This window comes from Eretmochelys imbricata, chromosome 2 (genome assembly GCF_965152235.1).
Source record: "Eretmochelys imbricata isolate rEreImb1 chromosome 2, rEreImb1.hap1, whole genome shotgun sequence".
Taxonomy (NCBI): domain Eukaryota; kingdom Metazoa; phylum Chordata; order Testudines; family Cheloniidae; genus Eretmochelys; species Eretmochelys imbricata.
The window spans coordinates 118,362,123-118,506,301 of record NC_135573.1 but is presented as its reverse complement, the minus strand read 5'-3'; the positions used below and the strand labels follow the sequence as shown (position 1 = coordinate 118,506,301).

At 40.8% G+C, this 144,179-nt stretch overlaps 2 protein-coding genes and 1 pseudogene across 10 annotated transcripts in view; 1 reads left to right on the top strand and 2 right to left on the bottom strand.

Annotated features, from left to right (window-relative positions):
* Window positions 1-45,217: 45,217 nt before the first annotated feature.
* LOC144261295 (zinc finger protein 711-like) lies at window positions 45,218-70,446 on the bottom strand (annotated as a pseudogene). The gene is made up of 7 exons (XR_013345217.1): window positions 70,148-70,446; window positions 67,958-69,141; window positions 66,864-66,960; window positions 60,826-61,072; window positions 54,980-55,082; window positions 49,749-49,872; window positions 45,218-46,005 (listed from the first exon to the last, which is right to left on the bottom strand). The product of XR_013345217.1 is annotated as a zinc finger protein 711-like (transcript).
* Window positions 70,447-72,345: 1,899 nt separating this feature from the next.
* On the top strand, window positions 72,346-121,655 carry PRP4K (pre-mRNA processing factor kinase PRP4K). Of its 8 annotated transcripts, XR_013345214.1 has the most exons (19): window positions 72,346-72,492; window positions 86,869-88,065; window positions 91,118-91,288; window positions 91,611-91,766; window positions 95,314-95,395; window positions 97,010-97,220; window positions 101,547-101,620; window positions 104,115-104,205; window positions 104,971-105,118; window positions 106,101-106,238; window positions 108,670-108,823; window positions 114,839-114,953; window positions 115,526-115,677; window positions 116,293-116,379; window positions 117,594-118,344; window positions 118,855-118,900; window positions 119,425-119,510; window positions 119,777-119,883; window positions 120,320-121,655. XR_013345214.1 is itself a non-coding variant. In XM_077810696.1 (15 exons), exons 1-15 carry the CDS (start codon window positions 72,455-72,457, stop codon window positions 117,795-117,797), a joined length of 3,018 nt encoding a protein of 1,005 aa, XP_077666822.1. In that variant the 5' UTR covers window positions 72,346-72,454; the 3' UTR covers window positions 117,798-121,655. The 8 variants fall into 8 exon arrangements, 1 of the variants encoding a protein (XP_077666822.1); XR_013345215.1 differs by lacking the exon at window positions 119,777-119,883; XR_013345211.1 differs by having other exon boundaries at window positions 119,777-121,655.
* Window positions 121,656-138,133: 16,478 nt separating this feature from the next.
* Window positions 138,134-144,179, bottom strand: part of FAM217A (family with sequence similarity 217 member A) — a 22,525-nt gene continuing 16,479 nt past the window's right edge. The window contains exon 7 of the mRNA XM_077809133.1: window positions 138,134-139,352. Within this exon, the coding sequence (XP_077665259.1) occupies window positions 138,134-139,352 (1,219 nt within the window). The remainder of the gene's footprint in view (window positions 139,353-144,179) is intronic.

Genomic DNA, 144,179 nt, shown 5'->3' with positions numbered 1-144,179 from the left:
AGAAAAAAAATAAGAAAAAAAGTTTCAACAACAACATATATGACCTTCTCACACATCGAGCATTCTTTGGGCTAAATCCAGCACTCCGTCATGCCCCAGAATTTGTGGAAACTTTAGAAGTGGAGGTGAAACATTAGTTATTTTCCCAAGATCAAAACTGAGATCCAAGGGCCCCTATTCTCAGTCCTCCAACACAGTGCTTTCAGCAGAAGCATAGCTGGGGGTGGAAAGATAGCTTTAAATCACATTTGTGTTTCCCAGATTTTGGGATAGCCAAGGCCCTGCTCAGCCTCCATGTAAGTTACAGCAGCCTCATGGCATTTAGGGTTCATGTAAGGCCTTCCTCATCACAGTGGTGTTCTTCACACTGAAGCAAGGAGAGCTCCTATAACACTATTCAATTATTTTTATTCCATAATTGATTAGATGCAACACTGCAGCAAACAGAGGCCATTGTTAGCTACCGCTGCCTATTCGACCCTGCAGTCCAGAAACTTCACACCCACCACCACCTTCCAGTACAGAAGGTGACCTTTTTGACCTGTACAGCCACAACTGCTCTACACAACCACTTATGCCTTGCAGTAGTGTTGCATTTTTAACAGGGGGCAGGCAGGGACAGACAAACCTCCCACTGAAGCATCTGCAATTGCTGTGTATGGCACTTCACATTCATCCTGGCTCACAAGTAAGCTTTGGTCATTGGCTAGAAAGAAGCCATGACAGCTGTGCCAATGCAGATCCGGGCAGGGTGTGGTGGGGTTCAAGCCAGGCACCACTTCCTCATCACCACCAGGGACCTTGTCAGGGATGTTACCAAGAGGAACTATGTGGCTAAGCCCTATAGCAGTGGTTCCCAAACTTTAACCGCCTCTGAACTCCTTTCACTAAAATGTCAAGTCTCGCGAACCCACTCCTAAAAATGAATATTTCCAGGGATTTTTTCCTTTACCTGAGTATAAATTATAAAAGCAGTGATATCGTAAATATAAAATTTGTTTTTATGACATGATTACACACTATTTATTATTTATCATTACAGTATTTATTGCATTATGAAAACGGCAACACTCTTCCAAGATCTCACTTTCGTAGCTTGTATCACTTTGAATAAGCCTGTTATAAGACAAGGCTCCTATGTTTCATCGAGGAGTATCAGATGGGAAACAGCATGAAGGTATTTAAGAAGCAAATTCAAAGTATCCCTCCTACACAAGTGTTCAGGTCTTGAGCAGTCCAGGCAAACAACGCACGTTACAACAAAGCTTAAACTTGTTCTTCATAATATTTTAAAACAATACTAGCTGCCTGTTTAATTTTAAAAACAGCAACAAATATCCACCTCCCTTTCCATTTCTCATAAGGTGTCTTGAAGTTTAAATCTCCTCAGTTTGATAGATATGCTTGCTTGGATCTGCTTAGCTCTTGAAAGTTCGGGGGCTCTGGGCTGCTGGCCCTGTGCTGCCCAGACCCCCTAGGGACAGTTCTGTCCACCATTAGGCACTCCCCATATAAACCAGAAAGCCATTTCTAGGAGTTGTCTGAGCAACACAGATCTCTGATGTGCTTCTGCCTTAGACACTGCTGGCTGCAACTTGCTTTGAACCCAGACTCCTGGCTCTTGACCCAGGCTCAGCTCCTGACCCTGATCCTGATATACTGTCTCCAGCTTAAGACCATTGCTGACCCAGTGAAAGACCATAGCCTGGCCCTGCCCTGATTCTTGCTTCATGCTTTCAGTGTTGTAATGGACTCTGACTTTCGGTTTTGACCTGCCCTAGCCCTGAACTGATCCCTGGCTTTCAGCCCCGACATGGAGCTGCTCGCTCCGTGCCCACAGGCTGCCCATGAGCCAGCCTTGATGCTACCACCCTAGCAGATGAGGAGGGGTACCAGCTGTTGATTAGGACACACAAGTGAATGGGGACAGAAAGATGGATTTAAGCAGCAGGCTGCAATATTATTAATTTAACACATGGGAGGAGTCCCACCTGCCCCATGTCCCACATACTAGGTATACAAATGGGTCCCATGCAGGTGTTAAAGGCTCCCACCATGTAAACCATAAGTCCTCAGGCTATCCCTGGGATTCGGCTCACTCTTCTGAATCCTCTCACCCTCCCACTGCAAAGGAGACAGAAGGTACCAAAGAGGGACCTCTGTGAAAACTTCAGGTTTCTTTCTTTCCATAGGCATGAGGTCCACCAGCAAAATCCTAGGTCTCTTCTGGGCACTGGCCCTTTTGGCTTTTTATCTGCATTGGTCACAGGCCACAAGTTGCAATGAACTAAACGTTCTTACACATTAACATTAGCAATTTCTTAACCCTATTCCTACTTAGCCTGCATGATGCATGATGAGGAAGGTGAAAAAATACCACCAGGTTTCAGCCAATGTGGCCCCAATGGAAAAAATTCCTTCCTGACCCCCAAAACAAAAGATGCAGGCAAGGATTTAAATTAATGAAGGGCTGGGGGGAGAGGAGAAGCCAATCAGCTCCTATCTCCCTCTGGCTGGCCAGTAGGAGAGCTCCTGGAGAAAGAGGGGCCCACCCTTGCATTCAGTGTGTGCTTCCTCCACCCCTTCCTTCCTTCTGCAGTTGCCCACCACTCTGCGGGTCCTACCATTGGTTGCGTCAGGTAGGTGCCATTATTTTATTCTACAGCAGCAGCCATTTTGCCTTTGCCCCCACAATTCCTGGACAGAGCTCCACACAAAGCCTGATTATCTGAGCTTTGTGCTGGAAAGGAGAATTTCACCCCAAAGAGAGAGAGTCCATTGTTTATAGGATTTAGTATGCTTAGGAAAATAAAGTTATAACTAATCCTTTTCCAAAGAGGAGGTTGCAACCTAAGAAAGTTTAAATAAAAAGTTAACAGTTTTACACAAGGCTAATAAGCCCCTAAATGAGGATTTTTGGAGGGAAGGGAACACACTCTCAGGAGTCCACATGCATAGAGTAGGGATAGGAACAACGCAAATGTAAGCGGTTCCTGCTCATACCAGTAGACTGACTTAAATTCAACTTTATGACAAAGTCTGTCCTGCTAAAGTATCATTTGCTGCTATGGAGCCAAGTTCTGATCTATTTACAAAAGCGTGAGGGCCTTATTCTCCACGATACTGAGTGCCTTCAATGCCCAATGAGTTGAGGGCAGGCAGCACAGCTCAAGGAGTGCTCAGCATCACAACAGATCCAGCCTTGTATCTGGAGCCGCTCCACTGATTTCACTAGCATTAATCTGGTTTTACAACAGGATAAATGAGTTCAGAGCTTGGTTTTTTGCACGCTAATATATTGAAAGCCCTGGGTTTCTATTATAGATTTCAAAGGTTTATATACCATTGGAGGCTGGTATATAATCAAAAATGGATTGGTTAAACACACACAAAGGTGTGTTCAAACCCTTTTCACAGCAATGAGTAAAGATCATGCTTGATCTGACAAAGTAGGCCAGGCTAGACCCCCAGGAGCCTCCATTGGGATATATACTGCATGCGATGAGCAGAGAATTCTATTAGAAGAGAACAGATTTGTGTTATGAAAGGCTGAGCGAGCTCTGATTTCACTGCTAAGCTGTTAATTGCACATTCACTCTCACATCATGAAAAATCTCATTTGCAGTGAAGGGAAGAGAACTTCAGTATTTGCACAGAATGAAAGCAACAAAGATATGTGTCAGCAATAATGTATTATTCAGAGCATCAACATACCAAATACAGAACTGTGAAATAAAAGCAGAGATGTAATCAAAAGCACAAATCCTGGTGATTTTTTAAGATTGATGATAAAATCTAAAACTTGTTAGATCTCTGACCTAAGACTTATCTATTTATATTTTTGAGTCTGGGGGTAGGGAATTGATAATGGGATATGGATGCTTTCACTTTTAGGTCATCAGTTCAAATCTTTCCCAGGCTGGTAGTTGACCATTATCTGATGGACTATGTATCCACAACTGGCACTGCTCGGAACTCAAGTCGGCAGTCTGTAGAGAAGACCAGGATTCAGCTGGCCTGGAGTCTGAACTACGCTCTTCCCTCTAGAAGTGCTTCCTCCAGAAGAAGGTCAACACGAATTGGGGAAAGCTAGTACAGTTGCCTCTCCTTGGTGTACTGAAGACGTCAGCCTCTAGAGCTCCCCATCCGGCGCCTGTCATGAGAACAAGCAATTTTTAAAGGAAGTTTCCAAAGCAATAGATGGAAAAAGCTGGACAAGTTTCCAAGCAATCTAAAATCTTCCAAGAATGATTGTTATGCATTGCAACTGAGCAAGCATATGCAAACCCAAACATCCTGATATCAAAGAGACTTCACCTCCTCCACCCCCATGCTAGCAGCTCAGTGAGTACGTAGTACTTGGCGACAGGCTGGGTGTATAGACACTGCCCAGAAATTGTCAAAGTCAGGAGTTAACTCTTTCCTTTTGGCTAAAGGAAGAACTGCAGTTGGCTGCACAGAAGTCCTGATCCGGTAACTATTTAATTCATTAGACAGACTCCCATTTAGTTCAATAGGCATTGGATCAGGATCTGAAGGTGCCTTGGGCAGGTCATAGACAGCCAGACCTCAGGGTCAGAGCCAGTGTCCACAGTCTCTTGACTCCAGCCCTGTGTTGGCTGGGTCAGGATACCAGGAGATCAGAAGCAGGAGACAAACCGGAAATCAGAACCACAAGTCGGATGCCAGGAGTCAAGCTGCAGGAACAAGGTGGATTCTTAGGAGCAAGGAAGCTCCCTCCTGCCACCCAGTGACCAGCTGACAGTTGCTAGGGCAGAAGCTGAACCTTGACAGAGGACTCCAGTCCTGCTGTAGCCTGATTGATCCACAGCTTTTATATAAACCCAGCACAGGAACAGGAAACTGTCTGTGCAACTGGGATCCACCTTGTTAAACCAGCACAACTGGTTTAAAAAAAAGGGACATGTGAAATGCGTCCATTCGGTTTGCTAAGCAGAAGCAGAATGGTCTCTTCTGCACCACATATGCTCACAATAAAACAAGGTCTCCTTCAAGATGAGCCAGGGTTTTCTGAAAGCCCTACCTTCTTCCACACACATTCTCAAAGACTATATCACAAGGGTGTTGACATATTAAAACTCAACATTCTTATGCATGCCTGTGCAAACACAATGGAATAATGAGATTGTCTATTCAAAGAAAATTGCCAGTCCATTTATATATGCATGCATGAGCAGTACTAATGAAACACAGAGAGAACTTTTTTTTATTAGACAATAAAAGTGAGTATATACATATGAAATGTGCTTTTTAAACCCCCAGCCCAAATCAGAACCTATTTTCATCTTATCACCAAAAGGTTTATCTGTGATCTTAGGACTATGGCCCTGATTCAAGAAAACATTTAAGGTATATCTATACTGGAGCTTGAGGTGTAATTTCCAGCTTGGGTAGACATATCTGTGCTAAGCAACCTGTGGAACTTATTGCCTGGGGATGCTGTGAAGGCCAAAAGTATAACAGGGTTCAAAAATGAACTAGATAAGTTCACAGAGGATAAGTCCAGCAATGACTACTAGCCAAGACGGTCAGGTAGGCACAACCCCATGCTCTAGGTCTCCCAGCTTCTGCCTGTCAGAAATTTAGGGACTGTATGACAGTCTGTAATTGCCCTGTTCTGTTCATTCCCTCTGAAGTATCAGGCACTGGCTACTGCTGGAGGACAGGATACTGAGATAGATGGATCCTTGGTCTGACCCAGTATGGCCATTCCTATGTTCTAGTTTTGATTAAAGCTAACATGATAAAAATAGCAGTGTAGCCATGGTTGCACTGGCACTGGGATGGACTAGCCACCCTGAGCACAAGCTCGTCTCAAAGCCTAGGTAACCTATTCAGGGTAGCTAGCCCATCCCATTGTGCTTGCAGTCATGGCTACCCTGCTATTTTTAGCACACTAGCTTGATCAGAGCAAGCACAGGTTTGTCAGTCCAAGCTGGAAATTACACCTCCAGCACCACTGTAGACATATCCTCAAGCACATGCTGTTCAGTAAAGCACTGAAGCCCCATTAAAGTCATGTGTTTAAGTGCTTTCCTGAATTGGGGCCTTGTCCAATATCTCGTTTCCATCCCCTCTTGCTCAGGGTCTGTACCTGTTCAATGAAATGTTGCAAAGATTTTTTTGCAGCAGAAAGATAAACATTTTTTCATTCATGCTTGAAAATGGCTGCTCTGAATCACTCTCACACTGAGAACAAGCGTGACAAACAACAGCCGAAGGAGGACAGGTTTAATACAATTCTAAGACACCAAAGCGGACCCTTTCAAATAAAAACGTTTGAATAACTTTACGTATGGATGTTACTCCACCTATGATGGGAAAATATGGAGAACATTGCTTAGCAACCATCTGAGGACTTGCATGCTCACAGCTGCCAAAACAAACTGACACAGAAAAGAACAGCCATTTCCCATATTTTCTTCAAAGGCCACTATCGCTGTCACCATTTCTCTTCTTTCCAAAATGTAACCTTGCATTTTTTCACCTTCCTGCTATAGATGTATATATGTGTGCGTGTGCATATTTTTCTTCATTTCCTGCTAAGCTCAAACAAAAAAAAAAAAACCAAAAACATATATTGAAAAAGTCTGCATTAAAAATGGGGGGATGGGACTATATTTTAAAATAGGTCTTCAGTATGAGATATTTAAAATATTAGGAAAACCCCAGCTGGGAAACATGCCTGGACAAGGAACATAGGAAGCAGGAGACTTCGGTTTTTTCCCCCAGTCTGACACGGACTTACTGTATGGCCTTAAACAAATCACTTAAGGTATGTCTGCACTGCAGCTGATAGGGTGCTTCTCAGTGCAGGGAGGTGGACACATGCTAGCTCTGCTTGATCTAGCGCACTAAAAACAACCGTGCAGGTGCTGGGGCTTGGGCAGGCACATGGGCCCGTCACCCAAGTACAAGCCTGCTCAATCCCCTGGGTCCGTAGTTGCGTGGGTAGCCCAAGCCATCACCCATGCCACAATGTCCACACTCCTATTTTTACTGCGCTCGCTCAAGCAGAGCAAGCCGCACGTCTGTCTACCCAGGCAGGGACGCATGCTCCCAGCTGCAGTATAGACCTACTTTTAGGGCCCAGCCCTGCAAGACACTGAGCATCTTTTAAGAAGGACTGAGCGCCCTCATTTTCCTCACAGGATGAGTATTTTACTCTGTCTGTCTCATTTTCCCCAGCTGTAAAATGGAAATAACTGAATATTCCTGCTAGCAGACTCAGTCACTAGAATATTAATGGAAAAAACAAACACAAGGGGGATTGATCAGAATCAATATGAATATGTTTAAGACTCTGAACAGATACTCATGGGAAATGTTTTGCTAGTTTGCCCCATCATTTGGTAGCACCTAACTATTTATTTGTTTTGGAATTCCTGCTTTTCCAGACGACATGTTGATAAGCATTTATCACAAATAATCTAAGTAAGGACTGACCAGTAATGATCACATTTCAAGTGCTCTAGGTATCTATGTTTTCTATTCTCTTGATACAGAAACATGGATTCAGTTTACACATTCGACAAAAGAGCATTTCCAAATAACTGGAAGTATAAGGGGGGAGCTGACCAAAGAAAAAGGATGTTGTGTGTTTTACGAGGTAATCTTTGAGATTTGTGTTTTCCCCTGCAGCAGAGCTGGGCCAAACAGATTCAAGTAAACAGGACTACACTGGGGAAGGAAAGTATTTGGGTTAAATCTTTTGCTGCATGTCAGGGGGCAAGTACACCCCATCACCCTGGGGGTGGGGAGAGGGCGTGGTAGCCCCACAGTTAAGTCAGTATGGCTGCCCTGAGCCTCAGGGCTGTGTGGCCCAATGGCCGGATCGATAGGACTCCCCTTGGCTGCAGGGGAGCGTGGCCTAATGGTTGGTGTCAATAGGACTCCCCTTGGCTACAGGGGAGCAAGGTCTAATGTCCAGAGTCAATAGGAAGGGGTTTGGTGGGCCGCCCCCCAAGCGGGGACCCAGGCCCTCCCTGCTCCACCAGATCCCAGCCCAGGTAGTGGCAAATGGGTTCACCACCAAGTCAGCAGGAAATTGGCCCACAACTGCTGCAGGGACACTGGCTAGCCCACCCTGGGCTACTTCCTACCATGAATCCTGCAGTTGAAGTTGGGGTGTCTTTGGACTCTCTGGGCTCCTTGGGTGGTGGCTGCAATCTCTCTGGGTCATCCGCAGGTACCTGGCACCTACCTAGGCCTCGGTATCTCCTGCTCCCATGGTCCAGGATCCTGGCTGCTCTTCAGCAGTGAGCCAGTGAGGTGCATCCTTCCTCCTCAGCAATCCACCCAGACTGAGCTAGGCTGTTCCCTTTTATACTGCAGCAGCAGTTGGCGCATGCCCAACAGGGTCAAGGGGGCATGGCTTCTGGGGCTAAGAGTGCTTCCTTAACTCCTTCCGCTCCAGTGTGGGGCAAGTACACCCTATCAAACTGCACCAGAGAAGTAATCAGTGCAACTGTGAGGCACAAAGGTGGTCTTACATCCCACTTCCCCATTCCCAAAGCTAACTGGGAGCTAGTTTAGCTGTAACTTCTCCAAAGGCCCTCTGGCCATCCCCCTTACCCCAACACACACACACACCCTTACCCAGGGGCTAGGAGGTGGCATAGTGTAGAGCCAGTGTAGCTAGCTCTAGGAAAATCTCCAGTTGACCTACTCTGGGAAAATCCTTGTGTAGCCGTTAAGCCAGGAATAAAGCTACTTTGCACCACTGGCGTAGCACAAAGCTGCTTTAACAGGGGCCAGAATCTCACTCTCTGTCTAGAAAATAAAAGTTTTCCCATTTGTCTATTAAAAAGCCCATTTGGAACAAAAATTCTCATGCAGGGGAACAACAGAATTTTGGAAGAGAATGATGCTAAACTTTCCAGGGACATTCCAAGTAGCTGAGAGGTCCAGGCTCACCCAGGCTTTACAGTCTGTGCAGATGATTAGCTGTCTGCTCCCAAAAACTTTGAATGTGAGCACTGCTGTTCACAGCGGAAGCACTTTTATACATTATAAATACACTTTTAAATATACACAGAGAGAGAGAGAGAGAGAGAGAGAATGAATCAGATGGCAATTCAGACTGGGAAGCAACCAAATCTAGTTACCACTACTGATGACAACACTGCGAGGGTTAGCATCAGAGTGAGCTGCACCAGTGCACTACATCTGCACGAGGGGTTTGCACTTGTGCAACTACCTTGGTGTAACTACACCAGTGGCTAAAAACCCCAAAGTAGATAAGCCCTAAGTCACCATAGTCCTGCACCTTGTTTAGTCCTCATTGATATAATTGAAAAGATATTCTGCTTTGGTAGAACTTTACATCAAGTTTGCATTGACGTAAAGGACTACACAGGGCGCAGGACAACGGTGAGCCAGGCTTGTCTACACTGGCATTTTTAGCCACTGATGTAGCTCTACCAATCCATCTACTGAAGTGCAAACCCCAAGTGTAGATGTGGTACACTTGCACTAGTACAGATCATTCTGCGACTACAAACACCCAGTGTAGACAAGGCCTCAGACCCTAGTCCACCAGTTTTGGGGGCGGTGGTTTAGAGTGCTTTCAACTTTTGGAAACCTGGGTTCACACATAAACGTAGGTCAAATGTTAGCTGGAATTTCATCCTAGATTTTCTTGAAATCAATGACAAAACTCCTGATGACTTCAGTGGGGCCTTAATCTCCACTGGATATTAGCCACATTGGATACTCTCCTGTACCACAACAGAGTTTGTTACATAATGAAGCAGATAGAAAGGTCTTCTGAAGAGAGGATCCAGTAGAGGAATATAACAAAGCTAATGCAGATCAAGACTGAGCAATCAGCTGGGCGATTCATAGCACTTGCTACCTCATGCTTGCCTCTAACTTGTGCTATTTGTCCCTCAGATTAATCAGCACTACAAAGTACCTAAATTCCACCCAAATAAAACAATTATGGGTTAGACAGTGACTCAAAGAAAACATGCCCTTCCAAATGCTGCAGAAGTGATTTTTTATTTCTAGCTGGACCTCCTCCTTGAAAAGCACAAACCCTTGGAAATTATAAGAAAACGTTTCTGCTTCATCATAGACTAAGGATGTCATGTGGATATCTTTCTTTTCTCTCTTGTGTTCCTGCTTTCAATTTCCAGTTGGGTGGGCTGGGTTATTTCGACTGAAGGTTTCCCCCTAACCGCCCCCCAAAAAACCCCCACACAGTTCAGGCTGTAACAGTTACTGTTTTAAAAATCTTTCACCCCCTATTTCACTTGATTCCCTGCCCTTTTCTTTACTTAACCAAGTAAGAAATTTCTCCTCCACTTTCCTACCCATACCCCCCACACCACATCCCCTTTTTTGTGCCAAAGAGTTAGGTCACTTGTGTGCTTGCATTGCATTTTCTAAGCATTTCTAAGTGCCCTTGTAACTAGTGGAGGGCGAGGGATGAGGTGGATGACCCTTCCAACCTGTCTTCTGGAAATCAGATGTCAGAGATTTCTACTTTAAACTGAGAGACCTTAATTGAAATACTGAACACCTTCCAGAAAACCCATTTGGAAATCTAAAAATCCCTCTTTGGAGATTTATGGACCCAGTCCTGCTCATAAGAACATTAGAATGGCCATATTGGGTCAGACCAAAGGCCCATCTAGCCCAGTATCCTGTCTTCCGACCGTGGCCAATGCCAGATGCCCCAGGGGGAATGAACAGAACAGGTAATCATCAAGTTATCCGTTCCTTGTCTCCCATTCCCAGCTTCCGGCAAACAGAGGCTAGGGACATCATCCCTCTCCATCCTGGCTAATAGACATTGATGGATGTATCTTCCATGAACTTATCTAGTTATTTTTTGAACCCTTTTATAGTCTTAGCCTTTATAACATTATCTGGCAAGGAGTTCCACAGTTTGGCTGTATGAAGAAATACTTGCTTTTGTTTGTTTGTTTTTGCCACTGGACTCAATGACAAAACTCTCATTGACCTCCATGAGAGCAAAACAAGCCCCATATGTGTAGACATTATTTTTCGCCATTTGTAGAGACTTCAACCAGGAACACATTGGGAGTTAAGATTTCAGATGTACAATCCCAGTCCAGGTAAGACAATGGAAACCAAAACTAAATTCTTCTCTTTCAGTGCCAAAAAAAGCCTTCAACACTCCACACCACATATACTGATATTTTACTGGCATTCTAGATAAAAGTCTGGAGACTCCAGACAATCACCTCCTTCCCACAGAAAAAACAGTGCAGCTGTGAAACGTTCCACCGAAATAGCCACCCACGATCAGAATCCATAATAGTAAAACACAAGGAGCTTCTTTACCAATCAGAAGCTTATATGCTTGGCTCATGTGACAAGCCTGCAAAAATATGTCAGAAGTATTAATCTGGTCAACAATACAAAGGAAACCAAATTGTAACTGATCCCCTTAATTGGGATAATTTGAATATTGGCATATTATGGAAAGATATACGGCTCCAGTCAACATGTGTGCTGTATCTGGCAGATCTAAGAGAAACAAAATGAATTTAACTCTTGTCAAACCCTCTACTGTACTTTGGTTGCTAGCCTGTGTTGAACCCAATGGCACCATGTCAACATTACTATTATTATCCTGCTGGCTAGATTAAAACTAATGTATGCCTGCCCATGCTACAATCACACAGACACCTAGATGTACCCCTAGCGTATGTCTACACTGCCAGCTGAAGATGTAAATTCCATCTTGAGGAGACATACCTGCACTAGCTCTGATCAAACTAGCATGCTAAAAACAGTAGCAGCAGAGGACAGCCACCCCACGAACATACCTATTGAAGATGCTAGGCACATACTCAGGCAGCTAGCCCTTCCCACTGCTCGTGCCACTGCAACTACGCTGTTTTCAGCAGGCTAGCTCAACCAATTGCTAGCACAGGTCTGCCTCCTTTACACTTCAACTGGAAGGTGTAAGTTGTAGCTAGATATACCTTAAAAGGCACGCAGTGGCAGAGATGAAATACTGGATAAGGGGCTTTTAAGCCCAACACTGGCGATAGTTTGATTCAGTGAGAAGTGTGGTTTCTTGTTTCACTAATCTGACTGCTGAATGTCTTCCAGCACAGATAGGTTTTCCATTAGATCGTACTTGAGGATCAGTTCCTATGAAGTGTTTGGACAGTTAGGGACTGAATTGTGAAAGCCCTTCCAACAACAGTTCAATTAACTTGCCTCCATCTAGTCGATGGGAGTTGAGGGTGCTTACCAGCTTGCAGGATCAGGCCCTATGATTATTTACTTTTCATAATGTACCTGTAAATAATTAGGCAGATTTGCAATTGTTCTGTCCCTTGTGGTGTCATTTACACCATTGCAAAGGGGGTGTAAATGCCCTATACATGGTGCAGGGTGATGGAGAATCAGGCCCCCTGCATTCATCTAGTGCCACTCCTTTCTGGCCAGTCACACAATCTTGCTACTACCAGTGCAAGCACATTCTCCTCTGCAGCTCTTGTCAACTGTATTGGCTACAGCAATTCACAGACAGCTGCAGCGGCACAGGAGCTAGCAAACAGAGCTGTAAACAGGGGAGTTTGAGTGGGAGTTCTGTTGGAGGAGAAGGTATTTGTGTGTGCTTGGTTTTGTATTGGTAGTATTTGTATGTGTAGAGGTTTGTAGGGGCTTTGTGCTGGGAGAGAAGCTGAGCCCTGATTAGGGGGCGGGGCTTCACTGACTAGGGGTCCTATAAAGGTAGCAGCCAGTCAGGCAGCGGCACAGACAGCTGCAGCGGCACAGGAGCTAGCAAACAGAGCTGTAAACAGGGGAGTTTGAGTGGGAGTTCTGTTGGAGGAGAAGGTATTTGTGTGTGCTTGGTTTTGTATTGGTAGTATTTGTATGTGTAGAGGTTTGTAGGGGCTTTGTGCTGGGAGAGAAGCTGAGCCCTGATTAGGGGGCGGGGCTTCACTGACTAGGGGTCCTATAAAGGTAGCAGCCAGTCAGGCAGCGGCACAGACAGCTGCAGCGGCACAGGAGCTAGCAAACAGAGCTGTAAACAGGGGAGTTTGAGTGGGAGTTCTGTTGGAGGAGAAGGTATTTGTGTGTGCTTGGTTTTGTATTGGTAGTATTTGTATGTGTAGAGGTTTGTAGGGGCTTTGTGCTGGGAGAGAAGCTGAGCCCTGATTAGGGGGCGGGGCTTCACTGACTAGGGGTCCTATAAAGGTAGCAGCCAGTCAGGCAGCGGCACAGACAGCTGCAGCGGCACAGGAGCTAGCAAACAGAGCTGTAAACAGGGGAGTTTGAGTGGGAGTTCTGTTGGAGGAGAAGGTATTTGTGTGTGCTTGGTTTTGTATTGGTAGTATTTGTATGTGTAGAGGTTTGTAGGGGCTTTGTGCTGGGAGAGAAGCTGAGCCCTGATTAGGGGGCGGGGCTTCACTGACTAGGGGTCCTATAAAGGTAGCAGCCAGTCAGGCAGCGGCACAGACAACTGCAGCGGCACAGGAGCTAGCAAACAGAGCTGTAAACAGGGGAGTTTGAGTGGGAGTTTGAAAGGGGAGTTTGTCTTGCGGTGCTTGTGTTGGGTTTGGTTTTGCTGTGGGTGGTGGTGTTTTGGTGTGGTTTGTGTTTCCCAGAGTAACAGGATTTAGGTGGGAAGGATATGACAGATACAGAGGTGGCAGTGGGAGTGACCCATGTAGCAGAAGACACAATGAAGATGACTGGATGTGGAAGCTGTGGTATGTACATGATCCTGGAGGGGGCACCTGGTAAGAGTTTTGTCTGCATGAAGTGCCGTCTGATAGAGCTGATGGAGGAAAAGATCCGAGGTTTGGAGATGCAGGTGGAAAGTCTGGTAGAGTTTAGGAAGGGGTTTGAGCAGATTATGGAGCAAAGACATGAGGTATCTGAAGGGAAAAGCTCAGACTTGCAGATGGAAGCAGGACTAGGGAATTCTGAGGGGAGACTGGGTGAGGAAAGTGGTCAGTGGAAGCATGTGACTAAAAGAACTAGGCAGAGGAAAAGACGGGCTAGTGAAGGAGAAATAGAGCTTAAGAATAGGTTTGCAGAGTTGGAAAATGAGGAAGGGGCTCAGCAGGTAGTCACTGAAGGTGACAGGGCAAGGAAGAAGAGAAGAGAGGTTAGTCCTATAGGAAAAGGGGAAGAGTTAATGGAGATTACACCAAATATGAGCCCCAGGAGGATACAGGATGGGTTAAAAAGGATTACAAGGGAGAATGGGAATGGAAAGAACTTGCAGCCAGAGGGAACAGGGGATAGACTGGAGAATAGTACAGTCACTAAGAAAAGGCAGGTCTATGTGATTGGGGACTCTTTACTGAGAAGAATAGATAGGCCTGTAACCAGAGCTGATCCAGAAAATAGGAGGGTGTGCTGTCTTCCGGGTGCTAAGATACGGGATGTAGACCTGAGGTTGAAAAGGATTCTAAAGGGAGCGGGAAAGAATCCCCTAATTATCCTTCATGTGGGAACAAATGATACGGCTAGATTCTCGCTGGATAGTATTAAGGGAGACTATGCTAGGCTGGGGAGGACGCTTAAGGAAATCGAGGCTCAGGTGATCTTTAGTGGGATTCTGCCTGTTCCTAGAGAAGGGCAACAAAGGTGTGACAAGATTATGACTATCAATAGATGGCTTAGGCAGTGGTGCTATAAGGAGGGCTTTGGGATGTATGGCCATTGGGAGGCATTCATGGATAGAGGACAGTTCTCTCGGGATGGACTTCATCTGAGTAGGGAAGGAAATAGACTTCTAGGATGGAGGCTGGCACAACTGATTAAGAGAGCTTTAAACTAGGAATTTGGGGGAGATGGTCGGGAGATGTCCAGGTAATCTCCACGCCAGAATTAAGCATAGAGTGGAAAGAAAATGAAGTAAGAGTGGATACAGCTGTAGGTAGGAGGAAGGGCAGTGTAGATACAAGTCTAATAACCGTGCCTAATAGGGTACAGAATGTGAGTGAGGCTAAACAGCAAAAATTAAGATGTTTGTACACTAATGCAAGGAGCCTAGGTAACAAAATGGAGGAACTAGAGTTACTGGTGCAGGAAGTGAAACCAGATATTATAGGTATAACAGAGACCTGGTGGAATAGTAGTCATGACTGGGCTACAGGTATTGAAGGGTATGTGCTGTTTAGGAAAGACCGAAATAAAGGTAAAGGTGGTGGAGTAGCACTGTATATCAATGATGAGATAGAATGTAAAGAAATAAGAAGCGATGAAATGGATATGACTGAGTCTGTCTGGGCAAAAATTAAATTGGGGAAGAAAACTATTAGAGCCTCCCCTGAGATAGTGCTTGGGGTGTGCTATAGACCGCCGGGATCTAATTTGGATATGGATAGAGCCCTTTTTAATGTTTTTAATAAAGTAAATACTAATGGAAACTGTGTGATCATGGGAGACTTTAACTTCCCAGATATAGACTGGAGGACGAGTGCTAGTAATAATAATAGGGCTCAGATTTTCCTAGATGCGATAGCTGATGGATTCCTTCAGCAAGTAGTTGCCGAACCGACTAGAGGGGATGCTATTTTAGATTTGGTCTTGGTGAGTAATGAGGACCTCATAGAGGAAATGGTTGTAGGGGATAATCTTGGCTCAAGTGATCATGAGCTAATTCAGTTCAAACTGAATGGAAGGATTAACAAAAATAAATCTGCAACTAAGGTTTTTGATTTCAAAAGGGCTGACTTTCAAAAATTAAGGAAATTAGTTAGGGAAGTGGATTGGACTGAAGAATTTATGGGTTTAAAGGTAGAGGAGGCCTGGGATTATTTTAAATTAAAGCTGCAGAAGCTATCGGAAGCCTGCATCCCAAGAAAGGGGAAAAAATTCATAGGCAGGAGTTGTAGACCAAGCTGGATGAGCAAGCATCTTAGAGAGGTAATTAAGAAAAAGCAGAAAGCATATAGGGAGTGGAAGAAGGGAGGGATCAGTAAGGCAAGCTACCTTATTGAGGTCAGAATATGTAGGGATAAAGTGAGACAGGCTAAAAGTCAAGTAGAGTTGGACCTTGCAAAGGGAATTAAAACCAATAGTAAAAGGTTCTATAGTCATATAAATAGGAAGAAAACAAAGAAAGAAGAAGTGGGACCGCTAAAAACTGAGGATGGAGTGGAGGTCAAGGATAATCTAGGCATGGCCCAATATCTAAACAAATACTTTGCCTCAGTCTTTAATAAGACTAAAGAGGATCTTAGGGATAATGGTAGCATGATAAATGGGAATGAGGATATGGAGGTAGACATCACCATATCTGAGGTAGAAGCGAAACTCAAACAGCTTAATGGGACTAAATCGGGGGGCCCAGATAATCTTCATCCAAGAATATTAAAAGAATTGGCACAAGAAATTGCAAGCCCATTAGCAAGAATTTTTAATGAATCTGTAAACTCAGGGGTTGTACCGTATGATTGGAGGATTGCTAACATAGTTCCTATTTTTAAGAAAGGGAAAAAAAGTGATCCAAGTAATTATAGGCCTGTTAGTTTGACATCTGTAGTATGCAAGGTCTTGGAAAAAATTTTGAAGGAGAAGGTAGTTAAGGACATTGAAGTCAATGGTAAATGGGACAAAATACAACATGGTTTTACAAAAGGTAGATCGTGCCAAACCAACCTGATCTCCTTCTTTGAGAAAGTAACAGATTTTTTAGATAAAGGAAACGCAGTGGATCTAATTTACTTAGATTTTAGTAAGGCGTTTGATACGGTGCCACATGGGGAATTATTAGTTAAATTGGATAAGATGGGCATCAATAGGAATATTGAAAGGTGGATAGGGAATTGGTTAAAGGGGAGACTACAACGGGTCCTACTGAAAGGTGAACTGTCAAGTTGGAGGGAGGTTACCAGTGGAGTTCCTCAGGGATCGGTTTTGGGACCAATCTTATTTAATCTTTTTATTACTGACCTGGGCACAAAAAGTGGGAGTGTGCTACTAAAGTTTGCAGATGATACAAAGCTGGGAGGTATTGCTAATTTAGAGAAGGACAGGGATACCCTACAGGAGGATCTGGATGACCTTGTAAACTGGAGTAATAGGAATAGGATGAAATTTAATAGTGAGAAGTGTAAGGTCATGCATTTAGGGATTAATAACAAGAATTTTAGTTATAAGCTAGGGACGCATCAACTAGAAGTAACAGAGGAGGAAAAGGACCTTGGAGTATTGGTTGATCATAGGATGACTATGAGCTGCCAATGTGATATGGCTGTGAAAAAAGCTAATGTCGTCTTGGGATGCATCAGGAGAGGTATTTCCAGTAGGGATAAGGAGGTTTTAGTACCGTTATATAAGGCACTGGTGAGACCTCACCTGGAGTACTGTGTGCAGTTCTGGTCTCCCATGTTTAAGAAGGATGAATTCAAACTGGAACAGGTACAGAGAAGGGCTACTAGGATGATCCGAGGAATGGAAAACTTGTCTTATGAAAGGAGACTCAGGGAGCTTGGCTTGTTTAGCCTAACTAAAAGAAGGCTGAGGGGAGATATGATTGCTCTCTATAAATATATCAGAGGGATAAATACCAGAGAGGGAGAGGAATTATTTAAACTCAGTACCAATGTGGACACAAGAACAAATGGATATAAACTGGCCACTAGGAAATTTAGATTAGAAATTAGACGAAGGTTTCTAACCATCAGAGGAGTGAAGTTTTGGAATAGCCTTCCGAGGGAAGTAGTGGGGGCAAAAGATCTATCTTGCTTTAAGATTAAACTCGATAAGTTTATGGAGGAGATGGTATGATGGGATAACATGGTTTTGGTAATTAAATATTCATGGTAAATAGGCCCAATGGCCTGTGATGGGTTTTAGATGGGGTAAGATCCAAGTTACCTGGGAAAGAATTTTCTGTAGTATCTTGCTGATGAATCTTGCCCATATGCTCAGGGTTTAGCTGATCGCCATATTTGGGGTCGGGAAGGAATTTTCCTCCAGGGCAGATTGGAAGAGGCCCTGGAGGTTTTTCGCCTTCCTCTGTAGCATGGGGCACGGGTCACTTGCTGGAGGATTCTCTGCTCCTTGAGGTCTTTAAACTACAATTTGAGGACTTCAATAGCACAGATATAGGTGTGAGGTTTTTTTTGTAGGAGTGGTGGGTGAAATTCTGTGGCCTGCGTTGTGCAGGAGGTCAGACTAGATGATCATAATGGTCCCTTCTGACCTAAATATCTATGAATCTATGAATCTATGAAAAATTCTTCCTGTATCTCTCAGTGTCAACAGTTCTCTGTCCCATTCCAAGTCACACCTGAAAACATTTCCTTTCTCCCTCACTTGTTGGCTCTTAAGCTCTCTCCTTCTGCTGTTGTTTATTATTTACCTGTGCAACTGTTTTATTAAATTCTGCAACATATTTGGGGAAATAATTTGTGTCAAAGACCCTAAAAAGTTATATTGTTTTAAAAGTTAGTGACAGAGTTAACGAAACTGGATATAGTGTAGAATTAGGATTTTTAAAAGTTCATAAATCACTTTATTAAACATATGTGTCAGTAAAGGCCTGTGTTTCAAATCTTGCTAGTGAAGGGAAATAGTCAATAAATGCCCTTGTTGAATAAGGAAATCTGTACTGCTCTGAAGGTAATGTAATCCCAGACATAAGCAAATCAGTTTGTGGGATTGAATCCTTCTAAGTGTGTACATATTGGAGATTATTGCGAGTGCTAATTCAAACATTAGGATAAACTTGGACCAGCTTTCCCATTCTGCGTTTGATCACTGCACTGATGCCTGTAATGACACTGGTTTACAGAGTAGGAGATTTATAGCCATTATAAGCATCTGCATATTGGAATCTGACAAAGAAAAACATTAACGTCTGAATATTTTGCTTAAATAATGCAAGGTCTCATGACATCTTTCACTCCCCCTTTCAGCTGCCTCCCTAAATTACTGGTTGTGTGTTTTTGTTTCTTTGTTGTTTGCTTGCTTCCTTACTTTCCCTGAGAAGGAAGCCCTTCTTAAATTGAAATTGAAAAAATACAACAGATTGAGACTGTAACCACCAGAGCTGGGAACTGAACTCTGGTTTTTGGATTTGATGTTTATGTCTTACTAGACAAAATTCATGAGAACTTCTCCTGTGTCTTAGGGAATGGACCCATAAATAAAGGGGGAGGGAGGAAACTGGGCCTGACTCTGGGAAATGCTGAGCACTTGCAACGCCTCTTGAGATCAGCACATGTGAACATCAGGCTCACTGACTGAATCTAAAGAAGTGGGGAACTGCATTGCAGGATGCAGGCTTTGGCTGTGTCCAGACACAATACAGAACTCCTTTCCCTTTGGTTTTAAAAAACATTGTTCAAACAATTCTCACACCAAACCACCACATGAAGTGTCCTTTTAAATCTCTACTACAAAACATTTCCACTTGCCCCCTGCTATTATACGGCATGTGTTTTGGTAACTCTTGACAACTGGGCCATGAATTTCCAAATGGAACTATTCGCTTCTGAAGAAAAACAAAAATCTATTTTTTTGTCCATGTTGAGTGTCCAGGAACAGATTGTATTGCTGCTTCACAAGTGCCACGCAGCACAGACTGTGTTTTGGCAGCCTTGACCTGTCTCCCACTGTTTACTGTGAGTCTCAGAGACTCTCTTTGCCTGAAGCCAGCTAATTATTAACTGCTGGGGCAGAGAAGGCAAAGCTTAAAGCCACACACTTCCCTGCTGTACAGCGCTGCAAGTTCACCAAGGAGACAGTTTGCGTAATGCGGTATAGCGGAACTTACATGCTGTAAAAGAAGCACCATACACACAAAACCTTCTTTTATAAGAAAAATTATACTGGATTTAAAAGCAAAAGCCCAAGCACTACAGCACCATTAAGGAAAGGCCTGATGCACCTCACACACATCCCCAATGTAAAATCAGCATAACTTCACTGAAGTTGATCCAGATGTACAATGGTGTAAGTGAGAGTATAATAAAACCCCATTTCTTACTTTAATGGTGTCACCATGTTTGGGGCTTGTCACCATGGAGGAGCTTATTCAGGGCAAACTGCAAGGAATAGAACAGACAATCCTCAAAACTAGTGGTTTATTCTATAATTAGATTTCACCAAGCCAGTAACCAAACAGCTTCTGTAATATCTTACTGGTGACCAAGAAGCCAAAATATAGTCCCCTTTAAGCAATCCAGCCTTTGGCTCCCACCCAGACACCCAAGTGTAATATAGTGAGGGTTACTAAAAAACATTCTTCAGGAAATATAAAGTTCTACCAATCCAAGGAGACTGGACACATTACCCACCAGGTCAATGAATATTTCAGATCTCACTGAAATACATGCTTAGAGCCAATTCTTATTAACTAAATCTAGGATTTATTAATAAAAAGAGAGAGAGATGCTATGGTTTAAAGGTCAATATACATACAGATATGAATACAGTTCTTAGGTCAGTTTCATAACAGAGATGGTGAGGCTGCTGATCTGCAAAAGTCCTTCTACAATCAGTTCAATAGGTTATAGTCCAATAGACAGTCCATCTGCAGAGCTTGTTCAAATTCTTCCATGAAAATTCCAGGGCTAATCCAGAGTAGACCTGGAGACCTCAGTCTTGTGGGCTTAGACTTTCCTGGTCAAAGTTTGAGCAGCTCCGAGATAAAAAAGGATCAGGCCCAAATCTTTCTTTATGGCGGAAGCAAGTCATGGTCGCAGCAGGGCCTTTCTTGGATGAAGAATAGGTAATGTATATTGTTGCTTTGAAGCTAATCTCTGTTTCCTAGGCATAGACCAGTAACTAGTTGTATTCATTAGCATAAGCCAATTAACCATCAAACAGTTCACAGGTAGTTCACTACATAGGGTTGCAAATTTCAAAGAGAAATGAGGCCAATAACTTTATTATACCACAAGTCCCATCTAAATGAGAATATCCCCTTTTGATCTCTGAATCAATAGAATACAGTAATGAATCATAGACAGGAACAGAAGTTTAGCATCTACAAGGTAATTAGATCACATTGTTAAACTTCTAAACAAGATACAGGTAAACACAGACAAATACAATTAGTATCTACTTGTGATTCTCTAACAATACAGGCCTACATATCAAGGATTCTAGTCTACTTAACATGGGTTTGCTCACTATCTACAAGTAATGGCCCTATTTACCATTTCAATACTCTTCTAATATGACTGTAAGGGTTCCTTCCAGGTCACGCAGCCTGCTGGTTGCTTAACCCTCGCTGGCTCTGTGTCACGGGGCTATTGATGTTGAAAATGGTGGTATTTTATTTATTGTTTTTTAAAAATTGACCATAGGCTGTATCTTCACTAGGACATGAGGTGTGTTCTTAACTCAAGTTAGCTAACGTGGTAACTAACATGAGGTAAAATGCTACTGAAGAGAAGGCAGTTTGTAGCTTTCACAGGAGTTAGCAAATTGAGATAAAGACTATGGGAGAGCCTAGGGTTTATCTTCAATGCTAATTTACATGGCCAAAGAATCTGACCTCAAGGCCTCTGTTAATTGTGGTATATAGCGTTCACTCTGCCTAATGTGGACTTTTCCTGGAATGAATATTGGTGATTTTAATAATTAGTGTTCTGTTTCTAGGATTCCTAAAGATGTAATGGGCCTGATTCTCCTCTCACCCTACTTTTACACCAATCTAACCCTCATTTATTTCAATGGAATTACTCTTGCCTTTGCCCATATTTTCTGTTTAAAGCTATGCTGTATGTGGAAGGCCTATTAGGTTTTTATCCTCGGTGCCTTTGTCACTGAGATCTTCCTTGCAAAACAGCTCTGCTTCTCCTTCCTGATAAAGTCCTTCTCCTACAACCTTTGCTGTCTCTTCTCCACCCTTATCTTTCTCCTTAATCCTCTCCTCAGCCTCTACCTTTCTCCCTCACTGCTGAGAAGCTTCTTCAAAGAGAAGACTGAAATAATTTAGCATGCGCTTCCAATTCACCACCACGCATACATACACACAGCCTGGATTTTCTCCTCCTTCACTCTGGACTACAATTCAGACATGTCTCTCCCACTTTCAACCACTGACCTTCAGACCAATTTCTTTAGCCAACCTTCTTCCAGTTTGGGACCTCTCTTCCTCCCCTCATTCCTTTCCCTCACCTTCAACATCTCTCTCTCTCTTTCTCTCTCTCTCTCTGTGTCACTTGGCTTATTTTCCTCAGCTTTCAAATGCGCTATTGTCTCCACAGTCCCCCAGACCCTTGCTTAATAGTAGCTGCCTCTCTATCTACAAGGGTCACTGAGAAAGTGTCTAGCCTGACCTATTTAATGATATTCTAGAGCCCAACAGATTTTACAGATCAAAGTACTGGTATTTTGATGTATTTCTTTGTTAGTAGCCATTTTTTCCATCTGTGCAGAACTTGTGCAAGGACCTTTTGAAGTGAGTCAGTCATCAAAGATTGGAAAAATAGAGAAGAATGAAATCAGAGCGGTGTTCAAGTACCTCCATAAAAAGGCTTGACATCAAAAGAAATCCATGAGGACATGGGAGCAACCTTTGGGGATGATGCCTCTTCATACACACAGTAAAGAAAAACCTGGCCTACTGAATTCAAGCAAAGGAGAATCAGCATGGAAAATGAGCCAAGAGCAGGGGACACCCCAGAGAGTCCACTGCAAGATGGTGATGAATGAAGAAGAGCTCTGTGTGGCTCAAAGGCTTAACTCTCTCACGGAAAGAAGGTCCAATAAAAAAAAATCACCTCACCTAGAAGATCAACAGTCAGACACATAGCTGAGACAGTGGGCATCAGCACTGGGTCAGTGCAAGCCATCCTCAATAAAGACCTGGGCATAAGAAAGGTGTCAGCAAGATGGGTGCCCAGAATGATGAGAGCTGACCAGAAAAGAGTGCAACTTGACATTTTCAGTGAACTTTTTGCTTCTCCATGGCCAGGGCCATCCTTACCCATACACAAAGTACTCAGCTTCATAGGGCACCAGGAAATTTGAGGCACCACATTTTCTGGTGCCCTGCGCAACTGCATGCTGCTCCAGCCCCTGCCCCACCTCTTTCCCCCCCGCTCCACCTCTTCCCCAAAGGCCCCACCCTGCTCCGCCCCTGCCCCACCTTTTCCCACCCCTGAGGACTGTAGCAAGGCCAGGCCTGTACTCACCTGTGGTGGGAAGTGCAGCAACCTGGCCCCAGCCGTGCTGCCAGTGAGTGCTGGGGGGCAGTTTCCCCCCTGCCCCCCAAGCCAGCCCCACTCCACCACGGAGGCCTGGGGCCCCCCCATAACCTCCCTCCCATGGGGGGGGTGGCTGTGTAGGGCCCCAGAATAGCTAGGGACAGCCCTGTCCATGGCAACGCATCACCCCACACATCCCAGGTTGCAGTGACCACAGCGACCAAATGTGGCTTTTGGTTGCTTTCCCAGACAGCCTGCAAACCAGATTTGGCTCCCTCAGACTTCTACCTGTTCCCCAAATTGAAGGAAGACTTTTGTGGAAAGAGCTTCAATGAGGTGATCATAGCACTCAAGTTGTTTCTGGACATGCAGGACAAGGACTTCTACAAGAGGGGCACAGCCAAACTGCGGCTGCACTGGATGAAGTGCATTAATGTCAAGGGGGATTATACTGATAAATAAACAAACAGCTGAACACAAATTATGTTTTTTTCTTTATCAGGCTAGAAATTTTCTAAACTTCCCTTGTACCTGCCCAGTCTCACTCCTTTCCCTGCCTCTATATTTCTTGAACATGCTGTCTATTCCCATTTCATCAATTCCTTCTCCACTAACTCTCCCCTTAGGGTATGTCTACACTACAAAATTAGGTCGAATTTATAGAAGTCGATTTTTTAGAAAGCGATTTTATACAGTTGATTGTGTGTGTCCCCACACTAATGCACTAAGTGCATTAAGTTGGCGGAGTGCGTCGACAGTACCGAGACTAGTGTCAACTTTTGGAGTGTTGCATTGTGGGTAGCTATCCCACAGTTCCTGCAGTCTCTGCCGCCCATTGAAATTCTGGGTTAAGCTCCCAATGCCCAATGGGGCAAAAAACACTGCCGCGGGTGGTTTTGGGTACGTGTCGTCAGTTGCCCCTCCCTCCATGAAAGCAATGTCAGACAATCATTTCACGCCTTTTTTCCATGTGGGCGCCATACTGCTTTCAGCACATGGTGCAGTAGGACTGCTAACCGTCGTCGTCATCCACCGCTTCTGCTGCCACTCTGTGATCCTGCTCTCCTGATGCTATGAATCCACCTCTCAGGTCCTCTACATGACCTTTGTCATCCACTGCTTCCGCTGGCACTCTGCTCTCCCGGTGGTCTCGCAGGGCTGCTTCCGCTGCAGTTCTGCTCGGCTGCTCTTGTCTCGCCATACCATGGCAAGTGTGCAGCCCGCTCAGCTGTTGTGTCCTGGCAGCAGACAGTGCAGTAGGTCTGCAAAACTGGTCATCCAACCACCGCTTCCCCTGCAACTCTGCAGATGCCATACCATGGCAAGCATGGAGCCCGCTCAGATCACCGCAGCAGTTATGAGCATTGTAAACACCTCACGTATTATCATGCAGTACAGGCGAGTCTCATCTTACACGCATTTAACATGCGTGAATTCAGCTTTGCGCGGTCGGCAAAAACAACAACAAAAGAAGAGAAAAACAATTATTTAAATACTGTACCTGTAGTGTGGGCAATTCCGCCCACCATTATACTCAATGTAATTTTGACTATACGTGATTTTTGCTTTATGCGTTGACTGCGGAACGTAACCCCAGCATAAGAGGAGACTCTCTTGTATATGCAGAACCTTGTAAACTGGAGTATTAGTAATAGGATGAAATTTAATAGTGAGAAGTGTAAGGTCATGCATTTAGGAATTAATAACAAGAATTTTAGTTATAAGCTGGGGACGCATCAATTAGAAGTAATGGAGGAGGAGAAGGACCTTGGAGTATTGGTTGATCATAGGATGACTATGAGCCACCAATGTGATATGGCCGTGAAAAAAAGCTAATGTGGTCTTGGGATGCATCAGGAGAGGTATTTCCAGTAGGGATAAGGAGGTTTTAGTACCGTTATACAAGGCACTGGTGAGACCTCACCTGGAATACTGTGTGCAGTTCTGGTCTCCCATGTTTAAGAAGGATGAATTCAAACTGGAACAGGTACAGAGAAGGGCTACTAGGATGATCCGAGGAATGGAAAACTTGTCTTATGAAAAGAGACTCAAGGAGCTTGGTTTGTTTAGCCTAACTAAAAGAAGGTTGGGGGGAGATATGATTGCTCTTTATAAATATATCAGAGGGATAAATACCGGAGAGGGAGAGGAATTAATTAAGCTCAGTACCGATGTGGACACAAGAACAAATGGTTATGGCCACCAGGAAATTTAGACTAGAAATTAGACGAAGGTTTCTCACCATCAGAGGAGTGAAGTTTTGGAACAGCCTTCCAAGGGAAGCAGTGGGGGCAAAAGATCTATCTGGCTTTAAGATTAAACTTGATAAGTTTATGGAGGAGATGGTATGATGGGATAACATGGTTTTGGTAATTAAATATTCATGGTAAATAGGCCCAATGGCCTGTGATAGGATATTAGATGGGGTGGGATCTGAGTTACCCAGGAAAGAATTTTCTGTAGTATCTGGCTGATGAATCTTGCCCATATGCTCAGGGTTTAGCTGATCGCCATATTTGCAGTTGGGAAGGAATTTTTCTCCAGGGCAGATTGGAAGAGGCCCTGGAGGTTTTTTGCCTTCCTCTGTAGCATGGGGCACGAGTCACTTGCTGGAGGATTCTCTGCTCCTTGAAGTCTTTAAACCATGATTTGAGGACTTCAATAGCACAGACATACGTGAGAGGTTTTTTGCAGGAGTGGTGGGCGAAATTCTGTGGCCTGCGTTGTGCAGGAGGTCAGACTAGATGATCATAATGGTCCCTTCTGACCTAAATGTCTATGAATCTATGAAACCAGAACCTGCAAAAGCAGGCGAGGAGGCGATGGCAGTGTGGTGACAAGTGATAAGGACATGGACACAGACTTCTCTCAAAGCACAGCAAATTCCCCGGCAATTTGGCCATCCTGGTGGCAATGGGGCAGGCTCATGGCGTGGAACGCCGATTCTGGGCCCGTGAAACAAGCACAGACTGGTGGGACCGCATAGTGTTGCGGGTCTGGGATGATTCCCAGTGGTGGCAAAACTTTTGCATGTGTAACGGCATTTTCATGGAACTTTGTGACTTGCTCTCCCCTGCCCTAAAGGGCAAGAATACCAAGATGAGAACAGCCCTCATAGTTCACAAGTGAGTGCCGATAGCCCTCTGGAAACTTGCAACGCCAGACAGCTAACGGTCAGTCGGGATTCAATTTGGAGTGGGCAAATCTACTGTGGGGGCTGCTGTGATCCAAGTAGCCAGCGTAATCACTGAGCTGCTGCTACCAAGGGTAGTGACTCTGGGAAATGTGCAGATCATACTGGATGGTTTTGCTGCAATGGGATTCCCTAACTGTGGTGGGGAGATAGATGGAACGCATATCCCTATCTTGGGACTGGACCACCAAGGCAGCCAGTACATAAACCGCAAGGGGTACTTTTCAATAGTGCTGCAAGCACTGGTGGATCACAAGGGACGTTTCACCAACATCAATGTGGGATGGCCAGAAAAGGTACATGACACTTGCATCTTCAGGAACTCAGGTCTGTATGGACAGCTGCAGGAAGGGACTTTATTCCCAGACCAGAAAATAACTGTTGGGGCTGTTGAAATGCCTATAGTTATCCTTGGGGACCCAGCCTACTCCTTAATGCCATGGCTCATGAAGCCATACACAGGCAGCCTGGACAGTAGTCAGGAGCTGTTCATCTATAGGCTGAGCAAGTGCAGAATGGTGGTAGAATGTGCATTTGGATGTTTAGAAGTGTGCTGGCGCAGTTTACCAACTTGGTTAGACCTCAGCTAAACCAATATTCCTACTGTTATTACTGCTTGCTGTGTGCGCTACAATATCTGTCAGAGTCAGGGGGAGATATTTATGGCGGGGTGGGAAGTTGAGGCAAATCCCCTGGCCACTGTTTACGTGCAGCCAGACACCAGGGGGTTAGAAGAGCACAGGAGGGCCCGGTGCACATCAGAGAAGCTTTGAAAACCAGTTTCATGGCTGACCAGGCTACAGTGTGACAGTTCTGTTTGTTTCTCCTTGATGAAAACCCGCCCCCTTGGTTCACTCTACCTCCCTGTAAACCCTCCCCTGTCCCCTTTGATCACTGCTTGCAGAGGCAATAAAGTCATTATTGTTTCAAATTCATGCTTTCTTTAATTCATCACACAAATAGGGGCATAACTGCCAAGGTAGCCTGGGAGGGGTGGGGGTGGAGGGAAGGACAAGGCCACACTGCACTTCAAAACTTATTAAATGCCAGCCTTCTGTTGCTTGGGCAGTCCTCTGGGGTGGAGTGGTTGGGTGCCCAGAGGGCCCCCTCCCCATGTTCTTGGGCATCTGGGTGAGGAGGGCAGTTGGTTACACAGGGGCTGCAGTGGCGGTCCGTTCCTTTCCTTCACCTCAACCATACGTCGGAGCATATCAGTTTGATCCTCCAGTAGCCTCAGCATTGCATCCTGCCTCCTCTCATCATGCTGCCTCCACCTTTCCTCTTGATCCCGTCACCTCTCCTGTTGCTCCTGCCACCTGTCATCGCGTTCATTTTGTGCTTTCCTGGACTCTGACATTGTCTGCCTCCACGCATTCTGCTGGGCTCTTTCAGTTTGGGAGGACTGCATGAGCTCAGAGAACATTTCATCATGAGTGCATTTTTTCGCCTTCTTATCTACACTAGCCTCTGGGACAGAGATGCTAGTGGCAGCATTGAAACATTTGCAGCTGTGGGAGGAAAAAAAAAAGAAATTAAAACTGAAAAAGACACATTGGCCATTTAAAAGGAGGGGCCGATGTTTTCGGGTTAACGTGCAGCACAAACCCAACTAAACCCCCTCACACACCCAATTCTCTGGGATGATCGCTTCACCCCTCCCCCCACCATGTGGCTAACAGTGGGGATAATTTCTTTTCAGCCACAGGCAAACAGCCCAGCAGGAATGGCCACCTCTGAATGTCCTCTTGATAAAATTCCCCTATTTCAACCAGGTGACCATGAATGATATCACTCTCCTGAGGATAAACACAGAGAACAGATGTTGCTTGAATGCCAGCAAACACCAGGACCACACGCTGCCATGCTTTCTTATGCAATGATTCCAGACTACGTGTTACTGGCCTGCCGTGGTAAAGTGTCGTACCATGGAGGACGCAATAAGGCTGCCCTCCCCAGAAACCTTTTGCAAGGGCTTTGAGAGTACCTCCAGGACAGCTTCATCGAGATGTCCTTGGAGGATTTCCGCTCCATCCCCAGACACGTTAACAGACTTTTCCAGTAGCTGTACTGGCCACGAATGCATCCCAAGTCTTCAGGGCAAATCAATCATTAAACACGCTTGCTTTTAAACCATGAATTTTATTTACAAAGGTTCACTCACCAGAGGTCCCTTCTCCCCTTCAAGGTTCGGGAGCACAGGTTGGGAGGGTAGTGTCTTCAGGGTGATAAACAGTTCTTGGCTGTCGGGGAGAACAGTTTCTCCACTTGCCTGGTGTGCGCTATCATCTTCCTTGTCCCCAAAATCCTCATCCCTGTTGTGTGAGACTTCCTTGCAGGAGTCCACGTACAGGTGTGGGGTAGTTGTAGGGGCACCCCCTAGAATTGCATGCAGCTCATCATAGAAGCGGCATGTCTGTGGCTCTGACCCAGAGCAGGCATTTGCCTCTTGGGTTTTTTGGTAGGCTTGCCTGAGCTCCTTAAGTTTCACATGGCACTGCTGCGGGTCCTTGTGATAGCCTCGGTCCTTCATGCTCTTGGAGATTTTTTCAAATATTTTGGCATTTCGTCTTTTGGAACTGAGTTCTGATAGCACGGATTCATCTCCCCAAACAGCAATCAGATCCAGTATCTCCTGTTCGGTCCATGCTGGAGCTCTTGTGCTATTCTGGGATTCCATGGTCACCTCTGATGATGAGATCTGCACGGTCACCAGTGCTGAATCAGCTTGCCACGCTGGCTGAACAGGAAATGAAATTCAAAAGTTCGCGGGGCTTTTCCTGTCTACCTGGCCAGTGCATCCAAGTTGAGAGTGCTGACCAGAGCGGTCACAACTGAGCACTGTGGGATAGATCCCGGAGGCCAATACCGTTGAATTACATCCACACTAACCTACATTCGACCCAGCGATGTCGATTTCAGCACTAATCCCCTCATCAGGAAGGAGTACAGAAATCAATTTTAAGAGCCCATTAAGTTGACAAAAATGGCTTCGTTGTGTGGACGGGTGCAGGGTTAAAAATTGATCGAATGCTGCTAAATTCGACCTAAACTTGTAGTGTAGACCAGGGTTTAGTCTCCTATAATCTGGTGCCTGCCAGCTCCACTCTGTTGAAATGTTTCTTACGAAGGTCAAAGACCTCTTCCTGTTTAAATTGCTACTCCTCTTTTCCAGTCTACTTAGCCATCACTTTCTATACAGTTAATGATTCTTTCTTCCTGGATTTTCTCCTCCCTAGAACTCTGTGACCCTGTGCTTTCCTGGTTCTCACAGTAGCACTCTCATTGTTCCTTCAGTGTCTTCTTAGTGACTCTGACTCCTTCGCTCTCCCACTCTGCTTCGAAAAGGTAAAGTACAGTATATAGAATCTGGGGTCTTCATCAAAGGCTGTTAATATCTGAGCTAAGGAAGTTTCTTGATTAATGGTAGCAGCAGTAGATCTTATCTTCTCTGCAGACCTACACTGAGTAGGGGTCCTGAATAAATATGCTGGAGATTTTTGTATGAAGATTTGGGGGGAAATTATGAAAAACAAAATTTGTAAATATCATTGCCCTTTTTTATCTAAGTGGTTGGCCAGTATCTGGGGTCTTGGGGGTTGTTTCTGTCAGGAGGGGATATGGATGATAAGAGTCAAGTATTTCTTTAATGCATTACTGTTTATTTACACAGCATGTACACAAAATCCTATTTCCCTGAACACAGTATGACTCAAACAGGAGTTTCTTTGCTCGCAGTCCCAACTTCTTTCCAGTCAGCACCCAAAAGCTGTCTCGATCATCTTTTCTTGGGGTTATACTACAAATACATCTCTAGCTGTGCCTTCTCTCTCTGCTTCTGTCATTGTCTCTGCTGCTTCTCCCCCACACACAGACACATAGCTGCAATCAAACCAATCCTCACCCCTGCATTTGTTAGCAGATCCTGCCACAGATGTCCTATGTGACCTTGGCCAAGTTACTAAGAACCTAGTTTTCAAAAAGGAAGGTACCAAGGGCCAGGATCAGTTGCAAGCTAGGTTCCCTGTAAGCTGCATAGCCTTCTGCATGGCCGTGTGGCTATCAAGGGCCATGCAGGTGGGGAGAGGAGGCCCTCCACAGCCTGGCCCAGCCCAGCCGGAGCTGCTGCGGCTGGGGAGACGCACCTCTCACCCAGCCCTGACATGCTAAGTGAGAGAGGGATGGGGGGAGTCCTCTCTCCCACCTCAGCCTGCACCCAAACCCCTCATCCCCAGCTCCACCCCAACCCTCTGCTCCAGCCCTGAGCCCCACCCGCATTCCTCATCCCAAGCCTCACCCCAGAGCCTTCACTCCTAGCTGGAGCTCTCACTCCCCTGCACTGCAACCCTTTGCCCAAGCCCTGAGCCCCTTTCCACACTCCAAACCCGTCGGCCCCATCCCCACCACACATTACCTCCAAATTGGTGCACATAACAAAATTCATTCTGCACATGAAGGTAAAAAATTAGAGGGAACATTGGTTGCAAGCCTAATTTTTTTTTTTCACATGACCAAGAATGACAGAGGTATTTTGCATACACAAATAGCCAGCAAGATGGTGTACTGGCCATTTGCAAACCTCTAATTTTTGTGTGTAATTGCATGCACAGTTTTCACACATGGCCATAGACACCTAGCCTTTTATTTTCTAGTTAAATATTTCTAGAACCCAGAGGCCCTGATCAAGATTCAGGGATCCATTGTGCTAAAAGCAGGCATAGTCCCTGCCCCAAGGAATTTGCAGACCCATAACATCTCTGTAGAAGTTTTCCTATCAATAAAATGGGGCTTAAAATACTTATACATACATAAAAAGAAAAGGAGTACTTGTGGCACCTTAGAGACTAACCAATTTATTTGAGCATGAGCTTTCGTGAGCTACAGCTCACTTCATCAGATGTATACCGTGGAAACTGCAGCAGACTTTATATATACACAGAGAATATGAAACAATACCTCCTCCCACCCCACTGTCCTGCTGGTAATAGCTTATCTAAAGTAATCGTCAGGTTAGGCCATTTCCAGCACAAATCCAGGTTTTCTCACCCTCCACCCCCCCACACAAATTCACTCTCCTGCTGGTGATAGCCCATCCAAAGTGACAACTCTTTACACAATGTATGTGTGTATGGGGGTGGTTTTTGGAGGGGGGTGAGGGAGTGAGAGAACCTGGATTTGTGCAGGAAATGGCCTAACTTCATTATCATGCACATTGTGTAAAGAGTTGTCACTTTGGATGGGCTATCACCAGCAGGAGAGTGAATTTGTGTGGGGGGGTGGAGGGTGAGAAAACCTGGATTTGTGCTGGAAATGGCCTAACCTGACGATTACTTTAGATAAGCTATTACCAGCAGGACAGTGGGGTGGGAGGAGGTATTGTTTCATATTCTCTGTGTATATATAAAGTCTGCTGCAGTTTCCACGGTATACATCTGATGAAGTGAGCTGTAGCTCACGAAAGCTCATGCTCAAATAAATTGGTTAGTCTCTAAGGTGCCACAAGGACTCCTTTTCTTTTTGCGAATACAGACTAACACGGCTGTTACTCTGAAACTTATACATACATACATACACACACACACAAGGTAAGTACTGACTATTTATTTTTTGTAAAGTGCTTTGAGAATCCCACATAGAAGTCACAGCATGGTCCCAATCCAGCAAATCACTTTAACCATGTGACTAAACTACTCATGTGACAGGTTCCCCCCTGGGGTGCCACCTGGAAATGGGGTTCCACTGAGCCCTCTGAAACACTAGCCTGGGCTCCCTCTCAGCACTGTAATGCTGTGACAAGCTGCAGACTGCTCCCAGTCCTACACTTTCACCAGTATTTGCATTTGCAGGGACACACCCAGCTGCAGCCGCATGCAGACTGTGGCCAGCCATTGCATGAACCAACAATAGAGAGGCTACAGTCAAAATAATCCCCAACTCCCCAAGACCCCAGAGCTGTACTGTCCTGCCCTGATCAAAACCCCAACCTATATGAATATATTACTCAGTTCACCTTTCCCTCAATGTGGAGAGGAATATGCAACAAACTTGTGTTAACCAAGCTGAGATTTTTCCCAGACATTTCATTAAGAGGCACACTGGTTTAGATAAAGCAAAAACCAAGTTTATTAACTACAAAAGATAGATTTTAAGTGATTATAAGTAATAGCAAACAGATCAAAGCAGATTACCCAGTAAATAAACAAAACCACAAACTAAGCCTAAAATACTACATAGATTAGATATGAATTAGCAATTTCTCACCCTGGCTGATGATACAAGCAGTCCACCAGGTTTCCATAGCCTAGAAATCCCTTTAGCCTGGGACCAGCACTTCCTCCAGTTCAGTCTTTGTTTCCTCAGGAGTGTCCTTGTGTGAGGAGTGAGGCCCCTAGATGATATCACACCCCACCTTATATAGCTTTACTTTATGGCAGGAATCCTTTATTCCAAAAACAGTTCCTAGCTCAGTTTATGGAACAATGCCGATACCTAAAATGGAGATCAGCATCATGTGGCCTGGTCACATGCCCTGCTGAGGCATAGCAGCCTTTATTCATAGGCTCTCTGGAACATTCTCAGGAAGGCTCACCAGGTGGGGGATAAGTTTCTCCAAAAGCCTATCGTTTCTCCTTATGCCCATTACCTTGAATAGATCCTTCACAACCAGCTGTCTAGACTGGAAGCATTTTGCCTAGTGGGTGCCACCCAGGTGTAACCACATTTGAAATACAGATACGTAGTTAATATTCATAACTACAGATCCAAATAGGATACATGCACAGAAATAGGATAATCAGCAAATCATAACTTTTCCAGTGTCACCTTACATGACCCATCTTGTACAAAAAGCAAAATAATTATGCCATAATCATATCATAATAATATCACTACGATGAATATGGGGTGCAGTGTCACAATTTACATGCTTAAAGTTAATCTGGGACTAATCATGCGCTTAAAATTAAGCACACACTTAAGTGATTTGCTGGGTTAGTGCCTCCTATATGTGAAGTATTGTTCATAAGGGAAAGTCTGGGATGATGCATAAAATGCTGCTTTCTTGGGCATACAATGGGGTTCTTATTACTTGCTGTTTGTTACAAGTTCTGCAGGAAATGTGCTCTCATTGAACCACAAGTCAGTTCCTTTGTTTTCTGTGGTTTTAAATGAGACTGAGTAGTTGGAGCACTTCAAGTTTAGATAGAGCACTTCAAGTTTAGCTGCATATACTTTTTAAATTTATTAGTGATGTGTACTCCTTTATATTGGAAGTATTTTCCTAGCTTATGATGCCATCTTGGGGGACATCAGCTTCTCTCCTAAGTGGTTAAAAAAAAAAGACAGAGAAAAAGCATACATCTGCTATGAAGCTCTCCTGCCAGGAGTGCTGGAAACCTGAACTGTAGTAATTCCACTTAGTGAGACAGATGTGCAATACTCTATTGTTTCATTGTAAGGAGCATATGGTTCTTTCAGTCTTGCTGTTTTGTAAGCCACAACAGAATCTGATTTTTCCACCCATGCATTTTGCCGGGGTGTGTTTTGTTTTGTTTTTTAAACCCACACAACTTGTCATCCAGCTACAGGAACAGCTGCAGCTGTTTTAAGACGGTACTTATAACCCTTCTCTTCTTTGGCTGGATGACAGTTTAATTCTTCTCTTTAGCAAACTATCAAATGTAGTAAAAAATTAATGCAACCTGCTGGCATTTAAATCACCTCAAGCATAAGGTTAAAGTGTTTCTACAAAGGGAAAAGAGCATTAGTACTCCTTGCATAATTAATGATTAGACATAAAAATAAATGGTTAACTTCAATTTATCGATCATCTTCACAGAGACAGGGATAAGCAGACTTTTGTACTTGTTCTGAAGAGCCAGTGGTGAATGTGCACATGGGTTCAAAAGTGAACAGTAAAATGCTTTCACAAACCAGATAGGAACATGTAAACAAAACAGCAGTGCAATTATTTACCCAACAAAATAGAACAGGATGTGTCATCTGGATAACATAGGCACGATCTGTAACCGGTACCAGATTTGTCATTGTTGCAGACAAAATCCTCCCCACTTTCCAGGGCATTGTTTAAAGGGGAAAACTGGTCAGAGATATGCGAGGCTCATGTGTGTTAGTCCCTTGAGACCCAGTAAGCCAGGGTAATTAACATAAATGAGCTCTCCTATGCTTTCACTGTGCAGGACAATGAGTCAAATCAATCAGTACTGTCAAGAATATGAGAAGTTACGCTGCATAAAGAAGCAGCTGACGGCAACAAATTTCAATGGATTTTTATAAAGATAGAAATAAAAATGTGTTGTGATAGGCTGTCATCCTAATGACTGCATAGTTCGCTTGGATAAAGGTTGAGTATTTGAAGATCTCTGAATGAAATGATACGATTTGACAAATGCTGGCTAATGAATGTAAGAGCTGTAAAAGAAGCAGTAGAGAAAACCACAAAAGCACAACCTTAGAAATCAGCCCTTGTTCAGCTGGAACTGTGCTAGCATTTCAGTTGTGTTCAAAAGCAGTTAATGCTGCCACTATTGTACCACAGTCCATTTTCATTGGGCAAATAATAATAATACAGGGGTAACACTTACATGGCACTTTTCATCAGTCGATCTCAAAGTACTTTACCTCATTATCATTAGCCCCATTTTACATATGAGGAAACTGAGCCACAGAGAGCTGAAGTGACTTGCCCAAGGTAACTCAACTGGCCAGTGGCGGAGCCAGGCATAGGACCCAGGTTTCTTGAGTCCCAGTCCAGTGCTATTGGCACAGGGAGCAGGATTTCTCTCTCTCTCTTTAAATGACAACCATTCAAGCCAAAACTGCGCTCTAGACCAGTAGTTCCCAAACTTTAACCACCTGTGAACCCCTTTCACTAAAATGTCAAGTCTCGCGAACCCCCTCTTAAAAATGAGTATTTCCAAGGATTTTCTCCTTTACCTGAGTATAAATTATAAAAGCAGTGATCTTGGATATATGGTTTTTCAGGCATGCTTGTTACACACTATTTATTATTAATTACTTGTAATTACAGTATTTTTATTATGAAAATGGCAACACTCTTCCAAGATCTCACTTTCGTAGCTTGTATCACTTTGAATAAGCCTGTTAGAAGACAAGGCTCCTATGTTTCATCAAGGAGTATCAAATGGGAAACAGCATGAAGGGATTTAAGCAGCCAGCTCAAAGAGTTCCTCCTACACAGGCATTCAGGTCTTGAGCAGTCCAGGCAAACACTGCATGTTACAACAAACCTTAAACTTGTTCTTCATCATAATTTTAAAAACAATACTAGCTGCCTATTTAATTTTAAAAACAACAAAAAAATATCCACCTCCCTCTCCATTTCTTATAAGGAGTTTTGAAGTTTAAATCTCCTCAGTGGGATAGATACGCTTGGCTTTGATCTGGTTAGCTCTTGGAAGTCCAGGGGCTTCGGGCTGCTGGTCCTGTGCTGCCTGGAGTCCCTAGGGACAGCTCTGTCTGCCATTAGGGATTTTTTTCTGACAACCCCCGTAACATTTTGCAAACCCCTAGGGGTTCACAAACCCCAGTTTGGGAACCACTGCTCTAGACTGACCCTTAAGGTAATTTATAAATTGGTTTCTGCAGCCGATGAAGTGAGCTGTAGCTCACAAAAGCTTATGCTCAAATAAATGGGTTAGTCTCTAAGGTGCCACAAGTACTCCTTTTCTTTTTGCGGATACAGACTAACACGGCTGCTACTCTGAAACCTTTCTGAACACAGTTATTGTACTTCAAGAGAATGCAGAGAAGAGCCATCTGACTGCTGGAGAAGATCCCTTACAATGAAAGGAGACTTAAAAAAGATTTATCAAACAAAAAAAAAGTCAAGAGATGACTGGATTATGGTATATAGTGTATTTCATGGGGAGAAGATACTAAGTACTAGAAGGCTCTCTAAGCTCGGAGAGAAAGGCATAAAAAGAACAAATGTTTGTTTGGAAGTTAGAACTGGACAAATTAGAATTAGAGATACACAAATTGTTAACAGTGAGGTGCTAACCATCAGAACAAGCTACCAAGGGAAGTGCTAGGGCTAGTCTACACTGGTAACGCTGAAGTGTTGCCAGGGCAGCACTTTAACGTGGCTTGTGTGGTCGCGGCAGAGTGCTGGGAGAGAGCTCTCCCAGTGCTCTAAAAAACCCACCTCCACAAGGGGTGTAGCTCTCAGAACTGATGCATTGTCTACACTGGCTCTTTACAGCGCTGAAAATTGCTGTACTCAGGGGGGTGTTTTTTCACACCCCTGAGTGAGAAAGTTGCAGCGCTGTAAATTGCCAGTGTAGCCAAGCCCTTAGATCAGGGGTTGGCAACCTGCGGCACGCGTGGCTGATTTTTAGTGGCACTCTGCTGCCAGGGTCCCGGCCGCCAGCCCCGCTCAGCCCGCTGCCGGCCTGGTGTTCTGTCCATCCAAGCTGGCAGCGGGCTGAGCGGGGCTGGCGGCTGGGACCCCAGACCGGCAGCGGGCTGAGTGGCTCAGTACACTGCCAGTCTGGGGTTCCATCTGCTGGCCCCTGCCAGCCGGGGTTCCGGCCACCAGTCCCGCTCAGCCCGCTGCCGGTCCAGGGTTCTGTCCATCCAGCCCGGCAGCGGGCTGAGCGGGGCCGGCGGCTGGGACCCCAGACCGGCAGCATAGGCGGCAGATGGAACCACTGGCCCCACCCAGCCCACTGCCAATCTGGGGTTCCGTCGGGGCCCCTGTAAATGTAAAATTTATTACTGGCACGCAAAACCTTAAATTAATGAAGACTTGGCAGACCACTTCTCAAAGTTTGCCAACCCCTGCCTTAGAGACTCCTTTTTTTGATCACTTCAGACCAAGACAAAATACATTTCTGGAAGATACCGTTTACTCAGACACAAGTTATTGGGCTCTATAGAGGGGTAAACTGAATGAAATACTATGGCTTGCCTTATACAGGAGGTCAGACTAGATGATCTAATGATCCCTTTGGCGTTAAAGTCTATGAAAGGATATATTTACTGTTTCTTTAAATCTGTAGCAGGTGGTCAGGCAGCAAGGTTATAGGATAAGGTTGGAAGGTTGTAGGATAAGCTCTACGGTGCTCTACGTAAAATGTGGTCAGGAACCATGTCACTGCAATGTCAGGCTGTAGGCATGTTGAAAAATAGTTTCAATCCTAGTTACAAGCCCTAGTGTAGTCAGGGCTTGGGAAAGAACAAGCGATCATTCTGGTAAGACTCAGCATCAGCCAATTTGTCCCCTTCTAGCATGAATGCAGAGTGGAATCGGTGTCCTAATACAGACCTCATAGGTGAAATCCTGGCCTCATTGAAGTTAGTGGCAAAATTCCCAGTGACGTCAGTGAGGCCAGGATTTCACTTCACCTATCAACAGAAAGAAAAAAAGCATGATACAGTGAAGGCTTGTACAGAGTCCACCCTTAATAGGCAAATTACTACCTTAAGAGACTGCCCATGTACAATGGGATCCTGGTCCATGAATGGGGCTCCTAAGTGTTACAGTAATACAAATAATAAATATAATAACTATACTGCTCCCCACAACTATACTGCTCCACCTTTATTAGATTAATTAAGCAAGCTATTTTTTCCATCCCTTGAGTGGTGATTAAGAAAGGTTTAATTGTATGTTAAAGGGTGCATTGCACGTCTTGTTTTCAGTTAAGGAAAGCAGAAATTAAACCTGCTATATTACAGCAGAACTACTGCACCTTTACTTAGTGGTTGGCATATGAAAAAAAGACATTCCAGTCATCCTTTCATCTTCTCCAGAATTCAGACAACAATTAAACCTCATGAAACATTACACCAGTTAGTGCTGAGAAGCGTGTTTTCTTTGTATGTAAAAATGCACATATTAGGGTGTAGTTTTCTTTCTGTTCTCTGCTTGTTTATAAAAATAGAGATAACGTAAGTTATTATGCGGAGACCCAAACATTACATAGTATTTTTCTAACCCCAATCCTTTAGTATGCAAAACACTAACAACTAGCATTCCCACTCCTTAAACTAGAAGACAGCAGGAGATGCTACCTCATAGTAGCAAAAGTCTGAGAACAAACCACTGAGCAATTCCACTGAGGGCAACAGTGCCTGGTACATAGAACCATAACAGAGGGTAGGGAGCCTGCGCCAGCAGCCACAGTCTCATGCCAATCCATACTGGCAAGAAGTAGCAAGATTCTGGCCAAACCCTTCATTACGACAGAGGGAAGCTATGCTGAAGAAGTAATGCAGAGGGCTAGGAATAATTTATAATGAGGGAGACTCATCTGCTATCCACCAGGGCTTAATTCAGCAAGGTGCTGAGCGCCGCCTGTGAAGAGCAGAACTCCTTCATCTCACACTGACGTCATTGGAGTGGTACCTGTGTAACTGAGAGCAGAATAAGTTCCAATCTAAAAATTCAGTGCCAGATTGTGTCCCCCCCTTGGGTGTGCATAGCTGGGAAAGTGCATAAAACGCCTCCTTCTCCCTTTGCGGCAATGACTTGTCACAGTTGGTGCTCCCTCCACCATCCCCAAAGATGTCTAGAAAGACAAGGCCACAGCTTTGTCCTCCTCCTCCGCTGGCCTGCAGAGCAGGCTGGGCGCACCATAGAGTGCGTGCTGCACTGTCTCAAAGGGTGGGGTGAGTTTTGCCTGAACCAGGCATGTAGGTACCTCCCCATGTGTAATCTCTCAGCAGCCGCTTTTCTCCACTGGAAAGCTCTGCAGGCATCTAGTTGCTATGAATAAACACAGGGCCGGCTCTAGGCACCAGCAAACCAAGCACATGCTTGGGGCCGCACTTTGCAAGGGGCAGCATTCCGCCCCCGCCCCCCTTTTTTTTCTTTTCTTCGGCGGCACTCCACTTGGGGCGGCAAAAAACCTAGAGCCGGCCCTGAATGAATAATACATTACGAATGGAGGGGAAAAAAACAACCATGACTATGTTTTTGATATTTTTTTCTGGGTTTGATTGGTGGATTTGTTGCCAAATTATTTTTGCTGGTGTTTTAAATTTCCTGTTATGTGTACAGAAGGAGTTTCTAAATGAAGGATGACAAGTTAAAAATGTGCAATTTATATTTCAAATAAATTGACTTTAAAATTTTTTTTTTAAAGGGGCAGCAATTTTAAATTGTACTGCACATTTCACAAAAGATTGCCTGGTTACAAACAAGAAAGAAATGCATGCTTAAAAAAAGAAGTGCTCAGCTGTGCTTGCAGAATTCAGAGATTTTATTTTTTAACCCCGGCCGTTTAGGTGAAACTCTGATTTGTGCCATTCCATCAGAGGCAGGTTTCACCTCTCTACCTACCCTTCTGATTGTATTTGTCATCTGGAATTTCAGTGCTTTTATAAAAAGAAAAGGAGTACTTGTGGCACCTCAAACAAATTGGTTAGTCTCTAAGGTGCCACGAGTCCTCCTTTTCTTTTTGCGAATACAGACTAACACGGCTGCTACTCTGAAACCAGTGCTTCTATAAGTGCTGATCCAGATCTTTGGGAGTTTTTGACTCTTTAAAAAACTACTCGCAAGTGCCCAGAGGATGAGTCCTGCACGGAGGCCAAAAGGAAGAGCTGCATAAATGTAAACTCTTTATATGATCTGTTATTTTGTATTGGGAGAGGACAAGGTCTAATTGAAAGGAATGTTGTCAAGTTGTTGGAGGATGAGTCTAGGAGCCAGGAGTTTTGGGTTCTACTCCTAGATTCTACCACTATCTCACTTTATAGTCTTGAATAAGTCATTTAAGGTAAAATTTTAAAAACTGCCTAAGTCCAAATTTAAGTGACAGGCATTTAGAGGCCTAATTCTTAATGATTTAAATGAACCTTGAATTACTCTTACATGCCTCTTACATTTTCTTTTGAAAATTGAACTTTGGCTCTCAAGTCAGTTAGGAACTTTTAAATATTTTACCGTTAAGTCCAAATTTTCAAACTGTTGTTTGTCTGCACAGAGACATACAAGTCCCCTGCTGTTTGTGTGCAACCCTGACCTATGTATCAAGTATATCAGAAGATTTTGTGCTTGAGTCAGACAGCAATAAAAGTGCACTGGCATCGGTTTGATAAGGACCATAATCATCTGATTCCCAAATTTTTCTTAGCTACATGTGGAGATAAAGGCTTGTCTACATGTGAAAGTTGCACTAATTTAACTTAAATTGGTTTGAAAACCAATTTAGTTTAACTGATGCAAATTCCTGTGTGGGCACTCTGATAGTAGCTTCAAACTGGTTATTATGCTGATAAACTGGAGAAGGCTCAGAGCAGAGCCACAAAAATGATTAGAGGATTAGAAAATATGGCTGATAGTGATAGAGTCAAGGTACTTCATCTAGTTTAACAAAGAAAAGATTAAGGGGTGACTTGATCCCAGCTTGTTGCATTGGCAACAACAAAATTGATAATGGGCCCTTCAGTCTAGCAGACAAAGTTGTAACAAGATCCAGCTGGAAATTGAAGCTAGATAAATTCCAACTGGAAACAAGGTGCAAATGTTTAACAGTGAGGGTAATTAACCATTAAACAATTTACCAGGGGTTGTGGTGGATCCTCCATCACTGGCAATTTTTAAAATCAAGATGGGATGTTTTTCCCCATCATGCTCTAGTTCAGACAGGAATTAATTCAGAGAAATTCTACGTCCTGTGTTATACAGGAGATCAGAGTGGATTATCATAATGGTCCCTTCTGGCTTTACAATCTATGTATCATCAGTTTAGTTTACATCTGTAAATTTATTGACACAAGCTAAAGCAATGTCAACCAGGTTTAAACCAAAATCAGAGTATTCATGCAGGGGGTTGCACCAGTTTAAAATCAAACTTTGAATTAAACTGGTGCTATTTTGCATGTAGCTAAATCGTAAGAGTGGGGTTTAAAACCAATTTACACCGCATTAGATCACAAGAGGACCACACAGGGAGGTAAATTAGTGCTTAATCTGGTATTGCAGTACACAGTCCCCATTTAAAAACTTTGTTTTTTATAGCTCAGACCTACACAGAAATGTAGGAAGACAAAGTCCTTGCATAGAAGAACTTACAATTCACTCACTGTTACAGTCACTAGCCTCTTCTGAGGTTGTGCTTTGTTGAACTGGTCCTTTATAAATGGTCTTTCCTGACAGCGGAGGGAAGGAGAGGGAATATGAGTACAAAAGAGGGCTTGTGTGTATAACTTAGTTTTGCTTGCGCTTAAACTGCTTAATGACATTCACACAGTGAAACTATTTTCCCTATTTTTATTGCTGGTAGGTTTAGCTACCTGAATAGTATAAGTTACCCATACAAGAGTTATATATACAACTTGTGCATGTATATATGTCAATTAGATACTACATTCCAGGCATTCTTCCAGATTTCCTAGGAATTTGAGCTTGAAGCAATTGTAGGAGAGTTAAGAAAGAGCTTCTCATTCACCCTAGCCGCTCATTCATCTAATTGTCTTTTTAAATTAGCAAATGGTAGGAGAGCTCTGTGTACCAGAAGTTGGTCCAATAAGGGATATTACCTCACCCACCTTTTCTGTCAAATATCCTAGGATCAACATAGCTACAACAACACTGCAAAGGCCATTACAGTCAATATCTAGATCTATCCTAATTCCTTTTTGGGACCAGTGAAGAGGAGAAAAACTAGAGGAAGAGAATGAGAAGCAATTTCCATTACATTGTGCCATATTATTATAGACATAGCACTTAAAAAGATACAAATAAGCACTCACTTCATTGAACAACATCTGTTCTACCTAAGGCTGGTAAACAGAAGAGATTAGAATCTGGCTTCTTAAAGTACCTTTTATCCTCAAGACAATTCATATACTGGTCCTTTTTAATTAACTAATGATGAATAGTTCTGCCCAGCTATAATCAGAATGAAATAAAAAATCAATGAAAACTTAAAACTTTTTAAAAAAGACTATTTTTTCTACTCAGAACCCAATTCCTAAACTTCCATCAAACTTGATAAACAGTCTGTGCAGGCAACAATGAGAAATCAGTGTATTAAAACTGTCTAGCCATGCTTTGCCAGCATCCCTAATGCTTCAGGCTGTTCTCTTGTCTGCTTTCATAAGCTACATGTGGTTGGGCCTAGTTAGTACTTGCACAGGAAATTTCCAAGAGCCAGGATGCTGCAAAAAGTGGTGGCTGGTAACTGAGTCCTAAGGTAGTATGCCTCTCCCTTTGAGTCATTAGTGAATCAATACCACAAGAAGGTGCTAAGGGGCATTAGATAGCTTAAAGGTGAAATCATAAAAGTATCATGCAAAAATAAAATCATGTCCATTTATGGTTATTAAAAGTCCCCTTGCACTTTTTGCAAGAATCGGGCTGTTAATCTATGTTCTGACCTAATTCCAATTTGTTTAATTACATCCTGCCTACTTAAACTCCCTCTGAAGTTTCCCTCAGATATGGTACTGTTCTTCAGTTCACATTTTAAACTGTTTAATGTTGCCTAATTCTCTCAAATAGCTACCATGTCCCACCCCAGAGATGGCTGGCTTAGTGTCAATGATGGGTGAAATGATTCCTATATAAATAACTTGTAAAGTGCTTTTGGAATCCTTTGGGAAGAAAGGCATTATTAAATGTAAGCTACTATTACTGTGACAGCTGGAAATTTACCATTTGGGAAGATTCCAGTATAAAAAGACACCCAAAAGAATACTGTACTAATTATTTGGTAGTTTACTTGCTAATATTGTAAGGAAATGAAATATTTTTTCCGTTAGTAGTTAGTGGTGGTCACCAAGGGACTTATGCATTGCAATGCTGAGCATCACAGCTCCTAATTTTTGGATACCTAGGAAATCATATGAATAACACTGATCCACAAAGCTAAGTTAGGCACCAGGCTCCCTATACAATGAATGGGGAGAAATAGGTACCTAAGAATGCAATCCATGAAAGCCAGCATGCTCAGCAGCTTCCTGCTTAAACTAGCCAATGGGAGATGTCAATGCACTGAGCACCGCCCCTTTCTCAGAGATAGGCACCTAGCTCTGCTAGCAATCCATGAAGGAGAACTCCTCTCCTGGCTCAGGTGCCTACATTGTTTTAATGAGCTAAGTGCCTGTTGAGAGGGCAGCCATGTAACTTTCAGCTCTGTGGTTAGAACACTCACCTGGGATGTATGAGACCCAAGTTCAATTCCCTCCTCTTGGCAGAGGGGGAGAAAGGATTTGAACAAGGGTCTCCCACCTCTCAGGGGAGTGCTCTAACCAGTGGGTTATGGGATATTCTGAGGTGGGGCACCCTAACCACTGCACTAAAGTTATAAGATGGGCAACAGCACCTCCACCTCCAGCAGGCTTCTGAATGGGGCCCAATCCCGTGGGGGTGCTCAGAAGGTGCCTGCCAGAATGGGCCTTTTGGGCAACTGAACACCTATCTTCACCTAATTCATGAATTGCTTTGGGGCGTAGGCAGGAGATAGAGGTCTGAGTGCCTAGTGAGGTGGCAGCAGGTCCAGAGTCAGAACCATCAGCACCTAGGGATCTTTTACTTTGAAAAATTGAGGAGTTGAGTGAGTTTACGCACCTCCAGGGGTCAGTGGGAGTTTTGTGGGTCATAGTGAGGATCCCTAAGTCCCCCACGCCATAAAAAAGGGAACTTAGGCACCTAAGTAGCTTTGTGAATACCACCCTAAAATCTCAAGCACAGGTGAAGAACTACTTTGGCTACCCTTCATATAGAAGTGTATCTTCCCTCAGAAAGACAGTGCTAGACTCAAAGGATGAACTAGTCAGTGTTCAAGAGTTTCCTTAACCTGTTCACTGTGAGCCACTAACCTTTCTGGAACTGATGAGGCTATTGCTAGGAGATTAGTACTAAAGTGGACAGCCATCTCCTCCTTCTGAACAAAAATATTCAGGAAAATGTCATTACTTCAACTAGATCACCTTACTATATAGATACAAGAGAAAGAGAAGGAAAACCAGAGATTGATATCAGTATGGGAGCAGAGCTAAAGCTGTTTATTATACATAGGTTCTTAGTGTAATAGCCGAGCACCTTCACTAATGAATTAGGCAATGTGACTAACATCTGTAACATATGGTTTGTTCTCTCTCTAACCCTTTTCTCAGAGGAGGAATTGTGTGTGTAGGGTAGGTTTTTTGTTTAGTTTTTTAAAAAACACTGCTATATTTGTGTTAGAAAGGGCAAAGTGCACCTTGCATTTGGAAAAGAAGGTGGCAAGGTTTGTTTGAGTGACCTTATCTGTGCATTTCTGTATTTTCAAATGGTGCTCTGCTGTGGTTTAACCTTACCTTCCAATTTTCTGGATTGTTTTTCTGATAATCTTAAAGGAAATTTCTAGTTATTTGTCCCATGAATTACCAATATGTTCTCTAAACCTTAACTTCATTTTACCATTTTTGTCAGAATTTAGATCCTAAACCCTTTCTGCCTGAAAAGGATGGGAGTCTCTACATTGCTCATGTTAGTAGATTTTGCAGAGAATAAAATTCTTCATTCAAGCTGCTATATAAACACTTCACAAATGGAACAGCATTTAGCAACTCCTCCCTATTCTTTACTATTGTATTTGTTAAGGAGAAAATAATGTGTGCACACTTGTGTTATAATTTACTTGTTGGTCCAATAGAAAGTTACCACATTAAGTGTCTGTATGAATCTTTATGTAGCTGGAGTTATATTTCTGGTGTAACATTTATTACTACTTACAGATGCTACAAAATCATTACTGGCAAAGAAATAGGGAGTAACAGGAGCAAAACAGTTTCTGTTCATGGGCTATTAAAGGTCTGATTTTCATTCTCTCCAAAAAACTTAGTAATTTTTTGTTGCCACTCCAAAGTAAGTACAGACAATATAAAACCACTGAGTTTTTAAAATCAAGTTTATTGGATATGTTGTCTATATTTTTATTTTACCATTGATTAGCTTTTTATGAGACACACTTTTCATATAATAATTATACAGTAGCCAGGGAGCAGGGATATGTTTTCTAATATAACTAATTCTGAGAGCCAGTGCGCCAACAGATTTCACTTTCATTTACTTATTTAAAAATATGTACCTATATTTAAAATGAGCAAGATGACATCCAAGAACCGATCTTGCAGAATTCAATGCACCTAAACTGGCATTTCAATAAATTCCCCCTTTAACTGTCAAACTCACTAACTTCGAATGAAGGACAAGTCAGCATGAGGTAGTCAGAAAACAGGATCGAAATACTCAGTCTTCACATAAAACAGAACTCTTTACTCATAGCATGCCATGCTCCTCTCAGGAAAACCAGAGTTATAGCATATACTACAGTGTATATAAAGCCTCCTGCAAGGACCACTCTTTGAGCCTTGGGTTGAGTCACATTTGCCAGTCCTTTTAATGTCCTCATTGGATCAATTTCTCCTTCTCTTCTGGCTGACCTACTGCTTGATTAGCTGCTCTGGTACACATTTAAGCATGAAGAACCTAATGCTCCATTGGAAATGGTTTGAGGCTAGGGATGGGCTGGGCTGGGCTGGGTGCTGATTAATGAGATTTCTGAACTGAGATGGTATTTCTTTACGTGCTTCCGGAGGAGTTGCTTGTCAGGGGAAGAATAGCAGCAAAAACTACAGCCAAATGCCTCACCAGTGTGATGTTGTCACACATGGAGGTCCAGGCTCTTCTTCTGGATTCTGTAATGTAATGGAAACTTATTAGAGCTTACTGGGAAAAAATTGTAACTACTACTAGTAGAAACAGTATTACAGTAGTGGCTAGAGGTCCCAACTAAGATTAGGGCCCCCTTGTGCTAGGCACTGTACAAACACACAACAAGAATCAGTTTCTGCCTGGAGAGTTTATATTCTAAGAGAGGCAAGACAGAGGTAAGAGGCTGAAGACCAGAGTATGAATTTATTGAAAAACATCTGTGTTTTGACTTTGTACTTTTAATCACATTCTCATCATTTATGGATTGACAAAAGAGCAGGCCTCCAAAATAAGAATTTAAGCCATGAGCCAAATACTATCAGTATTCTACACTAAAAGGTGAGCTCTGTTGCATATTTGTGTATACACAAATTCATACAAATTATTAAAAAAAATATTTAAAGAAAATCTTTAATGCTCCAATATGTTTTACTGTAGAATACAACCCCCACTACTTTAACTTATAACATCTTATACTGTCCTGTTAGGTACTTTTTTTTCTGATATATAAATTGCACCAGCATAGAATCCATTAGGCTGTTGATCTGAGGGGGCCATACTCTTCAGATTACATAAAACAGTCCAGTTCAGAAACATTTCAGGTCTTGAATTTCCAAATATAGAAGTTGGAGAAACAAACATTTGTGATGGTAGAGAAAGAAGTGTGAGAGACACATTTTAAAATTCACTACTTAGTGGACTCTTCCTATTAGATGGACAGATGTCATTGCAGATTTCATCCCATCATTTCCTATTAACTTGACTAAGGTGATGCTCGGGTCTCTGCTGAATCCAAGGCACATAAACAGTCTTCACATGTGGCAGCTCAAATCATGAAACTTTCTCGTGACTAGCTACAGGTAATCCAACCCAAAACTTTATTTTAGTCTCAAATTAAAATTAGAGTATTGGGTAGAACTCTGAGGTGTAGCTAAATTGGTGTAATTTGCACATTCTTCTCGCTCCTTTGTTATTTCAATTATACCATCTGAGGGTATACGTCTACACTGCAGCTGTGATTTGAAGCTTGTGTAGATGTAATTGCATTAGCTTTAATTTAGCAACCTCGCAAAAAACTGCAGCGATGGCACAGCAGCACAGGGATCACCGCAGATTGTACAAGCACAGCTGATCCCCTGGGTACGTACTTGCACACGCTGAAGCCTGCACTGCTGTGCCCTCGTTGATATTTTCAGGGTGCTAGCTCGATTAAAGCTAGCCCGGGCGTATTTACACAAACTGTACATTGCACCCCAAGTGTCAACATAGCCTTAGACTTGCTTACACATGTTTACTTATGGGTACCTTACATCACTTTACCCTTCCTCTTTGAATATGGCCCACTGAGATCAACAGCCTAATGAATTCTATATTGAAGCAATTTACACAGCAGGATAAAAAAAAGCAACAGGACAGTATAAGATGGTATAAGTTAAAGTAGCGGAGGTTGTAGTCTAAAGTAAAACATAGTGGAGCATTAAAAAATTAAGAAAATATTGCAACAGTTTGTATGAATTTGTATATTCACAAATTCATACATGCAGCTATTTGGAGTATATATACTATATAGAACATTATTCAGCTCTTATGCTGATGATAAGCAAGTAATTGGTATAATGAAGTTGTATAATAAATACACCTGTGAAACGTTCTTTAAGTAAATAGCACTTTCAGAGCATGATACAGCACACTTGCTGAATTTAGTTACTCATGCATAAGGCCCAACTTGATTCACAATACTGTGGAAATTGTGGATCCTGCAATATTAGGCTTCCATCACAGTTTTGACAGCAGGATCCCCTGTTGGCAGCCCTGGGCTGCCAACAGCAGAAATCATGGAAAAATAATAATAGACCTTATTAGCACAAATAATAAATCCATATTTTCTTTTACGTGATTTTTTCCATGGCTTGTGTGCAACTCAGCCACAATTTTGAACTATCATCCTTATTCGTGCATTATATTTAAGCTCTGATCCTGCACACATGTACATGCATGCTCAACTTTGAAGATATGACCGTTCCATTGACTTCAGTGGAAGTACTCCCATGCCTAAAGTTAAGGATGTACGTAAGGCCAGGATTAGGGCCTTATAACAAACCAGCCAACCAACCTTGCAATTTGTACTAGTGCAGGGAACTAGTGAATTCTGTAAATTAGTAAATCTGATTAGAATCAAGGCCAACATGGCACAAAGCTGTACCTATTTTGTCAATGATTTAAAATAAAGCACAATATACTCTAGAAAAATACTGCAGCATGTTTTGTAAAAAGATTTTCATAATATGAGAATTCACTACAGTGCCCTACTGTTAAATCTTACTTGACAGGAGGAGAATCTGACAATTTTTTGTGCAAATTATTGAGTGTGTAGTTTAGTGAACTGCAGATTAGCAGCGTTCTGCTCTGCAGTTCTGTGGTGTCTGTTATGTAAAAGGAATATTTATTTGCTGACTCCTTCCTGCTCTCTAACTTATACAGTAGAACAAACATCATTCTTACAACTTCCAAGAAGGCAGTCATCTGCTAATGAACGTGTCCTGTTTTTGTCCAAATTTGGTAGTGAATTATCTGCTCCAATTCTTGAATTTAATTCATTTTTTGTCACCGAAGCTGGACAATGTTTAGAGTTCTTAATTTCAGTGCAGCTGTCATGAAGAGTAGGAAGAGACTTTGTTGTTGTTATTCCTGTGTTCAGTTACTGCAAGGCTCATAATGTAGGTCAGGGAGTTGGGAGTTTACTCTAAACTCGGTATTTTTGTTATTTTACCTCTTATTTGATGGATGTGTTTCCATGTTTGAACTTTGACACTGAAGGAAACTTGGAAGTAACACTTCAATTTTGCAAGCATAATCGCATCCAGTGCTAAATTATTTACTATTGACGGTTATATAATAGTCCTTCCAACCAAACCAACCAACAAATGGGTTCGGCAGACAAAACTTATCTCAGCTATCTCAGTTTAAACCTTTGCAGTTAAATACCATTTCCCTCTGGATGTTTGCACTTAACATACAGTACAATGTTCAAAGACATAAGAATGTAAAATATTTAAGTTATGCTTTTGCAACCTTACACATTACTAAATGCTCCGTAACATACTTCAAAATATATTTGAGCTTTACCAAAGTTACCTATTGCTTCTATTCTTGATACAATGTACAGTACTGTGCCAGTGCTGTCAAACGAACAAAAGACAGGTGTATGACCTCACAATGGGAAATGCCTTAAGTAACGTGACAGTTTTCCAAGTTGTGGGGGATGGGCACTACAAGCAAACTGGCAGAAGAAATCAATATGAGGAAAAGACCTAGTGAAGCTCATGTAACAGTGGGAAGAGACCCCCATTCATTGAATGAACGTATAGAAACGTGTTCTTCTGTCATAATCCCAGTGCCCCAGGCATGACACAGATATCTCAATTTCCCCTCAGATATTTTTAGATTCATCATTTTCCAATTCCATATATCCTCTCTCGTAGCCTGTACAATATCAATGGAAATTAAGTGGAAGCAGAGATAAAGGAGTTAGAAACATCCACTTAGAAAAACTAAACTATTCATTAGCTCTTTGCATCAAATGACTCTGTCTATAGGAGTGAATTTAAATATCTGGCTTCTTTTGTTGATGGATGGAAGTATGTAGGAAACAATCTCTTATTTAAAAAAGAACGCATAGTTATACTGTGAAAAATCTGCCCAAGCAAGGGGGACTATTTACACTTACCAACTGTACGAGCACATTTCGCATTTGTAGGGTCTCTCACTTGCGTGAGTCCTGAAATGTCTGCGCAGGGAGCTTGCATCAATTGAGGCATAAGAGCAGATTTCACATTTGAAAGGCTTCTCACCTATCAAAATATGGAAAGCAGCAGACATGTTCACATAAATGAGGAATGGGGACTGAGGGGAGGGAGAATTCAAAGGAAATCACCAGAACATTAAAAAAAAATATCCTCAGACCCATTGGCTTGTCTTTTACATATTCCCATCTGAAATAAGATCACTTGAGAGTCTATGCTAGCCAGGACGTGGAAGGTTTGGCCTGCTAGTAGCAGCTTAGGTTTCCACTGCCGAAGCAGGTTACTTATGGGATATGTGACGGTAATGTAGCTGCATCAGCAAGAACAAGCTTCAAACGTAGCCAGTGCCTATGTTGTGACAAATCTAATAATTCAGCCCCCTGGTTTGAACTCAATCGCTAAAACTCAATCACTTCAGTTGTAGAGTTATGAGATGTACTGCAAAAGACTTAAAGTGGGCCCTTCGTGACTCTCCTCTTTGCCCATGTGGCCAATTACAAAATGGTCATATACTTGCACGCTGCATCCATGGCGAGAAATGCCTTAGTTACCACGTGGACTTGCACAAAGCCCTTCCTTCAGGTATTGAATGGTTACAACTTTTAATCTAACACACTTGACTTGAACATCTATAAGAAAGCTGTTGCACTAAATAAAATCTGAAATAAAAAGTATGTTCTTGCACAAAAGGACAATTCTAATTCTAGATAGATCACTTATTGGTAAGACACCTTTAACCTTAAATCATCACAGCTGAACGTGGTTTCAGGTAAATTGACTAACTCCATTTCCAAATTGAAGATCAGTTTACTTTTCTCCTAAAAAGACTTATCTTTGCCCCTTTTCCTGCATCAGCCCCATGAATACAGAACACTAACTCTCAGCCTGCTTTAAGTCACTAGGTTAACACTAGTTAAAAACACAGTTTCTTGCAAATTGAAGAGGAGGTAGAACGGAAGTTCTCAAAAAGCAACAGGAAACAGTATTAGCAGTGAAGCCAGGGTATTAATTATTTTTTTTGTAAAAGCATGGACACCTTTTAGCAAGAGCACAAAAAAATAATGCTTAAAAAGCAGAGGACATTAAGGGCTTCCGCCTTTTGGTGCGCATGGAAATTGTGCATGCACGCCCATCTGCACACATGCTTTGAGCTGAACGTTTACCTGCATATTTTACAACATCTATCTAATAGAGGAGAACGTGAAAGTGAAATACATGATACAGAAAAACTAAACCGATAAGTCTATTTTCATGGGTTCAAACCCAAATGCAAAAAAACCCAGACAATTCAAGTTAATGGTGAAAACTTAAAAAAATCTATTAGCTTGTTAAAAATGAAATAAGTTAACTTATTAACAACATCAACACAGGTAAGGTAGTATTTCCCCTCAAATATATGATTTTTAACCAGTGTCTCTCCGATTTTCTACTGGAACCATTACAAATGCAAACATGCAGGACGCTTCCATCTCCAGTGCTTTACATGTACTTTTGGTAACGGTTCATTATAAAGTAGATTTTGTTCTGTATTGTCTTTTAACAATAATTTTAAAAAATGAACATCATTTTGGACTCAGTATATAGAATCTTTAATCCCCAGGGGAAAACTGAATCTCAGAGAGGTTAAGGCCAAAATTTTCAAAATCATACTCAGGCTTCGTCTACACTTGAAATGCTACAGCACTTCAACATAGACACTACCTATGCTGACGGGAAGGGTTCCCGCATCGGCATAAGTAATCACCTCCACAAAAGGCGGTAACTAAGTTGATGGAAGACTACACCTGTTGACTTACCCGCTGTCTACTCAGGGGGTCACGTCAGTTTAATTGCTGTCGCTTGGGGTGTGGACTTTTCACATCCCTGAGCGACATAGTTAAGCCAACTTAATTTTCTAGTGTAGGCCAGGCCTTACAGTTAGACACCTAATACTCGGAGGGGCGGGGGGAATTCTACACCACTGCACAAGTACAGAATTAATGTCTGCTGCAGATTCCCCCCTCCCCAGAATAATTGATGTTCACAGGGAGGCGAAGAGAACCTGCAAGAGGGATCATGCTGCAATTATACCTTACACCAGAGGTGGGCAAACTACAGCCCATGGGCCACATCCGGCCCGAAGGACAGTCCTGCCTGGCCCCTCTCCTTGCCCGGGAGGCTAGCACCCAGCCCCTCCCCCGCAGCCTCAGCTCACTGCGCCGCCGGCACAATGCGCTGGGTGGCAGGGCTGTGAGCTCTAGCCGGGCAGCGCAGCTGCAGAACCTGGCCTGACCCGGTGCTTTGTGTGGCGCGGTGGTGTGGCTGGCTCCAGCTGGGTGGCGCAGCTGCCTCTCCTGGTGCTCTGGCTGGCACAGCTGTAGCGCCGTCAGCCATCGGTGCTCCAGGGAGCATGGTAAGGGGGACTGGATAGAGGGCAGGGGAGTTTGGGGTAGGGGTGTGGATAGGTTGGGGCGGTCAGAGGGTGGGGCAGTCAGGGGGGGAGGGGTTATTTAGAATGTTTTAAAGTGATGTGACTACTTGTGTATCTGGCATATCAGAGATCTATCTACTCCAAGTACCCACATGTATGCCAGGGATCCGCCACCATAGAATATGGAGCCCCAAAACTGCATTAAAAAAAAAACTCATGTCAGTCAAGTGTCAGAGTGTTGTATTCCTGACAAACCACTGAAAGCACATTTTTGTTTTTAAAAATCCCCTGAAATTTTACTTATTGCACAAGGTGGAGAGAAGTGGATATTACTTCTCCGCTACATTGCCAGGTCTGACACAAAAATTTTCCATGCACTGACTTTTGTAAATATTGTCACAAGCTGCTAATTAGCTCTCCCACTCTGCCTGCCTGTCACCCACCCACCATACATATAATGTAGCAGACTTAGGAATGCCATTCCTTTAACACAGCACATGTTTTATTCTACTTGTACAATTCAAATCTCTATTTCCTAACCTCTTAACATGCTCAGTTTAAAAAAAAAAAAAAATCACATTCACAGAGTTAAATGCCTAGCATATGGAAAATATCCAAGAGTCCCAAACTCAGGATTTCTAATACAGTGTCTTTTGTCAGGATTAGGAACTTAATATAACCATGACAATGTAAATTCCATGTACCTAAATTTCTTAAAACAAAGTGAAAAGAACCCAAGAGTATCTGTGAAAAAGGGATACTGAGCCTTCCAGTGAAGACATTAACATACCACAAAACTGAAGAAAAGAAACTGACTCAAAACATTACTCACTCAGCATACTCACCAGCAACCACACATCACACAACAAAAACACTAACCCAAGAACCTATCCTTGCAACAAAGTCTGTTGCCAACTCTGTCCACATATCTATTCAAGGGACACCATCATAGGACGGAATCACATCAGCCACACCATCAGAGGCTCGTTCACTGCACATCTATCAATGTGATATATGCCATCATGTGCCAGCAATGCCCCTCTGCCACGTACATTGGCCAAACCGGACAGTCTCTATGCAAAAGAATAAATGGACACAAATCAGACATAAAGAATTATAACATTAATAAACCAGTCGGAGAACACTTCAACCTCCCTAGTCATTCAATTACAGACCTAAAAGTCGCAATTCTTCAATAAAAAAACCTTCAAAAACGGACTCCAACGAGAAACTGCAGAACTGGAATTAATTTGCAAACTGGATACCATTAAATTAGGCTTGAATAAAGACTGGGAGTGGATGGGTCATTACACAAAGTAAAAACTATTTGCCCTGCTAATTTTTCCCCTACTGTTACTCATACCTTCTTGTCAACTGTTTGAAATGGGCCATCCTGATTATCACTACAGAAGTTTTTTTTCCTCCTGCTGATAACAGCCCACCTTAACTGATTAATCTCGTTAGAGTTGGTAAGGCAACACCCATTTTTTCATGTTCTCTGTGTGTATATATCTTCCTACTGTATTTTCCACTGCATCCATCTGATGAAGTGGGCCTTAGCCCATGAAAGCTTATGCCCAAATAAATTTGTTAATCTCTAAGGTGCCACAAGTACTCCTCATTCTTTTAGTCAGAACATCACTACTTTTATCTCAGGCAAATTCAGTTTACTTTCTGTGTGGTTTAAAAAAACAAAACAAAAAACAAAACTTAAAAAAGGTCCTCTAAGTACACAAGTACAAGTACAAAAATTAAATAGCAGAGATATTTCAGTACCTTTTTGGAAATGGCACCTTAGCTGCATCTGCTCTTGGCATTAGGTTGATATAGCTACAGCGCTAGGGAGTGTGAATTTTTCACACCCCCGAGTGGCATAGCTATGTCAACCTAACGTTTAAGTTTACACCAGGCCTAAGTCTCTAGAGGTGAGGGAAAGGAGCCAAAAGTACCTCCAGGAACTATTAAGTCTAAAACATGGCTGTGAACAGGAATATAGATCTCAATCAGAAATGCATGGAAGAACTTTCATAAGGACATCCCTATGCAGGAAAGCAGTCACCCACATCCAAACTTTAAAGATATGCTTAAGTCCCATAGAAGATAAACATATGCTTAAAGTCAACACACTTGGATACTTAGATATTTGGTTACCATTTATTCAGTACTCAGACAAAAGTACAGTCACCCACCCACCCCAAAATAATTTAAAAAAAACCCTCAGCTTGTCCAATTTTTTTGAATATTAACATGTTATAGACATGCCTGGTCTGTTAAATATATGTAATCAGAAATTTCACTCAACAAAAATCACTAAACATGACATGTCATAAGCATAATGATGCACTCTCTGTAATATAGTAACACCCTGTTAAATAGACAGATCTGATAACTATATTTTTGTAGAATGTCTCTAAACAGAATTCACTGTTGTAATGATTATTGCATTGTATTTAATATTTACATGGCAAGGATTTGTAAATGTATAACACTTTATCTATTTACTTATTTATTTAGAAAGTCTAAATACTTGAGTAACTGGGATGCTTTCCTGAATCAGGGACATAAACTCACTATCATAGCCAGAGTAACTAGTGGGTAAAAACCTTCTTTCATTAGAACCACTGTAAATATTTGCTAAGGAACAAAGAGAGAGATCCAAATTCTCCTACTACAAAGCAATCACCACTTCAACAAAAAAATTACAGTTTATTGTAAGTGAGAACATAATGCACACACAGAGTTTACCAGTATGGATGCGCATATGCTGTATCAATGAGGCCTTTAGCTTAGTTTTGTACTCACATGTATTCCCATGTGTCTCTGTAGAGCCAGTTTTGAAGAACACTTCCTGCCAGAGAGGAAACAAGCCTTGTCACAGCTGAAAATCATCTTCTCTTTTTCCTGGATAAACATTCCAGAAGGATGACATTTCTCAGTTATAGCAACCAATTGTGTCATTGTAGCCCTTTAATGACTTTTATGGCTGATATTTATAGCTGTTAGTTTAATGGGTATAGATTAATATAATCGGGGAGGGAGAATGAAAGAACAGAGATTTATTTCAGTACTCACAGTAGTTAAATATATTTAATATTGTATTAACTTTAAAATATTAATGCACAGAATGGACCAAATATGCATAATCTAGGCACAGGTAATTTACTGGCATCAATTGACAGTGTAGGGCAGCAAAGTGTAGAGATCCAATCTGATCTTCTAAAAACCATTGGTGTGAGTATCAAAGGTAGATTCTACCTTCCCAGCTACCTGACCCACTTTTTCACTCTTGTACATTGCAATTATTTACATTGAAAAGTACACCTCTGAATGATATATGGGTTTATACCTCTTAGAAAGAAAAGACAGTTTTTTACTATTAAACATAGATGTAAACGTTTGAACAATAATATAGATCTCATAAGTTCTATTGCTGTTCATGTGAATTCAGGGTCTGGCACTTCTTCTAGAGCCATCTTCATGCCCACAAACTGCCTATCTATATGTTTTCAGCACCTAAAACTCCCCAACTCCCAGCAACATTAGTGAGAACTGTGGGTAAACAAGAAGTGCAGGATCAAGGCTATAATGCAGTCAGCTTATTTTTAATTAGTAATATATATCTCCATTATAGTTGTATTAGAAAAAATATAAGCAAAAAAAGATTTGGGTTAAATCCTGGTCCCATAGAAGTCAATGGCAGTCTTCCCAATTGATTTCAGAGAGTTCAAAATTTGGCCCTCCACATTTTCCAGCTTCTTGATCAACACTATTATAGAAAAAAACATTTTCATTCTGATACATTCCTGTACGTTAACTGTTAAGGTAAATGCTAACCCCAGAATACATGCACTAAAGTCACACATTACTAGTACCCATTGAGTATTTTGCTTACACCCAATATATTGAAAATAAAGCTATAACAAATATATTTCCTATTACATTTTAAAAGTTTGATATTGTAGTACTTTCACTCTTTCACTGATTTCTGAAATTTACTACATACAGCAGCAAAGAGTCCTGTGGCACCTTATAGACTAACAGACATATTGGAGCATAAGCTTCTGTGGGTCAATACCCACTTTGTCGGATGAAGTGGGTATTCACCCACGAAAGCTTAAGATCCAATATGTCTGTTAGTCTGGATCTGTAAAAGCGGCAAAGAATCCTGTGGCACCTTATAGACTAACAGACATATTGGAGCATAAGCTTCCGTGGTGAATACCCACTTTGTCGGATGAAGTGGGTATTCACCCACGAAAGCTTAAGCTCCAATATGTCTGTTAGTCTATAAGGTGCCACAGGATTCTTTGCCGCTTTTACAGATCCAGACTAACACGGCTACCCCTCTGATACATACAGAAGTTTACCTTATCTCTGAGATGCCAACCATGCAAAAAAACCAAAAAGAAGATTAATAAAAATATTCCAGTTTAGTTAACTCTTTATTTATAAAAAGAAAAGGAGTACTTGTGGCACCTTAGAGACTAACCAATTTATTTGAGCATAAGCTTTCGTGAGCTACAGCTCACTTCATCAGATGTATTATGCAAGGCACTGCATTTCGCCGTATGGAGTGGAAATCCATCAACTGCATAACCTCTTAATTTATAATTAACTTTACAAAGGATGTTTGGCTGTATCAAAGTTCAAAATAAAAAGATGGAAAAAATGGACTGAACTTTCAGACGTGTATAATTTAACACTTCCTTGCACTGAAGAAATAAAGCTTGCATCATTTAGAGGATATAAGCCCATCATTTCCATAAGGGAAGTGAAAGCGGTTAAAAAAGCAAATTGTTAAAAACCTTGCTGTTCACAGAAGATATGCAATCTTGAATAAAAGAATGATTTCAGTAAACTCAAAAGCTTGAGAAGAAATAATTGGATTTAAACAGTAGTTTTCAACATGTCAGCCATCTACAAAAGGCAAGCTGTACCATTCTAAATAATATTCGTTACATCAATTTTTTTCCTTCCCCTAAATATTTATAACCTTTCAACTGTAAAGCCTCACTGCAAATAGTAGATTTTCACAGATCTAGAATTCGATTTTTTTTTTTTTTTAAGAGCTACAAAATAAATACACAGCTCAAAAACACAGATGCTGTCTAATTTCCATAATGTCTTTTGGAATCCAATAGCCATGCACATACTGTAATTCAAAGTTATAAGTACTCTCATTCACTGATTAGGAAAAAATTCTTTGTCACTGCTTCTGCTCACTGCAATCACAATCAAAGCATTATCTTTATGTATTTAAGAGATCCCTATTTCACAATGATTTAGTGGAGCAACCCAGTTCCATCACTCAATCGACTTGAAGAGAAGTAAAACTATCAGCCATGCAGATTCTTTTGGTTTGAACTGTAGTTAAAAACAAATAGTTTGTATGCATGGTTCTAACAGTTGTAAATGGTTTAAGGGGACACATGAAGACTCCAATAACCTTGTGGTCTCATCTTAGTGTTTGTGGCGTAGAGTGACCAAAAGATCCATAGATATTGATCTCTGGATTTTTTTTAAATATAATGCTAGGAGGAGATGATTTATGACTATAAGTATAAGGAGAGAAAAATACTGAGATTACATGTAATTACAGCTGGGACAACTCATTTTCACCCTTAAGAGGAAAATAAACAGTACACCATAGGGATATTTCAGACACCTTTAAAAAAAAAAAAAAAGAGTCCTGTGCATTTAATATAAGATTCCCATGTTTCTTTTCATAACAACATGGGTTGCCTTGCTCAAAAAAATCTCAGGATCCATAACATTTCTGCATGATCACCGTAAGAGACACGTTTTTAAAGGGTCAGCGTAAGATGAAACATAATACACGTCATACCTAACAAGAACATTCCACCCTAGAGAGCTGGTGCCCCCATTCAATACCCTGTTGGCAGGTAACCCTGCCGCCCTCTTCTTTACATAAGAGCTAGCCGTTAAAGCTCAGCATGGGGAATTAAGTTATAGCACCTCTCTCAGCTCTGCAATGGCTACCTGCTAAGTGACCTCAGCTGCAACTTAAAGACTGCCACCTCCCAGCTGATCTCCAACCAACCAGCTCCTGAGGGCTCACTGGGGAGTCTAGGATCACAGAGAAAAATAAGCAGGCAACATGGAGGAAGGGAGATCATACTTGTTCATACTTGGAGGAAGTAACTTTTTTTTTTTTTTTTTTTTTTTTTTTTAAGACCACGTTTTCCAAATAAGCAAGGATTGCATTCTAGTGAATTAAGTTATTTTCTTCTGCTTTTTCACTCTTAGCCCTCTAAGCACAAAACAGCTTAAAATTCACCAGACTGTCATGGATTGTGTGTACAATAATTACATAAGTTCACAAGTAGGAAAGGTCCTTATTTATGCTAAAAACAAACACTTGTTCAGTTTTAATAATCAAAGCAATTTAAAGTCTAATTTACTTTTTATTATTTGTGATGTTTACTTGTTGAATTTCTCTCAGATTGATCAATGGAATGGACTAGACAGATTAATTTGTGTTGCTGGTTAGTTTCTCATCAGGTTCACTTTTATGAAATATATTTGCATGATACAGCAATAACTGGGTGGCTAACATTATATTAGTTTAAAATATTAATTTTATATTAAATTATTAGTTTAAATAAAAGAATATTAGTTTAAAAAATGTTTCCACTAGAATTAAAAAAAAATAATAAGAACCATTTCATTTAATCTTAGGCTTTATGAAGACTTTTTTGGTGTAAAAAAAAAAAAAAAAAGCTATTATATTTTGGTCAAAGTTGACTTGACATTTGGCCTGATCTTGTTCCCATTAGTTTCAACAAGAGCAGGATTGGTTCCAGGTACCTTTAAATGCAATCCTGTGACTTTAAATCCAGCTTCTCTACCATATGGGTTGCAGAAGTTCCAAGTATGAATATTTCTCCTTAAAAAGAACTTTTTAAAAATAAAAATATACATTAATATCAAAATCACTGGTTGTGATGTGGTAAAAATTCACAGGCTGTTCTGAAAAAGTAGGTTTCTTGAGTAAAATATAAATATGCTCCTTTTAGCAGAATCAGATCACGTCTCTTCTTTTAACATAATCAGGAAAAAACAATTTAAAACAAAACCAATGAAATATTTAAATTCAACTAACATTATTTCAAGTCACAGAAAAAGAAATTATCTGTTAGTACTCAGTTAATGCCAGATGTTTCACTGAAATCTAGCACCTGGCTTTTTTTCAAATTCTACATGACATGCATAGGAAAGTAAGCTCTCTAGGGCACTTAAGAAACTTATCATATTAGATATCAATTAGCAACTGCCAATGTGATCACTGAACAATATTTATACTCCAAATTAATGATTTGGTAAATTTCCATAAGCTGTTTAAGGATTTGTCCGCATGGAGACTTACTGCATGGCAAGCCAGGGTTTGAATGAACACCACACTAGCAGATCGCACACTAAGTCGCCCTGGTTTTGTATCAGACATACTGTACTGGGGGGTGGGGGGGAAATCACTGTTACAAGCGCACTGAAATACAAAGGCATAAATGAAAAAAAAGCACAGAGGTACATCCTTAACTCTGAATTTCCATATCTGTAAACTGGAGCTTTGTGATTGTTATGTGTTTTCTGTATTTAAATTTACATAATGAGTAAAGCATTAAATAAAAACAGTATTTGTAAGGAAGAACAAAACAATACTAACCCTTTGCTGCCCCCTTCTGGAATATACAAAGGTTCTCACAGAAAACAGTATTCAGGAATTCAGTAACCAAAAAATCGTTTCTTAGTTTACAGCCCCAAGCCTCTTTAGCCAACACCAGACCGCAAAAACTCTCTAGCTTTTTCCAGGGTCATATCTCATACTCGCAGACAGTTGCTTGGCTGGCTTGCCTGCCTTTTGCCTCTCAGTTTCTATTCTCCTTTCTCACTCTCCCCACCCAAAAAAATAGTCAGCAAAAGCCCCTCTGCCCACCCAGTCTAAAACCCATGGGCAGGTTCACAAAACCCTTTTGTTTTAGGTTGGGGGGGGGAAGGGTGGGAGTATTTATGTTATGCTAATTGAAGGGTGCGTTCATATTCATCGACCTCATGGAGTTGTTTTTTTTTAAACTCAGTTCTTAACAAGGTTTCACCCAGCATGTAACATTTAATCTAACATTATTAGATTATTGTAACACATGTAACCATACATTTTTGCAGACATCAGGTCTCTTTCTGAAAATGAGGTCCATAATGATAGACACACAAACACAGTAAGTCTCACCCACATTCAGTTAATATTTTTAAAAGGTCTCAACTATAAAATCTACAGTACATAACAAAGTATTGATAAAATGTAAAAGAAAAACTCCATAAGAAAATCATGCATGCGTGGTAACAGTCCCTGCCAACCCCGCAGCTTGTTCATGTGAGTAGCCCAACTACAGACCTATTTGTATGCAAAGCCATGCCAAGAGAGTGCCTGTTTTAGATTAACTGTGGGCCCCTCTCTCTGAAAATATTGCCCATGGCGAATAACAGTACTTGAATAATAGTCCTAAAATGGAAGTCTATAGGACTACTTGCAAGCATAAAACAGAGTTTGAACCTAATCGCAGCATAGGCCTTACCTGTTGCAGATGCTGCACACAAATTCATTTGAGTTCTTTTTTATTCTAGTTTGTTCTTTTTGTATCGGAGCGCACAAGACTATTCTCAGTTCTCTTTCTTTTCTTCATCTCTTTCACTTTCTGTCTTTGATGGACATGTTTCCGATGCCTGCTCATTTGATGTGTGTATTTAAATGCTTGGCCACATAATGAACATAGGAAGGGTTTGGGAGTTTTGTGTTTTGCCATATGCTCTTTCAGCTCAGCTCTGGGTGGACAGTAAAGAAATACAAATAAGCAAATTAGCAAACCCAAGCCAGAATTAGACTTAAGAATTCCCTCCGCCTACCAAAAAAAGTGCAAGTCAATCAAAATAAACTTTATTATCTTCAGTGGCAGAAAACATATTATTAGTTTGGGATAAAACATTCTCAAAAAGGTCGGTGAAGATGTAATTGTATTTTAGAAATAGTTTCATGGGTGAGCAAGTGATTTGTTAACATATCACAATTCCATGCTATATACATGAAATTAAAAAAAAATTATATATATATATATAAACACACACACACACACAAAAAGACTCCCACAGGCAACTAGATAAGATGTTCAAACATTTAGTACTTAGACACAGGACAAAGTTATATTTAACTTGTTTCCTTGAAATTATATTAATCTAGTAACTGCTTATGTTTTTTTAAAATATTGCAAAAATATGGATAAGCAAATGTCTTACAATACGGTATTTATATATAATTTTTACTCACACTCTACAAGGTGAGGTTAGCATTCTTGTAAGTAGTTGTGACGTTACTGACAATCTATAACTGTATAGATCACTATTGCGACCACTTTTATATATTTGCAGCAAATATTGTATAAAGGTTGTCATATAAGGGGGGGGGGTCTATGGAGAGGTTATGGTTTGCTGGTTATGATTATGCTCTCTATATGGGTGTATCATTTTTGTAGTTAAAGTTATGAATACTGATTCTATACTGTCTGTATTTCAAACTTATGCTATGCATCTGGGTGACACCCCAGACAAGTTGGTGTCAGCTCTGCCTAGCCTGCTTGATGGCCCATTAAGGACCATCAGCTATACAAATGACTCATCCAGAGAAGGCAGATACACCTTGTGACTCAGCAAAGTATGCAGGGACTTGCTCAAGTGACTCCAAACTCCATTTTGCTGTAATTTTCCACAGTAAGAACACCTCTTTGATCTTACACATGGAAAAGACTATAAAAGAAGAAAAGGAGAAAAGTACTCCTTTTCTATTTGCGAATACAGACCAACACGGCTGCTACTCTGAAACCTATAAAAGGCTGATGCCTCATCTCCATCTTGTCTTCAGTCCTGCTTCATACCTCTGGAGGAACTTGCTACAAATGGAAGCTCCAAACAAAGGACTGATGACCCATCCCAGCTGTGGATGTACTCCAGAGACTTGATTTGAACCTGCAGTTTATTCTATCACTGTTACAAGCCTGAACCAAGAACTTTGCCATTAGTGTATGTAATTGATTCCATGTAACCAGTTCTAGCTCTCATCTATATCTTTTTCCTTTTATGAATAAACCTTTACATTTTAGATTCTAAAGGACTGGCAACAGCGTGATTTGTGAGTAAGATCTAATTTGTATATTGACCTGGGTCTGGGGCTTGGTCCTTTGGGATCGAGAAAACCTTTTTTCTTTTACAAGGGTATTGGTTTTCATAACCATTTGTCCCCATAACGAGTGGCATTGGTGGTGATACTGGGAAACTGGAGTGTTTAAGGGAATTGATTGTGTGACTTGTGGTTAGCCAGTGGGGTAAAACCAAAGTCTTCTCTGTTTGGCTGGTTTGGTTTGCCTTGGTGTGCACAGAGACCCCAGCCTCGGGCTGTAACTGCCCTGCTTTAAGCAATTTGTCCTGAACTGGCACTCTCAGGTGGGTCCCACCAGAACCAGCATCGTTCCAGTAATACTTTCATAATATACCAGTATAGTACCATTCTTAAGGTGAAGACCGAAGGATAAACCAGGTCCAACAATTGTTACTATCTGGGAACAGTTAGCGCTGCAGAAGACAATTAGGAACCCACAATGAGTACTTGTGGAGTATTAGGGCTAGTCTACACAGGCAACGCTAAAGCACTGCCGCAGCAGCGCTTTAACGTGGCTTGTGTGGTTGTGGTGTAGCGCTGGGAGAGAGCTCTCCCAGTGTTCTTAAAAAAACACCTCCAAAAGGAGCGTGGCTCCCAGCGCTGGTGCACGGTCTACACTGGCGCTTTACGGCGCTGAAACTTGCTGCGCTCGGGGGGGTGTGTGTGTGTGTGTGTGTGTGTGTGTGTGTTTTTTCACACCCCAAGCAAGAAAGTTGCAGCGCTGTAAATTGCCAGTGTAGACAAGCCCTTACAAACAAAATAGCATGTTTTAGGAACCAGGACTTTGCTTTCTGGTTCTGCTTTTCTGGTACTGATTTTTTATAGTTATTGAAAAGTCAACCTTTGTTTTTAATCTAAACCAGTTTTCTTTTTCTGCTGTGCAATATACCAATAATATATAGTTAGATGACTACTTTTGACTTGCCATTGAGCTAAGGGACTTCAATACCACTCATGTGGTGACCTCGTCTTTAAAAGTGTGTGGATTTTTTTGTTTTTAAAATACTGTGATAATCAGTCAGAAAAACATTACCACTTTAAATAGGGGGAGGCTATAAAAAGATACAAAGTATAACCCTTTCCAGAGACAGTGTCTTCTTGAATTCAACTAGTTGAAACGCAGGAAAAAGAGAGTCAAGGGTGGAGGGCAAAACTCTTTAGGATGAGAGTCTTTTACGTACACTTTGAAACTGCAGCTGCAATCTTGGAACCCAATGGATTCATGATAATTCATGACATTTTTTAAATAAATATTTTTATGGAAATGTGTTCAGCTTTCCTTCAATATATAGCATTAGATACGTCTTCAGTTTAACCTTGAATGATAAAATAATATATACAGATAAGCATGACAGGCAACATTTATTGTTGGTGTAATTCTACTGAGGTTAATTAAATTAATTACAGTAGGAATGAATTTAGCCTTATCATTTTACCCTTAAACTTTTATTATTTTATCATGTTGTTCAAATACAGATACTTCTTATGTATTATTGCCAAAAAACACTAAACTGTTACTACGGCATTTGAAATCTGAACCATCATGCAAAGCTTGTGAAAATAACTCTCTCACACAAAACTGGCATCAAGATCAAACCAGGTCATAGGCACATTTTTGCATTAATAAAAGATATTGTCTTTGAAAATAAGCATAGGCACAATAGTATGTGAAGAGTTATATAGGCAGTATATTTTGTCAAGCTTCGAAGGAGTAAAATAATCTTAGAGAGACAAAGTGGGTGAGGTAATATCTTTTATTGGACCAACTTTTGTTGGTGAGAGAGACTAGCTTTCAAGCTACACAGAACTCTTCTTCAGGTCTGAGAAAGGTACTTAGGCTGCACCTTCATTGCAAAGCAAAAGTGTTTGGCCCCTTGGTGCTGGCTTGACTCAAGCTCGGCCCCTCCAGCCCTGCAGGGTTGGGACCCTGGGTCTGAGCCCTGGGTTAGCACACTTTCAGTGTAGGTGGAAGAGGGTTAGGCTTGAGCCCAGGCTCAAGCACGAGTTTATGTTGCAGTGTAGACATACCCTCAGATTGTCATAGCTAAATACAAGGCGGAACAGATTGCTTAGCATATTTTTTGTCCTATAACTGAAGAGGTGTTAATGGGCCACTTCACCTTGAATGGCTCCTCAGAAAGTGTGTTAACAACTGATGCTAAACAATCTGTTCCCACCTTGTGTTTAGCTGTGATACTATCTTTCCCAGTCCTGAAGAGTAGACCTGTGAAGCTCAAAAGCTTGTCTCTTTCACTAACAGAAGTTGGTCCAATAAACGATATTACCTCACCCACTTGGTCTCTAATATCCCAGGACCAACATAGATAAGCTTATTTTGTTTGCACTGTCATATCATATGTTTAAAAAGATCTGGCAAGGGCCTTTTGGGAGGGAAGGGGAAGCTGATGTTTGCATGTCAGTGTGAAAACAGAAGCAAATAAATTTGAGTAAGAATACTTTCATTTGTGGCAAGTATAGTATAACTTCATAGAGAACTATTTTATTTGACACCTGGTATCATAACCATATTTTAGTTGTTCACCTCGTATTCACTGAGAGTTTGTTTGTGGTTTATCACGCTTGAATGAGCTCATTATTTTAGCAACAACAAAAATCTTGAAAGTGTAGGAAGCGAAGAAAAACAGAAAATGAGATATTAGCTATTACATGAAAATATTAGTGATTAATATAACCAATCCCAAGACAAAACAACAGTGTTAGGAGGGGACCTGTGAAATTCCATCAACTTTAGCAATATGTGCTAAATGCCCTGCAACAGCTTGGTAAAGAAGAGAGGCATTCAGCACATGAAGTGAGCTGTAGCTCACGAAAGCTTATGCTCAAATAAATTGGTTAGTCGCTAAGGTGCCACAAGTACTCCTTTTCTTTTTGCGAATACAGACTAACACGGCTGTTACTCTGAAACCTGTCATTCAGCACATTGTTACCTAGGGGGAAAAAAGTGTGTGTCTTTTTCTCCCCCACTTCAGCCAATGCCATCCAGCCTCACCTGGATTGCCAATTCTCTAGTGTGATGCCCCAGCAAGCATTGTAGTGTCAGTATCACAAAGGCTGGATTACTCAGCCAACCACTATAGTAGACGGGGCAGAAAAATGCCCATTTTTAGTTATATTACACAGTTTTGCAAAGATTTTAAAATATTTTATCCCTTTTGGGATAAAATATTAAAAAATTATTCAAGATAATGTTAAAAATAAAAAGGCACTTACTTGACCCTCCACCCACAATATATGCCAGCTCCATGCTTCAGAGGGGTGCGGTGGTCAATATGACATCACCAACAAGGTGTCATGATGGAGCTGAAGCCGGCGACCCAAGAGGGTCTGAATGTCCCAGGACCTAAGGAGAAATTTGTGAGCTTTTAATTAACAACGTGCTGAATGCCTCTTATAGCTTGGTTGCTAATGGCATTCAGCACATATTGCTAAAGTTGATGGATTTTTGTCAGTTTTCTTTAAAAGTTACTAATCTTGCCATTTCCCCCAAATCTCCTTAATATATCACGCACAAATGTTGCATTCAAAGATTAAGGTTGCAAAGTTAAGCGCTCAAAAAAGAGAAAGAAGTTAGAAAAATGCCAGAATCCCTGCCAAGCTAGTCTCATCCCTCCAGAATCCCTGTTCCAGTCTCCCCTCACCCAACCCACTCCCACCCTCAGGCACCTTGTCCACAAGCCACAGCGTCCCCCACAGCCCATATCTGATCTGTCTCTCCCCTCACCCTGGCCACCAGTTGCCCTCCTCTGCCCATGTGTCCCATCACCACTGGCTCCCAGTTCTTGTCCCCACTCAGTTCTTGTCCCAGACTTTCTACTCAGCCAGTCCCAGTTCTCCCCACAAGTTTCCCCGTGTCAGATATGTTCCCCCAGTTCTCTCCCCTCCATCCCCTGGCCCCTCTGGTTCCCAGTGCCAGTCTGTTCACCCACCCAATACCAGTCTTTTTGCCCACCCCAAATCTCAATCCCAGTTTTCACCTCTCTTTCCCATAACAGCATAAGATCCTTTGTATTCATAACCCAAGTTACCTTTTCCCCACCTCATGTCTCTGTGATAGGGAGCCACTATAGAGCTCTCTATCCCTCGGATAGCAGCAGCAGGATGTGGTTTTTCCCGAACACAGCAAATCCCACCATATTATTTTTAAAAACCTGTTTTTTTCTTTTAACACTCCCACTCCTTAACCCTTTTATACTAAATAGTCACATGTAGGGCTGTACCATTCCCTGAACATCACTATTTACAGTAATAGGATACAGCATTAAAAACCCAACAAATTATTGATTTTAACAAATATTTATGAAATAGTTTGCTGTATTTTAATAACCAAGAAGCTAGAAAAAAAGAGACAAACACCTAGTAAAGCATATAAATTAAAGAGCTACCTACATTTGGAAGAACCATCTTTCACATTCGGTGCACGGATGTGGTCTGGAACGGTAGTTGTGGGTGCAGAGATGCTTGTAGACCTTGTTCCACTCTCCGTCTGTGTCAAAAAGCCATAGATCATTGAAATGTATCAGCGTCAGAGGAAACAAATAGAAGTAAATACAGAAAATATCACTAATTCTTCTAAAACTATACATTTAACCATGTTCAACAATCTTCCTTGTTTTCAGCTATACATTTTGTTTCCCTATTCATAAAATGTAGGTAACAGTTACATCACAGCCAAGTAAGTATTAGTTAATGTTTATAGTGGGAATATAGCGGTTTAAAGATAAAAATAGCAAAGTGTTATTAAACTACAGAGTAAATCCACGTAAAGTTACTTTTCCCATTACATGTGACATGACTTTCAAGTCCTAATAGTCCAGGAGAAGTTAAAAAAAGTCCAACTTTTTTTTTTTTTAAATAAAAACAAATATTTAGAATCCACAGATTATAGTTTAAAATGAGATGTAATTCTTTCATAAAAAGGTACATTTGCAAAAGCTTATTCAACACACAGATTTGTATTGTTCCTGCCTGTAACAAATTTCCCAGTAACACTAAGATTATTTGTTATAGCTCATCACAGATTGTATCATACTACGTCAGTGGTTATCAACTCTGGTGCACCGCTTGTTCAGGGAAAGCCCCGGCGCACCAGGCCGGTTTGTTTACCTGCTGCGTCTGCAGGTTCAGCTGATCGCGGCTCCTACTGGCCGCGATTAGCCACTCCAGGCCAACGGGGGCTGCAGGAAGGGCGGCCAGCATATCCCTTGGCCCGCACCGCTTCCAGCAGCCCCCATTGGCCTGGAGCGGCAAACCGCGGCCAGTGGGAACTGCGATCAGCCGAACCTGTGGATGCGGCAGGTAAACAAACTGGCTCAGCCCGCCAGGGCCTTTCCCTGAACAAGCAGTGGACCACAGTTGAGAACCACTGTACTACATGCTGAAACTCTTAAAGTACATCTTTGTAACTCTCAATATACATTATGCTTACAGATGGGTTTACAATGAGGGGGAAAGTATGAGAAAAATAAATGTTTGAGACTTACCAATAAAATCACATTGCAGACATTTAAACAAGATACCATAATGGAAAGATATATGCAGATTTCTCACTTGCTCAGTTTCATAAAGAGATGAACACTTTGTGCATAGAAAGAGATTACGTTTTCCATGATGGTTGTTCCTATGCATTTTCCATGAACTTGGCGACATAAAAACTCTCTTGCAAATCAGACACTGGTAGCTCTCTTTTACCGGCTTGTGTGTTTTTAAGTTATTTTTCATTAAGTTCCATTCAGTCATGCAGCAACTGCAATAAACACATTTGAAGCCTTCATCCCCATCATGACATTTAACGTGGATTTTATAAGCACCTTTTGACTTCAGTTCTTGGTCACATATGTTGCAGTGTTGTATTCTTTCAGCACTTGGTTTTAAAGTGCAAATACCTTTCAAAGGCTGAGCTAAGCCACTGTTTTCAGGTTTGACCTTCTTCTGACTTTTACTATTTTCTTGTTTGACTTCAACTTTAGTTGTTTTCACTTCTACCTTTAAGGTTTGAGTTTTAATGCTGGAAATGCAACACAGGCCAAGTCACATGAGATGTTCAAATTGGGCTTCCTCCTCATCTTTGCTTTTTTTAGATTCATTGGGGTCTGTGGAATATGAGAGGTGATTATGCACCACAAAGCAGGGCTCCTCAAGCTGAAACTGACCTGCTTCTTCTTCAAACAGTGTGTTTACCTTACAAGAATGAGAGCCATTAGGATTATCACGGTAACTCCCCAGGCTCACATCACAGCATTCAGGGCTTATGTTATGAAGCATCTGGTACATGGGCATCAGAAATGACATCTTTGCAAGGTTTTCTTCATTTTCTTTGTTTTCTTGGCTGATTTCATCCCCTATGCTGTATGAGTCATCTTCATCTTGATCTGGGCCCATTTCAAAGCACTAAGAAATGTAGCAAATTCTACCCTGTTTATGAATGTTAGTCATAGGAGTTCTGATTCTATTCTTGATACTGCTTGTGAACTTACAAAGTTTGCACCTGTACACTTCAACCAAAAACATTTCCACCAGGCTGGCAATTTGGGTTTCAAAGCCTTCTGTCCCAGAGGCATAAAATCAGGATGTTGTGATCTCCTCAGGTAAATGTAGGTTTGTGGAAGGAATGTACTGGAATTTATATTTAAATTCATTCATTTTCAGAAAGTGCAAGTACACAAGTCTATAAGAGAAACATAAATAAAGCAGTTCTATGATCTGCAAAGCTGGTATATCAGCACTCTTCTCCAGAAGAAGATAATTTATCCTAAATCTTCAGTAATACTAAGCAAGATATACATAAAGTGCCTATTTACATTTTCCCAACTAGAGACTGATGCATACTATGCTATAGTATATTTATATTTCAATTATTATTGTTGCCTTTTCTCAGAAGTTACAACAAGAGGACCTAGGGTCAGATTATAATCTAAATTGCATTAGGGTATATAAAATTCCAGGTGAAATCATAGCCTCTTGGAAGACAACAGAAGTTTTGAAAGTAAAAAATTTATACCTAAATGCCTTATACAAAGCAGCTTATTTTTTACTTCAGTAAGTTATTAATATTACAGATGAAACATTTATTCTGTAACTTCAAACTTGAGATTTTAGAAAACTATTTGTTTTAAAAAAACAATCCCAAATCATTTGCTACTTTCTCCTCTATTGGATTTTTGTTGTGTATTCGTTTTGGGTCTTGCATAAAATTTATGAATCCCATGGCAAAGACTTTTCCATAGAAAAATGCATTATTAAGATACAAACATCTCAGCATACATTAATTCACAAATCTATAGAGTTGACATATATACAGAGCATCCACTACTGACAAGGGGCTGTGCCTTTTTATACAAATCTTTACAGTCTGTTAACCTCCCCGATTCTTTTAAAATAATCAAGTAATCCTGAATGCATCACAGCAGCTGGAAGCCCTATACCTGATCATTTGTAGTACATCCCCCTGCACACCTTCCTCTGTGCTCCCACCAGTGCAGGATCGCTCCTTATATTTAGAGCCTTGCAAATCTGCAGATTTCCACTTTATATCCAGTGACGTTTGCTGATCACGGATCAGATGCAGATACACATTTTGTATCCACTGTAGGGCTCTACTAATACAATATTTTGTTCTCTGATGCTATGAATTCCCCTTACACAGGAAATGGCGAAGAACCAGCTGACCGTACCTGCTATACAGCAAAACCAGGGAGGTAGTAGCAGCAGGGACTAGTGCAGGAGGAAGACAATCAGGGGCAGGTCCCCCTTGCGCCTATTTGGCAGGCGAGGGCACACGGTCACCTCAAAGCACCACCTACAGCTACAACGGCTGCGCATCATCCTCCCGCAGCCACCCCTTGCAATAGCCGCTGCTGCTTGGACGGACTCTCTACTGAAAGCACGTGCCGCTCCCACACTGCTCGGGTCAGCGGCGCGTGAAGGGAAGGGAGGAAGGTTCCATTCCGCTCGTCAGGGGTCACTGGCTGCATTGCTGAGTTAGTCTCACCCTATTTCCGGGCCTGCGCGGCTCAGACACGCCCCTCTGCGCTAGCTTTCCTGCTTCCGGCCCCCAACCCAGGGAGCACTTGTTAGAGCGCGCGCTCAACCCTCCCGCCTCCACCCTTCATAACAGCAAGCGGCCCCACTCTAAGGGACTGTGCGCAAAGTGACGCACACAAGAGCGCCGCGAAAGGACTCGTTTGAAACCCAAATCTCAACGCTTTAAATACCAGCGACCGCTCAATTTCCGCGAGCGCCTCCCTGTTCCCATCGCTGCGTGAGCTTGGCTCAGTCATTTAAACGCTCTGTGCTTCAAGTTCTTCATCTTTCTAACTCAACACGTGGTAATTTATGGTTGCATATGAGCTCTTTGAAGCAGGTATTGGAAAGCGATATTATCGTTTAGTACTCTGTACAGCGCTTAGCACAATTCTTGGTTAGTCTTTCCGAACATAATCATCGACGTGCAGGACTGGAAGGGACCTCAATAGGTCATTTATTTCAGTCCTCTGCACTGAGGCAGGACTAAGTAATAACTAGGCCACAATCATACAATCCTAGCACTGGAAGGGACCACAAGAGGTCCTCTAGTCCATCCCCCTGCACTCAAGGCAGGACTAAGTATTATCTAGTACCTATAATGAATTATAGGTAATAATAGTGGAGTACTAAGCATTAGCATTATTAGCACCCCAGATTATCACAACTGAAACCATTTTTAAAATCTAGTTTAATTTTCTGTGCTTATGCTGTTTCCTTACTGCATTTCTTCCCATTTTGAAAATGGAAACAGACACCTGGGGTTCATTTTTGTTTTCAGGCTGACAAAATTCTCACTTTCCCATCCAGAATAATTTATTTTCAAAAATAATGTCTGCAAAATATAATTCCCCCCCCCCCCAAATATTATCACTACCTGCTTAGATTTTCATGACAATCTTGCAAGACTTCCTACCCAGTTTAGGGCCATATCTACACGAGAGAGCTTACAGTGGCACAGCTGTACCGATGCAGCTACACTGCCGTAAGACTGCTGGTGTAGCCACTCTAGGCCAACGGGAAAGAGCTCTCCCATGGCCATCGACATAATTAAACCACCTCCAACAAGCAATGGTAGCTATGTCAGCAGGAGAGCGTCTCACACTGACATAGCACTGTCCACGCTGGCACCTGTTTGTGTAACTTCTGTCACTCAGGGTGCGTTTTTTTCACACCCCTGAGCGACATAAATTATGCTGACAAAAGTGCTAGTGTTGACATAGCCTCACTGTCTTCTTCTAATACACTAGGGCAAGGCTGCAAATGCCTTGAGTATCTGGGTTGCAGATGCTCATCTACGCCCGCTCTGACATCCAAATAATAAATGGTGAAATCTTGTTTATGAGCTATTAAGTGTCATAAAACATAATTCAACAATAGCCACAATGTCTATGCTTTGGACTTAGGCTCCCTGGCAATTTCTCTTTTACTTAAATTAACTCCATATGCTCACAACTTCAGGCAGCCTCGGTAGTTTTTGGTTGTACCCCTGGTTTTCAGTATCCCATTTCTTATTTGGTGTGACATCTAGGGGCCACACTCCCCAAGAAGTCCTGAGCACCTGCCTGTTCACCCCCTCCCCTTTGTTCTATAATCACCCCAAATTTCCTGTCCCCTCCGCCACCATCATCCACCCACCCGCCTCTTAAACGCTGGGTGCGCCCGCCGCATGCAGCTGCCCGTGTCACTGCGCCGCGTCCAGATCGCTTGAGCTATGGGGGACTCCCTTCCCCAGCCACTTGTTCTGTGCTTGCGCTGCTGGGCCTGGAGGTGGCTCTTTACAGACGCTCCCTAGAAAAAGATCCACCGGAAGTGACTTACTCCCTCCCCGGAGGGTGAGGTTCGCTTCCGGTGGTCGCCAAGCGGGTGCGTTTCCTCGCCTCGACCCTTGGCGTCTCACCGCGCATGCGCTGTGTCCCAGTCTCACCAGCAGCGGCGAAGGAGTTTGGAAGTTCAAAATGGCCGCCGCGGTGGAGTCCGTGCTGCGGGAGCCCGAGTAAGAGACAGGGCGGCCCCTTTGGGAAGGTGCCTCTCGGGGGGGAAGTGGGAGGGAGAAGCTGTGAGGCGTCTTGTGGCGGGAGGTGGCTGTAACGGTCGCCAAGGCTCATTTGCCGGGGGGGGGGGGGGGAGGAGTCGCGAGGGCCCTGGCTGGGCCTTTGGCCTGAGCCCCAGCGCGGGCCTGGGCGGTGGGACTGCACGCGGCGTCCGTTTCCCCAGCCCCACTGAGCTCGAGCCAGGCCGCGACGGGGAGAGGCCGTGCACGCGCTTGGAGTTCGGGGCTCCTCGTGCTCCTCCCTTCCCGCCTCGGGCGCCCAGGGGTGGTTGCTAAGGTGCTGAGGGGGAGGGTCAGTCCCGATGTTCTTGTTTTTTTCCATATGGGCGCGTTTTAAACCCCCCCCGCGCCGCTATCCCGATTTTTCACACTGGCTGTCTGCTCACCCCGAGGAGGGGTGTTGCTCACCCTCTCCCGCCCTAGGGCTGCTGCTCGCCGGCCTGCTCTCCCCTAGTGAAAGTGAGGCCGGCTCCCGCCGGGTGGGGGTATCCAGAAGCTTGGAGGCTGGTCCATACCCACTGCACTGGCAGCTGCCTTTGGGGAACGCAGGCCGTGCAGCGTTCTGGGGTGAGGAGGGCCAGGGCCAGGCTTGACTTGTGTTTAGTACTGTGGGCGTTAGAGTCAGGGTGCAAAGCATTTTGTGAGAGAGCAAGGATCTCTTGGACTTTGTTCTTCATCAAAGGCAATCAATTAACCAGACCCTATCCTCCTCCTCTTCCCTCCCCCCCCCCAACTCCTCCCATGTGGACATAGAGCTAATTTAAATTGGCAATTTAAAATCTGCACCCTTGAGAGACGTGATTATGCCAACCTAACCCCCAGTGTAGACAACACTAGATCGATAGAAATCTTCTGTCGACCTAGCTATTGCTTCGCAGGGAGGTGGCTTGCCTAGGCTGACTGGAGAACCCCTTCTGTAAGCGTAGGTAGTGTTTTCACTAAAATACTACAGTAGTGCAGCTCAGATATGCTGGTGTAGTGATTTAAGGTCTGGGCTACTCTAAAAAGATAGGGGGATCCAGCTACGTTGATTAGGGGTGTGTAAAATCCACAACCCTGAGTAGTGTAGTTAAGCAGACCTAGCCCTCAGTGTAGACAGTATGAGGTAAATGGAAGAATTCCTCTGCTGACCTAGCTATCCTTTCTCAGGAAGAGGAATAACCTGCACTGATTGGCAGAACCCCTCCCATTGGTATAGGTGATGAAGTGCTAGAGCAGTGTAGCAGCAGTATTTTATGCGTAGACAAGCCCTAAGTATAAATATATAGCCATACATCAGCCATGCCCTCCCAACCTCTTAAATCCTGCAGTGATCACTTACTCTGGTGATTTTACCCACCATGAGATGGGTTCATGAGGGCTTCATGGGCCGCAATTTGGGAACTACTAGCTTCATATAAAGGGGAAGGGATTCAGTCAGGGCATTTTAGACATAGTGTTGGACCTGTCTTAAATTGTAATCTGATTTCTGGCTGTAATAGTTTGAAGGGCTTTTCCTACCAGTTGCTTTTCAAAGAAATAAAAAACAATAATACTGTTTCTGGGTCACATGAAAATTCATTTTAAAAACGTTATAATGGTGCAAAAATGTTTTATTGTAATATCTAGTTAATAGCAAAATATGTTGACTTTAGTAGGCCCAAGCTTTGTGTATAATATTAGCTATGTGTTCTCATAGTAAAGTAAATTTCCTAAGTATTCTCTATGGGTGTATATATAAAAGGTTAGCTTACTTAAACCTTTTTGCCCAATCTGTGATATTCTAATCTTATAAAATTGGGGCAACACCCCTCCCATCAGAACTACTTTGGGATTTTTTGCCAGAATCCATAGAATTTAGTTAGCAAGAGTTTGCTGGACTGTTTGTTTATTTATTTATTATCTTCTTTCTCTCTTTGGTCCTATTCCAACATTTTCCAGCTGGTATTGTAAGACAGGAGTTTTTAATTAGGTTATTTTAGTGCCTGTTGTTCTGTACAAAACTTCATAGAAATTCCATAACACTATGCAAAACCCAGCACAGGAGCCCAAAATCTGGTGACTGAGAACAATGCACACAACGCTTTCATTAACTGAAATATTTACCTAAATTCTTCAAGATTGTTTTATTTAAATTATGGGGGCTGTCTGTCTGCTTGTTTTTGTCTCCGGTTAGTACATTGCCCTCCTATGCAAGAGAGCTGAATTCTGTTCTCTTGCTTCCTTATGTTTGACAGGGCCTGGGTGCACTGGAGAAGCAATAGGATCAGGCTGTGCCGAGAAGGTATCACGTTCCCCTGAAGCAGTCAGGATAGCAAAACAATGAGCAGGGTTGATGGGCCCTGGGGTCCCTTCAGCCTTTTAAGTCAGAGGAAAAGATGATGAAAGCAAAGGAGGGCACGAGGATTTTTGGGAGCAGGTGCTCAGGTTGGGAGAACACAGGAGTGTTTGAGTGGTGGTGGGGGCACATCTTAATATGGAAGATCAAGTTGAGGGTTCTCTCTGCTTGGTGTTCTTCCTGGTGTTCTTCCTGGCTTTCCAGTTTCCATCCTTTTACATTCTGTGACTCCTCCTACCACTATTCTATTTTCTTCTATCTCATTGGGGACCAAGAGTCCACATGCTTTGGAGACAGAACCTGCCAAACTTTCTGCTGATTTAAATTGTGTACTGAAGTCCTAGTCTTTCTCTGCATCAGACTGAGAAACATCAGTCAGCAGATAAAGGTTCAAAACAGTAAATTTAAAGGTTGACAAATGGTACAAATGTCAATCCGTATAAGGTTCCTGGGGTAGTGTGGAGATAGAGACTGACAGAAAAGTTCTGTGTTGGGAGTAGAACTTACTAGAACAGAAGTGGGCAAACTAAGGCCCATGTGCCGTATTCAGCCCCTCAGGGCTTTGGGTCCAGCCCGCAGGATTGCCATTCGTGTGACGCCGCAGGCCTCGTGCTGCTCCTGCAAGCTGCCGGCACCACGTCCCAGAGGGAGCGGAGGGCTCCGCGTGCTGCCCTCGCCTGTAGGTACCGCCCCCAAAGCTCCCATTGGCCACGGTTCCCTGTTCCCAGCCAATGGGAGCTTTGGGTTTGGAACCCACAGGTGAGGGCAGCGCTTGGAGCCCTCTGCTTCCCTGCACCCCACCCCCATGGGCCACAGGGATGTGGTGTCGGCCATTTCTGGGAGTGGCTTGGGGCCGGGGCAGGCAGGGAGCCTGCCTTAGTGGCACAGCGCCACTGCCACCCTGGAGCCGCTCCAGGTAAGTGGCGCTGGGCCGGAGCCCGCACCCCTGCCCTGATCCCCATCCTGCACCCTGAACCCTTGCCCTGAGTCCCCTGCCATACCCCACACCCCTTCTGCACCCCAACCCCCTGCCCTGAGCCCCTTCCTGCACACCACACCCGGTCCCGCACTCCCTCCTGCCCCAGCCCTACATTCATGGCCCTGCATGCAATTTCCCCACCCAGATGTGGTCCTCGTGCCAAAAAGTTTGCCCACCCATGTACTAGAACATACATTTGTAGCTAAAATTTGTAGGGCTATGTCTACACTACAGCCTATGCCGGCAAAACTTATGTCACTCAGGGATGTGAATATTCCACTCCCCTGAGTGACATAAGTTACACCAATATAAGCACTCATGCGCACAGCCTTATGTTGGTGGGAGAGCTTCTCCCACCAACATAGCTTATGCCACTCGCAGAGGTGGGGGTTTTTTCATGACGATGGGAGAGCTCTCTCCATAGGCATAGAACATCTTCACTACACGTGCTGCAGATGTACCGGTATACCTGTACCACTGCAGCGCTATATGTATAGACATGGCCTTAAATTCATGTGGATTGTGCATTAGAATGAATGGAAAATATAAGCCCCTGGATATACTTGAACCTGTTAGTTCGGTGGTTTCTGCTAAGTGGTTAATGCTGACCTTTAATTCTCATTCGTGGCTTCCTGGTGATCACTGTTGAGATGAATGTAGTGGTTGACACTTCTCCGAGTTTAATTCCCTGCCTATTGAAGTTAATGGAAGGGCTTCCACTGATTTGAATAATCTCTGAATTAGGCCCTAAAACTTGTTGTTTCAGGCTATGTCTATACAGTGCATCTTACAATGGCATGGCTGTGCCGCTGTGGCCACACCATTGTAAGGTGCTCAGGGTAGCCACTCTTTGTCACTGGGAGAGAGCTCTCCTGGTGACAAAATAAAACCACCTCAAATGAGGGGGTAGTAGCTTTGTCGCCGGGAGAGAGTCGCTGCCAGATAAGTGCAGTTCACACCAGTTCTTTTTGCCGTTAAAACTTTTGTTGTTCAGGGGTGTGGTTTTTTCACACCCCTGAGTGGCAAAAGTTTTAATGACGAGAGTGCAGTGTGAACATAGCCTTTGTCTGTCTGCAGATTTGGACAGAAGCATATTACATACTACATGGGGGGTTAAATATTGCTTTATTTCAGTGAAGCATATCTACATTATGCACAGTATGCATCCGATGAAGTGAGCTGTAGCTCACGAAAGCTTATGCTCAAATAAATTGGTTAGTCTCTAAGGTGACACAAGTACTCCTTTTCTTTTTGCGAATACAGACTAACACGGCTGTTACTCTGAAACCTACATTAGGGTTTGCTCTGGTGTAACTACTTAATGAAATTACAATAGTGCATTTGTGAAAACTTTTCTGATACAGACAGATCTCTGATAGTCAGAAGGGCTAGAAAATTATAAACAAAACCTTAATTTTGTAGAGAGCATTTTGTGCATACCAAAAATTATAGGGGAAGATCTGCTTGCATAGAAATTTGCATGCATGGAAAGAGTAAAAGAATAAACTATGTATAGTTTGAGTAATCAGTGATGGAGAAGGAGGGAGAAAAAGACAGGTAATGTAACAACTGTGACAAATATATAAAGTAAATACACAGCAAGGAGTGGGAGGAAATGTTTAAGGTAGTACAGAGAACTGCAACAAAAAGTAATAGGGTTAAAATAAAGGAACTCTTAACATGAATATCAGGAAAATCTTTCTCATGGTGAAATCTATTAGTCTGGAGTAATTTTCCAAAGAGATTAGTGGAAAATCCACTGTTCATTTAAAAAAGAACTGGAAAAGAAGTTTCTGAAATACCCACTCTCTCCATGAGAGATACCAATACTTATATCATACTCATCCGCAGATTTTTTAAAATGTTATTTTATAAAAGTTTCTAGCCTTTATGAGTCCACATGTGAACTATGTGAAATAAAAGATCAGTCTTTCAAATTGGAAATATTTGGCTGATTCAGTTTACATACTCTCTTATACAAAGAAACACTTCTGACAATTTAATACAAGCACCAGTCAATTTTATGGCAGACTTCTAAATCAGGAGTGCATAAAGGAAAATAGCAGTCAGATCACTATCTACAGTAGAGTGAAGAAAACTGATATACTTTCCTTTCCAACCCAGTTCGTGTATTACTTTTGTATACAAAGTAATGAAAGCTTATAACTGGGATTGTCAAATTATTAAAAAAATGAATTGCGAATAATCACAGTTTTAATTGCACTGTTAAACAATAATAGACTACCATTTATTTCATTTTTTTTGGATGTTTTCTACATTTTCAAATATATTGAATTCTCTTACAGCAGAGAATGCAAAATGTACCGTGCTCACTTTATATTATTTTTAGTACAAATATTCGCACTGTAAAAAAGATAAACTAAATAAATAGTATTTCTCAGTTCTCATACAAGTACTGTAGTGCAATCTCTTTACTGTGAAAGTGCAATTTACAAATGTAGACTTTTTTTTGCATAACTGCACTCAAATAAAACAATGTAAAACTTTAGAGCCTATAAGTCCACACAGTCCTACTACTTGTTCAGCCAATCACTAAGATAAACAGTGTTTACATTTATGGGGGATAATGCTGCCCACTTCTTAGTTACAATGTCACCTGAAAGTGAGAACAGGCATTCCTGTGACACTGTTGTAGCCGACGTTGCAAGGTGTTTATGTGCTAGATATGCTAAACATTCATATGCCCCTTCATGCTTTGACCACCACGCCAGAGGACATGCGTCCAGGCAGATAACGGGTTCTGCTTGATAATGATCCAAAGCAGAGTGCACTGATGTACGTTCATTTTCATCATCTGAGTTTAGATGCCACCACCAAAAGGTTTGATTTTCTTTTTTGGTGGTTTGGGTTCTGTAGTTTCTGCATTGGAGTGTTGCTCTTTTAAGGCTTCTGACAGCATGTTCCACACCTTGTCCCTGTAAGATTTTGGAAGGTACTTCAGATTCTTAAACCTTGGCTCGAGTGCTATAGCTATCTTTAAAATCTCACGTTGGTACCTTTGCGTTTTGTCAAACCTGCAATGAAAGTGGTCTTAAATCAAACCACATGTTCTGGGTCATCATCCAAGACTGCCATAACACAAAACATATGGCAGAATGCAGTATAACCACAGAGCAGGAGACATACAATTCTCCCCCAAGGAGTTCAGTCACAAATGTAATTAATGCCTTATATTTTTAACGAGTGTCATCAGTATGGAAGCATGTCCTCTGGAATGGTGGCTGAAGCATGAAGGGGCATATGAGTGTTTAGCGTTGTCGGCTATCCCTCGAGGTTGAGGATGATCTCTTTCACAGGTTTTATTTTTCATGGGTCCTTTGGTGACTGCGAAGTCCGATTGTTGAGCCACAGGCTCGTTGGCAGACATTGCAGGTGGTGTTGGAAGACAGGGTTGCGCCGCCATTGCTGCGTGACAGCTGTCTTTCCTTTCTTTTCTGGCATTTTTCTGCAACCTGGGCAAGGCAATTTTCCTCAAAAGTGGATGTTCCCTCTCTGACAAGTCTTCGCCAGTTATCCCTATCCTGGGCTGCTGTCTCCCAGTGTGTGCCACACCTTTTGATGTTATCCTGAGGGTGTCTTTGAAGCATTTATTTTGGCCTCCCCATTTCCTTTCTCCTTTGGGGAGATGGGCATACAGCAGTTGTTTCGGTAAGCATACATCAGGCATGCGCACACACTGCCCGCTCCACCTCAGCTGGTGCTGGATAGTAGGTCCTTAGCACTGAAGATATTGTTCTCTGTGAGGGCACTGACATTAGTGCGATGATCCTTCCACTTTATATTGAGGATCTTCTGAAGAAAGTGCTGGTGTTCCAGGTTTTTCAAGTGTTATCTGTAGGTCACCCAAGTTTCGCAGCCATAGAGAAGAGTTTGGATTACCACCACTTTATAAACAGCCCTTGATTGCTTCTCTGAATGTTTAGCCTAACTGGCACGTAAATACCTTACAACACTGACTACAAAAGTGCCATGCGAATGCCTGTTCTCACTTTCAGGCGACATTGTAAATAAGTGGGCTACATTATTTCCTGTAAATGTAAACAAACTTGTTTGTCTTAGCGATTGGCTGAACAAGTAGGACTGAGTGGACTTGTAGGCTCTAAAGAAGCATGTCTCAAATGCGGCCACCAGGGGTTTTTCCTGTGGTCACGACAGCCTCTTGCGCAGAGATGAATGAGGGAGGAGGCAAAGCAGCGGTCCCTCCCTGCAGCACCTAGGGGCTCCAGGGGCAGGCTTCAGCCCCCATCCCCTGGTTCAGCTGGAGCCTCCGCCGGTGGGCTTCAGTCCCATCGTCCCATCCCCCCCACACACACACACTCAAGCCATGGGACTCTGGTGGTGAGCTTCAGCGTCCCTGCCCAGCTTCAGCTGCCGGGCTCCAGGCTCTGGGTTTTAGCCTAACCGGGGTGGCACGGCTCTGGCGTTGGGCTCCAGGCCACACCCTCTTGTCTCCAGCCGTGGGGCTCTGGCTCTGGGCTTCAGCAGGACTGGCCTTACCGGGTGTTGTGGTCAAGAGGCAAGGAGTGGGGTGAGCCTGGGGTGAAGGCCTTCAGAAGGGAGTCTGGGGCAATGGGGGGTTGGGGCAGGGGGGTGAGGGAGGTAGTGGGGGCCAGGGGCACCAAAATACAACTCCAAATTATTTTTATTGAGTCTGCAAAAAACAACAACCCTACATAAATCAATTCCAATGTTTTGGACATATATATATGCATATTTATTTGTTAATTTAGTATTTTAGGATAATTTGTCAGAGTTGACAACCAGCAAGAGTTGGTGGCTGCACTCTGAGGCCACCAAAAAATTGGTTGTGAGAACTCCTGCTCTAAAGTTTTACATTGGTTTGATTTTGAGTGCGGTTTTGTAACCAAAAAAAATCTGCATTTGTAAATTGCGCTTTCATGATAAAGAGATTGCCCTACATTACTTGTATGAGGTGAACTGGAAAATACTATTTCTTTTGTTTATCTTTTTACGTTTATATTATTTTTATTACAAATATTTGAAGTGAGCACTATATGCTTTGTATTCTGTGTTGTAATTGAAATCAATATATTTGAAAATATAGAACATCCAAATATATTTGTAATACATTTCAATTAGTATTCTATTATTGTTAAACAGTACAATTAAAATTGAAAATAATTGTGATTAATTTTTTTAATTGAGTTAATTTGTTTTGAGTTAATCGCGATTAATTGACAGCCCTACTTATTACGTATCACAACATGAAAAGTAAGGTCAACCACAGAGTGACCCACATGTTGTTGTTAGACTGGTACCTAAATTCATTGTCCAGACCAAAAAAAAAAGATTTATCCAGTGCAGCACGAATTAATATAGCTGTTTTTGTTGTATTGTTGCTTTTTAATAAGATTATGTAGTACTATTAAAATATTAAGAAACTACTACACTCACTATCTTGCTAGTAGAAAATATTATGATTATATCTTCCAATTAAGAAGTCATTTTTGATATTTCTACACTTATTAATCATACCTAAGGCTATGTTTTAGTCTTGGGTATTTTTAGTAAAAGACATGGACAGATCATAGGCAGTAAATAAAAATTCACAGCCTGTGACCTGTCTGACTTGTACTATATACCCTGACTAAATCCTGTGGGGGAGGGAGAGTGTGTCGTGGTTGGTGGGGGGCGGTTGAGGGGATGCTGCAGGTGCTCTGGGGGGGAGTGGGGGCGGCCCAGGGGATGCCGCGGGTGCTCGGGGGGAGGAGGCCGGGAGGTCCGGGGGGTGCACAGCCTGGGTGGGCAGGGGCTGAATATTCCACACCTCCCTGGAAACAGAGACATCCCCCTCCCTCAGCTCCTAGGCGGAGGTGTGGCCAGGCAGCCCTGCACACTGCCTCAGCCCTGAGCTTCGGCTCAGCAGCTGTCATTGGCTGTGAACCATGGCCAGTGGTAGCTGTGGGGCCGGTGCCTGCAGGTGGAGGCAATGTGCAGAGCTGCCAGGCCATGCCCCCGAGCTAGGAGCTGAGGGAGGGGGATGTTGCTGTTTCTGGGGAGCCCCCCAAGCTAATCACCGCCTAGAGCCCTCACACCCTCCCTTGCCCCAGCCCTGTGCCCACTTCCACACCCAAACTCCTGCTGCTGCTGGGGGAGGTGGGTGCGGTGGCGCAGGGGCTGCCTGAGATGCTCAGGCGGCACCTGGGCCAGGCGTACTGATGGCTGCAGAAGTCACTGAGGTCATGGAAGGTCATGGAATCTATGACCTCCGTCACAAACTCGCAGCCTTAATCATACCATATAGTTCTTGCTTCCTCTCTGAACCTCTTGAATAGCAGTGTCTGATTTGGATTGTAGCTTTTTCTATTCAAATTCCAATTTGCCACTAGGAATTTTAAAAAGTTGTAAACTAGATTTTTTTTCCTTTTTGGCATCTATTGAGGCAGATGTAGTGTAAAATTTGTTTCTCTTGTTATGACCAGTTTCTCCACTTTCTCCGACAAAATTTGCTGCTGTCACAAATTCACAAGCATGTGGAAGAAGCTGATAAGAAATAGAGAGTTGCTCATTTACATACAAGTACCTTGATAATCAGTGGTAATGGGAAAGAATATATAGAGAAAATATGTGATTGAGGTGTGGCTGTAGTCAGATGTTCACATATATAAGTAGTATGTTTTTAACTCTGCTGATATGCTCGCTTGTAGCTATACTGGCTGTTTAGTTCTCAAAGTAATAACTGTTACTGACTAAAATTGTTACAGCTTTTTATCATTTTTCTCCTGTTAGAATTAAAGAACCAGTACAGCTATTGGAAAGTAATCTGGACTTTTCCATCACTTGTATTAAAAAGAATTGTTAACTAAGTTTTAGCTCTTGGTAAGGGGAACAGTAGTGGGATTTATACCAGGGCTATCTTTGGACCCTATTTGAAAGCTCCATCTTTCATATAAACCTCTGGCTAGTAGGTGTCTTCTGTATTTGGACCTCCGTTCCCCCTTAGCTGTAGAAATATAAAAGATACTTTGTGTTTTTCCAGCATCCTCAAAAGCCTCTTGTCTGCTAAAATGGGTAGTGGTGGAGAGAGACTTCTGTTATTCTACACTTCTCCCAGCCTTTACTTCTTGGGTTTTCCTCCCCAGTCAATAACTCTAGGATTTGCCTCTGATGCTGTCCCCTGGATTCTCAATACCAGACATAAAATAGTTTTGTTAATTTCACTCTACCTTCACTTGGCAAAACTAATAGCAACAGCAGAGGCACTGGAGCAGTCTGTCTTCAAACTCAGGAGGATAACACTACATTGGTTTGGACTCCGTTACTATTTGTGTTTGTCTAAACTTTTAAAGTGTTGGCTAACACGTTTTAAAATCCTAGCTTACGCAGGGCAAGTTGTGTGATCCCTAAGTCAACCACCTACATGACGACATGTTAAAATAGGATTTGCTTTGTTTACAGTAAAGTTTAAGTGTGTTAGCTAACAAAATTTTTTGAAAACACCTTTTATCCTCATCTAGACAAGGCCTTGGTGGAAGGTTATCTTTGTCAGTCATAAGGTCCAGAAACTATTTTAAATAGAAGTTTAGATTCTGCAGAAAGGGATAATGTAGGTTCCTTCCCTTGCTAGGACAAGTGGGTACGTTGATTTTTAAGGTCTGCGTTTATTTATTGCAGTCTAAAATATACTACTGTCTAAGTCTAATATGCAGTTTAAAAAACAACTACAGAATAGCAGTGCTAGCTTAAGTATGTTTAAATAGCCTGGCTAGAAAATAGTTAGGGTATATATATTGCTTCAGAATGACTTACTGGTGGCAAATATTAGTCTTATTTATTGTTAGGGCATGTATTTATGTAAATTGCAAAATTAATAAATGTAGTAATTAAAGTGTTACATTTGCACAGTTAAAGACAGGAAATGTAAATCTTAATTTACCCAACAAATATTTTAACTTTCACAATGTGCATAATACAGCTTCCTGGTTAAATGTGTATCTTGCTGTATATATAATAAAACATATACAATATAATGATATATGCAGTATGGCAGAGTTACTGTTTCTTTTTTAATCTTTTCTGTTTTCTGACTTAAATTTTAACAATGTAAGCTTAGTGTTGTATGAGTGATTGTTGGGGGATAGGGTTGCAATTAATAAATAATACATAAAAACTATGAATGAACCCATTTCAGCTTCTAAATAGAATAAAATGGGGGAAAAAACTGTCATCCAGAGTTTTATCAGACTCAGGATGTGCAGAGTATAAAATTGAGTGAGGTTATATAAGAAGCTTGTGGAAAAGCAGTTATAAGAACTATAACTGTATGATAATACAGTGTGTGGTAATGTTCAAAATTTGCCATATTGACACAATTGTAAAAAATTGAAGCAATATTGACAGGATGGTGGCAGTTATTAGAAGGTTCAAGTTTAGAAGTTTCATGACATGGTCAAGCCAGACATGAGAACAAGTAGCATCACAAATGTAACAAAAGTCAAATTGAGTCTGGCATCACTTCTAATGACTGCTGCAACCAATATTACTATTCTGGGGAAAGATCTTTCCTGAAGTGGACTGCAGTAGAGGCTTAGGACTTGTCTACACAGGGAAATTTACCTGCATAACTATAATGGTTTTGTTGAATTTTATGTTAAATGCAACCCTGTTCCCCCAAATCAATATAATTAATCTGGTATAGTTATGCTCGTAAATTTCCCAGTGTAGGCATGCCTATAGTTATTTCTAATTCTGTGGGTTGAAGCTTGCCTGATGAGCTTATCTCTTCAACACTATTAAGGGTATTATATACATTCCTTTTTGTTGTTTGGAGTCCAGAATAATTGCGACTCATTTTGTTCATCCAAAATTCTGTGTTCCTCATTGTGTGAGTAAAGTAAGAAGAAAATTAAGTCTGTGTATAGCTGAGGGTATGAGCAGGACAGGGTCTCCCTTCCTCCACCCCTGTAGGGAGCTATTAATTTTTGTTTTAATTGATGTGATTGTCAGGAAAATTTTTTGCCTACTTTCAGTCAAGAGTGACTGTTTATTTTAAATAATCATATAGTATTTTGTGCAGTCCAGCTTTAAGTGTCCAAAGATTTCACCCTTTACTTGGGAGACAGATAAGCAGATTCATGTGGCTTGCTGTTAGGAAGGTTTTTCTGATACTCATTCTAAATTGTCCTTTTCTTAATTTATCCTGGTCCTTATACTCATTTCTGCCACTTGACAGAAAAGCCTTTGCTTTCGTAATATTTACATTCTTTATATGCCAAGCTATGTGCACACTTAGGAAGAAAGATTAACACTGCTAAATAAATCAATCCATATAGGATAGTGCAAGAATGGCTTAATCAGGTGCCTTGTACAGTCCTTTGAAACAGAAACATACAGATTATGCATTTTATCATTTGAAAATAATATACATACTTTTAAAAGGTTTAGCCTTGAATACACATGTGGGTGGAATAGTAAGTAAGATACTCTTGGGGGAATTCTGCACCAAAAATTAAAAATTCTGAGCACAATATTTTAAAATTCTGCATATTTTATTTGTCAGAATAACACAATATAATCATGCCAATTTCAATTATTTTTGTAAATTATTTCAAAATACCTGTCAGCAAGTATGTCTGTAACAATACGGACAACAAAAAAAGATTCAGGAAATGTTTTTTGGCAAATAAATCTTTTACTAGGCATATTAATACTGAACTTTGGGTAGTCATTTAAATTACAATACAGAAATGTATTTCCTGCACCCCTCAGAAGCAGTGCAAAGGTTTGGGGAAGTCAGGTTTCATGGAGGGGCCAAGGGAGAGGGAGGTAATTGCTGGGAAGGAGCCTGGGGTGAACCTGGAGAGTTATTTGGGTATAGGTGGGAGAAGTCTGGAACAGGTTTTTTTTTGGTGGGGGAGGGATTGTCGGGGAGCCTCATCCATGCAGAGTCTGGCTAACCCCTAGACTCTCCCATTCAGTCAGGCACGTATGTCCCTGACCCATGTGTCCCTGCACCCCCACTCTCCGTTCAGCCAGGCATATCTGCACATGTCCCCATGTGTCTCTGCATCCTCCCCCAGCCAGGCACAGCTGCCCCTGTCTCTGTGTGTCCCTGTCCCCCCACTCAGCCAGGCATAGTTCCGTCCTCCCTCCGTCCTGTCCTCACATGGCCCGTACTCCGGCTCCCCTTCAGCACCTGGTTCAATGTTGTCACCCTACTAGCTCCTGTGTCCCTGCCCTGGTCTGGTCCCTCCCAGCGCTTCTGAACCCCAGTCTGTGTGATTTTCCCCATCCAGCAGCCTTATGTGCCCTGCTCTGTCCGTGCCCCCATATCCCATGCCTCCATACTTGGCTTTACAGACAGGGCCCTTTGAGGAAGGCAGCCTCTGCCCCCTCCCCCTTCATGGCTGGCTGCTCTGGCCCATGAGCCAGCTGCCCTCTCTTCGGCATCACATCAATCCCTGGTGAGCGAAAGGTGTAATTGCAGCTTCCCTTCACCTTCACATCAGAATCAATTATTCTGCAGGGGAGGGAAATAATCTCTGGGGGGACATCAATTCTGCGCTTGTGCAGTGGTGCAGAATTCCCTTAGTAGTAGTAAGAGCTTAATAAAGATAAGATTAAGGTGATGCGTAAAAATATTTTGGAGCACAGATGTGTAATGCTAACATATGGGTGCTACTATAAATATTAAGCTTAAAAACTGACACAATTTGGCATTATAAACATGTATAATATGTATCTGCTAATATACTTGCTGGATCTCCCATCATCAGTACCATTTGGACATCAAAATAACCTGTATGGACGTGACGTTTACTTGCCATTACAACTTGGTTTTATGATGCACTCAAGTATGATTCCATAGACAGAAAATAACTTCTCAGTATCCTGAAATTTGAGTGTAATCTAGATTTCTTTATTTTTGGAAAGTTTTAACAAGTATCATGTAAATGAAATTATGTCAAGATGCTAAAAGTATAAGAACATAGTAAGTAGAAATATTTGATAGTTGCTGATGTATGTTTTAATGTACTTGCAGAATTGAAGATGCTGATATTTCTGAGAGAAGTGTCAATGAAGAAAATGGTGAAATATCAGAAGTAGAACAACCTCAGAATAAGCACAGCCGACACAAAAAAAAGAAACACAAACACCGAAGTAAACACAAGAAACACAAACATTCTTCAGAAGAAGACAAGGACAAAAAACATAAACACAGGCACAAACATAAGAAACATAAACGGAAAGAGGTTGTTGATGCCTCTGACAAAGAAGATGGACCAGCAAAAAGAACTAAAATTGATTTCTTAGCTCCTCTAGAAGATTTGGAGAAACAAAGAGCATTATTAAAAGCTGAACTTGAGAATGAGTTAATGGAAGGAAAAGTTCAATCTGGGATGGGGTTAATATTACAAGGTTATGAGTCAGGTTCGGAAGAAGAGGGAGAAATCAATGAAAAGGTGCGAAATGGCAATAGGTCTTCAACTAAATCATCAAACACTAAGGGGAAACTAGAGCTTGTGGACAATAAAACAAGTTCAAAAAAAGCAAGTAAGAATGAATCAAAAGAACGGACTAGGCACAGATCTGATAAAAAGAAAAGCAAGATAGGAATTGACGGAGTGAAAGAGAAAGCAACTAGAAGCAAATCAAAAGAGAGGAGAAAATCAAAAAGCCCATCTAAAAGAACTAAATCTCAAGATCAAACAAGGAAATCAAAGTCTCCAACCCTTAAAAGGAGGTCTCAAGAGAAAAATAGGAAGTCTAAGTCTCCTCCGGAGGATAAGAATAAAGCAGATGATAAGTGTAAAGCAAGAGATCGCAGAAGGTCTCCAGTTGTAAATGAAAGCAAAAGTCGAGATCGTGGCAAAAAATCCAAATCTCCAATAGAACTAAGAAGCAAATCCAAAGACAGAAGGTCACGATCAAAAGACAGGAAATCAAGGAGATCGGAGACTGACAAAGAGAAGAAGCAAATTAAATCTCCTTCAAAAGATGCTTCTTCAGGGAAAGAAAACAGGTCTCCTAGTAGAAGACCTGGCCGCAGCCCTAAAGGAAGAAGCTTATCTCCAAAACGAGATAAATTACGAAGAAGCAGATCTCCTCTTCTTAATGATCGCAGATCAAAACAGAGTAAATCACCCTCTCGAACTCAGTCTCCTGGTAGAAGAGCAAAGAGCAGATCAGCAGAAAGGAAACGAAGAGAATCAGAAAGGAGGCGTCTTTCTTCTCCCAGGTAACTTTAAAATATTAAGAAACACCAAAGATGCTCAAGTAAGTGCAAAAATCAGAAGGCTTCAGAATTTTGTACTATCATCTTAAAGTACAGCTTTATCGAAAAATAGCTGAGAAAAATGGCATCATGAGATTGCATATTTATTGTCTTAACTTACAGTTTATGTGTGTGTTCAGTTCACAAATAGATGTATTTTCTAACTTCTAGTCATTCAAGCCTAACCTGGGTTCTGAGACTCATGTGGGTTCTTTTTGTGGCTCATTCATCATCCCTAATAATAAATATTCTCTAGCTCAAATTCTGTTCTCAGTTCTGTCAGTTGGGCACAGAATTTTGCCCTGTATTTAGAAAGTATTTAACAATCCTGTGGAGTGTGTACAAGCTTAAATAAAATCTAGTTCATCCTTCTATAGCAGAGTTGGGTCTGTAATGCTAACGAGAACATTTTAGTAGTAAAATCAGCATATATGGCTGAATACACACACCAGACTAAGAAGATGCCATTTTTAGTAATTTATTTAAGAGATTTTCACTTTTAAAGATGATTTTTGCTTGTTTGAGCCATGCCAGCATTTATCTTGCTGCTTTTTTGCATATGTGTTCGATGGTATGGCTGCTTTGCCCTGTGCAGCATCACGCTTCTTAACTATACCTAAAATCAGGGGAGATGGACTTAAATCTCTTATTAAGTGCATTCTGAATTTTATGCTTTATATTTTATTATAATAGTAGGAGAAACAGTTAAGTATAGTTTTAAATATAAATCCATAGAAAATCTGTTTCCTGGTGGTTTTTGTTTCTCTGAAACAGATAAAGCTGGGACAGTAGCCATCCTAATAGAAGAAATCTTCTTTTAAAACATATATTCATTTATTTGAAACTAAATCATTTTAAACAAGAACCAAAACTTGAGGAAAAAGATTTTAATGTTTGGTTTATAGGTCTTTCTTTTTTAAAGAGTGCTTGCAGCTCACCTGGGAGCTGCAGCTGCTGCAGTATAAAGCAGCACATTTTAAAAACATCAGTAAGTAACTTTTAATTTATACCAACAGGTCCAGCTCAGCAGACAGCTGGCCCAGGATTGAGGATGTAAAAAAATTCGTTTAAAAGCTTTGTTTTGCAGGCACCCTGTGCTGAGGCTAGGACCTAGTCTAATAAATCTAGGTGTCTAAAATTTTAAAGCCCCTCTAGCTGCTTGAATGGAGAGAGATTTTTTTTTCTCACTGAGCACCCTACTTGCAAGATTACAGACTAGTGGGGAGATGTCTGTACTGCTCTGTGCCTCTGGGATTGACTCCGCTGCTCAGTGCCTCCAGAAGCTCCTGGATTTTTTCAGAATCCTCCTCCCTCATAAATGTTTTGCTGCTCATAGTGTTCCCAAGCAGTCACAGAATGATACTGAAGAGTCTTAAGTCTTATATGAGCTCGAGATTTGCTTCAGTAGCTGGTGGCCAGCCTCCTGTGTAGCTGCACCTGCTGCAAGTGGCTAGTGTAGGCAGGCTAAGCTGTTTGCCCCAGTCGCGCTCACTCTAGTTTCAGGTAGAGGAAAGCTCTACCAGTGGAAATAGTGGCTTTGTTTGCCTGCACTCTGGATTTGCACCAGTGAGGGTGCGCTGGTGACTGGTCACTGATGGTGGTGGCCAGGTAAATCCCCATTGTGGACAAGACCTTATTAATCTCACTCTGCCTTTGCTTGTGATAACTCTGGAGCTCCCAGCTTGATGACTCAGGAAGACAACAGTGCATCATTAACAGCTCCTCCACTCAGTGCTTTGCCATTTGCTTTTGCCCTTTGCTTCTTCAGCCAGTTTTCAGTTCATTTGATTGCTCATACTGAAATTAGTTTTGTAAGTAAATATTTGAAATAAGCTTTAGTATTTTTACAATATATACCAACAATTCTACATGAATGCAAGTGAATAGGTATGCAGTGTTTGCATGACAGATGCAATATAATGAAGGTATGAGATCTCTATCGAAACTGTGAATAGTTTTGCAATGAGATTGTGACAGACGATTCAAATGTAATTTTAAACAACTCTGTATTTAAAGTAAAAAAAACTAATGCATTTCAATATTATTTTAAAATTATTTTTAACTATTGTAACGTTAGGAATATAGCTTTCTTTGTTGTTATGGTACCTTATGCTGTGATTCAGTTACACCAGAGTAAACCGATTTGGGCTGGGTTAATAATTGAAAGGGAGACCTCCAAGAAACAATGGTTAAAAATATTTTTAAAATAATATTGAAATATTAGTTTTTTACTTTAAATATAGTTGTTTAAAATTACATTTGAATCATCTGTCACAATCTCATTAGAAAACTACTCACAGTTTAAATAGCTCTCATGCCTTCATTATGTTGCATCTGTCATGCAAACACTGCATAACTATTCACTTGCCATTCATGTAGAATTGTTGGTATATATTGTAAAAATACTAAAGCTTATTTGAAATATTTACTTAGAAAACTGTGGCCCTTACCAACAGTACGGAATTGGTTCAGTAATGTCACAAGTGCAAAGATGCCTTCCACAGAATCACCAACACTCCTGCTACAATAGTGTCCACATAATGTTAATTAAATCACGGCTGGCCACATCAGTTTTCTAAATTAAAATGGACTCTACAGTGATTACAGCTAAGTAGTTTAAGCCCAAATTTGAGATATTATTTGTAATGTGGTGGAGAAGATCCTCTGGATTCAATTTTTATTTTATGTATATATTCATTTCAACACTGTTGCACATTAACTTAAAATAGACCAATATTTACACAATACTTAAAAACTTTCTTTTACTTCTTCTAGCTCTGTGATGGTAATTAACAAAGTTTACTGCGAGAGTTGTGCTGAATTAGGTCTGTGTTTGGGCAGATATTTCCAGGGATGGGAGACATGCAAAGCAGACTGGCAGCGCTGAAGTATACTTACCCCTCTGGTGGAGTCTCACTTGCAGTAAGCTTTTAAAGTGAGCTTTAAGAGGGAATTGTGATTTTTGTTTTCAGTTTGTCCCTGATACTAGTTTCTTTCTCTTCTTCTTAATTTCAAGAACCCGACCTAGAGATGATATTCTCTCTAGGCGTGAGAGATCAAAAGAAGCCAGCCCACTCAGATGGTCACCATCCAGAAGAAGATCTAGGTCTCCCATCCGAAGGAGATCTCGTTCACCACTCCGACGTAGCCGGTCTCCAAGAAGGAGAAGCAGGTCTCCTCGGAGGAGGTAAAAACGTCTTGCAGTGGAACTTTTCTTTTCAGTATTGTCTAAACACAGGCTCATTATTCAAATTGGATAGATTAAAAATTAAATATTTTATTAGCTCATTCATAACAGCTCTAGCATGCATATATCCTCACTTCCCCAAAAAGTTATACATTATCACATTCTTTCACTCATCTTCGCCTCCTTCAGAATCTTAACGTTAGTTTAATTGTTAAAGCTTACTATTTTAAAGGGTTGTTTGGTTTGCCTATTTATATATTTCAGTATCAACTAAATATTATTTGGACATAAATCAACACTGTATTTTTCTTCTGTTCAACAGGGATAGAGGTCGGAGGAGCAGATCTCGGCTTAGGAGGAGGTCTAGGTCACGGGGTGGTCGTAGACGTAGGAGTAGAAGCAAAGTTAAGGAAGATAAATTTAAAGGAAGTCTTTCTGAAGGCATGAAAGCTGAGCAGGAATCCTCATCAGATGAGAAGTAAGAATGAATTTCTAATATTTAATTTCCTAACGAGTAAAGATTTGGTTCCATTAATGGGGAGAATTAATTATTGAAAGCTTTGTATTGTGTCCATTTAAGCAAAACTAGTGTAATGACCTATTCTTTCATGTTAGCCAAGGGCATTGACTCTTGTATTGTTTCAGTACTAATCTGTGTGGTAAACCGGTTTTGTGGTGATCAAAATCTTTTTGCATAATTATAGAGAATTTAAAAACTAGCTGGGAGTATTGGCTCGTGGGCAGGAGAGTGCTCTGTTCCCAGTCCTGAGTTGCTGTGTTTCTTGAGCAAATCACTTAGGCTATGTCTCAGTAGAGACCTAACAGTGGCACAGCTCCCATGTAGCCGCTCTGTGACGGGGGAGAGCTCTCCTGTTGGCATAATTAAACTACCTCCAACAAGTGGCAGTAGCTATGCCAGAGGGAGAGCATCTCCCATCAACATAGTGCTGTGTATGCTGGTGCTTTTGTTGGTGAAACTTATGTCAGTCAGAGTGTGTTTTTTCACACACCTGACCAACAAAGTTTTACCGACAAAAGTGCTAGTGTAGACATGGCCTTAGTCTTGCTGTACCTCAGTTTATTTATTTTGGGGGCGGGGAGGAGTTTAGAATAGTACACCACAGATGTAAGGCTCAATAAAACATCATAAATTGTTTTGAGACCCTCTTAAAAAGATATATTTATATTTAACATTCAGATCTTCAAGGAGAAGTGGAGCTGAGAAGAAAATCAATAAGTATTTGATAATTCAGCTTCTAATTTTTTTCATGGATTTGCTGGACTTCTGTTTCAATTTAAAATATAAAACACTGGAAGTATTAACACAATTGTACAAGGTACAGGTTAGACCTCATCTGGAATACTGTGTATAGTTCTGGCTACCCATGTTCAGGATAGTTAATTCCAAAGCAGACTGCAAAGAGAGCACACAGTACTGGGTGACTGGGCAACAAAATGGCAGTGAAATTGAGTATTGATAAATGCAAAGTACTGCACATTGGAAAATGTAATCCCAACTATATCTGCAAAATGATGGGGTCTACATTCACCGTTACCACTCAAGAAAGAGATCTTGGAGTCATTATGGATAGTTCTCTGAAAACATCTGCTCAGTGTGCAGTCATGTTAGGAGCCATTAGGAAAGCGATAGATAATAAGACAGAAGATATCATAATACCACTCTATATATCCATGATATGCTGTGTGCAGTTCCGGTCGCCTCATTTCTAAAAAGATATATTAGAATGGGAAAAGGTACAGAGAAGGGCAACAAAAATGATTAAGTGTATGGAACAGCTTAAGAAAACGAGGAAAGATTAATATGAGGAAAGATTAATAAGACTGGGACTGTTCATCTTGGAAACGAGATGAGTTTTGGGGGGATAGGATAGAGGTCTATACAATCATGAATGGACAAAGTGGATAAGGAAGTATTATTTATCCCTTCACATAACACAAGAACCATGAATTCAAACAAAACACATATTCCAAGAAGCCCCAAAGCCATATTGGCACATACAGGATACAGAAGCATCCTTGTGTCCGCTTCCTCATGAGTACTGTACAAGTCTTGAGCTTTTTTCAACACCTCTACTGGTGATGGACTTTTCTACTTCACCTTTGGAAAAGCCCCCAACAGGGAGTATTTGTGTTGGGTGTGCTCCCACACTCTCATGAGCATTTTGAACAATAGTCACAGAGGAATTTTACAGGTGACTGGCTGTTGGATCCGGTATTTAGAAACTTTTTCCATGGAGGTACAGGATGCCCACCAATCACCTGGTATTTCTTGGCATCCAACCTTAAGTCCTGTCTGGCACAGACTTTCTGTAGTTTTCACAGAGTTATTGTCATAGAATTAGCTTTGTCAAATCTTTTTAGGACCTGCCTCAAGTACTCAGCATCCAGTTAATCAAATGTGTGGAATTTGTTTCCCGCCATTATTTCTTTCACAGCCAGGGCATCTCTGATGTACACTGTGGTTTCTTTGCTGGATGCTGTTAACTGATGGATTCTTTCAGGTTGAGCTTCCAGCTGTTTCCCTAATTCAGCTTTGTCCTTATGTTTCCATCAGCATGGAAGAGGGACATAGGCACAGGTTCTTATTGGGTGAAGAACAGTTGGTGTTGAAATATCATCTGTGCATCTTGCTAAGGAGAGCGCTTTTCAGAAGACAGTTTCTGGACTGATTGCTGCTGTTATCATCCCTCCATTGCCAGATTTAAACTTCACTTGCTTGTCCATGTTGGCAAATGTTTTGATGCCAGATTTCTTGACAAGGCTGGAAAAGCTGCATATCCCATCAGAATCACAGATCTCTCCATTTGTTCTTCACCACCCTTTGCTATTCTCAGTACAGTCTGTTGTACATCTCATGTTTCATGCAGTCCAGTAGATATGTTGGTAAGTGCCTCTGGATGTGAGTCAGGGTCAAATAGGTTGGTCATATTGTTGATGACATGGTTGGTAAGAGCTGTAACGTGATCATCTTGCCTCTGCAATGAATAGGGACGGACTTGTTTGTGGACTTTGTCTTCACTACTTTTTGTTAGGCCACTTATTTCTCTCATAGCTTTTGCATATTCATAGTATGAAACTGTATATTGTCATCTATAACACTAATCTGACCTGTGCAGAAGTGTCACTGAATTAAAAAACTAGTTTCTGGAATATTTCAAAGGCTAGTACTGCATGCATAGGCACTACAAATTAAAACATTTTACCAGGCAGACTAGATGTTTCATCATATGTAAAAAAGCTTCTGAAAGAGAAGAATTACATTAGGAATTTGCATACATTTATATCTACTCACGATGCAGTACAAATTAGGGACATGCAATCTACTGCTACGGGTGCACAACCTTCATCATTTCTGAAAAAAATAATGCTTCCACAGGCAAAACCAATAAAAATCTTTTAATACATTGTCGTTTGGCAACTATGATTAACAGGAACGCCATTAAGATATTATAATTAACGTGAACATTAAAAATTGTAGTCCTAGTCATGTTGTGGTGTTTCCGGAATTGACCAAAAAATGACTTTCATTTTGGGTACCATTGTTCACCTCACCTACTTGTTTACGGCACCACTTGACAGCTCCACATTGTACCTCATTCAAGCGTGCATACAGTAAGCTTTCAAATGATATATGATGTGGGTATATGTAAGGAGAGTACATTAAACTCCAAAAATATGGCTGTTTTTGGAGAATTGCCGCACACCGAAGAGCATATGTTTTCTCATAAAGGAGCTTCAGAAAACTAATTTTGGCATTTCCTTTGCTTTGCCTCAAACAGTTGAACCTGTAGTAAGACTAAAGAGGAGTGAAGTTTATAGTTATTCCTATGCTTCAAAAGAATCTGTGTTCTTGTTTCCAAGTATTTTGAGGCAAAGAGTTGTGTAATTACTCTTAATTTCAGATTGTAAACTCTCTGGGGCAGGGACTACATCTTTACTCAGTTCTGTAAAGACCCACATATTTTTATGGTGCTATACAATTATTAATAATTAATCATTCACAGCCTTGAAGACTTTGATGTAGAAGAAGAAGATGAAGAAGCACTGATAGAGCAGAGAAGATTACAGAGACAAGCAATTGTTCAGGTAGGCCACTGTATTAAAACCCTCAGATTACTGAAGTTGTCTAAACATGTACAGTAAAAACCTTTTTTGTCTTACTATTTCTTTTAAAATAAGATTGGAGACAGTGATATTTTTCAAGTGGACACTTACATTAATAAAGCTAAGGCTGTCACTATCTGTCACTTATTTTTCAATGTGGTTGTAAAAATATTGTCTGGGTTGAAACTTACATTTTTGGTGCACAACCTATTTTTAAAAACTTAAACAACCTACTCCAAATGAGTCATTTTTGTGAGAGTTGGCTTTTTTTTTAGATTTTGTGTAACTTAAATGACTATAAAATTATATAGTAATTGCATCAAAGGATAAATCATACATTTATTGTCTTCACTGGTATATTGCTGATACCACAATGACAGTAGAGTGGAGGTTAAGGCTCAGAAATATTGATTGTAATCTGATTAGTCAGTTTCATTTGAAATGAAAGGTTTGTCTTCTATGTAAGCATCCAGAAAGCTGAGCAGAATTGGTGTGATTTTTGCCTGTTGTGAAACTGTTAGGTACCATGTATGCGGTTATCTGATATTCTTAGCATACTGTTGTTTATATTTTAAACCCTTAAAATAAGTGTTGATAACAGCAGGTGCTTAATAATAATTAATAATGTTACCATTCTGTGTGGTTACACATAAAGATGCACTGGTGCTACCTTGAGAAGTGTTACTGGCAAAACCCCCCAAATCACACAAAACGGAGTAAAAATACCTTCCACCATACTCAAAGGATCACTCAACTCAGACTCTCATGGCCCACCAAGGGAAGCAAATTTCAAAGGTCAGTGCCCTAAACTGAAGGAGCCCTGCTGCTAATCCAGGACAGTATAACCTCAGGATCTGACATGAAGATCCTCCTAAATTGTTTTTAACTTCTAGGACAGGGCATAAAATAAAAGGACATCCGTGAAATAATTGGGCTCCATATCATTCAGGGCAGCAAAAATAATTTACAAAATTTTATCTTTGTGATACATTTTTATACAAACATTGAATAACTTAAGATGAATACAGGGAACTAATTAAGATCCTCCAATTCAGATACTTCAAAATTGAAAATAAACACTTGAGATTTCTGTACTTTCAAACTAATATAGAATAGTAAATGTTTTAGGTTGCAAGACTCAAAGCTCTTATTTTCTCCTTGAAGCATGAGTTCACTTCTTATACACCAGAATATTAGTAATGGACTTCTCAATGCTGACGTTTCGCCACACATGGTCAAGTGCTATCCTTCTTGCCTTGCTTTCTTCATCAATAAATCAGTTTTTACAAAGGCTTTATCAATAAATCTAAATGTCTAAAAAGGTATTTTTGAAGTATTATAAATCAAGCTTGAAGATTTGGACAATAATGTCTTGTCTCAGGGTATATTTTGACAACACATGTTTCTTTCTGTATCTCACAACTAGCATGCTTCACAATTTGATTAGTGTTTCAGATAATGTATAAAGAAAAGATACAGATTAAGTTCTAGAATGAGCTAGTTAGATTCAGGAAAAAGTATGCCCCAAAATACACAATAGAATTAGATTGGGACAAGTCATGATGCTGAGAATAACTTGATAAAGTTTCTTTGCAGAAATACAAGTACCTGACTGAAGACAGTAACATGTCTGTGCCATCTGAACCAAGCAGTCCTCAGAGCAGCACACGTAGTCGTTCAAATTCACCAGATGACATTCTAGAACGTGTAGCTGCTGATGTTAAAGAGTATGAACGGGAAAATGTTGATACATTTGAGGCCTCTGTAAAAGCCAAACACAATCTCATGACAGTTGAACAGAATAATGGTAAGAATCTGAAATTTCATTATGCCATTTGAAATGAAATACCTAATCTGTTTTGCAGGCATATTTTGTTCACATTTCTTAATATCATAATTTCAGACTTGTGAAGGAAGTTAATTCTTAGACAGTGTTGAAAACGTCCCCCCGGAAAGTTATAGAACTGAACTGTTAAAACACTTTCTGAGGAATGGTGGTGTGAATGTGAGAGTTTTTCATTGTTCCTAATTACCACTTTAAGCAGTCAGTGCTGCAAATTAGGACGAACAGACATTAATGTCTTCCTTTATATTTAAGAAGGAACCGTCAATTTATTTTAGTTTAATATATTTTTAAATCTCCAAGATATGTGACATTTTCTTGGAAGATCGCAAATTGTTTTTCTGCTGATTTTATTTTTTCCTTTTCTGTTTGGCAAACCTTGACTTATTTTCATCTTAGTCATTGTCACTGAGGAATGTGCACAGATCTGTGAATGTTTTAATTGCCACAAAGCCAGAAGAAACTTGTACCAGGATTGTGCTTTGCTACACAAAATATGGCTTTTATGGGTGGAAGTATTTGTTTTGTTCCCAAAAAAATGTGTAGCAAAGTAATGTTGGCTTTAAAATACCATCATAAAGGCCCTACTGGGTAAGACCAAAGGTCCATCTACCCCAGTAGACTATCTTCCAACAGCGGCCAGTGCCAGGTGCCCCAGGGGGAATTAACAAGACAGGTAATCATCACGTGATCCATCCCCTTTTGCTCATTTCCAGCTTCTGGCAAACAGAGGCTAGGGACACCATTCCTGCCCATCCTGGCTAATAGCCATTGATGGACCTAACCTCCATGAATTTATCTAGTTCTTTTTTAAACCTTGTTATGGTCTTGGCCTTCACAACATTATCTGGCAAGGAGTTCCACAGGTTGACTGTGCGTTGTGTGAAGAAATATATTTTATAAATATAGGACCAAAGCTTGCCATGGCTGCTTCAGCAAGAGAAGCAAAGAACACCTGTCTTGTGCATCCTGTGCTAAAGCGTGTTACTCCTGGGGGAATTCTGCATCACTGCACACACACAGAATTCATGTCCTCTGCAGATTTCTTTGCTTCACCACAGAAAAATTACTTCTGATGGGGAAGCAAAGGGAAGCTGCAAGAGCAGTCACATGCCCCTCACCAGCAGCACGGGCGTATCATTTTGGGTGCCCAGAGCAGCTGGTGGAGGGGTAAATCACTGCGGGGGGGGGAGGGGGGGCAGGGCTTGGCTGGTGACTCCTACCCTGCACACCAGGCTCAGCTGGTAGTCCCGGGTGGGCACATGGGAGGATGGGACTTCCTCTTCCCCTGCATGGAGTGGCTGGGCGAGAGCCAGGCCAGACCCATCCCCAGGAATCTCCACACCATGCCGATGCCCCACTCCCCTGCCCCTTGCTTCCTGCCCCCATCACTCATCGGCCCTGAGGGAGGGGTCACTGTATGGGGAACTGCTCCCGCGTCTGCCCAACTCCATGCATCCAGAGCGCCCCTGCATCCAGACCCCACCACTGAGCTTCATCCCCTGCATCCGGAGCCCCCTTGCGCTCAGACCCCCACCACTGAGCCTCAACCTCCCTGCCTCCAGACCCCCACCTCTGGACACAGACCATCCCCTGCTGAGCCTCCTGCACTCGAACCCCCACCCCAGTGAACTCTGCTGTCCAGTACCTGGACCCTCCCTGCTGAGCCCCAACCATCTTAACCTGGACCCCCTGCTGAGTCCTATTTCCCCCTACACCTGGAACCCCCCAACGAGGGGGGTGCATTCAGATCCACCCTGCACCCAGACCCTCCATCGAGCTACCTGCACCCAGATTGCCCCACACAGAACCTTCTCATCCCACACCTGGATCCTCCCACACTAAGCCGTTCCACACTTGGATCCTGTCAGGCTTAGTCTGCCTGCTCCACAGCAGGATTGGGGGCCAGGGTTGGGCGTGCGTGCGTGCAAGACTCTGTCCCTCTTGCTTGCTACCTTGGTGTGCCTGGCACAGAGGGGCATGGCCTCGGGGTGTTTGTGGGGCAGGCCCAGTCCTTGCGCAGTGTCAGGATGTCAGGATCAGCTCCAGCCTCACCATTGAGTTAATGTCCTGGGGCGGGGGAGGGATGCACGGTGATCTCCCATCTCCCTGCAGCCAGTGCCTGTGCACCCCACAGCCATGCTGGAGCCTCCACATTTATTTATTGGCAAATAAAATATGTGGAATTTTGCAGAACTTTAATTTTTTTGGCGCAGAATTCCCTCAGGAGTAGTGTGTTAACTAGGGCTGTGGAGCACACTTTGTTCTTTTGAACAAGATCAGAGTGCAATTCAACCTGCTGTTGCATGCAGCAATTGTACTAGCTGGCTTAGAGGCTAGGTGCACCCTCTGGCTCACAGACTGCACACCTCTTAGGGATGCATCTCATTGAGGTTGGTAGTCTAGCCTAGCGCTCCACTGAATATTCTGAAAAGTTCTTGTCCTATTGTTAGTGTGTTTAGGGTGGCCCCCCCCGCCCCAACAACCTGGCTTCCTCTTCTTTTATATCAGTGTAACAGAGGGACTAGATGGCAGAGTTTAGCTCAGTGATTTCTAGCACGTAGCATTTTAAATAGTGCTTCCTTGCTGGTTTTATAACCCTTGATTAACAAAATATTTTTTTTTAGAGCTGTGTGCAATTCTGTCAAATATTGCTGATTGTGGTAGGATTATCTATAAAGAATAATCTTGTTTCAACTCTGAAAAATACACCAGATCATCAGTTTGCTAAATTGAAAAGCTAATATAAAAATAATAGTATTTAGAAAGCACCCTGCCAAGACACACTTTTGTGTGCTACACAAACCATTAAAATACTAAATAATTAAAATACAAAATACACAATATAAAAACTAAAGAAAATACAGTTAGAGAAAGTCAAAGTAGTAGTACTTAAAATTAAAAAGTGTTAAATAATTTTGTTCTAGGATTTTAAGGGTGGGTATTAAAATAAATAGAAACATAAAATGAAAGACAATTTTAAAAGATTGTCCTGCTGCTTGTCAGAGCCAAGTTTTATCTGCATTGTGACCTCCTGTGGAGGCAGTATGATCTGCCATCAGGGGACTAGCAACTGGCCAGAGTTCAAATGTGGGATGCGATATGTTCAAGGGGCAGGCAGGGAGGGGGGAAAGGGAGACTAAATGAGAAGAGGCACAAAAAATTATATATGAAGAAAACTTAATATTTTGGATTCATCATTTTGCATAAACAGCTTTTGTATAATCTCAGTTTAATTCTCCTTTATTTCTGATGTAAATGTTGTTCAAGAGTAGAAGTGTAAGGGAATACCAAATTCTGTGGAATGTAGGTAACTTTGGGACTAAAATGAAAGACATTTTGAGAAGTATGGTGAAGTGCCCTCTATCTCTTAATGGCACTCTCTGCTTGATTAAGGGACCTACACTGGTTTCAATTGATTCCAGTCCAGTCATCTATCATAAGGAGGCTGCTGGCTGTCATATGGGGCCTTGAAAGTGCAGGATTTTGGGGTGTAATGCTGGGGGAAGTGGGTTCCTCAATACTCTGGCAGGGGTGCATGTAACTTACTCCAAAATATTAAAATTATCATACTTTAATATGTTATGAAATAATTCCAGTTTTGTCTTCATTAACATGTACCCTTAATGAACTTTTCTTTTACGTTATCAACCTATAAAATGTTTTTGGGACATTAAAGATGATTAAATGGTGAGAAAGGGATAATCTTGCCTGCATTTTAAAATGTTTCTTTTAAATAGAACAATTAAAAATACCATCAGCTATTTTATCTATCCAGTCAAGAAGATTCTTTTCTGGCTCTGAGAGAGAAACTTCCAGGGAAAGAGTTTTGGGGGTTTAAAATTTTTAATAAAGTACCTCATATTATTGGCAAAAAAAATAATTCTAAGTTATGTACTCAGTCTACAGGTTATGCATAGGAATGTGTAGAATACAGAATTTTTCCCTGTTATGTGAATTGTTAGAAAGCCATTTCAGTTAAGTCTTCAATTGAGATATTTGCTTTTTTTTTAAAGCAAATGAAAGATTTTAAGCTCTGTGTTGCATTTTTAAACAGGTTAATTATGTAAAAGAATATACCATAAACCAACATAATGTAGGAGAAATGGTAAAAGAAGTGCCTGGTTGTAGTCTTATATAACTAGTAAATAAGTTTAATGCTGTATAATGTAGATTCTCAATATAGAGAAGATAACTGCTAACACACCAGAATACCTCTGTTTGTTGGTAATCTGTGCTTTTAGTTTATTTTTTCCTTTTCAAGTTGAGTAATGTAAATTTCCTTTTAAGGCTCAGCTCAGAAGAAGTTATTAGCTCCTGACATGTTCACAGAATCGGATGATATGTTTGCTGCATACTTTGATGTAGGTAATTTTAGAGAAATAATTTATGCACGTTATTTGCTCGCTGCTGTGTTATTAAAGGGACACTGTCAAGTCGTTTATGCCTGAATTTTGGCTCACTAAAATTTGTAAAATCAGGTGGATAATATCTTTTGAAAACTTTTATTAAAGTCCATTGAGCCTGATCTGGAAATTCTTACAAGTACCATCCAGGAAAGCTCTCACTGAAGTCAATGGGAGTTTTCCCTGGAGAAATACTGGGGGATTTTGCCTATTGTTTATGCAGGACCTGCAACGGCTTTTGTGCATTGTCTTTGCAGAGGAAGCACAAAGTAATATAAGAAAAAACAAAAAAGCTACTCCCAGAATTTGTGCAAAAATGTCATAAATAGGACTGTAAGTTTGTCATCATAATTGGGAAATGTAGTGAGGTGGGCATTATGGTAAGTGTCACCTCAGAAAAAGGGTGACAGGATTGTTAGTCACAGACGGGTTTTGTAGTTACAACATTGCCTTTGGAAAAATGCTATAGGATTTAGTTAATCTACAATTACTTGGTTCTCCTAATAGGTTCAGGATATTTTTATTTTCTCTCAATCTTCATGACATAGTTTCGGTGGCACTTAGCATCCTACCTCCTTTCATGTATGTTGTTGTCTTGGACTACCTTGGTGGTTTAGTGTTTGAAAGGGTGGATGTGTGCCTCTGTAATAGAGCAGGCTCCTCTTCTAACCTGAGATCTCACACAGTGTTCGATGCTTTCTGTTTGTTAGCACCACTGTGAGTTTTATTTATATTATCTCCACAAAACCACCAGCATGATCCTGTGTATCAACTCTGTCTACAGTTTTCTCCAGTCCTTAGCCCTTTCTCCAGGGGAAGGGAGAGAGAAATATCTGACCACACTGATCTTATGTCCTCTGGGCTCTGCTAGCTTCCTCCTCTTTCATTTCTTTTTTCCAGTGCTTTTTAACTGTCCTCTCAGCTAGTGGGATAATTAGTGTCTTAGCTCTGGAGCCTTCCCCACTCCTCAAGTCTGATCAAATAATTAAATGTTCCACTCCTCCTTTTGGGAGGTGTGGCAGCTAATTACTGCTTAACTTATCCTCCCAGCACTCTGTCACAGCCTCCCATATAGCAAACATCAGTTTAGTCCTTAGTGTTGTCATTTCTGCAGTATTTTCACTAAATAATTTACAATACATACATGCAATCTAATGGGATATTTGGGGCTTTGAAAGCATCATGTTTGCATGTACATTCAGTGACCTGCTTATTTACATGCAAACATCCCAAAATGTGTTAAGGATGGATTTTTCTTTTAAGGAAACAAAACATAAAAATCATGGAATTAATGATTCATACCAAATGTCATTCTTTAATTATAAGTGATGTCACCACAAACAAGGGGATAACAAAAAGCCATTGTAGTGCCACTCCATTAACAACAAAAGAAAACCCTTTAAAATGGAAAAAAGTTAAAATTGTTGGGAAAATATTTTTATTTTCAAGCTTTTACAACCATGATGTAAACAATAGAAATAAAGAATAAAAATAAAATGTAGGAAAGTACTTGATATTGTTCCATTTAAAATAACTTATAGATGGTTGACAGTTTCTGGAAGGGAAATGCTTATCACTTAATTGAAAGTGCTTTTTTAGTTTTGTATATACACCGGACCCTCGCTAGAACGCGGGGTTCGGGATCCATGCGCGGTACCTCGTTAATGGGGGGACCGTGTTATAGCAGGGGCCTCATTACCATGGATCCCAATTTAAATATTTAAATTTGGGATCCTTCGGCGTGACTGTGCTATATGCGAATCTGCACTATAGCGACACGCGCTCTAGCGAAAGTCCGCTGTACTTTTTAAATTTGTCATACTGATATTGATGGTTATATATTGCTTGTAGTTGTCTCTTGCTGATTCACAGTATTGATAGTAATATCCATTAGGAATGAAGTAAGAAGCAATTTCACAAAAAATTCAAGCATACCACCACCTCAGAATATCCTTTTCTAATTTTGACAATTATATTTTAGTTTTATTTATAATTGATAATTTACTAATAAATATATTGTTGTATTTTTTGGTAAAAATATCGAACTCTAAATAATATGACACTGTAGTATTTTGCAATTAAAACTTTCCGAGAAGCTGGGGGAGAGACCACAAATCTTGTGTGTTACTAGGAGTGTTCATTAATGATTTACTAAATTATGGTAGCAACAAAAGCTTTACGTATCTCTATATTTAGTAGTAGTTCTATTGATTTTTCTCTCATAATTCTCATACATTGGTGCTTAAGGGATATTGTGTGTTTGATACTTCCTTTCCTGAAAGGTCAGTTTATTATTTGAACTGTAGAAATAGAAGAATATTTGTTAGGAATGAGATGATAGATAACTGAATGGATTTCTAGTTTTCATAAGTAAGTGTTATGAAAAATCGCAGTTATATACAAAAAGGTATTTTGAATATAATAAAAAAGCTAATTCTCTGCTTTATTTCAGAGTGCTCGTCTTAGGGCTGCTGGCTTTGGAAAAGACTTCAAAGAAAACCCCAATCTCAGGGATAACTGGACTGATGCAGAAGGCTATTATCGTAAGTATTTTTTGCCAACTTAATTTATATTGTTGTCTAAAATAGGGTTGCTAAATGTAAAAGCACCTTATTGAAAAGATCTGCAAAATTATTTTGAAATTGCATACCACAGTGCCATCACTTAAAGTGTGGCTCACCCAAAGCAGCTGCATGTTCCTGCACTATAGTGCTCTGCCAAACTGCTCACAGGGTGTGTCACAGACTCTCCTGCACTATACTGCTCTGCCAAACTGCTCACAGGTGTGTCACAGAATCTAACAGTCAAAGTAAAATTAAAACCTATCCAAAGTTATTTACAGCCATGAGACCTCCCTCCAGAAGGAAGGGTTACGTCAGCACGCTTGCCATGATCTGAAACCAAGAAAAACAGCATGAAAAGAACCTTGATGCCCATCGTGCTGTAGTTGTCACCCAGGACTCAGAATGGAAGCGCTTCAGTGAGCACATTTCTTCACTACTCAATGTTAAACTCAGCAGCAGTTAATAAAGACCAACAGAACCTTTCTTGTAATGGGGTGAAATGGGCATGCAACTTCTAACATTGTTTATGAAAAGACTCCTGACCAAAGGAAGCACAGTTTCACTTCCCCACAATTTCCACAAACCTAGCTACAAAGCTCTGTAGACTTGACACAATAATTAAGTGACTGCACTGTGTATTTTTGTTTTTTTCAGAACTATACAGAAAAAATTTTTTTCAATTATTCTGTGTGTGTGTACGTAGCTCAGAATTTATCTTATTTCCCTGTTCATTTTCTTTTCTAGGTGTTAACATAGGTGAAGTTCTAGATAAACGTTACAATGTTTATGGTTACACTGGCCAGGGAGTTTTCAGTAATGTAGTGCGAGCCAGAGATATGGCAAGAGCAAACCAAGAAGTGGCAGTCAAAATAATCAGGAACAATGAACTTATGTAAGTCATGTTTTGTTAAATATTAAAATAATGGGATTTACAGCACTAATAATCTAATCATAAAGGTGGGGCTAATAATAATCTTATTAATTATATGTATTGAAAAAATTTCTAGAAAATCTTTCAGTACTTGGTTTTATTCCCACTTGATGTTTCAAGTGAAATAATCTCAGGTCTATCATAGTCAATAGAAATCAAAATCCGATTGATTACATAATTATACATTTTAATAAATATTTGGTATCAGAGGAGTAAGACTCTGCCTACGTGGAAAGTAAATTATTTGCAGCTCTTTTGAGAGCTAGAGTCCCTTGTTGGGTAGTATAAATGTTACAGTAAACAATATTATCCAGCATAGTAAACAATATTATCCAGCATAGTTAAAGTTCACTGCTTTTGTAATTTTCTTTCCTTTCTCCATGAAGAGGATTTTCAGTGTAAACCTCCCCTATCTATTTTAACTAGCGGTCTCTCATTTTGTTACTTTGTTTTCCATTAATTAGCTCACAGATTATATTTAAATGTGAATCTGGATGTGAATTTAAATATTAAGTGAACTCTCTGTATCATGTGCAACCCATTCAGCAGAAGATTTGCTAACAAGTATAGTACAGTTTGTTAAATAGATATTGGATTGATTTTTATTTTTTTTTTTAAACAGCAACTCTCTCAAAACCTAGTATTGAGTCAAACCTCACAACCCTAGGTGGTAGGGTGAAGTCTTACCTCCATTTTACATATGGGAAAAGGCAAAGAGAGGTTTTATATGGACATATGAAACACAAAAAGGTCCAGTCATTTGTCAAAGACAATAGATGTTGAGACTAAAACTCAGATCTTTTGACTTTTAGGGATGTGTTAACCATAAGACTGTTACTGCCTTCCTAACTTTTTGAGAGCCAGCCAACATAATGTTCATGTTGGATGTGATGTATAGAATGTCAATAAGTTCTGGGCCCAAAATGTATTTCTTTGTTTTTAGGCAAAAAACTGGTCTCAAAGAACTGGAATTTTTGAAGAAGCTCAATGATGCAGATCCAGATGACAAATTTCATTGTCTGCGATTGTTCAGGCATTTTTATCACAAACAGCACCTCTGTCTGGTATTTGAACCACTCAGGTAAAATGAATATGTACTGAATTGTGTATAAAAATGAAAGTAGATTTAAGTGCATTTTAATCTTTTGTACTCTTAACTTGTACATTTTCTTTACATTTGGACTTTTTACATTCTGCTCTTAATATGTCGGTAAACTTACTTAAAGAAATCAGTTCAAAAACCGCTTCACAAATATACAGAGTACCACCACACTATTTTAATCTACTTAAAATGACAATGTCAGGGTGACATCTGGTCCGGACAATTGGCAATTCTTTTTACCACTATATTTTTCTTTCCTAACATTCATAGTTCCTTCTTCATCTGGGATGGTTTCAGAGGTTCAGCATGCATTCATATCATTTGCTAAGTATGTCTGAGGTTGTGTGTATACAACCATGTAGGATACATGCAGAGAAAAACAATCAATAGAGTGATTCAATCTTTAATTTTTCCTCCAAAATGGTATAAATGTTCAGGTTTCTTGTGACAGACTAGATTCTGTACTTTGTATTTTATGACAGTGGACTCAAAAATGTGTACTATGCAACTCTTTTGGGGTTACATTTCTACACCAAGACTCTCAGAGTACTATGAATCCTAAGCTTTGTATGTGTACAATCAAGTAATTTTCCATGTATCCTGGGGAAAGTAATATTGAGGTTTATGAAGTAATAATTGTATGCTGTGACGGGATCCCTGGGGTATACCTTGGAACTGGGGCACTGCTGTGCCCTCTTAACTCTTTAGCTGTCTCTCAACTCTGGGCTGTCTCTCACACTCCTTTGCTAATGACAAGCAACAAACCCCTCCAGGCACTGTTATCACTCAGTACAACAGCATGTGGAGCCCCACACCTAGCTAAGTTGTGTGAATGCTCCCTGAGCCCCTCTCAAATCACACAGAGAAAGCCACCAGAAAATCTCCCAATCCCCCAGCCTTGCACCCCAGAACTGTATCATCTTGCCCTGGTCAGAAGCCTAACCAGTATAAGTGCATTGCCCAGTCTGCCCCTCCCTCAATGTGGAGAGGACACAAACTAGCCTTTGTAAACTCAGCTGAGATTTCCCAAGCACTTTAACCAAAACACACTGTTTTAGGTAAAATATAAAACAGATTTATCTACAGAAAGATAGAATTGAAGTGATTATAAGTGGTGGGCACAAAAGGTCAGAGATAGTTACCAAAGAAAATAAAAGGTAAGTGTGTAGTCTAAATCTTAAACCTTGTTAGACTAGGTACTATTTGGATCAAGCAGTTTTTCTCACCCACTGGATATTGTAGGTAGGCCACAGATCTTAATGTACAGGCTTCCCCTTTAAGCCTGGGACCAATCTCCTCAGTTCAAGTCTTTGTCTTCCCAGCATTCTTGTTGCTTCCCGTGTAGGTTGGGGAGGAGAAGGGTAAAAGCATGATGCCACTCTCCCTTATTTTATATCCTCAGTCATGTGCCTGGAAAACACTGGCCCAGACATGTCCTTGTGGGCTTTGCTGAGTCACCAAGTTGAGCAATCTCCCATTGTGTGATGCTTGCTCAGCCCTCTTACAGCATTGTAAATCCCTTGATTACAACTCCCCTGCTCATTAATGGTCTTTCAATGCCTGTCCAGGTGTTGGTCACCTCCTTTGTTGTCACTGGAGAACTAGCAGTGGACAACTTGCAAACTTACAACATATTTCAATAACAACCATGCAGCAAAATCTCATAACTTCATACACTCTAATGATATACATATTCTGACAGAACAGTGGGTTTCAGTGGATCGTGACCTTTCATATGATATCTTACAATGCATGCTTTGTTTTAAATATCACAACCATATATGAATGATGAATATGGAAGTTGCAGGATGCTACTTGGAGGTACAGCGTGTCACAGTAGACTAATAACCTGAGACCAAAGGATGTTGTTTTATGGAGCACCCAAAAGTTATCAGCATGCAGAAATGTTTTTGTCCTCAAATTCTCTGCTGTATTTGGCTGTTAAGTCCCTTTGATCTGCTAGTTTGATAAATATTAGCCAATCTATTTGCCTGTGCCAGCAACCAACATGGCCACCTCAACTTCTGTATTTCTCCCCCCAAGTCCCAGTCAATATGTTTTCCTGCTCTATTTTGTCCCTTGAGAAAATTTACAAAAGACCATACAGCTGTTGAGAAACTATCATAGTTTTTACACAAATGAGACCCTCAGTGAATCCTAATGACGTTGCATAACTGCTAGAAAAGCACAGTCATGTCAGTAACTGTATAGCATCTCTTGCTCTGATTGGCTACTATTTCAGTATATGGCCTGATGACAAGGAATCTATTTCAAGTTGGTCTGGTTTAAGTGATTTTTTTCCTACTGCCTAAAAGAGAATTAGTTTATATACATTAAAATTGATGATTAAAATATAAATATGCTATTCCTTGTTTAATATTTTTCCTATAATTTTTATATACATAAATAGTATGAATTTACGAGAGGTACTGAAAAAGTATGGAAAGGATGTCGGTCTCCACATTAAAGCTGTACGGTCCTACAGCCAGCAATTGTTCCTGGCATTAAAACTACTTAAGAGATGTAACATCCTACATGCTGATATTAAACCAGACAATATTTTGGTAAGTAATATTTAACACTATAAGACAGCCTGTGCAAAATACATTTTTGTTTGAAAAGGGTGTTATCTGAATTTTAAAGTCCAAATTTTGTCATCCTTTTACTCGGAAAAAAAGCTTTTGATTTTGTATTAGGACAAAATATAATCATCATGGTATAAATAGTAAATAAGAAAATAACTGTAATTCAATCAAATATTCTCTGCTTCCAATTAAAAAACTTTAACACTAAACATAACCTGGTAACCTGGGATTTTAGCCTTTAAACCAGCACAGCGACTGCCCAGATCCCCCTTCATGTTCCACTCATACTTCTTTAAAAAGAGGGCTTCAGTATTGCAAAGTAAGGAAGCATTCTTTCTGAGAAGAAAGATTTTTGACTTCTTTAAAGATAATGGAAGAAAATGCTCCCTTTTTGTGAGTGTGCTAGCAAAGACATGTCTGCTGCAAGAGCCAAACATGCTAGCTGGCTCTAAATTGAGATGATTCCTTTTGTTCGTATGAGGGGAGTGGGAAAGACTCCTTAAACTCTCTTCCCTGTACCCTTGCAGCAGAGGATAGGCACAGCGTCATGGGAGTTAAACACCAGAACACAGGTTGCTTTTGGTTCACTTGATGTATTTGTGGGCCATATGACAGATTCAAATCCTACAGAATCTGAGCTTTCACTTACTTAAAAATGTAAGTTTCTAGTCTTCCTGGTTGTGAAAATAACCTAAATATGAACCTAGTGTAAGCAATTAACTGTCTTTTGAGTGTGCATCAATTTGAAACAATATCTAGGATCCATTAACTCCTTGTTATCCTTCATTAATCCTATTGGGGTGTTAACTCTAAAGCAGAGGTTCTCAAACTTCATTGCACCGCGACCCCCTTCTGACAACAAAAATTACTACACGACCTCAGGAGGGAGGACCGAAGCCTGAGCTCACCTGAGCCCCACTGCATTGGGTCCGGGGGCCAAAGCAGAAGCCCCAGGACTTCAGCCCCAGGCAGCAGGGTCTGTAACCTGAGCCCCACCACCCAGGGCTGAAGCTCTTGGGCTCAGACTTTGGGCTTGGGCTTCAGTCCTGGGCCCTAGCAAGTCTAACGGCAGCCCTGGCAACCCCATTAAAACGGGGTCGCGACCCACTTTGGGGTCCTGACTCTCAGTTTGAGAACTGCTGCTCTAAAGCATAATCATGGTATTTTAAATAATAACATTAACTATGTAACTGCTGATTACTTTAGTGGATGGGAGGGGGTGGACGCAAAACTCTAAAAGTAGGAATTTGGAATTGCTGTGGGGAAAGAAATGCAGGGGATAGACAGAAGGAGAATAAAAGAATGGGAAGGTAGAGAAACAAAATTAAGAAAGCAACAAAGGGCAGAAATAAGTAGTTTTAAATGTGAGCTTATTTTTTCATGGAGGGATGCTGAGTAGAACAATAAGATACTGAACAAATAATAGAGAATACCTGAAAGTTTAATAAGTAAAAACCATATTCTACCCTTGAGTTTTATGCAAATAACTGACTTGAGGGCAATACAGGGTCTTAAATTTATACCCTGGCCGTTTAAAAAAAAAAAAAAGCTAGAGAGAGGGCCAAATTTATATGTAGTATAACTTCTTTGAAGCCTCCAATAACAAATTTGGCTCTGCTTCTGTAAAAACACGTGTTAAAAAGCTGTTTTTAATGGTCAAGTTAACTTAGGCTTGGTCTGCAGAAGTGGTTTTCAACCTCTTTTCATTTGCGGACCCCTAAAAAATTTCTAATGGAGGTGCCAGACCCCTTTGTGAACTTAGACGTATTCTCAAAAACAGCAGGGGGTCTTGTGGCACCTTAAAGACTAACAGATTTATTTGGGCATAAGCTTTCTTGGGTAAAAAACCCACTTCTTCAGGGTACATCTGAGAAGTAGGTTTTTTACCTCTGAAAGCTTATGCCCAAATAAATCTGTTAGACGTATTCTCAGAAACAATAGGGAGTCTGGTGGCACCTTAAAGACTAACAGATTTATTTGGGCATAAGCTTTCATAGGTAAAAACCCACTTCTCAGATGCACCCTGAAGAAGTGGGTTTTTTTACCAAAGAAAGCTTATGCCCAAATAAATCTGTTAGTCTTTAAGGTGCCACCAGTCTCCCTGTTGTTTTTGTGGATACAAACTAACACGGCTACCCCCTGATACTTAGATGTATTCTGTGGACCCCCAAAGGTCCATTGACCACAAGTTGAAAACCACTGGTCTACACTACAAACTTTTGTTGATATTACCATGTCATTCAGAGGTGTGGAAAATCCACACCTCTGAGTGATGTAGTTATACCAACCTAGTCCCCAGTGTAGACAGCGCAAGCTCTCTCCTGTCAGCATAGGTAGCGTCTTCACTAAGTGCTAGAGCAGCGCTATAACTGTAGACAAGCCCTAAGGCACAGCTAGGGTTAACTTGATTCTTCCCTCCCAATTCTGAGCTTGCATGAATGGAAAATCCAGTTTGCCTAATTATCTTGTTTAATTTGACTGTTCAAAGAGATTAATCTTTTCTAACCCGACTATATTATAGATATGATACATCTCTCTCTGGCTGAACTGTGTTAAAATAACTTAGCTTTTCTTAAATACATTTTTAAAAATCAAATATATTGAGTTAGAATCCCCTGAGGGAAATCTGAATTGTTCCCTTAATGTTATCTGAGGTGAGAAGTCTGACTAATTTGAACTGATGGATGGCTTCCCTCTCTGTTCTCTTGAAAGCATCAACTAAGAAATAATGTCAGTGCTTAGAAGCATGACTTATAATAGTATTATAAAGGATTATAAAGACTTGAAATAATGAAGAGGATTAAGTTAAATGGAATAAGTCCAAAAACTCCTACTCTAGCTCTCCACACAAGTATCCAGAAACCAATTTAAGTGCTTAGATTGACAGGTTATATTATACATTTTAAGGTTCAATCAGGACTTTCTTCTATGTTCCCTACAAAGTTTGAGCTTGGCTTAACTAATCTGTGGTCTGTCCAGCCACAAAATGAGAGTAGATTTTTTTTCCCCCAAAATGATTATATCTCTTATTAGCATGGTTGAAATAATCTGTAATAAATTTAACAATGTAGTATAATCATTTTAACCAAATAGATGTCTGAAAAAAGTGAGCAGGCAAGAACTTAAGACTTTCTCTATTTCTAAAATTTCCTATTTACTCAATGACTGAAAGAGGTTTCCACCTATAACATAGTTAAAATATTGAGTTTTAAAAATTGCCCACATGAGTAAGAATACAACTGTTCAAATATTTTAAAGCTAATCTTTAGACTTCTTTGTGAAAAACAAAGGCTTTACATAAGGAATCCTAAAATAAGCATTCTGTCTTTCAGTTTGTCTGCCCAAGAAGCCTTAAGTGCACCCTTTCAAAAAAGGAAATCAAACTGTGAAAGATCTTAAGGCCTCATTTCCCATCCAAGTATCATTTAAAAAAAAAAAAATAGTGTCCTTTTATGAGTTGTCAGCAACCCCTAGAAATTATAGCGATCCAAGCCATCAGTGCGATCCTCATTTTGATAAAGGAATTCTCTATGGCATCCAACCATTTACACACACATACAGGACAATTTTCAGAGTAACAGCCGTGTTAGTCTGTATTCGCAAAAAGAAAAGGAGTCCTTGTGGCACCTTAGAGACTAACCAATTTATTTGAGCATGAGCTTTCGTGAGCTACAGCTCGTATCTGATGAAGTGAGCTGTAGCTCACGAAAGCTCATGCTCGCATACAGGACAATGTGTTCTAATAGAAAAATAAAGTTCTCACCTTTATGATGATATCTTCAGTTTATTCAGGGTCATCTCCAGCATTCGCAAATATTTCTGAATAGAACTTCAAAAATTCTTGTATGCTTTTTCCCTTTGGTGTTTTTTGTATTAGTCATACTAGAAGTTCTGGCTCAATTTAGAATTTTGCTTTTTTCAGTGTATAAAAGTTAGTTTTCACTTTTCCATTCATTCTACAAACAGAAACAAAAAACTACATGCACATGCAACTTTACCCCTTTTTTCTGAGAGAAAATCCTGCTATCAAAAAATTCCAGAGGCGAGTGACTGTAAAGTTAATCTCTGGAGTGCAGTGCGGTCTCGTGCTTAAACTTGTGTGAAAAGTAGTGAAGTGCATTGCTTTAATCTTAGCAAATGCCTGTTCAACTTGTGAAAGCTGAATAATATAACAAATAATAAAATAACATGTTTTTTGACTGCTTGAATATATATGTCCTACTGGAATATTTTTTCATATTAAAGATTCTAAATTTTATTACAGTACATACAAAATGAATACTTATGTTCGTAAATGACTTCAACAAATGTTCTAACTGTGACTTCAACAAATGTTCTAACTTTGTATTGGAGGCATGAATTCTATTCCAAACAGTCTAAAACTTTGTAGAATATTTTTTTTGGCTAGTCCTTATAGTTGATTCATTTCATTTAATATGAGGTATTTAAGTCTTATTGGTGGTGTGGTAATCTAATAGAGGCTGTATGTTTCCAGCTATAAGAATATTTACCCAAAAAATGACATGAACTATGTAATATTAATTAGCTAATGACTACTAATTCCGATGTGCATTGTTATTACTGACACAGTAAGTTGATGTATGAATACCAGATTTAGAGAGTGAGAATTTTAGCCAGCTCTCTGGATTGGCAACAGAGCTGAGTGCTGCAGTTCATGCTATCCAGGTATGGAAGTGACTTTTGTTTGCTCTGTTCTTGGGATCATTGGAACTTGGCTACATTGCAGAAGTGACTCTCTTGCGCTCTGAGTGGAAAATTGTGTGCCTTCATTACATGAGCACATTCTGGACTGATCTTCAGACAGGGAATGTTGTCTAGTTCTGCGCAGGCTGCTACCCTAATTCTCTGGAGCAGGGATTCTCAAACTTCTTTTTTGCTGGGCCCTGCTTTGAAAATATTTCAGGCTGTGATGACCTTCCCCACCCCACCCTTGGTACTGGACATAACTTTCACTGCATCAGTGCAGATCCCTACAGAGCTAAGTAACCATATCGTTCCCCCACTTACTTCTGCACTGCTGCTGGCAGCAGCACTGCCTTCAGAGCTGGGCGGCCAGCCAGCAGCCACTGCTCTTCGGCTGCCTAGCTGTGAGGCAAGGGAAAAAATTATCCCAATAGCCTTGCAACCTCCTTTTGGGTCAAGACCCCCAGTTTGAGAAACTCTGCTCTAGAGAAGTAGATTGGTGAAGATTTAGGGGATCCTCAGGACCTTTTATATGACCAACTTTTGATCAAGCCAAATATGGCAAGGAAGAGCCATTTCTCTGATGACGGGGAAGAGTGACTAGGACTCTACTACTATTTGAAATGTGTATTGGTTCTGTATTTGGGGGAGGCGCACTCTGAGTTTGTGCCAGCTCAGAATTTGTGTATGTTTCTTTTGAAGGGGAAAGACACATTTGAATGTAAATAATCTTCACTTATTAATCTTGCACATTGTTCGGGCTCACGATTGGCAGCCTGGGGAGCAGATTCCAGCCTTTCTCACCAGGTGTCATTCTTACTGTGTACCTAGAAGAAATCTTTTTTTAAAAAAAATTGAACACACAGTTCTTGGACATATTTGTCCATGGTTTTAATTTTTTTTTGTCAATCATGTTAACTGATTATTTTTGGTGGGCTAATAGCGCATGCATTTGATATAAGTAGAGAGAAAATATAAATTTGGAAATGTTATTTAATAGTCTCTCAGTTTATAGATAAACAACTGTAAAATTAGTCATATTGATCAGTAAAAATGAATTTTAAATTCAGTAGTTTTTATGATGTAGTGCCATTCATTGTCATTTCCAGTTTAAGAAGGAATTACAGTTTCATTAGAATACGAGGAACAAATGTTAAAGTTAGTTAAGGGGATTATTGGATGATTTGAGATTGTCTTGTTACTGGTGTGTGACAGTTTATGTACTATCACAGCATCAGTGACAATCTGTGTACTGTCACTGTGCCAGTAAAGCTTTTATTTAATTTGCAGGTGAATGAATCTAAAACCATATTAAAGCTTTGTGATTTTGGATCAGCTTCACATGTTGCAGATAATGACATCACACCATATCTTGTCAGTAGATTTTATCGAGCTCCTGAAATTAGTAAGTTTATCTGACGTATTTCTCTCGGTATTTAAATTACGTAAATACTTGACTGGTAATTATCATACATGGCCATATGTATTTGGAACATTGATGCTTCATAGATAATCTAAAAACTAAAACCGAAGTTAAAACAATAATCTTAATGTAGCCAGTCCCGCGATCTATCAGTAGCAGAACACACTAGCATCTGGTGAAAGAGAGCTTGAGATGCTCATTGTTTGGTCCTAGTCGGGCAGGGATTTGAGATGTTGCAGAGGCAGAACAGACGGACTTTGGTGAGCAGAAGCTCACATGACCTTTCCAGGGGGGAGGGGTAATTTTGGTTGACAGTTTCCACTGTTTTTTTTATTTTGTGGTGGCCAGGGCAAGATACAGTTAAAGCCCACTGTCATGGGAAAATGGAAAGACTTTCTTTCTCTTCCTTTGGTACTTTATTCTTCTTAGGAATATGAGTTTTAAGGTAGTTCCTCAATCAGGGTTTACAGGATCTTTTTGCTCTTGCGGGATTTTATGTTTATGCCTGCTTTTGTGATATTAACTGATATAATCAGAAAACTCTTCTGTTTCAGTTATAGGAAAAATCTATGATTATGGTATAGATATGTGGTCAGTAGGCTGCACGTTATATGAACTTTATACAGGAAAAATACTGTTTCCTGGCAAAACCAATAACCATATGTTGAAACTTGCCATGGACCTCAAAGGAAAGATGCCAAACAAGGTAAGAAATGTGTAAACTGTTTAAAATCTCATATGAAATTGCAGTAATGGGCATCATAGTAAACACTGAATTTGGTTTGATGTCTTAAAAGCCAGCATATAACAACCTTTTGACTGTAGAATTTGTATTGATTATAAATCTTATGACGTGAAAGTACATGACTTCTTTTTCTTAGACTATATGTGTTAAGTGAAAACAGAAACCTCTTTTATACACCGACCTGAAAAAATAAAACACGTAAGTAAACGGAGAATAACTGTGTGTGTTATCCAACTGGTTTGAGTGACGTTTTATTCAGTTTAGTCTTGCCAGAAGCTGGGAATGGGCGACAGGGGATGGATCCACTTGATGATTACCTGTTCTGTTCATACCCTCTGAAACACCTGAGATTGGCCACTGTCAGAAGACAGGATACTGGGCTGGATAGACCATCGGTCAGATTCAGTATGGCTGTTCTTATGTTCTAGTCATTTCTCGCTGTTCTCTGAACGAGTGTTAAAAGTGTTAAATAATTCATATTACTGTAAGTCAGTAGATGTAATCTTCAGTTATGATGAGTCTGAAGTTTTCAAGACAAAGAACTGTACAAAACTCTTGCCTCTGTTTTATTTTCAGATGATCCGAAAAGGTGTATTCAAAGATCAACACTTCGATCAAAATCTCAACTTCATGTATATAGAAGTAGACAAAGTAACAGAAAGGGTAAGTTTTAAATGGACTAACTGAACTATAATTTTTTAAAAAGTTTTTTAACTATAATAATGTTTATGAAATTCAATAATTAATGCCCTATTAATTAATGTCCTAATTAGTACCAAGATACATTGTGAAGGCTGTTTAAAATATTTTTTTCCCCTGTAGAATGCAGAGAGTTTATTGTGATAGGTTAAATTATGTTCTAGCAACAGGGAATTTCCCTCAGGCTTTGTATTTTAATTTTTTTAAAAAATCTGGTTATTCTCAATCATAAACTGAGTGCACTCCTTCATATAATTTAACTTGCAATAAACTTAACTTGAAATTATGAATAAATCTTAATGCTGCTGCCTTCCTTTGTTTTATTAAAATTAGAAAATGTGCAACTTTTATGTGAAATGTTTGTTATAGAATACTGCCTTAAGCCTGGTCTACACTACAGAGTTAGGTCGACGCAAGGCAGCTTACGTCAATTTAACTATGTACGTGTCTATGCTAAAATTTCGCTTCCTCAACATAACTGCCCCACTATCCCAACTTAAAAACCACCTCTACAAGAGACATAGAATCAGTATCGATGTAGTTAGGGTGATGCAGCGTCAGTATAAATATTGTGTTGCTTACATCGACTGTTACTGGCTTTCAGAAGCCATCCCATACTGACAGTACAGTCAGTACAAGCGCTTCTGATGAGGACATGCACCACCAACACAAGGAGCATAGTGTGGACTACAAAAGCAATTCAATGACTGTGATGGCTGTATACCGACGTAATTTAGGCCAACATAATTTTGTAGGGTAAATATGCCCTTAGGAATTATAGTGTGTACCACTGAACGTTAGAGTGCACCCTAAGAATGCGTCAAATTGGCAAATATAGAACATGCTTTCTCACTTAGAATTCTCAATATACTAATCCACTGAGTCTCAAATGAAGAGAAGCGGATCTTAAATGAGATGTGCAAGAAAATGAATGCATTTGGCATAAAGCACATTTACTAGTCTTACGTTCAATTTTCAGTATTTCTTTAAGTAACATTTACAGTAATGAGAGTTACAACACTAAATTTGTGTTGGACAGCAGTAAATTTAGGAGGAATAACATCAGAGAGAGAGTGAGTTCTTTAACTGGAATATGTGCTTGTTACTGTGCTCATAGTGGTTTTATTAACTGTGCTAATTTATGTAGAAGTAAATGTTGGTTGCACTTTTTATATTAGGAAAAAGTTACTGTCATGAGCACCATTAATCCAACCAAGGACCTGTTAGCAGACTTAATTGGGTGCCAACGACTCCCTGAAGACCAGCGGAAAAAAGTACATCAGCTAAAGGACTTGTTGGACCAGATCCTAATGTTAGACCCAGCCAAACGGATTAGCATCAACCAGGCTCTGCAACACGCCTTCATCCAGGAAAAAATTTAATTCAGATGAAGAAGTCCAAAGGGTTTGAGTAGTTAAGATACAAAGACTGAAGAAATTTCACAGCAGTTTATTAATGTATATAAACATAAATATTTCCCCTGCAAAGTTAAGGAAGAATGATATATTTGAATTAACACCAAGGCTGATATTTCTTTTAGAAATGTTAGAGTAATTCTGTTTGTGTCTTATGTGAAAATTTTCACTGTAGAACTGTTTTAATTGCCAAGACTGCACACAAGTACAATGCTAATGTATATGGTTGCAGTTCATATATTATAAAAAAAAAAAAAAAAAAGCTTGTTATAAAAGAACAGTAATACTGGGTGGTTGATTTGTTTTTAGCAGACTTGGCTTCATTTTTGTCTTTAAAAAATGGCCAGCATAAATGCTGTTTATATTCACGTTTTCCTAGGTGTGTGTGTGCAGGCCACAGCAGCATGCCCTTGGTGTAGTCAGTGCCGAAGGGGGTCTGTTCCTTCTTGAGCCTGCCTGCAGGGATGGTCTCCTCTTTTAAAGCAGGTTGTGTACAACTTTCAGTACACTGAAGGTAAGCTAAACCATCAACATCACCGGTGTTTAAGATGTTATTTTACTGGAACAACTGACAAATGAGAGACAATAGCTTTATGGCAGAATTCCCTGCATGTTTGATAAATGATGTTTTATTTTCTGGCATTGCAACTGTGGCATAGTTACGACTTCTGTTCTGTTCATCACATTTAAAATTTGGAGAATGCGCACTTGATGGATAGAGCGCCTTCAGTGTACTGTTCTTATTACTTTAATTTTTTTAATCAACTTGCTATAGACTTTGTATACATTTTGTTAAATATAGTTCACTATGACATAGAACCAATACTTACAGAAGAGTTTTCATTTACTAATTACATATGTTGGGATCTGATTCTGAAAGACCTTATATCTAAAGGATAGATAGACAACATAATGAAATTTTTAACTATTTGTATGTCATTTTGAAAGTGTACTGCTTTATGCTAAAAGTGTTTCATTTGTTCATTGTTTTCATTATTTGTGATCATGTTGTCTTTCAATACAGGCATAAACCTTCCACTCTTGAACAAAGCAGCTGCTTTTTAAAAGCGGTAATTGCTTCTTTACCTTTTATTTCTTTTGTAAATGAAGCTTTTCTTTAAGAAATGTGACAGTGTTGTCTCTTGCATAAAACAGTTGACACTCACTTATTGTAAAGTGAAGATTGTTCTGCTGCATGTAAAGTGGACCATGCAGATTTCTGTATGTTTTCAGTATGCATCATTAGATAATAAAGTCTTTTGTGAACAAGGCATTTGTAGCCATTTTTAAAAGATTTTGTCTTCAGTGCTGGTAAATCAGGTAATACGTAAGAAGAAACCCTTCATTTTTCTGTAAATCCTTTAATTAAAGGGATTATTAAAAGTTATGATCTTTGGAAGGCGATATTAGACTACATTAATTAGATCTCTAATTATCATCATTGTAAAAGAAAGAAAACAAACCAAAAACCTACAGATACTGTCTATCTGCTTTCATTGTTATGAAATTATTCCTGTAGGATATATGATTGAATTCAGGTTTTAACTAATGTTTGTGCTATTTTTCTCACTTTTCCTTTTGATGGTGCTGAAAGAGAGAAAGGAAAGCGAGGCACAGGCCACTCTACGCCTACTCCATGGGTCTGATTTGATGAGACACCAACTTCACCTTCCTAACAAGGTTATTTCTGACAGCATGTGTAGATAAACATTTAGCAACCAGTTAAAAATAGTTTGAAACATTTGAGTTAGTTATGCAACATGAAGAATCCAGAATCAAACTTTTCCAGTCCATACTGATGTTTTAAATATAATTTGAGACAATAAAAAATGCATCTTTTTATTTCCATTTATTATTTGCATAAAAGGTATAGAAAAAACAGGGATTTAGGGTTTTTTTTGTAATACCCGTTTCAAATTGTAAATAGGACTTCTTTATCCATCTAGGCACAAACATGCACACTTAGTGCAATCAAGGATGGAAAATGAGACTAAGCAGTCATTCTGCTGGTGGGGTGTTCCCCACCAAGGAGATGTAATGAACTACAAAGCAGGCAGGTGATGGGTGATGTTACATGCCTATTTTGAACCTTCAACCTGTCTTTTCTCAGTTTTTATTTTCATTTTTAATGAAAAGTAAATCTGTTCCTACTTCAACGTATTAAGTTTCTTGTTCATACAGGAAATAGAATGCAGATTTCACTCTTACTGAAATGAAGAACTAGATACTTAGTTAATTCCACACAAAGAAATTTGCACTGTTCTGGTGACGCCTATAACATATCCAGCACTTCTGGTGGCAATTTTACACAGATGTAGTGAAATCCTATTGTTTCTGTTGATTTTGACTATTATTTTGTATCCCTATTTAAGAATAATGAAATGAGTTGTCAACTCCAATAGAAACAATGCACCTTATACCTACAGAACTTTTAAAAACTATTCTAAAGAAGAATAAAGTTGCTCGTTTACTTGTTCTTTGTGTTGTAGGTGCCGCTCAAAAGAAGATGATGACCACCAGAAGACATGAACAAAGGTTTCTGTCCTATAAAAGATATGAAAATATTTTTTATGTCTGTCTAATCTTTCTGTTTACAGCATTCATTAGCACTATTGGTAATTTTAAGAATAGTTCTGTTGTGATGGTATTTATATGTAAGATGTGCTTGTTTCATTTCTGGTCGATGTGATTTTGTTGTGATCAAATGTAGGAAGATACACAATACTGTATCTGTTTGCTTTCTTCTTGTAAGAGAAATATTGGGTATGATACTTTTTCCTTTAGGAAGGAGTCAACCAAATTTGACGGTAAAATATATATATTTTAGCATCACTGACGTTTTTAAGATTTTACTAGAAGAGGATACAAAATTTTGTTCCCATATTTTATTGTAGCACATGCATTATATATGCTAATACTATCTCTTACTTACCTTTAGCCAACAGAGCAAACATTGTAACTAGGGAGGTGGGTTATGAGAAATTGTTGAAAAACAAGTGGATCCTGGTCCTTGGCCCTCCTCCAGCTCCCTTTGTGCTTTTCTGGCAGAACAAAGGAGTTGTAATTCTGGCTTGAGCATCCAGCTAAATGGTTCCCCCAGCATGGAAGATTCCTGAGTGGTATAGAGACATAGTTACCTATTTGCCACGCCTCTCCCTCTCAGCCTTTAGTGTAGAGGAGAGTTGGATGTGTGACTGGAGTGGTGCTGAACTCTGCTGATTCCCAGCTGTGGCAAACTGGTACAAAATAGAAGAATCCCTGAAGCTGCCATTTGCAGTTGGCTTTTGGATGAGGGTGGTATACAGCTATATTTGCTGCCTCCACACCTCAGGCCCTGTGCGACGTGAAACTCGGCTGAACCCAAGCATTTAACCCATGATCTGTGTCTCATGGTGACTGAAAATCAGCAAAAAACAAACTAAAAGTGCTTTTGAATCTGGGCCCCCTGATGAGAATTAAATGCAGTGGGATGTATATTAAAAAATCTCTTTACTACTTATATTTGTTATGTATGTTGCTTAGGTGAATACATATAGGTTGACATAATTGAAAACCATTTTAAAATAAATTTGTTAATGAATTTTGATTTTGAATTGTCACATCTTTTAATAATGTTTTTCCGTCCATATATAGGGTAAGTGGCCGTAAACCTCTGAAGAACCTTTGAATATATTGATCCAGAAGGCTGATCATTCTGTGAGAATGCAGGAGATATAACTTAATCTTCTACAGTGTATTAAGTCATCAACTGTAACTCATAGTTATAGCAGCAAATGTTCAAAGTGGCAATTGCTTCAAGTTAATAAAATAAGATTTTGGAACTTATTTGCATCTTGTGTTTTTTACTTTTGCTCTGTTTATAATGTTGATAATATAAAGCTTTTAAATACTTTTTTCAAATACTTGCATACACTAAATCATAACATGCCAGTGTCATTCTTCAGATTCCGTTTTCTCTGCTCGAGTTTAGGCCTGCATCAATAACTGAGGTACCAGAGGTGTTCAGTTACCTGCTCCATCACACACTTTCTGTGTGACCTTGAGCAAGAGTCATTTAGTCTCTTTGTGCCTCAGTTCCCCATCTGTAAAGTGGGGTAATAGTGCACAGGATTTTGTGAAGATAAACACGTTAAAAATTGTATTACACTAATGGGGGCCGTTAGTGACTAAGATAGATGGCTCTAGCTTAATTGGGATAAGAATGTAAAGATTGTAGGATGGGAAAAGCAGCCTGATGAAATGGCGAGGATTATGTTGCCTCTTTAATTCAGAGGTTGTGCTTGCCATTTGTTTTTAAGTGTATTGTTGATTCACTAGCTTCTTGGACAGGATGGCTGGCTGTCTTCATCTAGCCAAGAAGTTCTAACTCTTTTGGGTGCAGACCTTATTCACCATGTCACTGTGTCACTTTGAGGTTACAGTATAGCAATGTAATCTAGATGGTACAATACCTTAAATCAACTTAAAAGTAATGCTGAATGTGGTGGCTTACTTGTTAATTGGAGTTTCTCACTTGAACACATGAAATTGGTGCTCTGTATTGGCTGCCTGTTAATTGCCAGGTGGAACTTAAGGTCTTGGTATTGACCGGTCAGTTTTTAAATGGGTTGGAGCTGCCTACTTGAGACCATCTTTCTCGCTAGGTGATACCAATGGTGCAGTTTTGATTAGAAGTGGTTGAGCTGAAGCCCCCTCTGTTTAAAAGAGGAGGGAGCTGCTGGAAGGACATTGTCTGTGAAGGGCCTTGAACTTCAGAATTTATTCCAGCCTTGACCTTGGGTCAAAAATCACCCAAATCTGATGATCTTCAGGGCATGCTGCAAAAAAACTTTTTGAGGCTTTCAAGGAGGAAGTGTGCAGTCTGGACTGGGATCTACGTGCAAAGGGATGGTGTTTGCAGCTAGGGTGGACTTTTTCCCCACGTCCTAATTTTGATGAGTCTGTATTTATTTTTGTCTGTACTAGAATGTTTATATCTCTAATATATGGTCTGAATTGACAAAATACAACATGACCTTCCCCCTCCCCTCAGCTTGTCTTCCCTCCTCTTAGCATCTCCACTTGCCCCAGTAAACCCCAACTTTCTCGCACTTACTCTCATATCCTCCCTAACCCCTTAATCTCACACTCTCCTCTGGCTCTTTCCTGTCAGAACACAAGGATGCTGTAGTCTCTTCCATCTTAAAAATATCCCACACTCAACCCCACTTGCCTCTCCAACTACCACCCATTCTCTCTTTCATTTCTAAGCTCATTGAATGTGCTCTTTACAATCTTTTTCTGCCATTTTTCCTCCAGTTTCATCCTTGATTCTCTCCAATCCAGTGTCTGTTGCTTGCACTCCGCTGAAACCACTCACCAAAGACACTAATGACCATTTCCTAGCCAGCACTTCATCCTCGTCCTCCTTGACCTGTCAGCTGCCTTAGATACTGTTGACCATTCTTATCTTAAGATCTTGTCCTCCCTTGGCTTCCATAACTCTGCCCTGTGCTGGTTCCTCTGTGTCTCTAATTCAGAGGTCCCCAAACTGTGGGGTGTATCACCTAGGGGGTGCAGAGGAACATTCGGGGGGGGCATGGTGGGGCCCAGGCCAGCCCCATGGGGGATGCGGAGAGAGCACCACCCTGCCCCTGGCCCCACCCCCAGCCTCGGCCCCCGACCACACCCTGGCTGCAGCTCTACACCTGCCCTTACCCCCAGTCTCAGCCCCAGGCTGCGGCTTCGTTTCTGGACCCAGACCCAGCCTCGGCCCCCTTACCCCTGTCTGCATCCTCCTCCCTCCACCCCCGAGCCATGGCCTTGCTCCCAGCCCCGGGGTGTGTGTGTGTCTGCGCATGCGCACAAAGGTAAGTGGAGGGGCATGACTTTGAAAAGTTCGGGGACCACTGCTCTAAATGCTCTTTCAGCCTGTCCGTTGAAGGATCCTCCTCATCTGCTGGCCCTGGCCCCACATCTTTCTGTGGGGGTTCCATGTGGCTCTGCCCTTAGTCCTCTTTTCTCCCTCTAACCTCTCTCTGTAATATCATCTGCAAACACAAATTCAATACTATTTCTATGCCAACAACTTCAGATTTACCTCTATTCTGGACTGGTCTCTTATCAAAAATAAAATCTTGGCCTATCCCTCTAACAGGGATGCTGATTTCCAGGCATCCCCTCAAGCTCAATATGACTAAACCAGAGCTGTTAAATCTTCTAACCCTCGCCCCCAAGACCTTCCCACTACCTCTTACTTGATCACTGGACAACACCACCATCCCACCTGTCTCTCAGGCTAATAACCTGATCGTCGTCATCTATTTGAACCTGTCTCTAGATTATCACATCCAGGCTATGTCCAACTCCTGCAATTTCTTTCTGCATAGTTTTTCTAAGATATGGCCATTCCTATCCAGTCACACAGCTAAAACTCTCATTCAGGCTTTCTCAAATCTGTTATTGCAACATCCCTCTCTTTGGTCTTGACAAATGCAGTGGTGTTCTGCTCAGAACCATTCCAAATGCTGCTGCAAAGATCGCTTTCCTAGCCCATCACTTTGACTGTATAACCCATTTGTTTGCATCCCTCCACTGGCTCTCCTTCCTCTATAATATCAAACATAAAATTTACCTTCACTGCCTATTCCCGTCTTACTTATCCCATCTCATTCACCATGGAAGTGCTGACTCCCCCCTCTGATCAGCCTGTGATGCCAGCCTCTGTTTCCAAACAAGCAGTTTGCTTTGTCCCATGCTGCCCCTCATGCTTGGGAGAAGCTCCCCATAAACACCTGAAAACTAACTCACTCTCCTTAAAACTCGTTGGCTGTGATTCCTACAAAAATCTTCAACGGTTAGGCTGCTGGTATGCTGAGACCACTGCCTGTAATACTGACCAATATTCTCATTGTTTCCTTGCATTACCTCTTCTATCTGTAACGGTCTGTTGTCTCTTATCTTCTACTTAGATTGTAAGCTCATTAGAGCAGGGTCCATCTTTTTATTCTGTGTTGTACAGCACTTAACACAGTGGGGTCCTGGGTACTTGTCTGGGGCTCTGAGACATTAACATAATGCAAATAATAGGTGCTTTATGATGTACTATAGACCTCTAAATAGCAATCTGTTTTTCACTTTGTCTCACATTTTCATGAGAGTTAATACATGTTGTGATGTGAATATCTGTCCACTAGGAACTGAACCAACACCATTAACGAACTGGTTACTACTGACCCAGGGTAGATTTTAATTGATAAACTAAAGATGAAAGGTTCCATATCCTACCACTTCAGTAGTTCTCAAACTATTACATTTACCCCTGATGGTAGGTGAGCCAGAATCAGATGTTATGCAGGTTGGTTGAACGTGTATTCGAATAAAGAATCCATTAGAACTACACTGATTAAAATTACACAGATATGCCAAGTATTTTAAGTTTTAGATGTGGTTTGCTAGGCCTTAAAATTTGAGAAACTGCTTCATTACTAATACCCTGATTCATCCAGTCACATATGTTTAAGAAATAAATATTGCATGCATGTTGAGAGGTATCTGCACATTTGGTGTACAGTAAAGCAGGAAGCTGAAGACAGTGATTCTTGGATCTGAAAAGAGAAACCAAAAAAGGTCATAGACATGAATTAGATTTTTAAAGGAAATGCTTGATAGCATTTATAGAGCACCTTTCACCAAATAACCCAAAGTACCCGAAAAATGGAGTGTTACCTATCTTTACATACAAATCACTTCACCCACACTGAAATGTGCTGCAACAGCTTAACATTAAACAGCAATGCTATGCAAGTTTGGACAGGAAGTGAAAAATAATTAATCCTTTTGAAACTATAAGGCAGGGTGGATTTGATTATTTAATCATGGATTTCTACATAGAAGTGCATTCTTGTTGGTTGTAATAACCTTAATACATATTCTTCACAACTCAGAGATAGATGTAGGTTTCATTTTTAGAAGGTATACACTATACATTTTTAAAGTGATTTATTTTGAAAACTTTTCAGATTAGTTTTACAGCTATATCAGAAAATTAATGATTGGTTATTTCATTTACCAAAGGTAATTGAAGCAGATATTTATGAAATATTGAGAGGTGAACTATCTCCAATTCAACAGGTTAATCATTAATATTTGGAGGATTTTCTTGCCATGCTCTATTAGGAGGAGATCACCACCAGACAGACATTTAAATTGTTTTATTTAACAAAAACAACAACATTATTTATTCTGGATTTTTTTCTTCAACAGCAAACATACAGTAATTTAACAAAACAAGCAACAAAACTAAATTTTTGAATGTAGTTAAACATTCAAGTTTTTAAAAATCAGGTTTGTTTGTGTTAAAATTGTTTTTAACTAAAATAGTTAAATGAAATACTTTTAAAAAACAAAAAAAACCCCCCAAAATTAGATCGACTATATCAGTCGATATGAGAAACATGAGAAACTTAAAATATTGGCTTCTGTAGCTAATTCGGTCGTCTTCACCTTTATTTTCCTGTTTGTTCATAATCTTGAAAAGAAAAACAAGCTTTCCTGCTGTTAAAAGTGAGATCATCACTTCAACACTCTCTGAATCCAAGTGCTTAAGTGACCTCCACCAGTTCACTGGTGTGACTTTCTTTAAAACATCATCAGCAAACGTATATTTCTGGAATGGTTCACTGTTAGCTCTGAAGTTTATTATAGTTGGCATTATGGAGGGATGATTCCTGGATGTCCATGTCATAGCCAACTCCTCTTCTTCAGCAGTTAAGGTTTGACCCTGGTACCAAGTATTGAGAAAATTTGCAAGAAAATGAGCTGGAGATAGTGCTTGTCCCATTCATTTTTTTAATGCTTGTAATTTAACTCTGTCATAGCATAATTCTCTTTTTAAGATCTCACTCAGTGTCTTCCAAATTTCAACAGTGTCAGCAATAAAACAGCTATTTCCCTGCGTTTTGTTCAAGACTACAGAAATAGGCTTCAGGGTACTCAGCATGTGTTCAGCATTTCTCTTAAGCCCAATGTTGAGAACTTTGGCTGTGACAGTGCCATCTATTTTTTTACGATTCTGTTCACAAACTGTCATCAGATTGGGCCAGTTCTTGATACAGTGCTCAAAACAGTCCACTCCTGAGTTCCATCGCACGTCTTGTGGGAGAATTAGCTTGGTTCCTCCCACTTTTTTGAGAGCAGCTGCTGCAAAGTGGTTGTTATGGAAGTATTTTGTAACTTCACTGTTTCAGAAATAAAGGCTAATGTTGAAGTCTTTGGCTAGGAGGTGAATCAAATGAGCACTGCACCTGTATGTTATTAGCTTGGGACTCTCCTCACCCTCTTCTAAATTGCTTCTCATCTTGGATACATTTGCAGCATTGTCTGTGACCAAGCTGCGTACTAGACATTTGGATTTTTTTTTCACAGTTCATTATAGCTTTTACTCAGAGCTGGCCTTACCATGAGGCGAACTGAGATGGCCGCCACTAGGACCCAGAGTGTGGAAAATTGTGTCTGCTGCTAGTGCATATGTATTCTCTCTGCTCTAGATGCACAGAGATGGTGGAGTGCTGTGCTGGAGGAAGGAGGGCACAAGACACATAACAGGCAGGCAGGAGAAAAAGTGAGAGGAAATAAGAGAAAGCAGCAGGAGCTGCAGGGAGAGAGAGGAGGAGCAGCCATTTATGTACCTCTCTAGCACCCCCAGGAGCCTGGACTGATAAACACCAGCTTCTCAGGGAGCTTCCTGTTTCCTGCTGCTTTCCACTTGAGGAGAACAGGCAGTCAAATGAAGTAGTAGGAGCCAGTTAGGCCCTTAAGATGCTGATATCTTCCCTCACTCAGGCCCTGCTACCAGCCTGCTTATTTGTCCCTTTCAATTGAGTGTTGAGAGCCACTATAGCTGGCACAGAACAGCAGTCATGAGTGAAAGAAAAAAACGCCCCTCTGAGACAGCATTCAGAAAAAGAAAGCAAAGGAAGCTTTTCTATCTAAGCAGGAAGGAGCTCTCCTGAGGTACATAGACACAACTATTCACAGTGAGCGTTCCGGCCCCAGTGAGGATGTGAGTGGTGAGGAGATGCCTGCTCTTCCAGTTAGTCAGTGTGCAGGTGACCTGGCAGCTACTGCAGCACCCATATCTCCATCTCAAATGGATGTAACCATGCACATTCCTGAAGAAAAGTGTAGATCAGAGAAGAGTGTGGTGGAGGCGCAAGAAACTGCTGCTGCTGGGTTTAGTTCCTTAAGTCTAGATGATCCAGGACTGTGGACCCACTTGAGCAGTAGCCTGAGGGACTTCCTTGTACTGCCTGGGCCACAGCAAGTGAAAAACTTCATGTTCCCCAAAGACAATGAAAATAGAAGTTTCCATCCACCACATTACTGGTGTGAAATCCCCAACGGTGACAAAACGGAGAGGTCATGGCTTATGTACTCAAAAACCCAGAATGCTGCATACTGTTTTCGTTGCAAACTCTTCCAGTCTAATGTTCCAGCCACACTGGGTTCTACAGGAACAAAGGACTGGAAAAATCTGGCTAAATCTGGCATGCCATGAGAAGGCAGCAAATCACCAGAGAGCATTCCATAGGTGGAAAGAGCTTGAGATGAGACTAAGGTTAAAGGCCACCATAGAGGATCAGCATCAAGAGAAGATTGAATCAGTCTCTTTACTGACAAAATGTTCTGAAAATGTCTCCCATTGTGAGAATGCTTGCTACCCAAAATCTAGCACTGCTTGGCACTTCAGATCAGCTGTATGTGCCAGACAATGGAAACTTCTTTAAAACTGTGGAGCTGATGGCTGAGTTTGATGCTGTAGTTCAGGAGCATCTAAGAAGAGTCACCACCCAAGAAATGTACACACACCACTACCATGGAAAAACATTCAAAATGAAATCATACAGTTCCTGGCAACAAAAGTCAAACAGAAGATTGTGGCAGATCTGAAGTCAGCAAGATATTACTTGGTCATTCTGGACTGCACACCTGACATCAGCCATACGGAACAAATTACTTTAATGTTGCGTTTTGTAACAACAGAACCTAGTGAAAATGTCCCTGCAATGGTGGCTGTCAGACAGCATTTTCTAGAATTTATTGACATTGATGATACTACAGGAGCTCGTATGACAAATGTGCTTCTTAAAAAGCTGGAAGATACGGGAATTGCGATAGCTGACATGAGAGGTCAGGGCTACGATAATGGTGCCAACATGAGAGGAAAGAACAGAGGAGTACAGAGACAGATCCGAGAGTTAAGCCCTCGAGTTTTTTTTGTCCCATGCCGTTCTCATTCATTGAACTTGGTGGTCAGTGATGCAGCATCAGCTTCTAGTGAGGCTGCTGAATTTTTTAATGTAATTCAAAGCATCTATGTATTTTTCTCTGCATCAACTCATTGATGGCAAATTTTAAAGCAACATCTGGGAACATCCCCTCTGACACTGAAACCACTGAGTGCCACATGATGGGAAAGTCAAGTGGAGGCAATAAAGCCTATCAAATACCAAATTGGGAAGATAGATGATGCCATAGTTGCCATTATGGAGGATATTGTTATGACAGGAACTGTTCGTGGGAGAACAGTGGTAGAGGGAAATGGAATCACCAGAAACATACATAACTTCACATTTCTGTGTGGCTTAGTGTTCTGGCATGACATACTGTCTGAAATAAATGTTGTAAGCAAGAGACTCCAAGGTGTTGACCTTGATATATCTGGAACAATGGAACAACTGGACAAAGCAAAGTCATACCTAGAGGGATTTCAAAACGTTCTGAAGAGTGCACAGAAGTTGGCAGAGGAACTTCACACTGAAGCTATTTTCCCACCCATTCAAGAATACAAGAGTCACCGAAGAAGACGACATTTTGATTACAAGGCACGGGATAATCTCATAAGACAGCCCAAACAACAATTCAAAATTTAATTCTTTAACCAGGTGCTAGACTGTGCAATACAGTCAGTTGAAGAACAATTCATGCAGCTCAAGGAACACAGCAGTATATCTGGGATGTTGTATGATATTCCAAAACTCCTCATTATATCTGAAGAAGACCTACACCAGCAATGCAGGGCACTAGAGACAGTGTTGACACATGATAACATGCGCGATATTGATGCGAGTGATTTAGGTGATGAACTGAAAGTCCTTTCAAGATACATTTCAGCGGGATCAACTCCAAAGGCTGTTCTGGAATATATGTGCACAAATAAGATGACTATCCTCTTTCCAAATGCTTTTGTTGCTCTGTGCATACTTCTAACACTTCCTGTAACAGTTGCCAGTGGAGAACGCAGCTTCTCCAAGCTGAAGTCAATAAAAACACATCTACGCTCCACAATGATACAGGAGAGGCTGGTCGGCCTTGCAACCGTCTCAATAGAGCATGAGCTGGCCCGTACTGTGGACCTTCAGGAAGCAGTTCAAATCTTTGCAACCAAGAAAGCACCACTTTGATTATTCAAACAGATAAAAATGCCAGTGTTTACTATGCAGACAAGAAAAGTTACATTTGCTGTTCAGGTGTTTGAAAGTTAAGTGTTACTTAAAATTTTTGAACAAGGCATTTTAAGTTGTTGGTTCTTCTTTACTGGGGTAGGTAGCAGAGCAGTACCATGAAAGGAGTAGAACAGGAAGAGGGCAGAATTGAGACCTTTCAAAGTTTTGGCTCAAGCGAGGGGACATGGGGTGTCATTTCAGCTCCCCGCCTCAGGTGCCAAAATGCTGTGGGCTGGCCCTGCTTTTACTACCACTACTTGTAAGTATTCTGCTGTGTGTGCATTTCCTGATGTAGCAATTGTTTCTGTAAGGAAGACATTCCCTTCTTCTGTTGTCACACAAGCACATACAACAGGATCATTGTTGTATGTGCTCCACCCAACAGGATCATTGTTGTATGTGCTCCACCCATCAAGACTCAGGTTAACAATTTCACCCTCCAGACCTTTTGCACACTGCCCAGTTTCTCTTTCATACACTTTATCCAGCAATTTGCCTGCGACATCTGCTCTGTTGCGTGGACTGTATCCTTGTCTTAATGACTGAATCATGTTAATGAAATGTGGGTTCTCAATCATACAGAAAGGAGAGTTTGTTGCATAAACAAACTGGGCAATTTTTTCATCAATTACCTCTTTTTGGAATCTACTGGTTCTTATCACAAATGTATCTATTGTTGTTTCTGGATGATGGAGTTTTTTTTTCTTTTTTGCTACAGGTGATATACTGTGGCTATGTGACATACACTATGAAACTGAAACACTATCATTGGCAGATAACTCAAACTATAAAAAATGATGGTGATCTTGAAGGTGGATAGTCTTCAGAATCCTGTATGTTGAGGATGGATTCTCCTAAACAAAATAAGTCAATGCAGTTATTTAATTATTATTACCATACTGCTCATTTAGTATTACCCATTGCATTCGCTGACACTCAGTACTACTTTAAAGGTGAAATTGTAAAAGGAAGATCTGCCTATTTCAGCTATTTATTATCACAACTGCATCTAAAACGATAGTACCAGAGAGTCACAACTATATTTTTTGCTCAAACATGAGAATTCAAGAATAGTCCAGAAGGAAGACAGGCAGTCCTTAAGGAAGAAGTATGAAATAAAAAAAGTTTACCAACCTGAAGATCCTACTTGTTCAGACACGTTCCTTTCATCACCTTCAACGCAGCTTCCTCCTGAGAAGGAACACTTCTCATGATGTTGTTTCTTTTGGGCAACCAGGCCTTGCATTTCTTTGTTGCACTGTTTGCATTTTACACGCATGCCTGTCTTACCCCCAGGTAGAGGAACTTCATTAAAATATTCCCAAACTGGGTCTCTCTTACAGCTTGATGCCATTATACGTTTTCCCTTCTAGTGAGAGAATGGTATGGTAGATCTCAAATCAATGAAGGCTACACCCAGAAAGACCTCAAGACTTCTGGAATATGCTGCTCAAACAGTTTCACTTTTATTTCTACTGCCTGTCTCTCTCTCCTCACATTTATCTCCAGACTTCTTCTCCTTGTCCAGATCTATTCTGCCCACAACAGTCTTCCATTCATTGAACTTTTTGAAACTTTGCACTTTTAGAGAGAGGTAAGAGATTGACTCTGTGTACACAAATTTGCAGAGGGACAATAGGGTTGAGGTCTGTTATTTCTCACCTCTATATATTATTTATTTTAAAACATTTTTGCTGTTAACAAGCATGTTATCTCTGTGGAGACAAAATCCACAGTTTGAGATCTGCAAAACCAAGCATCTCTGATGGTATTTTCTAGACTGAGCACCGAGTCCCACTGGGTAGATAGAAAGATTAACCTAAATAATCTATACAGAAGCCCCTGGAACCCCATAAGATTGGGTTCCTAATCCATGAACTATTGGAATTTATTTACAAAACTTTTCTTAAACATTACATGAATATATTGTCTCATACTATAGAATTAGAATTTATAATCCCTATTCCACGATAAGATATCTTTGAGCTATAATGTATTTTAATTTAAACTATCTTTAGGTAGGCTTTCTCCTCAAAAAGCATTTTATCAAAAAAATCCAATTTTTTAATAATTGTTTTTAAATCACTGATTTTTATCCACCCTGCTATAAGGTGAGTTTAGAAAAGCAGAAAAAATTAGCAGAATTAGACTGTTTTCAGGACACCACAGGTTTAACAATACTACTACTTGTGAAAAGTGCTTACTCATGATTGCAAGTAGTCAGGATCTGCTCTGTCTCATCCAAACATTTCCAGTATCACAGCTGTGCTGGGCAGTAGTTCAGTACATACTTACAAGAAAGAATGCTACCGCCTGAATCACCAACACCATTTCATGAAATGTTTGGGAGTTTTCTTGGGACTTCCTCACTGACAGGTGACAAGGGAGATGCAAGTGCCCTGGCCACACCTACACTGGGCAATAGCTCTACGGCCCCCAGCAGGAGCAGGTGTAATCGACAGCTAATTTATAGGTGTGTCTGGTTTGCCCACTTCACCTGTACCCAGGAAGACTTTCTGGTGTGCAAGCTGTATGTCCTGGGTCCCACCAATGGGCCCATTCCCCTTTAAAGAGTAATTATCTGAGATTTTTAGATGCATTCTGCGGAACATTAGATGTTTTGAAATTTTAGCAGTGTGATACTTCCGGCAATTTTTGTGCTTTTCTAAATAGGCACTTTATAAAATTTGCAAGTTCTGGTTTGATGGGGACAAGAATAGATATTGAACTACCCACTGCTACCAGCAACTGTTCCCTGGAAGCTATTCTTCCACTTGTACTTAGCTTTCTTTTGTTATATTAAATTTAGAGTTAGCGTGCCTGCAAGACAGATCTTACCAGCCACAGGTAACCACTTTTCCTAAAAGCAGCAATGAAGACATTGTAGTTATAAACAGAATAAAGGGTTTATTTATAACAATATTTACAGATTACAAAAAGGAAAAACAAGACTATACCACTACAGAAGAAACAAAGTAAATAACAAAACTATGCTAGGACCCTATCACACAGGCAAGAATTAAGACCAACCTCCTCAGAAAACATAATTAACAAAAAAGGTGGTCAAAACCCAGAGGCACTTAGCAACCATTGTGTCATGCAAATCTGCTTCTTAGCTGAACTCTTCAACTCCCAAATGTACACTTTTCCCTCTCCACTGCTAAATTCTACAATCTTTCCCTGCCATCAGACAAGCTTTTCAATAAAAAATGTTCCATGTGAGGTTCATAGCAATGTTAGATGCTCCTCCTAGAACTTTGGGGTTTCCTGCTTCTCTGTAGTTCTGGGCACCCAAATAATAAGAAATTGACCAGCCAGCATTGTCTTAAACTAAAAACTTTAAAAGATGGAAGAAAAAATAAAGTGGCTGAGAAGTCCAACATACTGCACCCAAAACACACATGCTTTGACATTTATCTCAAGCATTGTCTTGAATTTTCTTTAAATGGAAACTATTGCACATCACACAAATAAAATAGACTAAAAATGAACACAGTGTCACTTGTTTCTACTCACAACAGTACAGAATCTTCCTCTCCACTAAATTCTTGAGTGTTTCATGTAGTTTAGACATGGATACTGATACACTAATGAGAGCTCAGATGTTCCTAGGGAGTAGGGGTGAACTAGAACTTATTTCTAATGCAAGAGTAGTGCCCAAAATGCATTTAAGTATGTGTACACACACAGAAACACAGTTTCTGCTCAGAAGAGCTTACAATATAAGATTCCAGTTCTGGAAACTTACATACTTTGCACAAGTTGTCCTATTTTAATTCAATGGGACTACATGTGTGTAAAGCTGCATGCGTATTTGCTGGATCAGGTCCTTAATAGTGAGACAACATACAAATAATATTGAAGGCAATGTAAGATACACATCTTACTTCCTTCTCTCCTTATGATACTGTGACCTGACCATCCTTGCCCTGCTTTTCTCTCCAATAAGTTAATATGTAAGTCTTAACCACACAATCTTTGTTTCCTACGTTTAAAAAAAAAAAAATCAAATGGCTAGATCCTAATTAACGTAGCCAGGGTCATGGCCAAAGCAGTTCTATGTAGCAGCATAGCCTGAATCAGTTTCTTAAACTGCTGGGATGACCCAGTAAGGGTAAATCTTGTTCAGACTTCTGGAGGAGGAAAGGTGGTATTTACAGTTGTCTCATAAAGGCATGTCCACAGCCAGCTACCAATTATTTTGCCAGTGTTAGAAGTGAATCTGAAGAGGATTTACACTAAACTAAGCATCAAGATTTCATGGGACATTCTAGTTCAAAAGCAAGCTGCTAGATGAGGAATGTTTTCAAATGATGTGCAGTTGTGAGTGATATGCCATTTCAAATATAAGTACAGGTATTAATGAAAATGTTACCAATATAAACCAGATTGGCCCTAGCCAATTGTTTTAAATGGAACATAAGCAGATGAGTACATCTTGTGCTGACTCAGTGCATAGGATGAATATCAGCGGACCTGAATCGAAATATTTTTATATTAAATGTAACTGTGTAGAGTGGTGTGCTGGTTGGTAGCTTCTCACCTTTCAAAGATGCTGATTCTAATCACTCCGTCTTAGTCACTGATAACCCAATCATGGTACAATGGTTAAGTGAGTTCTGAGATGACTGTTATTCACCACCAGCCAGCTGTCACAGCTGGCAGCATTTGTTCAGAGAAACATGTCAAGTTTATTTAAAATTTATGGCTGCATTTTCAAAGAGCTTATAAATAAAATGCAATTATGCAGATACTTCGACTCGCAAAACATTTATCCTGAAAAATTGTTACATAGATTTAATTTGAAACCCTCTGGGATAAATCTTTGTTACAAAATTGTTCGATTTAGCAGGAGAAAATGTAAATGAGTTCTGCCTCTCAGTTTGCATTGATCAGTAAGATACGTTACTTATCACTTGCTTACAAGAGCTGAACTAATACATTTTTAAAATGTAACAAATGCAGGTTGTGCCTAAATATGAGCTATATTTTCTCTAGGGGTAATAATACGCCAGTTCCAGCAGCAGTGAGCTGCTCACCATGAGCACTCTAAGTGCAATTTCTTCTTTAGAGAGTGGAAGGGTTCTGGTGTCAGTTTTGAGTTCAGGAGGTGTTTTGTGTTCCCTTTATCCCCATGCAATCCAAAACTCTGATTCAGAATCTGATTAGTCATTTGTGTAGGTCCAGAGCTGCTTTGAGAAATCCAGCGTGGAAAGTATGGAAAAGAAGGTTTAGGACCATTTGGAGGGTCTGGATTCTAGGATGCCAATTCATTGGAGCTCTTAAGCATGTGATTATTACCACTGTTGTTCAGGATAACATTTAAGCACATAGTGTCTTCATTGCATTTTAAACACACCTTAAATGGTGTCCTTTACTAAGGATGTTTCCTTGAATTGGGACCTAAGGAAACTCCAAGTGATACAGAAAGCAGCTGAGCTGACAAGTGCACAGCGCTTTGGTCACTACTCTGGCTCTCCATCGATCATTGGTCCTGTTTTTGAACTTCAAAGCTCACCAGTGGGTTAGTTAAGTAGCATGGTGATAGAGATCTGAAAGCCCTCTCTACAATATAGTTTCCACTGGTGGAGCTGCACTGCTGGCATATTATGCATCCTATTTTTTGCCAGTGCAGTCACTGTCTGGGAGTTACAGGTGCTCGGTAGTTGTCAAGATCAGGCCCCTAAATACTTTTAGAAAACTTCCTATTTAAAGTGTGCATTAAACAAGAAATCTGTTTTGGGACAAGTTGTACGGCAATGAGCCAGGAGAACATTCAGAGAGTGTTCTTACAACTGGATTCATCTGTACTTGGGATTTTTAATTGTGTATCTAGTATGAAAAACGAGTACTCTGTAGGTCCTAGAGAACAGACCCATTTGATTCCATAGTGAAATTTGAGAAAAATCTTCTCATTAAAGTGTATAATTGTAACTTCAGTGAATGCTAATCACTTCAAAATGGTCTTCTGCACAGGCCTGGCTGAGTAGGTCTCAATCAGTTTGTGGTGCAAGAATGAATGTTAAAGTTGTTGGTGACTGAAAAGTCCTCAAGTTCTTGAATACAGGGGTCTTAATTATCCTACCCAACCCACCAGTGAGAGTGGGTGATTTACACAGGCCCTCTCACAACCATAAGATCTAGCAATCGGTGTGTGTCGGGGGAGGGGGAACAGCCAATTGCTCCCAAGAACTCTCATCAGAATAAGAATTGGTTAGATCATAAGCCAGATTCACTCAAGCTATTCTCCCTTGACAATGCACTCCCTTCATATTTCTACAGGGTGGGGAGAAGCTTTAGTTTCTCCCCAGGGTTCCACAAGAGCCCTGCCCGCAGAGACTGCTGATACATGACTCCAACTCAGTACTATGTCCCTGCCTCTTTCAGCCCCAAAGATGAAAGAGTAGAAAAGTGATAAGCAACTAAAATCAGGGTGTTCAAATGGCAACCATTGCCTTCCTTCCCCTCCTGTACTACTGTTTACCTTAAACTCCAGGATGTTGAGATGTAATTGTGTGTAAGTTGCTCTGACGAGAAGCACTTATAGGAACGTATTGCCTTACGGGCCATGTTACATTGTATTCTATGAATATAATATCCAACCCTTGTACAAATGAGCTCCAGTAGCTAAAATTTCAGGGTTTTAAAACAATTGTTTCTGGCTTGCATCAAGAAAATTATTCTTGAATATGTGAAGAAGACTGTAAACTGATGTCCTGCCATCTTCCTCAGTTAATGCTGAGAGGTGCTGAGGACTGGTAACCCTGAAACCTAAAGGTATTTGAAATGTCAACAATGATAACCATTTCACTGCTGATCATTTTAGCAAAAATATTTAGCTAATATGGTAACAACCCTCCACCTTTTCATGTGCCAAAAACCTCCAGTTTACCCCTCTGACAACTTTTATAGTTCAATTACTTGTCCATACCAAAATCTGTGACACATACTGAACATGTAAGGGTAGTATAAAATCAAATTTAATATTTGAATAAGTAACATTGGGAATAGTGTATGGACTTCAATTAAAATAGAATTTTAAATGGAACTGCTACAGAATTTCTAGTCTGTTCCACCAGAGTATCAGATAACATAGGTTTTGTGGGGGACGGGAGGGTCTCATACACAAGGACAACTATGATTGCAATAGGAATCATAAATCTGAATTTCTTGATTTCTAGGCATGTACAGAAAACTTCATCAATTTAGCTGTTCTATTTAATTTCCTTGTTTGAGGAAAAAAGTGATAGAAATGTACTACATTCATTTTGCTTTAGTATTTTCCCATGTGTATAATCAGACCATTGGTCCTTAATCTATGTATCAGGAAAAAAAATGACAAATATATAGAAATTGTATTTTTCTCTCTCTCCTCCCACCCTTCATATTGCACTTAAATTGTGAATTCTCTGTGGCTGACACCGTTATCTTCCCATGTATTAGTACAGCACGTAGCGCATAGGGGAGCACTGATGCTGAGTGGGATTTTCTGTGTGCTAGTATAATATAACTATACTTTATAGATATTACTTTTATAAACATTTAAAAAAATAGTTGCACTCTGGAACGGGATGATCTGCTGGTATGCTTATATTGCTCCAATTCTTTTAAAAGTTACACAAATGGTCTAAAAGATGTCAGCAGGCAGAGGGATAAAACTTGATTTTTCTACAATACAAGTGGATTCAATTGTCACAAGTGCTATTTCATATCACTTCTGTCTCATACCATTAAAAATACTTTAACCTGACAACAATCAACCTAAAATAAGATTGCTGAGCAGGATTCACTCATAATGAGAAGTATGAATTCAAGAAATTATTGTTTGTCAGTGTGTGTGTACTTCTGCTTTGGCATTGCAGATACAGATTTTAACTTCTGGCAATGAGAAGTCTTACTCGTTACTACATTTTTTCTATAGAGTTTCTTTTTGGTCCTTGGCTGTTTATATTTTAAACTGTCCTTATCAGGGAAAGGACTGGTTAGAGCTGTACTTGATGGCAGTAGCTTTGGGGAAGTCAATTTTACAGTTGATTGAGTTCTTGGTGCCGCCACACAGCATGAGGAAGACCTCCGCAAGAGCATGTTAGAGTTTAAAATGATGGGGATTTTAGAGCTTTTAAAGGTATCACAAGATGCTCTAAGCTGCTTTGTGGATGAACTTCTAACAGAGGATGTTCCAGCACTCCATTTGCAATTATGACAGTACTCCCAAGTGCATTTTGAGCTGTTCCAGTCATGCATGCAGCAGCCAGAATGGTTGGATTTATTTTTCTCTTGATAGTCTCGATTAAAAGGTGTCTGAAAACATAGAGGATCAGACAGTCTTGACTGCTTCAACTGATGCATGGATTTTGTGGAACTGGGTCGATTGCCAAGCATCATACTGGAAGATACTGTCAGGTCTCTTGTCTTCTCTTTTAATATAGTCAAGTGCTGCATCCTTTCAATTTCCAACAGACGAGATATTAATTTTACAACAGAGCTTTCTGGTGGTGGATTAAAGACTACCTTCCAGTCATCCCATTTTGATAAGGCCAACTTTTGTAAGTCCAGGTTATTGAAAGGTGGTGGGAGAAAATCAGGGTATGGAAACACTTCATTTTGGTGCTTAGAGGAAGCTTTTTCAATGTTTTCTATGGTTTCTGGTCTTAAGTTCAGATCCATATATTTGAAATAACTAAGCAAAACATCATTCACTTTTTCACTCCCAGATACATCACCTTCCTCTGTTAAAAGACTGTTCTTAACACTACTGTTTTGCAACTTCAAATTCCATTTGGACACAGAGAGAGTGTCATCACTACTACTTTCTGTAGCAGGATAGGAGTCTGCTGTGGTTTCATTTTTGACCTTGAAAAAATCCCCATCTCCATTTGTCCAGTAGATTCCTAATGGCATCTGCTGAGGTCCCCGGTAAGACACTGTGTGACAGCTGTTCATATGGGCCCCCACCAATGTGGGATTAACAGTAAAGAAGTTTAAAGAATTACCATGTGAGCTGGAAAGAGTTTCCACTAGAGGCTTATTGAAGACTCTGGAGGGGAAAAAATAAAGAAAATATAGTGTAGTTTTACTCAGGGAATTGGTAGGATAAAATGCATTTATGCGAGCCATTCTGACCCTACTGAGTCAATGGGCATACTGACTGACTGCAATGGAGCCAGGATTTACCCTATATTTTTAAGGGGGCTAGCTGTTAATGTTGCATATTACAAGGAGAATAATGACTCTGTTCAATTTATATTGAAAAGGTAAATTATAGCTTTGGCTCAATCATACAGCAACCACTTTTTAGGGAAATACTCATTCAGATACGACTTAATGCTTCTGCATACCAAGGACCAACTCCTGCTTGCCTTGCTTATGTAAACAGTCCTACTGTTCTTGGCATAAAACTATTCTCCATTCATTAAAATATCAAAAGTGCATCTCCATGATGTTCTCCCTGCCTGAGTTGCAGCCCTTCTACTTTTCTTCTTCCAGATGGACTTTAAGGCCAAATATTCAACCAGTCACCTGTCGCTCTGCTGTATTGTTATGGAAATTTAATATTAATTTTACAAGACTCTTACTTTGGTTTCTTTAGTGTGTACCTCTAAGGGGAATGTTTGACCCAAAAGCCCTACAGACATCATACATTCAGATCCAAATATTGAAACTGACCTCAGAAGAACAGCTCTCTTCTAAATTTTTCAGGACCCAAGCAAACATACATAAAAGGGAAGGATTACCAGCTTGCGTTCCTCGGATTGTGAGGGGGGAGAAACTTTGCACTACTATTGTTAGTGTAGAATTACAATTTAGTGTAGAGGTTGTTTTTCAGATCAGCTGTAAGACTGAAAAAACTATACACTAACAAAAATACAGTAAGGTTCTCATCAGAACACATGCAACAAATTATGTTTATCAGTCACCATTAGTGGTCTTTAGTTCTGTTTCAACAAATGTCAGGTTGTGACAAAGCTCCAACCTTGTCTCAGTGGGTCCCACGCTTCCTAGCGGATTACGCTAGCCTCAGAGGCTCCCTGTGACCCTCCATGTAGCCCTTCTCTCTCTTGAGGCAAGGGTCACAGCCTACTGAGTAATTTTCATCAAAAACCAGCAAGGGAGGTGAGGAGAAGCTTTCTTTCCTCGCACAGTCTCTGTTGTCTCCCAGGCTCTTGGTAGCTGACTTTTTGGAAACAGGACGAGTATGATTCCCTGGGCCACCTCCCCACAGCAGCCCCCCACTTCCTCAATATCTATGTCACCCTTACCTCAGGGCCTCCTTCCTTGTGCCTGATAGGGTTTGTACTGCTCTATTTCTCCAGTAGCGTGGCTTCCTCCTACAGCTCCTGACACACGTGCCCCCACCTGACTAACTGGGAGGTTTTTAACTAGTTTCAGCCAGCCCTTGATTGGTTTCAGGTGTTCCAATCAACCTAGCTGTCTTCCCTGCTTTCTGTTTCAAAAAAAAGATCTTAATTGGCCCCAGGTGTCTTAATTGACCTGGAGCAACTGCCATTTGCTTACCCTGGTAACAGGGATTTGTTTAGCCTGCGGCTAATATATCTGTCTCCCACTACTTTCCTATAGCCATCTGGCCTTGCCCCGTCACCGCTATACAGAAAATCTAATGTCATAGAGCACCTTTTTTTATTTAATGTATCTATCTCAAAACAGTTTACAAGGTAATGAGTTAAATATGATCTAAGATATTTAGATCATAACTAGGGAGTGAAAATTATAGTGTAATAACTATGTAGGAAAATAGAATAGCCATTATACATATATAATAGTGTAAAACACTCATCTATCCCTTGCCTTGAGGTGGCACATTTTTTTCTACATTAGTTTAACTGCAACATTTGTTGTGTGGTTATTGCAAGATAACAGAATATATACTTAACACAGCTTTCTTAAGGGTATCTCAAAAATTAAACAGTGCTCTTTTGAGCTGTGAAAAATTCCAAGTTTTGAACACAAGGTACCTAAACGTGAACCTGACCTGAAACACCTTCATATGAAACTTTAGAAAAAACATGATGCTGATCTGCAGCTTAGACGTATCGCTAATGCAACTGAATCCCTTTGGGAATGTTCTAACATTCTGGCAAGTTCAGATTCAGATGCGGATGTTTTCTCATTTAAACAAAAATGTGATCTTGTAACTATAAGCTAGGAGAAAGGCACTACCACTGAACAAATCAAATGTCAATTAAGTGCACTAGTTCTAAATGTTTGTATATATACACACTGAGTACACTGATAATACAGCACAGTCTTTCACTTATGTAAATTGCAATGGTGTGAGTGACTTTGTAGCAACTGGTGTCTCCTCTCCTAGATCTTTTTTTAAAAAAATTTAAGTACATGAGACCTAGTGCAAGCCTTAAATACTAAAGGCAAACAAATGTTTCTGAGTTTCAACCCAAGTCTTCTCTGGGAGAGAAATGTTTACCATTATTCAAAGAGGGAATGGAAGCCAACACTAGCACAGAAACCATCCCTAATCTTCCTCATAATTTTGCAACAAAATTTAAAGAAGGGTTTCTACAAGTCTTTTCTAGCATATCACTGCTAGACGGTGATCCAATTTTTTATATGTTTAGCAAATGATATTTCAATATTCTGAAGGGTGAGATATTTAAGTGCTTTATAATGCAAAGAACTGGAAGCAATGTGTTATGTTTCGTTAATTGGATCAGTCAAGACTCAGCGGAGAACTCATGAGAGAGAAATTATCTGTCACTGTTTTCAAAGTGTTACACAGTCCCTATTTCCACATCTCACAAGTCAGAAGCCTGTCTAATTATATCACATGCAGTCATGTGAGTGTAAGACTCACAATAAAGTTGTTAAGAGTAGGCTGAATCAGAGGACCCTGTTATAGACAGAAGGATTATCTGAGCATTAAAACTGCTCAGTTTTCATTAAAATGTACAGGGAAAAGTACAATGTCACTTTAAGTGGAAGGGGCACATAGTTTGATACTAGCATGGAAAGCCACTCAGATTTCTCTAGTCCCACTGCAGTGGGAGGGGGGAAGTATAAAGGAGAAGATGACAACCAAGGCAAAATAATGTACATTTAGACTGTACTACCATTGTATAGGACCCATCACCCTGACTAACTCGGAGGTAAAAAGACTAAAAGTTAACAGTGCAGACCATAATTCTTGGGAGCATTAAAGGGTGTATTGAAGCCTTTTGCCCAAAACAGCTAATATATATTCTGGAAGAAACACTTTGGTACATAATTACTATGCATCTTGCAAACTCAGATGAATGAGTAGGAACTATGTCTGAGAAATTGAATCTGCTGCACAGCAGAGCTATAAGTGAATCGGGGAAAATATGAAAAATAAGTTTATCCTTATTAGAAACACAAACTCCTCAAAACAAAGTGTTCCAAGAAAAGAAACTTGAGACACTTGAAAAGTCAGTAACAGTGAGCAATTTACTGTACAAGGTGTCTCAGGCATGAAGGAAATAGAAGTCTGGACAGGATTCATGACTAGTTTTAGCCGCAAGCTTCTTAATTCAAATGCTCAGGAAGAGCCTATATATTTGGAGAGGAGCTATAAAATACCTATGAGGAAAGCCTGGCAAGTTAAGAATTAAGGTACATTACCAACTAGGGTAAATATACTGGTATTCAATTGGAAAGAATTCTAAAAGCAGCAAGAGATTTTAAGGCAAATTTTAAACTGACTTACACCCAATGCAATTCAAGGGAGTTGGACAAGAGTGTAAGTTGTCTCAGAATTTGGCTCACTAGCTGCAATGGAAATAGAATATGACTTCCTTTTTGAAATGCACTGTGTAAGCCGGTGTTCTGTGAACTGCAGTTTGTCTGTGAAGCAGCTGGTGATGACTCTCCTTGTTTGCAGCTACTACATTTCATTAGACAGTTACATTCAAATTAAATACCTCCCTCATATTACTTTTTATGGAACCAATTGCAGAGGCTGTTCCTGGAATGTTCTGCAAAGGGAAGAGAAGTGTTAGTGAAATTCTCTCTCTATTAAGATGTGATCTTTGAGAAGACTTGACAATACTCATTACTAGGTACCATCTATTCGTTGGCAGAGTACAGAGCAGCACTGCCTAGGGGACAACATCTCTCAGTGTTCTTGATCTAATGCTATCCATGGAGCCCAGAAGTGGGGAGGGATTCTCAGGATTTATTAAATGGGAACGAAGTGGAGGAACAAGGAGAGGGAAATAAGTGGCAAAGGCACTTTCTGCAGCTAAAAGATGCAAATGAAAAAGTGAGAAGGCACATACAGTAGCAACAGAGCTTTCAGGTTCCTCCTATACACAGCAGCATTCCTTCTTTCCTGCTTGTGAGTGTATTAGTGTGAATTAAATTTCACATTAACTTGCTAAAGGCCATGCATGCTCTATTAGGTTTTACCAAATGAAGATAATAATTATTAAAATATTTTCTAGGTAATTGTGCAAATACAGCAAATATTTTAATAGCAATTACAGTACTTGTTGGGGGACATGAGTTCAGCAAAAGCATTACTGGAAAATAATTAAAAGAAAATATTCTTTTAGCCCTCATTAGTACTGCAGAAGAGGAGAATAAAGATCTGCCAGTAATTCAGCAGACAGTTTATTTGCTACACACTAGACTGTGATGACAGAGCAATGCTGGTTAATTATTGAACCTACTGAGAAACATATCAGGAGCTTTGCCTTATTCTCTTTACTATTCCAGCTGTTCACAATGTTAGATTACTGCAGCCTCATTCCCTGCCCCAGAAATTAGGGAATAGATTAGACGAATAACAGTACACTGAGAAGAGCTGATAAGCTTTCACCATATACTCTATTAGGAATTTACCATGAGCATAGAGCTTAGGATAAGAAGG

Coding starts and splice junctions, on each gene's coding strand:
- PRP4K (XM_077810696.1), top strand. CDS start 72,455: ATGGCCGCCGCGGTGGAGTCCGTGCTGCGGGAGCCCGA. Junction 105,119..106,100: donor ATCAGGAACAATGAACTTAT/GTAAGTCATGTT, acceptor CTTTGTTTTTAG/GCAAAAAACTGGTCTCAAAG. Junction 108,824..114,838: donor TTAAACCAGACAATATTTTG/GTAAGTAATATT, acceptor TTTAATTTGCAG/GTGAATGAATCTAAAACCAT.